Source organism: Rhyacophila brunnea, unplaced genomic scaffold (assembly GCF_057557595.1).
Source record: "Rhyacophila brunnea isolate RB1 unplaced genomic scaffold, BYU_Rbru_1.0 scaffold_24, whole genome shotgun sequence".
Lineage (NCBI taxonomy): Eukaryota > Metazoa > Arthropoda > Insecta > Trichoptera > Rhyacophilidae > Rhyacophila > Rhyacophila brunnea.
The window spans coordinates 22,199,912-22,344,090 of NW_028232904.1; the positions used below are offsets into that span (position 1 = coordinate 22,199,912).

General features: G+C 33.3%; 1 protein-coding gene across 1 annotated transcript; it reads right to left on the bottom strand.

The window, feature by feature from the left end:
• Nucleotides 1–2,667: 2,667 nt before the first annotated feature.
• On the bottom strand, nucleotides 2,668–101,880 carry LOC147069208 (uncharacterized). The gene is made up of 2 exons (XM_085951070.1): nucleotides 100,030–101,880; nucleotides 2,668–5,781 (listed from the first exon to the last, which is right to left on the bottom strand). Exons 1-2 carry the CDS (start codon nucleotides 100,952–100,954, stop codon nucleotides 4,004–4,006), a joined length of 2,703 nt encoding a protein of 900 aa, XP_085807196.1. The 5' UTR covers nucleotides 100,955–101,880; the 3' UTR covers nucleotides 2,668–4,003.
• Between the last annotated feature and the right edge of the window lie 42,299 nt (nucleotides 101,881–144,179).

Genomic DNA, 144,179 nt, shown 5'->3' on the forward strand with positions numbered 1-144,179 from the left:
ATTACACCCAATTTAAAACATCCGTTATGAAGAAACCCGTCTTGAATATTATGTATTAATAAACTTATTACTGAATATTTTGTTTGTGTTTATCATTTCTAATAGGTATCTAATAATTTTTTGACAATACATAATTACCTAGGGGTCGTATGCATGAGATTCCCAAATACTTTATAGGCTATATACTGCTCATTTGTATGCATGAGTGCAAATGTAATCCGTTGTTTAGCGACGTCACGATGTGACGTCATAATGTGTCATGGCGTCCATATAATGGCACACTTATAAAATTTCATTCCCCGACCATTAATTTAAAATTTTGAAATTGTAAATGTGTCTGAAAGTGTGCGAACGGTACCATATAAATTTAATAATTATACATGAATAATTATTATGAACTTTAAATAATTTATCAGTTATTTTATCACATTTATTTTATAATTCTACTGTACGAAAGGATAGAGTATTGCCAGTAAACATTTCCATTTGGTAGCAATACATACAGTTATATTATGACTAACTTCACTTCATCACTTCTATTATGAGATGTCAAACGGAATAAGAATAAATGACAGAAATGCAAATGGATTTAGATAATAATATGTAATGATCTCTGTATAATATTATCATTTATACCAACACCGTATGACACTATTGATGTTACCAGTGTATTTGAGAGTTGTGCCTTGCTTATTACAGTTATCTTACAATAATTAACTAGGTAGGTAGGTACCATCATATTTTGAAGAATGTAGAATGCTTCCAATTGCATATTTTAATGCCAGATACAGCAGTAGGTACCTATCTTTGCGGTCGTTTAGCGGAGGTATTTTATCGTAATCTTATGTAAATCCATCTTATCTCTCCATGAGAAATACTACGTTTTCTAAGCGAAATACGAGAGCATTGTATCAGTTACCTACTATCTAGACTATGGATCAAAATTGTACGTATTTTGTAAACAGCACGACTAGGAACTGTTTTTAAAGTTCGCAAATGTTTTACAGAGTCTACAAAATGAACGAGGGCCTCAAGCAAACGTTTGTTGTAATAAATGCATTATTAAAATTACATTTGAAAGTGACAGATGAAGCAGCCATTTTGAATGACGTGTGACGTCAGATTGCTTACGTCACAAACAGTGCTATACGCTATATGGTGGAAAATCGGTTAAATAGCTTATAAAGAATTTGGTAATCTCATACAAACGGCCCTAAATGTGATTTTTCAAGGATTATTAGTGTACAATATTTGACAATAACCTTTAGTTGTAAAGCACAATCAGTCAAAATAATAATTACTTTAATAATTATTAATGATAATATTATATACATTATGGACAAGAAATGTAATCTTTTAACAAAAAAATGTTTAGGTTAGCCAAACCACAATTTCCGCTACTAGCCACAACCGAGCATTAACTAACATTTAAAATAATTCTTAACAATAATAATAATTATTTCTTAATCACTTAGGTACATAATCTAAATACAATAATATATACACATTGCTTTTGCTTTGTATTTGAAAAAAAAATTAAAATACAAAGCATTTTGGTTTAATAAAGACTATTATAAAATAAAAACAATGGTTTTATAAATACAGTAGGTACTAGGTACTCTGTTCATAAAATTAAATATAATAAAATAATGAAAAACAGTTTGTTAGCACACTGTACCATTTTTTTTTTTTAAATAACCTTAGGCATTGTCACAAAATTCTTGTGAACAGAGAATAAAATTGTACTCCATAATAGATTTATAGGTACTCTGTTCAAAAGTTAAATATAATAAAATAATTAAAAACAGTTTGTTAACACACTGTAGTAATTTAACCCATAAACCATGGTTAACACCATAAATACAGTGGTTAATAAACTGTGGTTTACACCATAAAATATTGATTTAGTTGAAAAAACCTCTATAGGTGCACATCCCAATTATAAAAAATAGAGAGAATGTATTGCTATTAGGGACATAGAAACAACTTATACTAAGCATTTTCAAGTGTGATAATACTGAAGCTCGATTTGATATAAATATAAAGGCTTTAAAGTAAAATACATTTTTATTTTTTTAGAAAAACCGTCGTTTTTTTAAATTAATACAAAAACAACATTAAAATATATTTTAATGATAATTGTTTTTTATTAAATATTATGCTTCGTATTCCAGTGGCGAAGGGTGGAGGTAGGCTGTTAAGATTCGACATAAATAGTGCACACGAAGCTTTGTCAGTCATACTTATTAATTGTTTTCATTGAATTAAGAATACATATTGCCATTGGTGTTGGTTTATTTTTTTTTTATTTATTTAGCCCCACCCACCAAACCATCCTCAATAAAGAATATTCTTCTGTCAATAGAATATCTAAATTATTTATTGTATAACGGCATATATTTTAAAGATAAATGAATATTTTTTGACTATTATATACTATGGCTTGGATTAGGCAGGGTATAATTGATTGAAAAAAAATAACAAACGTTGTATACACAATATTGTAGCTTAGTTCAATTTAAGCAAATACGTTTGACTGACAAAGTTTAGTATGCCCAATTTATCTCGGATCTTAACAGCCTACCTCCACCCTTCACTACTGTCGTACTCTGTCGCTAGATATACCCAGTAGTTCTGTGCTTTACTTTAATGTAATTAATCTGGAAGTAGTCAGTACGATATATTATATATTATTAGTTTTTCATTGTTTTATTATAATAACCTTCCATCGAGAACTAATACATTAACAGTAAACAACGTAAAATTAGTTTATTTTATACAATAGTATGGTCAAATGGGTGTTTTTTTATATATAAAACACACATTCACATAAAAAATACAATATTTTACAATTTTTATATTAAATATTATGACCAAGATTCAAACTCCAAAAACCCATACTGATAACAGTATAAATTATTAAAAAGGAAAACAGTTTAAAATTCATTTGAAAAAATGTTGCTAATGTTTACTACATTGTTTATGGGGCAATTAGTAAAAGATACAATATATTATAACAGAACAAGTTTATTTATAATAATTACAAGATAAAAAAACTTTTAAAATTTTCTGTTGAATCATATAAACTTGACTTGACTAGCTTAAACGATCAAAAAGATTTGTTCTTGATAGAAATAATACTGAAATGTCATTTTGACATGTCATATTGATTTCCATAGCAACGCACGTATATATTAATAATTTAGTTGCTAGGACCCCAGACGCCTAGCAACCAATAATGGTGTCGAAATAACTTTTCATTCAAAACAGAATTAACTGAAAATGAATTCAATTCTACCTAAAGATGGCTAAAAGTATTTAAAAAAATACATTGGCATCGTGTTCTGATATATTCTAAAAGTTTCAAATGTCTAGCTAGTCGGGTAGTTAGTTAAAAATCGATTGCAAGATTTGTACCGGACAAAGAACCACCGGACAAATAAGAATACGAGCTAAGAAAAACGTTGTAAAATGATCCAGCGCATCTATTCTATACACAAGACTGCTATCGGCTACTATCGGCTGCTATCGAGGGTAGTCTTCCATATATTTGTATTGAAGTATTATAATTTTTACAATATGTATAAATGCTATGTTTTAACAGCACCTCTCTTGGCTGTGCTAACTTTTAGAGATTAAGATTGACAATTTTGACTGTTATACGGTTAACTGATTATAACAATTATAACACCTCGAATAAAAATATGATAAATTATCCTCGATAACCGCCGATAGCAGTCTTGTGTATAGAATATGCGGTTCAATATTACACAAATTTATATTTTTAATGACATTATTTTTAACTATGCAATATTATATTCATATTATGCTGTAGATAAAAAGATTTATAATATAACGCTTTTTATTCAAATGATTTTGAAACGTATTTTCATTAACACAAGTTTTGACTGTATAGGAAACTAGAAAAAAGTTTAGAGGTCTTTAATACAAATATAATGTTCTAACAGTAGTACATCACTTAAGTAAGGAATAGGCTACATATTCAAACCATCACAGTATTTCCTATCAACTCTTCGTTTTGATTATTGGAGTCAAGGAGTTCAGAGTATCCTGACTCCACGCTGCACGCACTGTCACTATCACCCCCAACTTGCTCACTTTGGTTTTCGAAATTGCTGTCAAATCCCAACTCTGTTGTACCACAAACATCCACGTTTTCTGTGGACTGATCCAAGTATCCAGTTTCGTTTAATTCATCATCGGAAGGAGGGAATGTGGAACATCTCATGTAAGGTCTTCTGACACCGGCAAGAATATTGGAATGCTTTTCACCCAATGGGACTAGACTGACTTCATCACTTACGCTGGCAGGACCAGTTTCACTTGATGAGAAGCAAGCACTATCGCTTGGACTCGAGCTTGTCATTTCTGAATCTATACTTCCACTTGTCAGGTGGAAGTTTCGCAATGACTTGTTATAACTGAAGTTGCTTTTAAGGGATGATCTTGAGCTTCTGACGGAACTGCTTTTCTCTATCGTAAAAAGCTGTTCGAAGCTTTGTACCCGTTGTAGTACACTGACTTTTTCTTGATTATTATCATTTTCGTTTTCATCATGTGTCGCGTTACAAGGAAGTGACGACATTTCTATATCTGACGATGTCACTGTGCTTGCGGTTTCACATCCACTTGATATCGATCCTTCGTCACTGTCTAAAACCAAGAAATTAGCTTGCACGCAAAGCTGTTCCAAGCCATTAATTGATTTATCATCATTATCCGCTTTTTGGTGATCTCTTATTTTGTGGTTTTCATCGGTTTCGCAGTAGAATACATTATCATCTTCACAATCAATAAATGCTTCTGTAAAATGATCAGAATTTGGTTCACTTGCTTCAGAGACGTTTGAAAAACTGAACGACACTCTGTTATTTGCACCAGATGATCTGTGATTTGATATTCTTTCGTATCCAGAATCAAAACTGTCAGAAGACTTAGGCTCATCCGCTGAAACAACTCTTTCATTATTTTCTTCTTCTTCTTCTTCGTGAAGCACATCATCATTTAAACTTGGAAAATCATCCACTTCTAAGCTCAAGTGCCTTTGCAAAGGTTCTTCTGAAGAATTGGTCCTAGATTCTTCAAGAATATTCTTTCTTGGACATCTATTCCTATCACATTTCCGTCTACCCAATGTATGCGACGGGAAAATGTCATCAGCCTTACAGCACATCTTGAGCGGGGAATTTTCCTTTGTCCACGTGTGACCATTGTTTAAACCAAATGTAGACATTTCTTCCTCATCTTCTTCGGAACACATCTCTTCAATGGCCATCAATTTCGGTGCAGACTTAGATCTTTCTAGAGGAGGTTTATAATTATTAGCTCCAACACTTAAAAGAATCTTTCTTCTGGGCATACTTGGATTTTCATAAACTGAATTGGCCAGACTAAGTCTTGCATTCTGTCTTGAAATTTTATCTCTCTTGAATTCCAGCAGTGCTTGTTGTATTTTGCTTTGTAATTCAGTGGTTATCTTCTTTGATGTTAATTCTTTGGTACAGAGAACTGCATGGCATCTCAGTTCATGCTTCAGTTTTCTTCCTTCGTGTCTGTAGATCCAGCAGAAAATCTTGGGGAATTCTGGTGGGCTGGTACAGAAGGTGATGCGATGGGCCCAATACTCCGTTAGGCCATGTTCTTTGGTGACGCCTTTCAAGCCGGAATTTGTGATCGAGAGCTTCATGACGACGTCTGGCTTCGAAGACTGGTTGTAGTTTCTCCAGAGAGTCGCTAGAGGTTTGTCCACGCATCCTTCACCTGAAAACAATAAAGAAATATTTAAGTAAAAGTAATTTTTGCTACCTAAGTTTTGCCCAATAGTGGGAATAGTTTCGAAACCTCGTGATGGTACCATAAAATATATATCGTCTGTCCTTCTAAGGCGGAGAAAACTGGTCTAGTTAATAAAACATTTAATAAAAGTGAAATTAGTACTACAGGAATCATACTACTCAGCATTACAAGTTTATGTTTACAACATTTATGTTTTATTTTCAAAACAAATTGGAGTGGCGGAAGCATTGTTAGAAGTTTCCTCAATCATAACTTAGATTCACGGTCTCTATTATGATTTATTTAATTGCAACAATGATTCTTGTAATGTATTGATTTCATAGATATAAATAACGAGGACGATTCATAACTCGTCACTCATACCGAGCCCGGTCACTGGACACAGTCAACCATAATTCGATCTCAGTATTATCGTTAACAGTATAGATCAGTAGTCGTCGCTAGCGGATCTCGACTCGGTCTGAGCACAAGCTCATCGTGATTACTCTGCATCGTTATCATTGTAAGTATATATACTATGCTCAAGACAATAAACATCTATATCCATCAACACCGCTGCTGCCTCAATCATCTCATCCCCTTCTCCCTCGTTTAAAACTGCGTTTTATTTAAATTAATAATACAATGGATTACCGCCATGCATTGAGAGCTAACACTATTAAAGAAAATCTCTACTAGATAATCGAAAGTCTCTTATAAATAGTCTTGACAATGGTGTTACAACCGAAATATAATTAAATCGACTAATAAAACTACCTCTAAAATTTAACAGCATACATAAGTGAAACGGCAAATAATTTTCAACAGTATGTGGAACGAAATTTTGCAGTCGTCGTCAATCGGAGACTGATAATCGAGGTGTGAGCACGTCAATTTGTTTTGTGATGGCGTCAGAGGAATAAATTCTTAAATCGTGTAAAGATGACTAAAAAATGTTCCGCATGTACTTGAAAAAGAAAACATGTCAATGAATATACTATTAATATTACGAATATAATAATAAACATGACATTAAAAGGACGCATGTTATATTTCGTTCGGCTCGCGTCATTTGCACAATCCGCGCATCGCTTAAGCTTCAATTACATTGAGCTTCTTTACGAGCTGTTTGTTGGCGAATTTATAATCTGCCTGTAAAGTCGCCCAGTGTAATCATCGAACATGTTAGCTTGTTCGATGATTACACTGGGCGACTTTACAGGCAGATTATAAATACGCCAACAAACAGCTTGTAAAGAAGCTCAATGTAATTGACGATCTAGTCACGATCTTTTTAGACCATGCCTCAGCTGAATTATAGCCTTAATATAATGTTACGCACTGCTAAATCATTAGGTCACCATGTTTCTATTATATTCATATTAAAATATCATTAAAAGGCTATCTTTAGATTAATAATTTGTTTTAGAAATTAGAAAATAAATTTATAATTTAAAAAATTACACTATAAGATTAGAATAATTATTATTGCTCTAATAATAAAATAAGAATTATTCGACGCGCAGTTTACATGATGCAATATAATTTCATGCGGAATTAATCTGAGTGCATTAAGTCTAAAACACGAAACATGAGTGACTTTAATGTTTCCAAATATTTAGTTGGATAAAAAAGTAAAAGAAACCAGCTACATGGAAATACCTTGCACACGTAATACAATATTTCCTAATGTTATTGACATGTCAAAATGATACAGCATTCTAGTAATAGAGCAATATATAATATTTTCTGTTTTATTAATAAACATAATAGTAGTATTATGCCTTTCCAGTAAGGAACAATTCTGGATAATAAGCGAATATTAAACGTAACTCGTAAATTAAATTAAATTCGAGAACTATAAACATAATATCTACAACACAAATTCTCATAAATAGAGCGAAGATTTAAAATCCCACATAATAGGTCATATCAGTAGCGGAGGGTGGAGGTAAGCTCCGCCAGAAATAGTGCACATTAATTGTGTTAGTCAAACGTATGTGTTTTTATTGAACTAAGACTACACTTAACTGATGATGTTGGTTAGTTTTTAAAAATCAATTAAACCCTGCCTAAACCAAACTACAATAGTTTTGGTATGTTTTGGGTGACATGGCAAAATTGTGCACACTTTTCATTCATACTTATTTGTTTTCGTTGGATTAAGAATACATATTACACATGTTCGTCCATTTACTAAAATTTAAAGACCTGCCTAAACCAAACTATAATATACAAAAAATATTATTCTATCTATAAAATATCCATAGTTATGTATGATTTAATTGCATAAAATTATAATTTTAGATATTTTATAAATAGACGATTATTTTTTGACTATTATCTATTATGGCTTGGTTTGGCAGGGTTTAATTTAATTTTCAAAACTAAATCATTGTAGTCTTATTTCAATGAAAACAAATACGTATTACTGACAAAATTTAGTGTGCATTATTTATGGTGGATCTTAACAGCCTACCTCCACCCTTCACTCCTGGGTCATATTATGACGTTTTTTCACACATATTATTAGTGTATTGTTTTCTTTTTTCAAAATATATATACTAAAAAGAGATTTTTGTGTGTATCCGTTTGAATTGTGGTATTCACTTTTTCGAGAGTGAGCACTCAACGTTGTCTGAGTCAATCATAAATGCACAAGGCACCATCGACGGGTTCTCCGTGCTAAGAACGGGTAATATACTCCAGTGTTTCCCAATCTTTCGACATCTGTGTACCCCTTCTATAATTTTCGTAACACTGAGTACCCCTCGTCAAAATAAAAATTGCATAATATCTATACTTTACTAACAATCAAAATATTATATTTATTTTTTCCTTTTTTAGTACATAAACAAAATAATAATAAATGAAAAATAAAAGTCATTCATAATAAAAATAATATAAATAAAAGTTATATTATAAATAACATTCATTATAATCAACGAGAAGGATGAAATTGTTTATGTTGAAATGACAGATCATCGTAATTTGGTTCCCCGGTTAAAACTTTTCATGTGAGATGCGGTTCCACATCCAAAAGTCTGTTCCTTTTTTCGACTTAATGTCTACAAATGCTGAAAAAGCAACTTCACATAGATATGAAGTTGGAAAAGAAAACTGGATACACTTTGTGTTAATGATGTTAAAGTACACTCCTTATACTTATTTTTCAAGAATCCGTTTGAAGCTAATTCCAACAATAATTGCTCTTCTACCGCATGCGATAAACCTTCTAGCATGGATGTTGTATATTGATATTGTATGAATGCTTGTTGCACCAGACGCAGCCAAAGTCCGGTGCAGTGCGTACCCCCACCAAACTCTTCCCGTACCCCAGGGGGTACGCGTACCACACTTTGGGAAACACTGCTTATACTCTGACAATAATAAAAGTAACGCACATAAATTGTTTATTGCATTTATAATAATATTGAGTTTATCAAGCCAATATCCTTGATCTTGAATGGAGTCTATCATTAATGGCGTCACGGCGTGACCCCTTATCGTGATCTTTTAAGATCAACTGATTTGAAAGAAAACGTGTTTTTTAGATTTTTTTAAAACTTAATAAAACATGGAATATCTGAATAACAAATGCATAATGTATTTACAATTATTATAGATATTACGCAATGTTCAAATGCCAGCGCAACTGATTAAAATTATGATTTCCGGTATTAAATAAATAATCCCTACTACTGTACAATATATTCTGCCCTGCTAAGTAAAAAACCAGTGTTTTTGGTTTTAGTGAAATGAGAACCTAAGTTTTAAGCTACCCTTTCTTTTATAGTATGTAAAAAAACTATTGGATTGTGTTGACATAATCCGTCATAATGTCCGATCCTAATAAGATCATATGGGCCTCCACAGGGTGGAGGTTTGCATTAACAGATTTTGTTTTTACGAGAAATGGATGTCAGCCACTTGCTCAACCTATTAGGTCCATAAACTGACTCAAACACAAATACACATATTGAAAAACAATATGTGTATTTGTCAGACCCAGGATTCGAACTTGGGACCCACAACACTGTAGGCTGGCGCTTAAACCGCGCTGCCATCGTGGGTCATCTCTAAATAGACAGTGTAGGTATGTTTAGATATTATGGCAAAACAATCCAATAGTTTATTTTTATTTTAGGTTGTTTAAAACTTGGGTTCTCATTTCACTAAAACTAAAAACATTGTCTATTTACTTAGCAGGGCAGTATTAATGAAACTTGCACAACTTTTAGACAATGTTTTCACCAACAACTAAACAGATTAATAAGATATACCAACACTTTGACGGTGGATTTGGATTATCACTCAATGAGTGGCAAGCCTATAAATGCAAGAAATATAAATTCCTCTGAAAGTCCTAAAATATTTACCAAAGTTGAATACGCGTTGCGTTTAAATGGCAAAATTTAATGCAAATTATAATATAGAATGATGTAATTACGTCAAATAACACGTGTTTAGGTTTATCTCATATAGTAGGATTTATGTACCTTCTGATAACAACACACAGAACGCACTAGACTTTGAGAAGACTTTCATTTCAATATCTTAAAAGAAACTGTTTAAGAAGAATTTCATGTCGATAATTTGAATTAATATGAGGTGAGGTGCGGGTAGAGAAACACGAGAAATCTACAAATTCAAAAATATAATTCGAATTGTCTATTTCTCCTATTGTGGACTATATTGTTTCCTTTTTATTAACGTATTTCACGCGGACGAAGACACTGCAGATCACTAGTGTTAAATAAAACAAAGCCAAATAATAACAAATTAAGGATGGCTCGAAAAACGTCATATTTAACTGTTATTTGCTGAATAATATTACTGCGCATTATAAAGTAACCAGTTTTTTTAATCTTTTAATTTTCACATTTATATTCAGTTAAATTCAGAATTCATTTTACTATTAACCAACGAGATTCGATTATAGAGAGATTTATAAAAAAAACTTGTTGTATTACAACATTTGATAGAATATATTCCAGAACGCTGAAATTTAATAGTAATCATAATAAAATATTAATAGTATCGACTGAGGGTACATACGGAGTTTTAATTTAAATTTTAACTACACAAACATGGATCCTCCAAACGAACCCTGCCCCGAACCACACTCGGTCTTAATCAAGCGTATCACGAAGCATCAGCAGTTGTTTACGCCTGGAAATGTCGCAGGAGCAGATACCCAAATTCATGGGCCCCACATCGTGAAGAGGGCCCTCAGGCTAGGATATTTGGCGGGGCCCCCTACCTATCGCTAAGGATAAAGGCAGTGTGACGCTCAGTACAGTAGCGTTTTCCAAATGGTGTACGCGGTAAAATTAATGTGTAGTGTTTTATTGTGTATTTTAATACATCCATTATTTGAATTATGGAGATGTCGAGTATTAATAAACAACTAAAAATTGTATCGTACAACCACATAACTTAAAATAATAATACTATTGAAGGAAAATAGCTCTGCAGGCGACTTTTTTAGTATTAAAGCAAATTTGTGATGTGTGCTTGTCTCACTTATCTGGTTGACTCGCCTCGCCGGGCCCCTCCTGAGCCCTGTCAGCCCCCCCTTTGTGGGGGCCATGCCCAAGTTACTCAACACCTCAAGTGAGCTTTGACTGAGTTTAATGATGACGTAATTTAGTAAAAAGTGGAATGGGAGAGATAGGCAAAGAGACAAAAATAAATGAATTTAATGAGTGCGTTATTTACCATTGATGGGTACGCATAGTGCTTGCAAATGTCGAAAGGTAAAATCCGAGTAGCAAAAAACGACTCAAATAGAAAAATACAAAACTTAAATACATTAGAAGTTTAATTATATACCTACACGATAATATTATATAATATATGTATAGCGATTCTTTGTAAATAAAGTATAAACATCGGCATGCCTTAGGCTTAGAGGGTTATTAGGCTTATTTAATACAATATTTTTAATGCATAACGGAGTAAATATGTACTGTGAAATTAGAAAAACAATGTAGAATGATATTCTCAAAACTTTACTTAATGTTTTTAGCCTATATAAATTAAAATTGATTGATTAAAAAAAAATATATTGCATTTTCGTAATATACCTATATTATAAAGTTGCGATGCTTGCAAGTATCCATGTGGTTATTCCGCTATGATACGGCCATACCCACGGAAAGGATTTTCTATTTGGCAATATCTTTAAGATATGATTTAATTAAAAAAAAAATCTATCGAATACGTGTTGCAAAACTTTGAAGTTTAAACCAGGGGTAGTAGGTACCTACTAAAGTTCCTACCGCCCAATAGTGGGTGTTCCAGCTTTCATGGTAGGCGGTAGGGGTTTTAAAAACATTTTCATTATGTTTTCATAAAATTCCCCGTGACAATTTAAATTTCAGACAATATACTACCTATTTGTATTTCCGAAAGAGGAGACCTTCGTTTATTCCTCACAAAAATTGACCCAGATATTTAGTTTCGCAGCATCAGTCTCAGAGATCTCATTAATAATTTAATTGATTAAATGTAATTTCATCAGACTTTACGTTTTTATGTATGCAAAGTATAAATAAAAAGACAGATTTAACCACAGTAAGTTGTTTTTATAAAGATTTATTCTTCCAAACTTAGCGAAAGTCTGAGAAAAAGTATATAGTAAGTAATTATTATTATATTCTTTAACTTGCTATAACACTGCTTTATAAATGTTATAAAGTAAAGTTACTTCCCTACTTTATAAAGCACCATTGCTGTGGTACCGGTGGGCGCTTAGAAAATTTTACTACTAACAGAGTTACAAAAGTGGGCGGTAGGTATAAAATGGTTGACTACCCCTGGTTTAAACTATTACGATTCTTCTTGGGTTATGTCCAATGATGAATGATATATACCTACGTCACATCTTCCACACAAGAATTTTCTACAAAAATACTTTGTATTTAAATGTGTATCACGTGTATGGTGAAACAAAATATTACTTAATTATAGTGTGAAATGTACAACTTCGTGACATCGGCGACAGTAAATATAATGAAAACAATTTCGAATTATTATTAAGTTTATTGCAATAAACTTGGCAATCATGAGATTGCTTCTTCGACCTTCAGGGGTCAGTCTCAGTTCAACGCGTAACAATAGAAATCAGCTAACATTGTTTGATAGCTAAGTTTTATTATTCTCGTGCAACTCGTCTCAGGTGGAGCATATATCACGGAATGAGGAATCATTTAGATATTTCTTTTATAAAGTATGTTTGTAACCATTCATAATCTCTATGTGTTGACTTGTCATAGTGGATAATCTATCTTTGGCACTATTGAAAGGAAAGAATTTTCTTTTTTGTTTATCACCTCACAAAACATCTCGTCTCCTTTCATAAATGTTTAGGCAATTTAATGTTAATTCTCTACGTTACATAAAAAAAACACTGAATTACGGGCGCGGGGGATGTAGTTGCGGTGAAAGTAAATGTGGAGGTAGTGTTTTAGTTCCAGAAATGACCGTGGTGACGTATAAGACTCGATATGAAAGTCGCATTCTAGTTAAGTCTGCTCATGTAATTTGCTCTTTAGAACTAATCAGCGGATACAAGCAACACAAGTAGGGATTGCAATAACGGTATTTAAAAACCGGTATTCAATTATTTATCGATAACGAAAGACCGGTTTCAAAAATCCAAAATATAGGTATTTTCGGCATACACGTATCATGTTATTTTTGCATTACTTACTACTGTATTGTATATTAAACTAAGTTTTATCCTGCCACAACGCAAACGTATTGACTAGGAACCAAAAAAAGTTAAATAATATTAAAACAAAATCCCTCAAATATAATTATAGAATTGTCGCGATGAATTAACATATTTCGAAAAACAAAACATTCGTGGCAAATATTTCCAATTATTCTATAACTATTGATACAGCGTTCATAGTATATCCAACGAACATTGAATTTCAGAAAGATTTTTCTGTACCCGGGACTTATAATAGGTTTCTGTAAAAAATACCAGTTCTAAAATATTATGATCTATTTATATATATTTACAAAGGGCAACATAAAAAGTAAATAAATCTAGGTAGGTACCTAATTTAGGTTGCTATAAAATAGTGTTTCAAATAGATTTTAATAATTATGTTTATTGATAGGTACTTATTTTTCTATAATTTGTTTTGACGAATACCGGTATTCAATAAGAAATACAGACATACCGGAATTGATATATTCGTTCGGTATTGCAATCCCTAAACACAAGCATCTAAAAATAATTTCTTTAAGCTGACAATATGTTATTACTTATTATCAATAGTGTAAACTTGTTATTTTCGCTTCGAAAAACAAGTTTTTTTCTATCGCCAGCTAACGATTTATAATATTCCCATTGATGTATTAATTTTCTTAAGAACCACTTCTCAGGTATGTAGGTGTGAGTCAATTAAACTTTTGCACACTGACGACCTTTACGTTGGATCTAGTTTGCACTTCAAGGACTTGGAATAATTTAACTTTGTGCTGATGTGCGTATACGTAAGCACTCAATCAAACCTCTATGGCGAACGATATAACATTCTTACATTTCCAAGTCGATATCTCTACAAAAACGTCATACATGTCAATACCAAAGGCGCATTGCTAAGCGATTATTTAGCGATTATCTTTACCTAATAAAATGTTATAAAATATTAAAAAACCATTACTCATGACAATTTTATTTAGGAAGTATGTAAGGGGGAACAGAGGGGTGCACTATTAGCTGTGCACCAATATTAAACCACCGTTTTATTGAAATCGATTTCACTCAACGCGTAATAAAAAACAAAATAATTTATTTTTTACTATATTATGTATCACAACTATATCTATCAAACAATCATAAGATACTGTAAGTCCCAACAGTGATGTCCCTAGACAAAATGCCGCCCCTAGGCAGTGCCAAAATGCCGCCACATTTTTTTTATACAATACTTTATAATATCGTCCTATCATGTCTCCAATATCTGAGAAATATGTGTTGTATGGATACATTACTAACAATATAAATCTAATTTAAATGCCATCTCTGCTTCAATAGACAATATTGCGAGTCTACGGTTTCAGATAGGTACATTTAAAAATACACTTGACAACTTCCAAAACTCACGAGTGACTGGCAAACATATTTGGATAAATTTTAAGTATGTAATTTAGGTATGCACGTGCCATTGCTGTTCACCAAGAACGTGACGTACAAGTACAACGAAAGTAAACTAGACATCGCGAACCCGACAAAAAATCCTTATTCGTACCTAATTAATACATTTTGTTTCCAATCAGTGAGCTGAATTTTTTAATGGAAAGATATTTCCGTTATTACTAAGTTTAGGTATCTATTTCTATATATACCTAGTGATTCTCCTCAATTTGCCGCCCTTTGGGTAACTGCCGCCCCCAAGCGACGCTCAATCTGCCTACCCCCACGGGACGTCACTGAGTCCCAAAGACTACGATGGGCGGGACATGTGGAGAGAATGCCTGAAGTTAGAGCGCCAAGGATCATGACGAAGTGGCTACCCCAACGGAAGAGACCCAGAGGCCGTCCAAAAAGGAGATGGGCTGACGCCGTAAAAGTGTACTGGCTTCATACCCGGTAACTGGAGAAGTGTGTCGAGAGACCGGAGTGAGTGGAGAGCGGTTGTGGAGGAGGCCAAATCCCACCCCGGATGTAGCGCCGTGGAAGAAAATCACAACTATATAATTTGTAGGGTTACTACCAAAAGTTAGTAAGTTCCGAAGTCGTGTTACGGAATAATTACAATTAGAAAGTTTGACATGCCGTCTAAAATCAGGAATAATACTCCGTTTACACGTGCATGGATTTACTGTTGAGAGTAAGGCTCGTTTCAGACGGGACACCGGTGTCGCGCTCATATAATATAATAAGGAGGCCTTTGTATTCGAATAAAAGGGCATTTGTATTATGTTTATGAACGCCTCGAGCTAATGAGTCAAAGCGTGTCCGGTACACTTTTCCGTCGGCCGCTACATTCTCAAGCCGCCGATACACATATTTTTATGACCGCAGACAGTTTTATGTTCTAATTTATATCGCGAAATTATGCGTTGACTCATTAGCTCTGGGCGTTCATAAACATAATACAAAGGCCCCTTTATTCGAATAAAAAGGCCTCCTTATTATATACGAGCGCGACACCGGTATCCCGTCTGAAACGGGGGTAAGTGTTATCGCGGCCATAACAGGAAAATGTATGGGTTAACATGTATTATTCTGCAATTGGCCAGATTGCATGCATGAATCAAAAAACTCGACGTGCGCCCTAACCCGGGATTTGCCCATAGCAGCAGCTCAGCTTATCCACTCTTGCTACGCTACTGACTGACTAGTGGCGAGGGGTGGAGGTAGGCTGGATTCGACATTAATAGTGCACACAACTTTGTCAGTCGTACTAAGTTTTTGTTTTCATTGAACTAGGTAATAATACAATTTTCAGATGGTACTGGTTAGTTTTTAAATTTAATTAACCCTGCCTAAACCAATCCATAACCTATACAACGCATATTCGATAACCACTTTTGGACGCGACATTTTGCAATAACTCGCAAATTAACACCCTTAGTTATAACTGCTAGCCAGGTGCTTATTGCTAGGCTCAAAGTTCGAAATGTCTCTGGGTATGGTGAATGTATCCGGTAAAGTGCGGTATTCCGCGGTTGAAGCGAAGAGAAGCTGTGAGTAGTAGGCGGCACAGTTAGTATCAAATGCTAGATTTTCTTAACCCCACCCTACGTATGTTTTTTTTTTCAAAATAAACCCCCCTCCAAAGAATTTGTCTGTGTGCGCGCCTGAAGTTATGACATGACAGCATAGCGATGTTCGTTCTTCACGGCACGTATTAAATTTGGCCACAGTTGTCAAATGTAACATCTTATAGGTACTTCACTATACACGGTACACTAACGGCACAAATTAAACGTAGTTTGAAACTGATCAAATTATTTTTCAGACAATTAAATTATTCATGGTCTAGGACTCACGCCGAATGTCGTGGATGATGGTCGACATCATTTCACATTACCTACTGGAATCGGCAAGATAATAATTATTTTATTTTATGTTACGATCATGACTATCTTGAAATTCTGTCATCGTTTAAGCGAGCAAGACTTTCTACACCTCTCGATCCTCTGCCTCTCTCAGGGCAGAGTAAAGGCTGCCCCCAGTAAGCTCCTTCACTTGGTCGCTTAGACGCTCTTCCTTTACATTACTCTCACCGGAGACTATCCAGAACCACCAGACTCTCCAAGTTATGTATCTAGTTAATAAGACAAAGTACGCCTGTCGGGCTAATGACATTGTTCTGAGTTTCTCCTTCTTCGCCGTCATTCATTACCCGCATGAGTGATGATTAATATCAATCTGGAATAGGAACTGCGAAACTTTTTATTAGCTTTCTGCAATTTCCATAAGAAGGTGGACGTATTCCACTTCCAGGTCTTGTCCGCTCCTTCAGTGATACTTTGTCAGCAACAAGGTTTGGAGGCGGGGCAAGGTGGAAGAGACCAACAACGCCCTTCTCACCGTTGAGGACCATCGTGAATGCACCGCGTACCTGTATGTTCAGGTGAATCCGTGGAAATTGAATGGTAGACCTTGGTGAATGACAACAGCGTACTGCCCACTTAATGTAATATATCTAATCCTTACACTTTTGTGGATACGCATATGAAGCGCCTAGTTCCAAAAGCCCCTAAAACGGTTTTTGAAAATTTTTATTTAGATAAATATTTTACCACGTTCTCTTAGCTCGTATTCTTGTTTGTCCAGTGGTTTTTTTTATCCAGTACAAATCTTGCAATCGATTTTTAACTAACTTCCCAAGTAGCTAGACATTTGAAACTTTTAGAATATATCAGAACACGATGCCAATGCATTATTTTAATACTTTTAGCCATCTTAAAATAGAATTGAATTTATTTTCAGTTAATTCTGTTTTGTATGAAAAGTTATTTCGGAAAAATCCGTAATCCAATCCACTATTATTGGTTGCTAAGGGGGTGGTCCTAGCAACTAAATTATTAATATACCTATAAGTGCGTTACTATGGAAATCAAAATGACATTTCAGTATTCTATATTTGTTTGTTTGTTGCAAAATAGCAAAGAAATGTTTTGTTGACAATAAATTGCCTTATTTGTCCTAAATTATTAATAGATAGGATTGTCAAGTTTATATTATTATTCAACAGAAAATTTAAAAACGTGGTATATAAAAAGTTCTTTTTATCTTGTAATTATTTATTATCTATAATCTATGTGATGGCCAAAGATTGAACTTTAAAAAACGCCAAAAACTGTCAATACGTTTGATCAAAAATTACGGTAAATTTCGAAACCGGCTAAAATAGTTGGATGTGCTTTTCAAATACCCCTAAAATGGAAAGCCAAAACACTCTTTAGAATGTAACAAATTAAAAAAAAATACATGAAGTTCACTGATTTAATAGATACGATTTTTTCTCATTTTTCTCAGAACTACATAAAATCGTTTTAGGGGCTTTTGAAACTAGGCGCTTCATATACCAAATGGTAGTAGCGTGGAAAAAAGGCGTCATAGGCTATTTTGAATGCCCTTATTCTTAGACTCTACCCATACGAATCGAGACAGGATGATATTAATATCCATTATCTTTTTCCTAGTACTTTCTCTCTGCTTGAATTAATGTTCACTCTATCATTGAAGCGCACAGTGTATAAAATCATTTGATGTGTTGCAAAAAAAATTTTTTTTGGGTCATGGTCGCTCATGTCCCGACAATGTACCGTCGGCGAATGTTTTTATTTACAATTTACCTACCGACACTAACAAAACAAAATTGCGGTAGTTACCATATCAAAAAATATACAACACTAATTTTTAAGTGGGAGACCAAAACAAAACATTTATTAAGCGAGTACCCAAGAGGCTCGGGGCAAAAATGCTACAAGTCAAACAATTGCTCACACATTCGGTAACATATTTATTTATTTTAAGAAAAAAAAACATTGTAGACAAATCTAAATTCAAGACGTACACAACATGAGATTTAAATAATAACAAATATTATCCTCACAAGAGAGAAGAAGAGAAAATAGAAAATAATAATAATAAAAAAAACATACTTAAATACAATTTTATACAGAAAAATAAAATTTCGAATACAAAATACATAGTACGTCACCGAAAATAGCTACGTCTTTGGGGAGCGCATTGACTAGTCTTGCACCCCTTGCTAATGGTGCCTGATAGGCTTGACACGAGGAAACGGATCCGATCCTGAATAAATCATGTCTGAGACCACGTAGGTAATTGACATACATTATTAGACCCACGCCCACAGTGGCCGCGCGGCTTAAGCGTTGGACTATAACGCCGTGGGTCCCAGGTTCGAATCCTGGGTCTGGTAAGTACACATATTGTTTTCCAATTTGTGGGTGTCAGGGTATGGACCTAATAGGTTGAGCAAGTGGCTGACATATATTTCTCGTAAAAAACAAAATCAGTCAATACAAACCTCTCCTCTGTGGAGGCCCATATGATCCTATTAGGACCGGACATGGTTGAAAGAAGAAAAGATTAGACCAATCATTTTTACTTCTGAAACTCGGCCAAATTCGTAAACTTTCGCGAGTTGTCTGATCGACGATTATTCGATTTTGTATTGCACCACAGAACAGATTAATAAATATAATTCAGATATGCTATAACCCATTTATATACTACATTTTGAAGCAGGGTTTTGAATGTGTGAGTGTTCTACGAAAATGAACCACACATTATAGACGTTCAATAGTGTGTGATGCAACCTTCAAATGAGCGTCAGTGCATAAGCCGAGAGCAGTTGTTAGAACGGATGACAAGCTTAGAATGAAGTAGTCTTGACACGTGTTGAAGTTTATCCCATATTCTTCCACCGTTGAGATCGGTTGCCTGTTACTCCACATCCGTTAGGTATTTCAGTTCCCATTAATTCTGTGTTCATAACGTGTAATCGGTGTAATAAGTGTAAACTTAAAAATATTTAAATATATTTTTTTTAAATGTCAGTGTCAGTACCCCGCGAAGGCCGAGCGGCTTAAGCGTGGGTCCCAGGTTCTAATCCTGGATCTGGCAAATACACATATTGTTTTTCAATTTGTGTTTGAGTCAGAGTATTGACCTAATAGGTTGAGCACGTGGCTAACGTCCATTTCTCGTAAAAACAAATTCTGATATGGTCTCGATCAGTATCGGACATGGTAAAAAAAATTCAGTGATTAAATACTTGAGGTAGGTAGTGTTACCACTGTGAAATTCCAATGATGTATTGAAAAACAATATGTGTATTTGCCAGATCCAGGATTCTAACCTGGGACCCACGCTTAAGCCGCTCGGCCTTCGTGGGCCACTGACACTGACATTTAAAAAAATATATTTACTTAAATATTTTCAAGTTTACACTTTAGTATGTACCTGCCACTGAAACGGGAATGGGACAACTGGACGCCGCACTGTCGTAGACACGTAAACAGAACGAGACGATGAATTTTAATCAGTTTCTATCTACTACTTAGTAGTTTTAATTCATTTTACTCTTAACATAATGTTTTTCTATTGCGGATTGAAAATTACCATGCCTAAGGCTTTATATAAAAATAAAAAAAACTCTTTTTTCGTTGTAACTTAAACAATTAATGCTCGATTAAATTATTATTTACGTGTGCATATTTAAATTCTCACCAGCTATTAAATCATAATATAATAATTTAAATATGAATAATAATATTAAATATATTTTTTGAAGTACGTATAAGTACCTAACGTCTATTTACTTTCGAATTGCGTGGCGTCCAGTAGTGTCGGCGCCAAATCGTCCTAGACTCAAGACTCGAAATGGACCGGAGCGCACCGGAGCGCTGTTCATGTTCATGAAATCGGTAAAATAATAATTTGACCGTCTGAGCTAGATAGGCCATATCATAGAAAATCTAACACAGTTATTTTTATGAAATACACATAAAATTTGATAACTATGTGTTCTAACTATGATAACTATGTATTGTTGTTCATAAAACTGTCGAGCGCTCCGGTTCGTAAACTTTTCCATTTCGAGCGTTGTCCTAGACCCACTAAAACATATTGAAGCGACTTTATGCAGGTAAATAATTTATTAATTAATAGTAATCACCTATTAATTCCAATTATTAAGTAAAACAATGGATGTGATAAGTGTGACGTGCGTACATAATATTATAATCGTGCTTAACACGATGTGTTCCGGCACTTGGGTTTTCAGTGCACAACATGAAAACGGAACAAACAAATCAATCAACGTGAATGTTTTTGACAGCTGTCATATGACATTATAGTATATAAAATAATACGTTGTTGTTTTAATGTAAGCCGAAATAATTTGCCAATTACACTAAAGGATTTGACACACTTAAGGGTCATTCAGAAACGAACTGGCATAGTAAATAGTCATGTATATAAACACAACCAATAAATTTAATATAATAATATTGTCTGTCATCATGTGTTCACAAAATTAATATATATATACTTTCATTGCCTATACTCTATACCAGTGATGGCACGCGAGATGATTTTGCATGGCACGCGAATGTTTTATTTTGAAGTGGAAAAAAAAATACTTAACATAATAATTTAAAAAATATTTGTTTTTTACTAAATACAAAGGTTTTTACAGGATAAAAAGAACTTTTTATATACAACGTTTTTAAATTTTCTGTTGAATCATATAAACTTGACTAGCTTAAACGATCAAAAAAAATGGGAATGGGACAACTGGACTCCGGATAATTGGACGCCGCACTGTCGTAGACACGTACACAGAACGTAGACGAGGTATTTTAATCAGTTTCTATCTACTACTTAGTAGTTTTAATTCATTTTACTCTTAACATAATGTATTCTTTATTGCGGATTGAGAATTACCATGCCTAAGGCTTTATATAAAATAAAAAAAACTCTTTTTTCGTTGGAACTTAAACATATGTACGATTAAATCACTATTTACGTCTGCATATTTACATTCTCACCAACTATTAAATCATAATATAATCATTTAAATATAAATAATAATATTATTTTTTTAAAGTACCTATTAGTACCTAACGTTTATTTATTTTCGAATTCCGTGGCGTCCAGTTTTCCCGGTGCCAAATCGTCTTAGATCCAAAAAAAATGTACTTGATAGAAATACTGAATAATGAAATGTCATTTCATATTGATTTCCATAGTAACGCACGTATATATTAATAGTTTAGTTGCTAGGACCCCCTAGCAACCAATAATGGTATCGAAATAACTTTTCATACAAAACAGAATTAACTGAAAATGAATTAAATTCTACTTAAAGATGGCTAAAAGTATTAAAAAAATGCATTGACATCGTGTTCTGATATATTCTAAAAGTTTCAAATGTCTAGCTAGTCGGGAAGTTAGTTAAAAATAGATTGCAAGATTTGTACCGGACAAACAACCACCGGACAAATAAGAATAAGATGTAAGAAAAACGTTGTAAAATAATGAATACATAGCCATTCGTATTTTCTTCGGTTTCTGACATTATTTTTACCAATAATATTTACCGATTGATGCGGAAACGGAAACGATATTCTTAGAGTGACGTTCGCATTCATACAACTACACCACACTTCATCATAACATATCTCTTGAGAATGGCCTCTGCAACGAGCCTGAAACGTCGCGGAAAGAAGGAAAAAGTACAAACGGTGAAACCCAGAAATTTATAAATAAGACAGAATTTATTTTGTATTCTGGGACAATGGTATGCAGAATCTCGTTGCTAAAACAGTATTATGAGACAAATTAGGCAGCTATATAAAATATTCAAGTAACAAACCTAATGAAATGTATCGGCAGTCATTCAAATACAACAACTGCTGGTTATTTTGCCTCAAACATAATCGCTAAAAATGGAAAACCGTTCAGTGATGGGGAATATAAATGAAAAAAATGCGGTTAAAAAGGTCCCACGATCTCTTTGAAAATTTTGAAAACAAGGAAAAAATTATTCAATGAATAAAAGTTATGCCTTCGGCTAGAAACATGGTGAAAGATGAATCTCAATTTTAATTTTAAACTGTTTTAATAATACTATACATACTATTTTTTTCCTCGTGCAATACTATTCGGCACGTCAGACAGTCAACAATTTTTGGAAATTTTGTCACGCGTACGTAAAAAGGTTTGCTAACCCTGGCCTATACCATAAGTATGGACGCCGTAGCGGTGATCTACGTTACTAAAAATACCCCCGCTATTTTACGTAGGTGTTGTTCTCTGATTATGTGTGAAAAACAGCTGATAATTTCATAATATTATGCGCAAAAGACACCTTCATTGAGACAACGTAGTACCGCAAATGAACTCATATCCTGTTTTCACATACAATGATGGAAATAACGTGAAAATTTACATATATTATACAGTAGAAAATTAATCAAGTGGGATATAATACGTGATATATGAATTCATCTACAGTGAAATACCTATTATCTGACATATTATTCAAAATTCCAAAGTGACAATATGATACACAATTACGTAACTAAATAACAATTTGAATAAGTCAATTATGAACATATGTATATATTATGTCACATGGGCGGTATTGATCCATCTATATTGGATATATTATAATAAATTCAACTCAGGACCACGGCAATGACAGTCATTATCCGTAGCGGAACATGGCTATCAAATAGGAAGTGACTGAAGTGAGTACATATTACAATATAAAGGAGACAATATATATATATGCGCAATAATATAATGTACCTACATATTTAAGAGCATGTAAATAAAAACGAAGCTACATATTATAATATGTGAGGCGTCTAATTCCAAAAAGCGATACGTCCACATTTGGTCAAAATCGAGAAAAAAATACGCACGTATTCTTTCTATAATTTTACACAATATGTATTGATCTATAAATTCCAAAACGCGACATAACCCTTCGAAAAAAAAATATTTTAAGTATCGATTTATTACAAAAAGCGCCAAGTCCGTGTTTCATATTATTTAAAGCTTGGTTGATTTCGCGCGTGTTTAAGTCAACTAATAAGGGAGCGTTCAATATTGAAAAGGGCGTCTCCCCAGCTGTAGCATCTGGTAAACTCTTGACATTGCCACGAAAATATGTGCCTTATACGGAATAATTTAAAAAGTGGGGTACAAGTAGCGCTACGTTCAATTTTATTTTGCCTATATTTATTACATTTAAGAGTTTATCGGCTGAAACAAATTGCCATTTGGTTCTAATTTCGACGTAGAATACAACGGAAAAAATCATCTCACGTTAAAACAAATAATTGAAGCTTGAAACATAAAAACGTTGTTTCCCGAAAATATTGAATTGTGGATTTGTCGCTTTTTGTAATTAGACGCCTCATATGTACTGTCTGCAATAGTGGCGAAGGTAGGCTCTAGAGATCAAAGAAAAAAAGCACAGTTGTCAGGTACACTTACGGGAAATAAGAAGATAATACGATAATTAATACTGATGACTACACACTAATTCTTCTTCTTATTGTGCCATCCGCTAGCGGAGGTCGGCGAGGTACTGTAGTTTCCTGGTTTTGATACTACGTAGAACTTCGATTGAAAACTTCAACATTTGTCACCCGGTCAGTCCAAGGAATTTTGAGGATGCGTCTATAGCCACATCTCGAAAGCTTCAAGTCTCCGTGACATCTCTTGGTTTAGCGTCCATACTTCCATACCATAGAAAAGAATTGAGAGAACATAACAACGTACCATACGCAGTCTCAGACCTAGGTTAAGATCTCGATTGCTAAGGAGGCGTCTCATTTTGAGAAAGGCACTCCTTGCGATCTCAATTCTAGTTTTTATTTCCTGAGACTGGTCTTCTTTTTTAATTTTAATTTCTCATTGACCCATGTACCTAAATATTTATACTGGGTCACATGTTCGATTGGTTCGCTGTTAATGACAAAATTTGTGTTGGTGTCTGGTGTCGCTATTTTTGTCGCTATACACTAATGACAACGAGATATTAAATCAACGAATTTTCAATAGCTCACTAACGATATAAAATTGAGCGATGAGTTTAAATTATATATTTTCCTAAACAATCCAAATAAGTCATAGAAATTATATTACCTATTACTGATTATGTTTGAAAGCTGCAGTATAGACAATAATATTGTGCGCAAAAGGTTTTAGGCTTGGCCTTTCGAGCCTACCATATTGCATACATTACGGTAGAAGGATTACGGGAGAAAATCTTTAAAACCCGTGCACCTGCAAGTGTTTGTGCATTGTGATTTTGTTCTAAAAATAGATTAGGTTTTACCTGACGAAATCAACCGTGACCAGACGGCATACGTTTCTATTATGTTCGGTGGTTCGCAGGTGTAAAACGGTCTCAGCGGATTGAATCGTAATACAATTTGTATAGTTAACTTAAAACTATTGTATGACAACATCTTCTTGGCTATTTGAATGAAGCCGCTGTTGGGAGGATGGGACTAAATGGGAGGAGCTTGTTAGTTAACAGTTTTAACACGTAGCCAAGAAGATGTTGTCATAGAGTATATTTGTTCGATATACTACAGTCTGGTTGCAGATATGTATGCGAAATATTTAAAATCTACTCGTATTAATACCTCCTCATTGGTAACATTATCTGCATAGCAAATCCTCATGATACGCCGATATAGCCACATCTCGAGAACCTCCAGTCTTTTGATGGTTCGTTCGTGCCAAATCGAACGTTTGAAAAAAGCCCTTTGATGTATTTAATACAAGTACTTCGTCTTGCATTAAGATACATCGTTAAAACAGCTAGTTATTGTATTTACAACCATGTAAAAGATGGCGCTGATTGCAGTTAATAGAAAAATAAACAATACGACGAATTCGTGAGCAAAAAATCAATTGTTTAATATTCATTTAACAGTGTATTAACCCATTCGCTGCCCACGTCACGCGCACCCGATCAAAACAAAGCATGTTTCTCACACCCACGACGTGTATTGCTGCCCTCGTGAGGACATAGCCCTGTTTTCATAGACACTCACGCACGGAACATCAAATTGTCACAATATTAATATATTCCCGTCGTAAGGACAAGGCAATTCTGGGGTTAACATATAATAATAAAATATTAGATATAAAAATATAAATAAAAACCTTGTCGACAGGGTGATATCTTATTGACGTATATAGTAACAATATTTACCTATCGAAACTTCCTTCTTTATTGGTATTCGATAATATTGTGAACAGGGAACTCATGAAATCAGAAATCATGGGAACTGAAATACTTAACGGGTAAGGCGATAGCAGGTAACCGACTCGAGTAAAGCGTCAATTACATTGAGCTTCTTTACGAGCTGTATGTTGGCAAATTTAAAAGCGGGCGATTCAGCTACTGCGATTTGATAATTACACACAAAACCTAGGGGCGGCAGGTTATATGAAAGTATGGTGATCAGGCTAGTATGGTGAAAAAGTATGGTGAGGCGGGCTGGTAATCAATTTGTGGCAAAATTTACACGTTAACATTATATTATATGGGTACGTTATAATGACCAAAGTAAATCCTCCGTGATGCCCTGCATTTTTTTTATCGCGTCGCTATTCCTCGTAAGTTGTCGGCCCTTGTTGGCCTGCTTCATTCAGTTGTATGAGAAAGTCGATTCCTTGCCCCTCTTTTTATTTAATACCTCTATGCACAAAACTTTTCATTCGCTGAGAAGCCACATCCAGTGACTATTTTGACAGAACGTAGTTCGTTTTTTACCGGGAGGTTGCTACTGCGCTCTACTGCCAATAAACAGTTCGTAAAGAAGCTCAATGTAATTGACGCTTAAGGAAGAATCCGGGTTAAACTTACACACGTGCCAAGAATGCGTTTTACGTCGAATACTGAAAACTGCTCTCGGTTTATGCATTTACTCTTATGTAATGTTGGTGTATTACACACACTATTGCACGTGCATAATTCGTGCTTCATTTTTCTTCAGGTTGGTTCTACACCTTGGGTGAATAGCAGAATGGCAGAGTTTTCATTTATACCTCGTATAAGTCGAAAAAAATACGTAGCTAAATAAAGATTTCTTCTAAATTGCAGACTGCAGTATGTAAGCATGCCTAAGAGAAAGTCAGTTGGATAAAGCCACGGATAGTATCCATACAACCTCGAGTAAAGGAGTCTCAAGAATTTCTTCTGTACCCTCTCCACCATAATGCCATACTTCAACTGATGCGGTGCCCAAACAATAGACCAACTCTCAAGTCTGCTATATCTCAATCTCAAGTCTACATGTATATAGATACATAATAAATGTTGATCTTCCAGTTTCGTAAAGTAAACAATAGGATTTTCTAAACTATTTCTTTTTATTCAACTAGCCAGTGCAAGTACGTTATAACTAAATTTTGGAGTGAACCGAGCGTCGGTTAGTACCTAGTTAAGACACTTAATTATTGATACCTTGATTTAACATCAACCCAATTTGATAATCATTTTATGCATTAGTTAAATTCGTCGTAATTACGTAGGATGCCCGTAGTTTAATTTTAATTGATAAAGCACATTGTCGCGAATCTAGTGGTTACAGGTTCAAGTCCCGTCGGGCGTCTTTTTCAAAAAAGTTTTTTCTTGAATTGATGAATAATTCTTGCTATGAAAATTGCTGCTGTTCCCGCCTGGCTTCCGCAAGACTTGTACCATCTGTTTTGTGCTCTAATGCCTATGACTTAATTCGGCACTGCCTTAAAAAATACAATGACAGGTATTAGGTAATTACTTTTAAAAAAACTTGTTTATACCGAAGTAAATTTATTAATGGCTGTCAGAAATATTTTTTAGGCAATAATCAAAGCTCATATCGCCGTAACAATTACAATGTATTAAAATCGAAAACATTTTCAATAATCAAATAGGACAAAAATTAATTTTATTACTTTGCCTGACGTAATTTGTTCCCCCCTAATAAGTTAAACGTAAAAACAACCTGCTTTTATTGATATTCATTCCGATGTTTTTTTAATAGCATACCTGTCAATTATGAATGATAAAAAATATTTGAGGTGAGGTAAGTAACGAAAAATTAGTGAAAATCGGCGAACTTTGAGCACATATTCCGTGCACCACGTGTACACGAATAACAAATTGAAGAGGGGAAAAAATGGACCAGCAGTATTCTACCATATTACTTAACACCAAAATCAATAAAAAACGTGATAAATATGATATTGTGTCGTATTAAGGCAGTTAATGATGCCTGCTGGTTGTGATATTTTTTTTTTAACTCGGCCGCCCATGACCACACCGCGTTAATCTCGAGCTGTCAAAAATGTTGTTGAGTAACAAGCTTGCAACAAACTCCAAACGCATCACATACGAATCAAGTAAAACGTGTTAACTGTTAACATTATTGCAGATAATCGCCTTGTTAATGGTATTGCTCCGAGTGATATTTGTGTTATTTTGGAGCAATAAAAATAACGGAAACGTATTACCGTGTTAACTATTTAGAAAACCTCTTCTGAATAAGTTAAACCGAGATAAAGATGAATTTTAAATGTTAAATAATGAAAAAACACACCGTAAATACGTCATCGTCATAGATGAGGAATTTTATTTGCTCAATCCATCATTGTCGACTAAATCTATTCTATAATTCACACTCAAATTCAGTACACATATTGTGTTAATTAGATATCAATAAATTCTAATAAAAGTTGGGGGCGGTTTGGTACCTACTCAAAATATGGGGTCTTCAAAAAATGTTTTTTTTTGTTATTGCAATCTTCACTAATAAATTCGAAATGGATGGTTTTCAGATATAGAATTGTTAAAAATTGTGTTATGTCACACACTGTAACTTAAAATTGATTCAAAATGTGTTCAATTGGAATCGAGCAAGGCCATTATAATTGGATGCATCGATTCCCATGGGATACATTCGGAATCAAGTAACACCTGCATTGCCGCGTGTCTTGTCCCTTAGGTGGTCTGGCAAGAAATGGATTGGGCTGCTAAATTAGTGTATTATTTGATATGGAGAAACTGTAGATATCATGGGAAGGTAACATACCTAATGAAAGGAAAGTCGCCAGTGTAAAAAAACTGACTGATTTAAGAAAGCAAGGCTACTTTGTGACTTGAAGATGAATGGTATCATGATAATCATTTTTTTTATTATCTACAAATGAAATCAAGTGGCATAAATATATTTTTTAAATCAATACAGTTTTAAATATCCTACACTATTATTTAACGAAGGTCGTAAGTGCGTTGATCCATGTATTAGAAGTGAAAAGATTTATTATTAATTTTTCATTGATTATTTTCTGCATACTTCATTCAATTTTAGAGGTTAGATTGAAATATCTATACCAACGGTATTTAGCTAGTTCATTGAATAATTGGCATACTAATTGTATGCTAAGAGTGTGTCAGACATAGTAATTTAATATTTCGAAGGTTTCGGTCTGAAATCCCGGCTAAGTCATATCGTTTGGTTAATTTTCATGAGATAGACTAGTGTCTGCCAAATTATGTGCCGCGAAATAATGTAAACGGTTACATGTAAGTTGTACGTAAACAGTTCACCGCAGGACACTTATTCGTCCGCCGCAGTACGTGAAACATGAGTTCGTATAACATTTTATCAAATGACGAGTTCTTCGTTGAATATTTCACCGTGGAATACATTTGTACGTATCTTACAAAATGCGGCGATAGTTTGCAAATAATACTGTTCCAATTAGATTAACCCTAACCTAACCTAGTAAAGACATCTCATAAAATTCGCCACATGTTGTAGCATACGTACAAATATACTCCACGGTGAAATGTTCAACGAAGAACTCGTCATTTGGTTGAATGTTACACGAACTCATGTTTCACGTACTGCGGCGCACGAATCAGTGTCCTGCGGTGAACTGTTTACGTACAAATTTCCGGATACGAAGGAAAACAGCATAACAATTACAGGCGAATTGAAATCTTTCACAGACAAATTACAACTGTGGACCAGATGTATAATTTTTTTTTTCATATATCAAATGGCAAATGGAGATAACTGCTTTGACTCCTTGACTGGACACCGTGGCAAGCTCTATGACTTTGGTCTTGTTACCCGTTCAACATGTCCATGTGTGGACCAGAAGAGTTAAAAACTCACAGCCTGATTGCTTCCCAAACGTAAACGCTTCCTCTAACTTTTTTTGATGTTAGAAGTGTAAAAGACCTAAATGCATGATTCACATTTTAATTATCAAATGAACGAGGGGGTCATCAATCCTTTTGGACTTATAAAACGATCATGTGCACAAAGCCTCATTTTTGATTTTGAGTCAATATCCTCAAATATATTATATATCAACCATTAAATCTCTGCTACCGTTTGAATCATTGTATTCAGGGAACTTTGAAAAAAAAAAAAAGGAACTGAAAAACTTAACGGGTATGGAGAAACAAGCCACCAATCTCGAGATTAAGAATATGGGATAAACTTAAACACGTGTCAAGGATACGCTTGTATTTTGTTCTGACAACTGCTCTCTTTTAATTCACTGACGCTCATTCAATATTGGTGTATTTGAAGGTTGCAACACACACTATTGCAGGCCTATAATGTGTGTTTTATTTTAGTAGGACACTCACAGATTCAAAACCCTGCGTCAAAATGTAGTGTATTGGGATATAGCCTATCGTGGTTTATCTTTGCCAATTCGGTTGCTCAGTGAACATGCAAATATGATATATATTTTTTAATGGATACGATTACAGATAGTTGGTAGATGTGGAATTGCGTGTTGGTTTATCTAATTTACGACTAGACGTTTTGACATATTTATTATATCATAATATTTATTAATATTATCTCAATATTGATAAACATTTTTTTTGTCACGTAAACTCAGTTTTTTATATTAGTATCTATCTATATATAAAGTTAGAATATTTTTTTTTGTGGATTTTCATTTAGTGTTTCATGAAACAAATTCACCTTCCCAGTGTGCCGTCAGATAAAAAAAGTTTGACATACACTGGAATAGATCTTGTAGTTGTTTTTTTGTTTTATTTTCAACGTATCACAGAACGGTAAACACCTTTATAGTGAAAATAATCAAACACAGTCAAAAAATTTGTAATTTGATTGTAGATAAGATTTTTTCAGTCATTGAGCATTCGTTTTGAATCAGTGTTGCTCAAGTCTCAAACAAGGTTTTATTTTTAATGAAGCACCATATATTAAATTTAGTTAATCTAGCACCATCCACCATTTTATTTTATTTTTTATTACAAACGATGCATTCAATGCTTCCAATACAGATAATATTGACAGTCAATACATATTTATCAATTCAACCATTGTACAGTGTGAAATCGATATTAAACGTAGTGATACAAATAATTCTTGTAACACACTGCCTTTATTGTAGCATTTAAAATATTTGCTAAGAAAATAAAATGGCAATGGGTTGGACATATCGCTAGGCTAGTGGATAACCACTGGACAAATTCCCTCATACAGTGGTACCCAAGATGCATCAAAGGACGCCCTAAAGCCCGGTATCTAGATAGACGATTTCGCAAAATTCGGTGGATGTATCTAGCAGTAGCAAGGGGTGGAGGTAGGCTGTTAAGATTCAACATAAATAGTACACACTAAACTTTGTCATACATACATATTTATTTGTTTTCATTAAACTAAAAATAAAATTTGCAGATGATGCTGGTTAGATTTTTAAATTCAATTAAACCTTGCCTAAACCAAACCATAATAGTTTTGGCAAGCTATGAGCGAGCCGACAAAACAGTGCACATTTTTTCAGTCATACTTATTTGTTTTCGTTGAATTAATAATATATATTGCAGATGGTGTTAGTTAGTTTTTTTTAAATGTATTAAGCTTTGCCTAAGCCAAACCATAATCGATAAAAAATATTCTTCTATCTATAAAATATCTAAAATGATGTATAGTTTATCTTGCTTTACGATTATCTACTATGTCTTGGATAAGGCAGGACTTAATTGAATTTTAAAAACTAATAAACACTATCTAAGTAGTCTTTGTTCAATGAAAACAAACACGTTTGGCAGCTTGAAAGTTTAGTATGCACTATTTGTCAGATTTTAATAGCACACCTCCACCCTTCGCCACTGGTATGTAGCAGTGAAGATGCAGGTACCTAGAAGAGAGGAAGCCTTAATCCAGCTATGGATTGACCATGAAAGATGATTATGATAATATTAATTGATTATTAAGTAATAATATTATATATTATAACGCATAGTATTTCGTACGGAGAAGGTCGCAGAATCGATTAGATATAAACAGAGTAGGTACCTACTATAACATAATAATATCTGCCATTATTATTGTCACATACTAACATGGCCGCGATTATAATGTACGTGACTTCTTTACGTTATATAATTATATAAAAAAACTCAAATACACAATAATCTACAATTTTTGTCACGTTAGCGATAAACTTATGAAGGTAATTTCTTGTAAACAAAATGCACTTTGACTGGTAATTCATAGATATTGAATTCCAACTCATTTGGTATCAAGTCATAATGTTATAACCTCTAATGTGTTATAACAAGGATACCTAATGTCAAAATTTAGACATGTAAATGCAGTGAATAAAAACCTCGATATTAAAAAAATGCTATTAAACATTTATATTTACTTGTAAAGACAACGATTTGCATACTCGGCTTTAAGTAGGCTGTGATCTACTGTCCAGTACTATCCGACAACAAGATCTGGTCGATAGCAGGAAGTCGCTGTAGTCGCATATAGAAGACTTCTCAGTGACGTACCTGTATCGGCTTCTTTTTTAGATGCGACTCCTATTCATCTTAACCAACATTATACTAATAATAATTCTAACATCACTCCTGATCGTTTTAGACATATTTTTAATATAAAAAGCATTAAATTACGTAAATTGATAGATCTTTACACCGTACACTATGGAAGCGTAAAATTAATTGATAATTTTGGGGGCGTTCCTCATTTGAAAACGGAAGTGCAATTAATTGCACAGGAGGGGCTTGTTAGTTCACAGTTTCAACACGTGGACAAGAAGTTCTTGTTCGACAATAAGCGATTCTTAAACCAAATTTTTCCATTACCATTCTTCAGGTTAAACAAACGTATTATACCTATTAACCCAATGCTTACGGACCCTTTTAATTAACGTGTTAATTTGCATTTGAAAAGCAATTAGCAAAAACACAATTTTTGTGCGGCCCGTAAGCATTGGGTTAAATATACTGAGGCGTTAAAAATTAAACCTCACCTGTCTTTCACCAGTAAACGTCATTTGTTCCACGGGTGCATGTTACCTGTGCTCCTGCATGGGTGTGAGCTTTTGTCGACCTTTGAGAATCGATGTTCGCCGAATATTAGTGCTACATTGGTACGACCGTGTTACAAAACTCGAATTTGTGAGATGAAAGGTAGCCCTCGGTGATTTAAGTAATCACGAGGTGACGCGTCACATGGTTGGGACGCCGCCAGAGAGTGCTTGTGGCACAACCTCAAGGGTTGACCCATGCTCACTATTCAATGGTGCTACAAAAGTGATCTACGCGCTGTAGGTCCCATATGGCGAGAGGCACGAGAGAAGAGGCGCGACTTTGTGCTTGCCTTATGTTCCAACATTGGGGAGTTAGAGAGTGAAGTAAGTAAGCACAAATAAAATCTCAATTTCACATTTTTGTTAAAATTACGATTTAGTCTTCTTTTTGGGCACTCATTGCACTCGACGTTAAACTATTTCCCGGGTGTGCAAAGAGCTTATTGCGCGACTGCAAGAAAAAGCTACGCCTCAGCTTAAAACATGGCGACTCAAATCGTCTCTTTCTCTCACTCCTGCGGTAGCTCGTGAGTGATGCAGTACAAATCAAGTGATTCTTCATCGTTACTTTGAATACGGCTTTCACGTAAGCTGGTTGAGGAAATAAAAATAGGAATGGTTAATACCTACGTTTAAAAATCTCAATTAAATCATATTTGATTACACGCTTTACCGTAAAAATACGGTTCAATTCCTACGGACTGAGATCGAAATAAAAATCATCTCGCGATCGACGCTTTAGACTCGTATGTCATAAAGCAATAATTGTCAAAAACATATTAGTTTACATCATGGCCCCTACATCCTGAAGCGGGCCTCCAGGCTAAGATGTTTGGCGGGCCCCCCTACCTATCGCTAAGGTAAAGACAGTGAGACGCGCTGAAGTAGCGTTTTCCAAATGGTGTACGTGGTAAAATTAAGGTATATTTTTAGCGATTTTCTGTATTTTTAATAGGTACATCCATTAAAATACAGTTAAAATTGCATCGTAAAACCAAATATTTTTAATTACCAATATCATTCTAGTAAAATAGCACCGCAGGCGACTTTTTTACTATTAGAGCAAATGTGTGACCTATGTTTATCTCACCTATCTGGTCGACTCTTCACGCCGGGCCTTTCCTGAGCCGGGGCCCCCAGGCTAGAGTCCTGTCAGCCCCTCCCCTTGTGGGGGCCATGATTTACATATTATATTTTCATCCGTAAGTACTGAAATTACAACATAAATAACTAGCGACATCTATAAATAGTACGAAATTATCGGTTCTGTAATCGTTGCTAACATTTTTATAAAGATTAAAACCACCGTACTTAATAACTACGTAGAAAAGGGATAATTGATAAAATATCAAGTTAATTCATTGAGCAAAGGTGTGAAAATATGGTTAAATCGTAAGGTATGTGGAGAAATTGGAGGTTTAAATAGTGTTTTTTATGATATTTGCTTATTTTATATGAATTTTAAGTTATGCAAGTATATTCGTACAATGAAGGATTTTAAAATTACTATATTTTAACAAGGCTATGATCGTTTTCAAATCTGTGATTTTAAAATTTAGAGCAAGCAAAATACATAGGTATCATAAAAGAATTTTTAAATGCGGTTAGTACCACATTAGTAAGTAATAAAAACATTTTATAAAATGTAATATGTCTAAATAAGATCGTAAGTCGCAATTGATGTGATATTTTCTCAGCAACAGGCTGTGTAAACTAATCAGCTACCTTTATCAATTATGTGAAGTGCAAGGCCTTGAATTTTCCCAACCGGGAAATGACTCTGGTCTTAGGACATCAGCAAACAAGATGACCCATTGCTTATTGAGCTATTAGCAAAATTAATTACATTGAAAAACTTCCATTGTATACACTATACACGCTGCGTCACATACAATGATTACATTATTGTTTTTTTTTTATTATCATTAGTTTACATCAGCGCTTCTCAAAATATAAAGAGTCGATTAGTGGCGGATTGCTTAATTAATGTTTGAAGATATTTTGTCGCCTGCGGTGCTAATAATATTAATAACTTTACATATTTTTCAACAATAAAATGAAAAAACTTGCCTCGAATGTGACTTTTAAGACTTTTATAATATATATTATGTGTATTTTACTAATAAAATATGGTCAATATTTTCTACTGTTAAACCTTGGTGAAAAACTATAGTAATTAAATAAATAACGCAATTTAATTTTTTTTGGTTCTTTTTCCATTTTTTTGCACTGTTATCTTTTTTTTTACAATATTCGATCATAGGATTTGGGTTGTATTAACAGATTTTTATTTTTACGATAAATGGATGTTAGCCACGACATGCTCAATCTATTTGGACCATACTCTGGGTCTAAGACACACATTGAAAAACAACATGTGTTTCTTTTGCCAGACACGGGATTCAAACACAGGACCCACGACACTATGGTCGTGACATGGTCGTTTTTTGTATAAAGGTATTACGACATACTCAGAAGTGGGATTTCTTGACAGGAAAATGAGTGATAAATAATAATCGATTATTTATGCGAGGGTGAGTCCCCCCCCCCTTCATCTTAAGCGTAGTTATTTTACTAATATTTTTTACACAACACAAATTAAACAAATAAATTGGACAATCAACTAAGTTATTTTTGTTGTATCTCTACAATTTATTTATACTGGTTTTATTGTTAAAATGTTTTCAATTGGTAATAAGTTTCATTAAACACAGCAAGGAAAAATAGTCAAAACCGACTAATTTATATAAAGATCATTATAACTAAAAAAATCTAGTAAAATACGTGTCGTATCACCAACCCCCGTCGGCCCATTTATTTATTAATAACTGCGTATCCGGTGAAAGTGTTGCGGTTCAAAACAATTTGGGAAGCACTGCTTTATACCTCATGTCTTGATAAGATAAATGTTACAATAGTTTAGTTAGTAGACAGGACATCCTGTCTCAGATCGATCGTTAAACAATGATTTCACACCTATGTATGGCGCTTAAAATATTAACCAATTAAATAATGTATTTTGTCACAGATTCATATTCTTCATTCTTATTGGATAGTATTTATTATTCTACTAGGTTTCAAACTATTTCACCACAGAAATTAATAAGAACACATCAACGAACAAAACAAAACAACGCCGAAAACACAAAAGAACGCATTACAAATTGTCATTTGTCGCTAACCTAAAAAAACTTGGCGGAACAAACAAGATGGCAACCTGTTGTGTCGTTTTATTATAGTGTAATTATTAATTGTGATTTACGGCTATCTGTGCTTTTCCGTCTGAATATTCTAAATTAACAAAATGACGAAACATTATCCTAGTATTAAATTAAGTTAAATCAGTTAATTAACTGCGCCGATAGACGAGTGCTAAAGTGTTCGCTTATGAAGTCATTGGGTCGGTCTTTAAATCCCGTGTATGGCAAATTCACATGTTGTTTTTTTTAAATGTTCATGGACGCAATAGGTAAAACAAGAAGCTACTACATATTCGTTTCGCGCAATGTAGCTAGGTAATCCTTGGTATCATTTTAATTATAATTATTTATATTGTTGATGTGTAGTGTTCTTGATTTATGATCTGAAGACATTGTTGTGAATTCACTGCTTGATCAACTGATTCGTGCATTACCGGTAGATATCACGAAGAGTTGAGGCTTTCGAGATATGACTATATAGACGTAGCCTCAAAATTTCTTGGACTGATCTGGTGAAAAAAATGCTGACGTCCTCACATGAATGACAAAGGACCGAGAAGTTCTGCGTAATACTAAAACCAGAAAAATTACAGTATCTCGGCCATATTATGAGAGGAAAAGGACATCATTTCCCGACTTGTCATCCAAGGAAACATCAATGTTAAACATAACAAAAGACGACGCCGTATTAGGTGGTTTATCATTTCCGAGGTGGACGGCACGATAATATTAAGAAGGTACGTAGTCAAAGATACTCAGTTGATACTAGTGGCAAAAAATGGAGATAATCTGTTAAGATGTAATATATAACTAGTACACACAAAATTTTGTCAGTCATACTTATTTGTTTTCATTGAACTAATAATACAATTTGCAAATGGTGCTGGTTATTTTTTAAATTCACTCAAACGCTGCCTAAGCCAAACCATAATAGTTTAGGTATGCTATGGGCCATCTGACAAAAATATTGCACATGATTTTGCAGTCATACTTGTATGTTTTCGTTGAATTAAAAATACATATTACAGATGGTGTTGGTTAGTTTTTTTTAATTCATTAAGCCCTGTCTAAACCAAACCATATTCTTCTATCTATACAATATCTAAAATAATGTATAGTTTAATGGCATAATTTTAGATATTTTATGGCTTGGATAGGCAGGGTTTAATTGAATTTAAAAAACTAACAAATACTGTTTATAGATTGTATTGTCAGTTCAATGAAAACAAATACGTTTGACTGACAAAGTTTAGCGTGCACTATGTATGTCGGATCTTAACAGACTACCTCTACCCTTCGCCACTGGCTGATACAATGTTATATATGTCAAAAACATATCCGATTTAGCTAATTGATTTCTTATGGCGGATAGACTATAAGTATAACATATGAAACAAAATACATGTCTTATGCCTTGAATTTAAGTAGGTAGGCTAAAATCATCTGATTCTTTAGCAACGGATCCATTTACACCTGATTGTTTGTTGCGAAATTAAAAATAATGTCGCAAGGCATCACATAGTGCGTGACGGCATTTTTTTCTGGCTCTATGCAAAAACCGGTTATCTAGCAGTGTATCTACGAGTACCTGTTCTAGGCGCCGGGTGTCTTAGCAAAGAATTTCAACAATGACTAGTTTTTCATAGTTTTGACATTGTCACTACATACCTAATAATATTATGTAGAGAAATATGAAAACAATAACAATTACCACATAATATCTACCTGTCATTTTGATGACGCAGATAAATCAATTAGTCGTTAGTATTTTAAAGTTACATAATTAAACACAATGAAATCGTGACATATTGTTGGTCTTTGTTGTGTAGATCTTTTATTTATTAAAAATGATACGACAATTAACATTCTTGATATTTTTTTTTGTTTCATTACAGTTATTAAGAACTTGAAGCGAAGTGCTGTGCTATTGTGGATTTTTAAACTCAAAACAAAGTAATAAAAAGAACTATAAAACTGTGTTAAAAAATATCAGAAATATACCTAATATACGACGCCGGACAGGACTTGAATCTGCATCCATTTTTTTAGAATTATTAATAACCATGTCCTTGCTTTTTCGTACAATGTGGTTGTTGGTAATTTTGAACAATCACAAACACTCAGGCTTTAAGAAAATCACATAAATATTGTGTCCTCACCGGGATCAAATCCAGAACAACTCTCGGGTCCAATCGGTAAAATTGCAACGGTTTGCATTTTTTTTTTAAATATTACTTATTTGCAATTATATTTTTACTATTTTATGAAGGTTTAATTATTTATTTATTTAAGAATACAAAACATTGTGGACATAACAAATCTAAATTCAAGACGTATACAATATGAGATTTACATTATAAGTCAAACATTACCCTCACAAGAGAGAAGAAGAGAATATAGAAAAAAAATATATATAATAACAATAATAACAAAAAAAAAATTGAAAAAAAAATCAAAACATACTTATGTACAATTTAATACAGAAAAATAAAATTTTTGAAAAGAAAAAACAATTTTATACAAAAAAATACAGTTTCAAAAACAAAATGCAAAGTACATCATTGAAAATGTCTATGTCTTTAGGGAGCACATTTTCTAATCTTGCACCACTCGCTAATGGTGCCTGATAGGCTTGATACGAGGAAACGGTTCCAATCCAGTATTCCATTTATATAGTTATCCATTATATATTTGTATCTTAATTTAAACAATGCGTATTATCAATATTTCCTATAACGTCAAGAAAAATGACGGATTCAGCTCCTAAAGATACTCCAAATTCTTTATTTTCCACCTATAATCCATTGAAAACTGTTTTGAAAGGAGAAAAAAGAGGACTAACCACCAGATTAAATTTTTTAGTAAATTGTATAAGACTTTACTAAAACTCATAGATTTTTTTATTAAGTAAGTATTAAATATTTATGTTCAATTTTATTGTTTTTTTAAGCTTTTGCAGGTAGTGAACAGGAACTCAGAAATAGTGGGAACTGAAAACCTAACTGGTAAGGAGAAGCAGGCAACCGATCTTGACTTAGGAAGAATACGAGATAAATTTAAACACGTGTCAAGAATATGTCTTACGTCCAATACTGACAACTGCTCTCGGTTTATGGATTGACGCTCATTTAATATTGGCGTATTACACACACTACTGCACGTTTATAATGCGTGGTTCATTTTCGTAGGACACTCACACATTCAAAAACCTGGTTCAAAATCTACTGTTGGTATATAGCCTATAGGAATTCTATTTATTATCTGTTATGTGGTATTGAAACACGTCAAAATATATTCTAGTTATGTAAAAATGTAATAAAAATAAAAAATAAAACATTTTTACCAAGGAGAAGCAACGCCAAATTGATGCCGATTGTCCAAAATCACATCAAATATATAATTAATAAATATTCAGAGATATCGATTGGTGGATATTTAATGAAGCTAACTAATCATTTGTAATACTAATAAATATGTACTATATAATAGGTATGCAGTGTATATATTCATACATACATTTCAATTATAATATTATAATAATACAAGATGTCAGTGCAAATGACGTGAAGCATGTAAACACAATTCCGTAATCATTAAATTAAGTTAACCTCATATTACCTTTGTGAAAGTCAAAGGGCGGTATGGTATAACTCAATTAACAAGACAAGGGCGCTTACATTTTACCTGATTTATTTTACGAATGGTCTAAAAGTTTTGATTTATTTAAAATAATAGGCGCTATATATAATTTGTCAATTGTTCCGTTTCTGGGGTGTAGAGTCCGGACACGAAACCGTGTTCGGAAACTTGTACGTGTGCAGTTCGCCGTATCACACTTCACCGTGAAATATTGTATCGGAAATAATATATGGCCGTATGTCTAACCTCTTTGAGTCGTATAGTACTGACATAAAATTCATGTCCAAATAAAACACGGTTTTTGTCGGTTTACACTTATATGAAGCTAGCAGCAAACGAATTTGTAAAATAGCCGATATACTGGATTATTTGTAAGGTTAGGTTAGGTTTTCATTTTTGAATTCATGAATTTTGACATGAAAATTGAATTATTGTTCATATTGAATCTAATAAAATTGGAGACCGTATAGTATACGGTCATCTCTTTCTGATAAAAAAGCTCACGGCGAACTGTGCCACGGTGAAATGCTTGACGTACAATTTACATGTAACCACACGAAACAGATAAATTATTCACTTGGTGGTAATTCATGATAAATCATAAAATATATTAACCCTCAGTGTTTCTCACACATATAAATATTTTGCGAGAAGGATTTCGTTTACACTGTAAGCTTTATCAAGTAATTTTGCATTAAAAATTCCCACCCCTCTACTCAATTTATTGTAACTTGGAAATTTAGCCAGCTGTTCCTGTCTCATAATACATAATAATTGACAAACCTCGCAGCAGTGGCGAAGGGTGGAGGTAGGCTGTTAAGATCCAAAATAAATAGTGCATACTAAACTTTGACAGTCAAACGTATTTGTTTTCATTGAACTAAGACTACAGTGTGTAGATAGTGTTTGTTAGTTTTTAAAATTCAATTAAACCCTGCGAATCCAAGCTATTGTAAAAAAAATACTTAAATAAAATATCTAAAATTATGCAATTAAATCATACGTAACTTTGGATATTTTATAGATAGAATAATATTTTTTATCTATTATAGTTTGGTTTAGGCAGGGCTTATTGGATTTATAAAAATGAACCAACAATGTAAACAAATAAGTATGAATAAAAAAGTGTGCCCAATTTTGTCGTATCGCCCAAAATATACCAACATTATTATGGTTTGGTTAAGGAAGGCTTGAATTGATTTTTAAAAACTCTGCAATACTATCTGTAAATTGTAGTCTTAGGTAAATAAAAACAAATAAGTATGACTAACAAAGTTGAATGTGCACTATTTATGGCGGATCTTAACAGCCTTCGCTACTGCCCCACAGTAAAGTTTATATGTACTGAATTCAAGCTACTGCATTTTCCGGTTACATTTTTTACGATTTTATAATATAGTATATATATTTTTAATTCAATCGGTGTGTTATTGTGGATTTTACCATATCGAAAGAGAACGGCTTCAGGCGAAACACGTCTTTGTGGATAATCACAACGGGGAGATTTCTGTTCGCGTCGTTACAGCTACAATCGTTTATTTTTCTTTGTCAAAAATTTACATATTAATTTCACCGAGAGTCGCTTTCGGAAAACAAATAATAGCTTTGCGACAAAGTTTGATAAAAGTTTAAAACGAAAAAAAGAACCGTCTTTGTTTTTATATAGAGATTATATTATCAATTTCAGTTTTTACATGATAGACTTTCAATATAATTTTATTGAAAAAAACGTGAACAAGGTGACATGTATCCGTTATTTTTCTTGATCCAAAATAACACGGGTATCACCCGGGGCGATTCCGTATACATGGCGGGTATCTACGATAATTTTGTAACACACGACACTGCGTCTTACTTGATTCTAAATGTATCCAATTAGAATCTAGAATTGGAATTTTTTATTCAATTAGAAATTCTAATCGGATGCATTTAGAATAAAGTATGACGTATTAAAAAATATGTTGCGGTATATTCAACGAAACACTCGACCGCACCAAAACCTCGCTCTTAAACAGTGTTGTCATGACGGACCGTGTTAAAAATATCATGTCTGCAGGACTATTCTAAATTGTTAACACGGTAGGTAACACGTTTACTTTATTTTTATTACTAGAAAATAACACGGATATAACTCTAAGTAATTCCATAAACATGATGGTTATCTACAATAATTGTTAACACACGTCACTGCATCTTACTTGATTCCAAATGCATATGATAATAATTTCCAATTATTAAGCTATTTTATCGAACTAGAGATTCTAATTGGATGCATTTGGAATACGAATATTTTGCAGTACCTACTATTCAATTTACATTTGATCGCTCGCTGTTAAGACGATACCTGTACCTACCATAGGCACCCAGCGGAAAAATACTAAGCTTGCAATTTGTGACATTTTTTTGATAATTTACAATTTAAACCGTATAACTTAATTAATAAATTATCAAAAAATGTTTGAAATTGCAAGCTTTGCATTTTCCGCTAGGTGCCTCTGGTAGGCAGAGGATTCGCCTTAACGCAGTTAAGACTGGCCATGTTAAAAAACATCACTCTTGACAGTTATCTTCGCGGGGTACTAAACTTCCTAAATACGACACATTATCATGTTAGTTTATCACTATTTTTATTATGCTACAAAAGCTCTGCTACAAGCAAAGTTCTTTCGGAAGAATATTTGCTCAAAGAAACTAAGAAAATGATTATTACTTACTTTGGTATTGTTTATTGTCGAATATTTTGGTTACGTTACGTTAGTAATCTAACAAAACACAATAATTTTAAGTAGAGTTCATTGTATATTATGTTTTAATGATGGTTTTCTCCAACTAAAAATCTTTTGAAATACAAGTTCATGGACAATTAATTATGTTGGAATAATTTACCTGTGTATTTAATATTATAGTATTGTCGATTTGAATTCAATTGCAACTTACCCAATAATATTCACGTGTGTAAGAATTGCCCAAAATTATTGTCGATAATTCTTTCACTATTGTTTGTTTAATTTTGAAAGTGACTTAAGGCACTTTCACGTCATTACATATAGACGTAAGTCACGAATCACACTCTAATGTTATAATTTGGCGTAACTACAAAGACTCGTAATAACGGTTCCAATAAATCGGAACAATAATTTACTTATTGTTCAGAATTCAATGGGAAAATGGTATAAGTCATTACCACTTTAAAACGAAAATAAATAGTTAAATAATATTTGAGCCGATAACGTGAAATTTAAATACATTGTAATGAATAATGATGCTCGTTTCAGTGATAACATCATCATCATCGTCATCAGCCTGAATCTATTCATCGCTGGATGAAGGCCTCTTCAAGCTGCTTTCACTTCTCTCGGTCCTGTGCATTGCGTTGCAACGTACTTCCGCACCACTTTATCATTTCATCGATCCAGCGGCCTCTAGGTCTACCTTGCGGACGTTTTGTACTTCTTGGATACCACTGGATGACTAGATTTGTCCAACGATTGTCTCTTCTTCGAGCTATGCGTCCAGCCCATCTCCATTTGAGGTTTTTAATAAACTCTATTACATCGCAAACCCTTGTCTGCTTCCTTATCCACTCATTCCTCTTTTTGTCCTTTCACGTTATGCCCAGCATGCACCTCTCCATGCCACTTTGTGCTACTCTAAGTTTCTGGATCTCTTTTTTACTTAGGGTCCATGTTTCACACGCATATGTGATCACGGGAAGCACACACTGGTTTAACACTTTGCAATTTAGGCACAGTGGAAGGTCACTTTTGAAGACATTATTCAGGCGGCCAAAAACACTCCAGCCTAGAGCTTTACTCTGCGAACAGTTTCATCAAAAATATACATCCATCTATAGACACTTTTGTTGTCCCAGATAGATGTAGCTTTTCACGTGTTCGAGCTGACTGCCATTGATGAGAATCTAACATAACATTGATGATTTCAGATTTAATATAAATGAGGTTTGATTAATAGATGATTATATTAAATTTGACCGATGACCAATTTTTTTAGGCCGTAATGTAGATTATTTTTTTAAATTAAACAACGCATCCGTTAATAAATTTTAAAATAATAAATAACATTTTTTTCAGTATTATCTATTATGACCTATGTATCCTGTATGTAGGTAAACTGCCAATTAAACAGTTTTTTTTTAATTAAAAAATCTGGTATTATTTTAGTAATACTAACCTTTGAGCTATAGATTATTATTTTATGGATATAATACTTAATAATTATTATAAAAAATAAATAAACATTTTTTATCACCTAATGATAATAACAAATGATTTTGATATAGTACACGATTATAATATATTATTTATTTATTTATGAAACTTAATTTTAATATACAATCAAAGCAGTCTCTCGTCATAACGAAAGAAAGCTACGTTGGACTTGGTTAACAGTGTTTACGCGTAAAGTGTACGTAAAACATTTCACTGTGGTACAGTTCGCCGTGAGCTTTCTATCCGAAAGAGATGACAGTATACTATACGGTCTACAATTTTATTAGATTGAAAATGATCATTAATTCAATTTTCATAGCTAATTTTGGCAAAATTCAGGAATTCAAGAATGAAAAACTAACCTAACTTAACAAGTAATCCAGTATAAGAGCTATTTTCAAAATTTGTTTGCTGTTGGGTTCCTGTGAAGTGTAAACCGACAAGAACCGTGTTTTATTTTGACATGAATTTTATGTCAGTACTATACGACCCAAAGAGGTAGGACGGTCTTTAATATACCTACGGCCATATATTTCCGATAAATCATTTCACGGTGAAGTGTGATACGGCGAACTGTATACGTACAAGTTTCCGGACACGGTTGGACTTAGCTCGGTTATACGCAACTGTAAGAGATTCTCAATATGGTCTGTCTTTTTTGTAAGTCGTCCAGATTTCGGTGTTCTTGAAGGCCTCCAAATACCATCAGCGAAGCTACAGGATCCTGACATGACTTGGGAAGTTGCAATAAGGCTAACGAGCAATATGGATTCATTTTCACTGCCAGCACAATTTTTACTATATTGACACTAACTTGTAGTCCAGCTATTTTTGGAATAAAATAAATCCCTTAAAAATTGAAATAGGAACAGAATGAAAAATATTTGTGAAAAAATATTAAATCAACATGTTTCTCGTAAATATTTTCATACTAAAACGATAAATATAGATAATATACACAAACAGTTTATTAAGAAGTTATGACGTATACAAGAAACCACGAGTTAACTCGTTCATGGCCTGACGCGACATACATGCTTTGATGAATCAACTCTGCTCTGGTAATGATCAGGTTAATGAAGTCAGTTGGTGTCCTTTTACTATAACTAATGGACGGATATACATAGAAAAAGTAATAGGTACTTATCTATGTAATACATTTACAATACAATACATTGTCATCATTGTAGGTCTGCAGCTCGAAGTGGAGTATGGTTTTCTCAAGAAAACTCCTGCAATTGCGGTTGATTGTATGAATCCAAGAAATCTAAAACTTTGTTTTAGGGCGTCCCTTAGTCCTAGTCACGTCCTGCCAAACCTTATTTATCAGAAAGCAAGACAGAGGCAATTTTGCTCATACAGACTATGGCTCCAAACCCTAGCAACCACCTTTTAAAATCGCCGAATCCTCATTAATTTGATGGCACTAGTCATGCCGCCAAATATAGATCTCACGAGTTGGATCAAAAGCCTTAGAATCGTTCAGTTATATAAAGTTTCTGTAATTGAAGAGAGCTGTTCAAATTAAAAGAAATTGGACTTACACTATCATTCATCTAGCCCTCAATTGTCATTAATAAATGGCTATTATACAATTACTTAACTTTCTCTATAAAAATTCCGACTTGAAAAAAAACAAAAACGATGGAAAGGAAGTCGTTAGAAACGTATTAATCTTTGCTCCGATTTTCATCTGCCCCTGTCAGGCGAGATGTTTTGTCGTCTGGACAATGAAATAATTAAATATGAATTACGCTTATCAGAGAAGAGGCGTTATTGTGTTTCCCAAAGAGTTGTTATAATAAAATCATTCTGATGTTTAGTCAAATAGTATAACCAACAATATTTTTTCAAAAAATATATTATTCAATGAAGTTCACTGTATACAGCAGCGATTTTCTTACGTATTACTCATTAATTGACTATAAATATTATCAAAATCCCTGCAACTATCACCAAAATGACATAACATAATAACTCAAACAGATAAGTATGTATACATAAAAATATACCACTAATATGATCATCTTCAATACAAATTAGACAGAAAATGTATGTTGTTAGGTTAATTTTTGGGTTTTATTTCGTTTTTTATCGTGGGGGATATTAAAATCAATGAATGGAATTACTGACTAAGTAAATTATTATTTATTTTCATTATTATCATTATTTTCATTATTTTATTGTAATCTAAGGCGCAATGCACACTGACATTCAACTCGATAACGACATAATAATATAACTAAAAAATGCAAATATAGTTTCATTCACTCCGCGTACACAGCCACAACTAAATTCAAAAATCAAAACGTCAAAAAAACTGTCAAAAATTCAAACTTTAAGCAGTGATTGTTTATTAAGAAAAATAAGAAATGGGGTAAATTAATTATTGGGTTCTTCTGTCATTTAAAATATATTCGACTAGCCAGATATACTTTCATATTTTATATAGTGGTGGATTGTACGCATAATGGTCTGACGGATACCTAGATTTTAAATTATTATATAATATACGAGTGGAGCACGTTGTGCTGAGTTGGTTTTGTTGCATGCGCCAGCAGATGTTGTTGCCAACTACAGAACGGATTAATACAATAGAAATGTGAAAACCAGTCGTCATTTTCCAATACTTTGAAGCCAGATTCGGTGTGTTATTTTATGACAGTCTGAAAAGCACCGAGTGAGAATATGACAAATATTAAATTTCGTTAACGTGACAAACTTTAATGTAGATAATAATATAATCTGTAACGTGCTTTGGTTAAGCTCATATTTTTCTACATTAAAGAAGGAAGCCCACGTTCCTTATTTTTGTGTTCCATGTTTCCAATCAACAAAGTCGCATCAACGCTGTATACGATAGTTTTATTGTGTTTGTGAATTACAGTCGTGTCGGGTTTCGAAGTTTGTATGTGCTACCCACCTAAGGTACGAAATAATTACAATATCTACAATATGATTATAATGTTATTAATAATTATTAACAGTATTTTAACTTCAAAGTAAACTATGTGGCAGAGTAAATTATAGTAAGTTAGAAATAGTTTCATATGGTGAGGGTTATAGAGAAGTTTGTCAGTAAGTTTGAGCTATGGTAACCATTAATAATTTACGAGACAGTTTGAAAATTGTTGTAAGTACTTAAATATGTTCTGGTAATATAATATTCAGGTGAGCAGGTATATATGTTTGATATTTGTCCGTAGAGTTACATTACTAAGATATTCTTCAGATACAGGGAACTCAGAAATAATGGGAACTTAAATACCTAACGGGTGTGGAGAAGCAGGCAACCGATTTTGACTGTGGAAGAATACGGAATAAAATTAAACACGTGTCAAGAATATGTTATACGTCGAATATTGATAACTGCTTTCGATTTATGGATTGACGCTCATTTAATATTGGTGTATTACACACACGATTGCACGTTTATAATGCGCGGTTAATTTTCGTAGGACATTCACACATTCAAAAACCTGCTTCAAAATCTACTGTTTTGGTATACCTATAGCCTATAGGAATTATATTTATTATCTGTTATGTAGTATTGAAACACATCAAAATATATTCTAGTTATGTAAAAATGTTCTAAAAATGAAAAATAAAACATTTTTACCAAAGAGAAGCAGCGCGAAATTGACGCCGATTGTCGAAAATCACTTGGGCAACCGATCTTGACTGTGGAAGAATACGGAGTAAACTTAAACACGTGTCAAGAATACGTAATACGCCGAATACTGATAACTGCTCTCGGTTTATGCACTGACGTCCATTTGGTAGCTCTTACATCAAGTGCTTATCAAATTGCGTTAATGTTGCATATCGGTTTTTGTGTTTTAAATTACCCCTCGACCATGTCCGATCCTAATAAGATCATATGGGCCTCCACAGAGTGGAGGTTTGTATTAAAAGATTTTTGTTTTGACGAGAAATGGATGTTAGCTAGCTACTTGCTCAGCCTATTATTGGGTTCATACTCTGACTCCAAACACAAATTAAAAAAACAATATTCCCGGGATTCGCACCTGGGACCCACGACATTATAAACAGACGCACAGGTCACTCGACAAATTGCCAACCTACGTTGAAATTAGTTTAGTTATACATTGTTTTATAAATTCTTTAAATAGGGTAAACTTAGCTCATTCATTGTACTCTTATGTAAGTATTTTATAATTAATATTATAAGTAGTAGACGAGGTAAATGTGAAAGATAGTAGCACCTGCTAGATTTTGTTAACTCCACCCCCTTACCCCCCCCCCCCAAACATTGTTGCCAACCGTACTATAATTATAGTATTCGTACTATAATTTTCGTCTGTGTACTATTTACGATAAATAATACAGTTACCTATAGTACGCCAAAAATACTATTATTTTGAATATCAGAAAATACACGCAAAAAGTACTCAAATTTAGATATTTCTATAGGTACTATAAATTGGTTCAAGTACTATACTTTCGCAATATAAGAAAATTTGGAGAACCTGAAAAAAAGCCCTTGACTTTAGTTAAAATGATATTTCTTGAATTTGTCGGTAAGCGTTTTTGGTCGGAAGAGGTACCTAAATTAAAAGGGGTCTTGGAATTTCTCATATTCTCCGTTATTTTTTTGTGAGAAGCAAAAAACCTACATATTTTCAACATATTATGCCAACGCGTACCACAATTTCTTGGACCACGTACAATTCGGTGGCAAAAAGATGGCAACACTGCCTCCAAACTTTGTGCGTTTCTGTGTGCGCGTGTGAAAAATTGGCATTGCAAACACTATTCATGCCAAAAGTTTAGTTAACAATGATATTTTATTATAAATTGATCAATTATTCGACATTGTTATAATAATTAACACTCAATATTGTAGTCGTTAAATTTATAAAAAGATAAGGCCTTTATGTAAAGTATAAATCGGAAGGAAATAACTAATTATATTGTAACTAAAATAAATAATAAATTATATCCCTGTGGGTGTCAAGTATGCAAACCTCCCACTCCAATAATTATTACATATTAATTCAGAATAATTTATTTAGTTATGCGATATGTTTAGCATATGCCGGTATGTCAAAGTCGATCACCTTTCTATGTGCAAATGAGCCATATAAGTAGGTAGGTTTTTAGCTTATTCGCATACGATTGATGCTTACACAGTTTATTGGTGGTATATACTATACAACAGTGGAGAAGACTCCATAATAGGCGATTATTTAAAGCCTACCTTCTTAAGAAAAATATTTTTTAGTTGCTTATTGACATATTATTTTATATTCTATAAAAATAATTTAATTAGCCAACGACGCATGTCATATATGTGATATACAGACTACAAAACAATCTGAAAAGGTTTAAAAATATATACCAAAGCACGCCATCTGTCTTGACGTAAATAAATGTCGGATTATTTGTCAAGGAATTGTGATAGTTTTTCGTATGGAGTTTACGTAAGGTAACCTCAGTCATTTTATTGAATTGTATGACATATGGTTAGGCTCCTACCGCCTAGCCTAAAACCTTAGGTTGTCATGCCTGCTCTTTGTCCAAAATAATTAATAATTAGATAATTTAAAAAACATAATTCCTATGGCGTTTAATCGCATGGTAATAAAATATAAATTGTTTTTAAAAATAAAAATAAATTTTATCTAATGATTCTTTTTCTGAAAATTTCAATATTTTTTACACACAGTATATACTTATAAGTAGGTATAACATACCTTATTTTGAAAACCCTTATGTGAAAATATATTATAACCAATAGAAAAAGTCTTTTTGAAAAAAGTAAGACACCCAGCAGGAATCGAACCTGCATCTCTCGGGTATTGCGCCCACGCACATAGACCACTATGCTAAAGGATACTTAATTGCGACAAATTTTTAATACTCTCTGAAGCGTTTTGCAAATTGAGCTACTATTGGCGATCAGGTTTTGTATTTTAAATCATAGTGGTATTACTTTAATTACTAGACGACATCACGGATCACTCCAAGATTATTTGTTGGAACTTTCTTGAACTTACTAATAATTTTTAATTAACTATTTTTTTATTCTGTTACTTTTTCGTCTATCATTATTCAATATTCTTTTGTTTATGTAATTTCTTTCTATTTTACGTTCCACTTACTTTCTACCTTGTTAAGCTTTACTATATTATAAATTATTTATGTATGTATAGAAACTTTGTAAATTTAAATATAAAAACTTGGTGACATATTATCTTCTCTCCAATCTATTTTACAACATATTTCTTAGCTCGTATTCTTGTTTGTCCGGTGGTTCTTTGTCCGGTACAAATTTTGCAATCGATTTTTAACTAACTTCCCGACTAGCTAGACATTTGAAACTTTTAGAATATATCAGAACACGATGCCAATGCATTTTTTAATACTTTTAGCCATCTTTAAGTATAATTGAATTCATTTTCAGTTAATTCTGTTTTGTATGAAAAGTTATTTCGACACCATTATTGGTTGCTATGGGTCTGGGGTCCTAGCAACTAAATTATTAATATATACGTGCGTTACTATGGAAATCAATGACTTGTCAAGTACAAATTTTTTTGATCGTTTAAGCTAGTCAAGTCAAGTTTATATGGTTCAACAGAATTTAAAAACGTTGTATTTAAAAAGGTCTTTTTATCTTGTAATTATTTATATATATTTATAATTAATGTTACTGTTTGTTTTCCTTAATAAATAAAACAATAAAAAAAATGTTGCAAAAATCCTGCCGAAACCTGGTTTCTACCAATATGACATCGTTGGTTTCTACGGTTTATACCTATACAGTACACTCTCAGTAATCCGCCGCTCGATTATCCGACAACTGCTATAATCCGCCGTTATTTTTACTAGTTGAAAGCACAAGATCAAGCTCTATAATTCGCCGGTATTCGATTGTTAAATTCAGTAGTTCGCCGCATACATGTATACAACGCAGATGAGACGGGTTTATCTTGGAAACTTCTCCTTCGTAAAACGTACGTTCATCGCGAAGAAAGTAATGTAGGTACCAGGAACGAAAGTGCCCAAGGACAGCATCACAATAATTATTCCGTGCTCCAATGCAACCGGGACACATAAAATTAAGCTTTTGATCATAGGGAAAGCCAGGAATCCTAAGCCATTCAAGAATATCTGCCTCACTGAACAACTGGTTGTGTCGAGTGATTTACTGTCTGATATTTAGTTAATATACTAAGTTTATAAAATCGTAATTTGCTAGTACAAATTTCTCAAAAAAAACTATTTTTACGAAATACTTGTTTTAATTTTGATCAAATTTTGTATGTAGGTATGCATTATAATCCGCCGCTTTCACTAATTGGACACTTGTCTGGTTTTTGTGGTGGCGGATTACTGAAAGAGTACTAATTATTAAATTATGAATTAAGATTGCCATCCTACTTGGTTATAATGAGAGTATTCCTTAATTATTTACTTATTAAGAATTTTCAATAAATGCATATATTTTTCAAATTAGTTACTATGCAAAGTAATACATTTGAAATAGGAAAAAAATGCCGTTGAACTAATGAACATAATTATTATTATTATTAAAAAAACTTGTTAAAACTGGGCCACGGTTTTTTGCAAAAAATAAATGGTAATTAATCAATATTAGGTATGCGAATAAAAGTACCGGCTTAAAAAAAATAATGCCATTTTCAAGTATTAAAATCAACGACAATAATATAGTTTTAATTACAATTTTATTGTATTAAATTCCACTCAAAACTAATCGACCATTGTACTCAATAAAAAGTAAATATCAACAGTGCCAATTTAATTATATTTTTAATAGAACATGACTCATAAACATCTTTAGTGAAATATGTAGTAAAAATTGCAAAATCTAGCTTTCCTTATTAATTACTTTCCATGATAGAATAATGTTTATTGAAATATGTAGTAAAAATTGCAAAACCTAGCTGTCCTTATTAAATATTTTCCATAATAGAATAATGTTTAGTGAAATATGTAGTAAAAACTGCAAAATCTAGCTTTCCTTATTAAATTTTCCATGATATAATAATGTTTAGTGAAATATGTAGTAAAAATTGCAAAATCTAGCTTTCCTTATTAAATATTTTCCATGATAGAATAATGTTTAGTGAAATATGTAGTACAAATTGCAAAATCTAGCTTTCCTTATTAAATTTTCCATGGAAGAATAATGTGTAATATGTATTTCGTGATAATCTCAAGATTCATTATTTTCAATGAATTTCAGCCAGCATTATCATATTGGTAAGTGGCGGAGGGTGGAGGTAGTCTGTTAAGATCCGCCATAAATAGTACACACTAAACTTTGTCAGTCATATGTTGTATGTGAGTTTTAAAAATTCAATTAAACCCTGTGAAACCAAGCCATAATAAATTACAGTCAAAAAACACTCGTATATCATTAACATATCTAAAACTATGCAATTAAATCACACATAACATTGAATATTTTATAGATAGAATAATATGTCTTATCTAATATGGCTTAAATTCTAATTCTATCAAGTACCTTCGACCATGTCCGATCCTAATAGGATCATATGGGCCTCCACAGAGCAGAGGTTTGTATTAACAGATTTTGTTTTTTACGAGAAATGGATGTCAGCCACTTGCTCAACCTAATAGGTCCATACCCTGACTCACACACAAATTGAAAAATAATATGTGTACTTGCCAGACCCAGGATTCGAACCTGAGACCCACGGCGTGATACTCCGACGTTTAAGGCCATGCATTAGTTGAGGCACGGTCTAAAAAGATCGTTGCTAGGCGATGTGCGGATTGCGGGTCGCGGGTGAAAATGACGCCTGTCAAACGAAATATTATTTCTCATATAAATCCAACATACGTCCATTTATGTTCTGTTTATTATTCTATTAGTAACAATAATAATATATTCATTGACATGTTTTCTTTTTAAAGTAAATGGGTAAAGTTTTTAGTCATCTTTACATGATTTTAGAATTAATTGGCCCGTCGCCATCACGCAGCAAAGTGACGTGCGTCTGACTTCACGTTCTCTCAAAGAATGCGAAGCAAGTACAACATTTCGTCGCGCGTACAGTTGAAAGTTATTTGGCGTTTCACTGATGCGTCACCTTGCCGCGCGGCCACCGTGGGTGTCAAAGTACCTTCAGTCGATAGTATTAATACTATGGTCTAGTTTAGGTAGGGCTTAATGAGTTCAGTATGTGTAATGTATTCCCAACGAAAACAAATAAGTATAAATGAAAAAGTGTGCACAATTTTGTCATATCGCCCAAAATATACCAAAACTATTATGGTTTGAAAAAATGTATTATAACCAATAGAAAAAATCTTTATTGGTTATAATACATTTTTTCAGAAGTGTTTTCAAAATTATGTATGTTCAATACTTAGAATATTATATTCTTAAATCTTGTGAATTATTCGTTGATTAAAAAAATAGTTTATTATGGTTTGGCTTAGGCGGGGTTTAATTGATTTTTAACAACTTCACTGTAAAGTAGTCATAGTTCAATGCAAACAAATACGTATGACTAACAAAGTTTAATGTGCACTATTTATGGCGGATTTTAACAGCCTACCCCCACCCCTAGCTACTGATATTGGCTATAAATGGCCTTATCTTAAGTATTCTTACATACTGTAGTTTAAATATTAGAGGATAATATTCTATATTTGGCCACGTATTTTTTCCGACACGCAGTAGAAGTGAGAACTCTGCCATTTGTTAGTATTATTGACATGTGTGTCCCTGTCAACCATCTTATAAATCGGGAGCATCAGTAGTTGTTTGTTCTCTCAAGGTGCAGAGCTAACTTGCCATTGGTGATGCCAATTGAGAGTGGTGAATGTATGGACGAATCTGAATTCGGTCCTCCATATGACGCAGCAAATGTTGATCCATCGGGTTATAGAGTATCCTTGTGGTCGTTTAGCTGTGGCGAAGCGTGGAGATAGACTAAGATTCGACATATATAGTGCACACTAAACTTTATCAGTCAAACGTATCTGTTTCCATTAAACTAATACAATGTATATATAGTGTTTGTTAGTCAGTTTAAATTCTATTAAGCCCCGCCTAATCCAAGCCATAGTAGATAATAGTCAAAAAATATCCATAAAATATCTAAAATTAAGTCATTAAACCATACATAATGTTAGATATTTTATGGATTAAAGAATATTTTTTATTGATTATGTTTTGGTTTAGGCTGGGTTTAATATAATTTTAAAAACTAACTAGCACCATGTGCAAATATTGTATTCTTAGTTCAATGAAAACAAAGGCTGACAAAGTTTGGTGTGCACTATTTAAACCGAATCTTAACAGCCTATCTCCACCCCTCACCACTGTCGTTAAATGCCCCTCGAATACCACTGGATACCTTGAATTCCAGCCGTTGTCCACTCGCTGACCGACATGTCCGGCCTATTTAAATGTTATCGGTTTAGCGACTAGGTATCTCATCGCGTACTCTTACAATATCTATTATAAAAAAATTAAATATAATATTTTGTTGTTAAGTAAAATATTTACAATTAAAAAAAATCTAATACCTACTGTAAATATGGCTGTTCTAGGACTTGTGTTCAGTTATCTACAACAACCTACTTACCCTCAATAGGCACCCTCGCCACTGGGTTATAATATTATTACTTATGCTACTTCCATCAACCACCATCCTATAATATGCGCGTTAACAACATTATTACATAAAATATTCACATGCTTGTCATGCACGAGTTTTGATGATAAAAACGTTGAGTGAAAATATCGAAACCGGTTTTTAAAGTTCGGGTCACACCTCAATCGAATTATCCGGTTCTCTTCAATTCGGCAATTTTGCAATTTTAAATAATATCGGTGATTAATAAACGTTTTGTTCTACCCACATCCCTATTAAGAAGTTCTTTTTAAATAATAAGATGGTCCGAAATAGCGGCGTGGTCAGTTTTCTGATGTCGTGTTCGGAAATTTGTACGTATGCAGTTCGCCGTATCACACTTCACCGTGAAATGTTGTGTCTGAAATATTAAAGACCGTCCGATATCTATGGCTATTTGGGTAATTGCCGATATACTGGATTATTTGGTAGGTTAAGTGAGCCTAGGTTATGTCACTGTTCTGGCAGAAGACACTAATTCGAAAAAATGACATATTGAGTTAGTTATACCAAAATGTTCCTAATTTCAAACTTTACCGTCTGGAAACATTCTTAATAAATAAACAGTCTTTATTTTAAAGTCATCCTATTTATGATTACTTAATAAAGTCACATGATAGACCATTTCAAACATTTTCACAACTTCAAAGTCAAATTACTCAAAACTAGTATTCTCCAGTTAGTGTGTTCTGCCAGAACAGAGACGATATAATTGTGTACCATATAAAATTATTGTTAGTATCTGTAGGTGATAATTTTTTTTAAATTATTTAGAGGGTCGTATAGTACTGAGATAAAATTCATGTCTAAATAAAACACGGTTCCTGTCGGTTTACAGAAAGCCAGCGGCAAGCAAATTTTGAAAATGGCCGATATACTGGATTATTTGTTAAGTTAGGTTAGGTTAGGTATACGGTCATGGTGAACATGGTGAAATGTAATACGTAAAATTTACATGTAGCCTGATGTGTATATAGAATTACTTACAGACGGATAGATTTACAATTAATAAGTGTGATTTTGAATACATTTAATCACACTTGTGATACGGCTTCATACGGGACTCTATTCAGTGGCGTGACTTGGTCAGGAAGCTAGGCGGATTCAAATTATTAAGAATTGTTGCGGAGAACGGTGTTCATTATCCTATAAGATTTTGGGAGGTATACTCCGAAGTCCGAGTCATACAAGCGACCACTTGGGTTAATGTTATAACGTTTCCATGTCTTGCTCATTGATGGCCTTCGCTTTTATAATATAAAATGTAATTCACAGAAGGTGAATCGCATCGTATACATTGCAATACGCGCCAAAATGATCTGACAGCTGTCACTTTGAAATAGGTATCTAAATAATGACCGCTAATTTGAAATCTAAAAATAAAACAAAAAAACTCAATAAAACTTAATACCTAGAAGGACGGCCATACGTTGATTAAAATACTGGATGTAGAAAATAGGTAGGTAAATAAATTAGAAATAAAATCATATTAACGTATACATTTATATATTTTGAATGATTCAAAAGTAGGTTAGTCATATAACCAAACAATATCAAATTAATGTTATTATTTGGAAATTGTAACATTGCTGTCAGTTATTGCTACACGATTTTTTTATTTCAATGCTATACGGCCATCTCTTGCCGGTACGACTCTCACGGTGAAAATTGTACACCATAGTATTTCATTCCTATGTTCATAATAATTATTACAGCTGTAAGCTTTAAGGCTATATACCTCAGTTGATGCATGGTCTAAACAGATCGTGGCTAGGCGATGCGCAGATTGTGCAAATGACGCGTACCAAACGAAATATAATTTTTCATATAAATCCAACATGCGTCCATTTAATGTTCTGTTTATTTTTCTATTAGTAACAATAATAATATATTCATTGACGTGTTTAGTCATCTTTACACGATTTAAGAATTAATACCCCTGTCGCCATCACGAAACAAATTGACGTGTTCACAGCTTGACGTTCGCTCTCCGATTGCCAGCGAGTCCAAAATTTCGTCGCACCTATAGTTGAAAATTATTTGCCGTTTCACTGAAGTACCGTCTTCAGTTACATCGCATTGCGTCGGGCGATTTAGCACGTACCAATTATGTAATTATTATTTTTAAATATAACCGTAACATGCATTAGAAATATACTTTATTTCTATTAAATTGAGCCATTCTGTCTATTGAAATATTTAAAATATTTTTACCGCCCAATTAAATTATGGTTACTCATAGCGGAAACCACATAAACAAAATGAAGTAAAATAGGTACCTACCTATATATATGTAAATATTTTTATTGTGTGGTTTGTAATAATTAAAACGATTTTTAAATCATACAATACTTAGGTACAGTGTGCTATAAAAAATATAAGTATACTTAACCACAATATTTATGACCTACTGGCAATGTTTTTATAATAATCTTTGATATCCTCGGTTTTTTCAATTCCTTGCTGTAAATTTCAATATAAGTCTGTTTACAACACCACAGATAATAAAATAATATTATGACAACTGCTTTTTAGTAATAAGAATTGATTGTATATACCCCCCGCCCCAAGTGACTCCCATAAGACTGCACATTCTTAAAAAATCTAAGTAAAAGCCATTGACAATATCGAGTTTCACCCAAATACACTACATTTTGACGCAGGGTTTTGAATGTGTGAATGTCCTACGAAAATGAATCACACATTACAGACGTGCAATAGTGTGTGTTGCAACCTTCAAATACACCAATATTGAATGAGCGTCAGTGCATAAACCGAGAGCAGTTGTCAGAACGAAGGACAACGGTATTATTAACGCGTGTTTTAGTTTATCCCATATTCTTCCACACTCAATATCGGATTTCCGATTACAACCCTCCCTATTCCCTCCGTCTTATATTGTCACATTATAACATATCCTTCCACCCCATAAGAACGTGATGACATATATGGACGACCCATTCGTAGTGATTCTTTAATCACTATAAATTGTCTAAATTGCCTAAAATTGCGCCAGATATGGACCTATAAACCAATCCAAACATATTATATAATATGGAAATCAAGAGTTTCGGTATTTTAATGTATTTGACAACGTTTTTATTACGTCGTATTCTTATTTGTCCGGTGGTTGTTTGTCCGGTACAAATCTTGCAATCGATTTTTAACTAACTTCCCGACTAGCTAGATATTTGAAATTTTTAGAATATGTCAGAATTCAGTTTAGCAATTTTTAAGTAGAATTTAATTCATTTTCAGTTAATTCTGTTTTGTATAAAAAGTTATTTCGGAAGAAATCCGTAATCCAATCCACTATTATTGGTTGCTAGGGTCCTAACAACTAAATAATTATTAAAATATGCATGCTTTACTATGGAAATCAATATGAGTGTCAAAATGATATTTCAGTATTATTTCTATCAAATACATTTTTTTTGATCGTTTAAGCTAGTCAAGTTTATATGATTCAACAGAAAACTTAAAAACGTTGTATATAAAAAGTTCTTTTTATCTTGTAATTATTTCTCTCTATCTTAACTAGGAATAAGCGGGCGACCAACTCTCTAAAGCGGCGTTTCCCAAATAGAGTTCCGCGAGATAAATATTAAGGATTGCTAGAGATTGTAAAATAATTTGGCTCCCAGGGACCCACATACGTTTATGTGTCATATCTATATAAGAAAGTATTCTTCAACACATTTGGTTTGAACCAAATATAAGCTCTATAGTTAACTTATAAAATATATAAAGGAAGTTTAACCGCATCGTAAACTTTAGTCCAATCAATACATTTTGATTTACTTAACCGCTATCGCTTTGACACGTTTAACTGCAAGTAATGAAATGACATTTTTAAGTAAACATGTCTTTATTGCATAAAGAACAATGGGTACAATAATTGTTAGATGGCTATGGCAGTGTGACTAACCTCCGCTGTGATTCGAACCAACACTAATCGTTTTCTTAGAAAAACCCTCGCATTGAAAAACTTCATTTGATTCACTGTACTCAAACCATACTCTGAAGAAAATATTGCAATACTTATTGATTTCTGTGTTGATTACTACATAATATAATATATCGTCTCTGTTCTGGCAGAACACACTAACTGGAGAATACTAGTTTTGAGTAATTTGACTTTGAAGTTGTTAAAATGTTTGAAATGGTCTATCATGTGAGTTTATTAAGTAATCGTAAAAAGGATGATTTTAAAAGAAAGACTGTTTATTTAGAAGGTTTTCAGACGGTAAAGTGTGAAATAAGGAACATTTTGGTATAACTAACCCAAGATGTATTTTTTTCGAATTAGTGTCTGCTGCCAGAACAGTGACGATATTATCATATTATTATTTATACAATATCACGGAAAACAGGCATAAGTCAAAATTACGTGTGATTATGTAATGTACAGTCGATTGACGAAACATGTTGTAATGCTTTGACGTTTTTAAAGGTTATTTTAAGTTATTAAAGGAATTTCGTACTACTGTCAAACAAAAACTTCTTGTTCACATGTTAAAACTGTGAACTAATAACCCCCGCCAGTGCAGCTAATCGAACTTCCATTTCCAAACGAAGAACGTTCCCAAATTTATCATTGTATGGTCCCGTGGTGTACGGATCTGTCAATATACGTAATTTGAAGCTTTTTATAATAAAACTATGTCTGAAACGTTCAAGAGTGATGTTATAATTATTATTAGTAAACTTTTGGTTTATTGCGAAGAAGAAAAGGAGGCGCAACATTATTTAAACACGCCTCTAGTACGCGTTTTCTACATGCCATTACAGCGACTTCCTGTTACCGCCGATTTCTTGTTGTCAGACAATAAAATACGTTGTGTCTATTATCAACATTGGTCAGTACGATGTAACATTTTACGAATTATTCTGAGATGTTTTCTGATCAACAATAAATTAATAAACAAAAAATAAATTATTAAGGAATAACAGTTAAAACGAGTGATTTGTGGATTTTTTTATACGTGAAAGATACGTCGATACAATGTTACATACGTCAGAAGAAAGGGAAACCATGTCCGATCTGGTTAACTGACTTCTTACAGCTTATAGACTAAAATTACCAACATCATAATTTAAGGATGAGCGTTAAACGCGAAATATATTGTGGCGCATATCGCGTACTATCACGTGACATCGCAGTAAGCTGCCGCTACGGTGGTAAAGTATGTAATGTCGTTTTTCTTGGTGTTTAAAATGTTATCAGACTGATGCTCCCATCCCGTAGCACATTTTGAACCTTTAACAGTTTAAACGAACATTGTCAGTTAGGAAAATCTGCCGAAATCACCAGAACAACAATGAGGTCACATCACGTTATGCTGCACTGCATCGATACCTTCATGACTCAATGAACGCTTTTTACCATTTTCTACATAACAACACATTTTCGAATCATGTCAAAAGCGCGTGTTTTATGCCTTTCTCTATAAGAATGGTGTCTATTATCTATGGTCTGCGGGTTGGGTTCCGTTCAAAATATTATTGAATTTACAGGGATCGTGTTCGTTCAAAATATTCTGCAAAATGACAAAACCATAGACTGACTTTGTCGCCGTGACAGCGTGACAGTACGCGTGCATTTCAATATATGTAATCACAACTCAATGCATTTATTTGGTGATAACGCGAAAACTGTAATTTAAAACATTTTATAATATACAATATATTTCTTTGGGTTTTGATACCTACTGAGCGACGTTAGAGCATCATTTTACGACGATCGGTAGCGGTAAGATTTGGAACGTCATTGAGCAAAATTTAGTACTTAACAATACATAATTATGTGTACTTACTTAATTAGAACAAATCATTTAGCGACCTGATATACCAAGGATGGCGAACCTTTTTACGTACGCATGTAAAAATTTCCCAAATATTTTTCGACTGTCTGACGTGACAAGCATGGCGAATTTTTTTTCAGTTTTCTAAAAATAGTTTTTTAGAGTTCTATTAAAAAAAGGTTTAAAAATTACAATTGAGTTATTGATATTCTATCTTTCACCGTACTTCTAGCGGAATGCATATCTTTTATTCTTTGAATATTTTTTCTTTGTTTTCAAATCACTCGAGATTGTGGAAGCATTTAAATTTACTCTTCATTCATATTATCATCACTGAGCGGTTTTCCATTTTTAGAGATTATGTTTGAGGTTAAAACGAGCAGTTATTATATTTGAGTGACTGCCGATAATTAATTTCATAAGGTTTGTTGATTGAATATTTTTATTTTTTATTTCCCGATCCTAAGAACCGACCAATGCAGTAGTATATTTACATTAAACGTACGTAATGATTGTTCTTTAAAATAATTTGCCTGCAATTCTTCATAAAATGCGATTTGTCATTATTTATGCATGTATTTCGTCGTTTCCGTTTCCGCATCGATTGGTACCTAGACTTAATATGAAAAACCGAAGAAAATACGCATGGCTATGTCGTCATTATTTTTTAATATTATATATAAGTAAGTAGGTACTTACCTACTTCTATATTCATTTATTCGTAATTTTTTATAAAACAATAAAATAGTGATATTTATTTTTTTCTTAAAAATTAAACATTCGCGTGCCATAGGTTCGCCATCCCTGTGATATACGTAACAATATTTTGGCGGACACTTTTGATTAGATATTATTTACGAGTTACGATTAGAAATTTGTCGATTTGTCGAGGAATAATAATTACTAATAGCTATTAACTTCACCTTCGTAAATTTTACAAAGCGGCGATAACACAGACGAAGGCTGTGCGACGTCGGTATAAGAAAAACTGATATTTCAAGGTTTGAAGTCACTTACGCATAACATTTGACATTATTTATAATTTATCTGTGAATCACATGACGCGCGAGATATATATGCACAATTTATAATATAAAATATAGGCATAAATATATATCAGTAGCTAAGGATGTAGGTAGGCTGTTAGGATCCGCCATAAATAGGGCGGTTACATGTAAATTGTACATAAAACATTTCACCGTGGCACAGTTCGCCGTGAGCTTTCTTGTCGGAAAGAAATGATCGTATATTATACGGTCTCCAAATTTATTCGATTCATTATGAACATTAACTCAATTTTCATACCTGATTTTGGCAAAATTCATAAATTCAAGAATGAAAACGTATACTAACCTAAGAAATAATCCAGTATATCGGCTATTTTCAAAATTTGTTTGCTGCTGGCTTCCTGTAAAATGTAAACCGACAAGAACCGTGATTTATTTAGACATGAATTTTATGTCAGTAGATACTATACATATGACCCAAAGAGGTTGGACGGTCTTATACCTATACGATCATATTATATTTCCGATACAATATTTCACGGTGAAGTGTGATTCGGTGAACTGCGTACGTACATGTTTCCGGACACGAAATAGGGCACGTTAAACTGTGTTAGTCATACTTCTTTGTTTTTATTGAACTAAGGCTATATTTACAGATGGTGTGGGCTAATTTTTAAAAATTAATTAAACCCTGCCTAACCGAACCATAATAGTTTTGGTATAATTTGGGCGATATGACAAAATTGTGCACACCTTTTCATTCATAGTTATTTGTTTTCGTTGGATTACGAATATATATTAAACATAGTGTTGGTCATTTTTTTATGTACATTAAGCCCTGCCTTAACCAAACTATAATATATAAAAAATAATATTATTTTATATATAAAATATCCAAAGTTATGTATGATTTAATTGCATCATTTTAGATATTTTATAGATGGACGAGTATTTTTTGACTATTACTTATTATGGCTTGGTTTCGCAGGGTTTGATTGAATTTTAAATACACCAACAACACAAACTAACCAAATTGTAGTCTTATTTAAATGCAAACGAATACGTATGACTGATACAGTTTAGTGTGCACTATTCATGGCTGATCTTAACATCCTACCCTACATCATTCTAAAATAAGACCTCATTTACAGAATGTTGAAAACAGCTATGTATGATTTTAATAATTACATATTTATCTTATGTCGATTTACTAAATTATATGCTATAACTATGCACTTTCACCATTTTAATCCTAAGTCCTTCGATTATTAAAATAACCATAAATTAAAGAATTAAATATTCTAGTTGTAATGTGTATAATAGTATTATTATGGTTTGAATATTGATTGGTAGTTTTTTTTACATATACCTATATCCTAAATTCTTTTATATATTTTAAATTTAAGTTTTGTACTCTTCCATTTGAGTAGTTTTTTGCGACCCAGGTTTCGCCTTTCGGTATCTTCAGGCACTTTATGCACTCACCGAAGGCAAATGCACACGCACAACGAATACAGTTAACTCTAACTTATATAACAAATTATAAAGTAATTTAATTATAAACAATATAAACAGTAATTTAATTATAAACAATAAAGTAGGTACAAACTTTATCACCTACCTATTGAGTCAAGGATCACAATAAAAATATAACAAACAAATTATGAATAGTTTAAGTGTTTGTAAAAAAACCCCTACCTTATGGCCCGTTTCAGACGGGACACCAGTGTCGTCTTTGTATTCGAATAAAAGGGCCTTTGTATGATGTTTATGAACGCCCCAAGCTAATGAGTCAAAGCGTGTCCGGTACACATTTCCGTCGGCCGCTACGTTCTCAAGCCGCCGATACACATGTTTTTATGACCGCAGCCAGTTGTATGTTCTAATTTATATCGCAAAATTATGCGTTGACTCATTAGCTCTGGGCGTTCATAAACATAATACAAAGGTCTCTTTATTCGAATACAAAGGCCTCCTTATTATATATCGTCTCTGTTCTGGCAGAACACACTAACTGGAGAATACTAGTTTTGAGTAATTTGACTTTGAAGTTGTTAAAATGTTTGAAATAATCGTCTATCATGTCAGTTTATTAAGTAATCGTAAAAAGGGTAACTTTAAAATAAAGACTGTTTATTTATTAAGAAGGTTTCCAGACGGTAAAGTTTGAAATAAGGAACATTTTGGTACTAACTCAATATGTCATTTTTTCGAATTAGTGTTTTCTGCCAGAACAGTGACGATATGAGCGCGACACTGGTGTCCCGTCTGAAACGGGGATATCACTAATAATAATAATACACTCGATAAGCGTATAAATCGTCAAAACATAATAATAGATCATTAGCAATTATAAACAATAAAAGTAGGTACTACACTCAAGAGGTATAAAATCGTTCATTCTGGGAACAATGGTAACGTATTGGGAATTTAATAGCGTTAACTAATGAGATATATTATATTATATAATGATATCAGTCTTTAAAAAGTTAATAGTTAAACAATTAATATTCAATAATATTCTTACATGATATCTACTTTTTTATCTAAATTATATATTAATCTACAAAATATACGCAGTTAATTTGATAGCAAATTCAATATGAGGAAGCGATTACAATTATTTTGAACGTCCTTCATTGAACTGTAGAATATCTGCACAGCTATGAGATTTACAAGAGCATTCGGTTAGTTGTATGCAGCAGTTACCTGTAACTATGCAAAAGCGGTTTACCTACTGTGAAGGCATTACAGTATCACACTATTATAGATAGGTAAGTTAGAGGCATGGTAGGTAGGTATCCACTGAGGGCAAGAGAGAGAGTTAGTTATCGGAACGGAATGTCGGCCGGTTGGGTTAGGCACCACAACAAGCGGTGCTTAACATTTTCAACGAATATAATATGTCACTTGATTTTCTAAGCCTAATTCAGACCAATACACAATATATCTGCACACAATAGATCGTTGCTACCTGACTACTTATCCTACTCGTGACGAATTATTGCAAGTGTGCTATTTATGAGATGTTGTATCGTAACTTTGCAACATTTTGACAAAAAATATGAAAATAGTGGTAAGTAGTCTGCAGTCTATACGCTGTGCAAGTTTCACCAATATTGATTCAATAATTGTTGACTTATACCCCTTATAAGGTAACAGAGGATATGTTGTGTGCTTAAGTCAGCGGCGAAGGATGGAGGTAGGCTGTGGAGATTCGACATACATAGTGCACACTAAGACTTTGCCAGTTATACATATTTGTTTTCATTGAACTAAGAATACAAATTGCAGCTGATGGAATTGGTTAGTTTTTAAAATTTAATTAAACCCTGCTTAGACCAATCCAAAATTGTAGAAGAATGCTGTAGAGATCCGACAAAAATAATGCATTCTGTTCAGTCATACTTAATAATATTTTTTTTCATTGAATTAAGAATAGGTAGGTACTATATAATATAATTTTTAAAATTAAATTAAGCCCGGCATAAACAAAACCATAATAGATAAAACATATTCTTATATCTATCAAATATATAGGGTGATGTATGATTTAATGACATCATTTTAGTATTCTATAGATATTAAAATATTTTTTGTCTAATATCTAATTATGGCTTACTTCAGCCAGTGTTTAATTGAAATTTTAAAAGTATTCAATGCCACCTGCAATCTGTATTCATTGTTCAATATATTTGGTATGAAAAAGTTTAGTATACACTGTTTATGTCGGTTCTGCACAGCCTACCTCCACCCTTCGCCACTGGCTTGGGTATCGTGAAAAGGCAAAAGGCAAATATTTCTAAAACGCAAAAATAGTGGTATTTTCGTCACTCTTGCCGACACACTGAACAATCTATCTTCATAATAAGTAATTTTCACAAAAACCTCGATAAAATTCAGTATCTATTTAGACATGTTTTTAATTATTTTTTTAAAAGTTTGAGAGTCTCTTGCTAAATCAACTGATTCGTCCCACGAGCATGCATTATTCATCTCGGATACAAACGGTGATCATTCGCATACAAAATCAGACGTAAAAAACGCCGATCATTCTGTCCGAACTAGTCTCGTCTCTTTTGTTTACTAAGAAAACGAGAGAGACATTTGTTAGTGTTCGGACATAATAATCACAGGTGATAATATTATTGGAATATCGTTTTGGGCATACCGAATGATAATATTACGTGAGATGCCAAACTATGTAATTAGGTTTTAATATAGTGCACGGGCTAGCATTATGTCACCGGTTTTTGGTTACATCAGTCTAGTCCTAGTCACTAGTGGACAGAAATTCTATGAAGAAATTGTAAAAAATATTCATTTATTTATTTAAGAAAACAAAACATTGTGAACATAAGATTGAGACTTACATTATAACAATTTTTTATATATATAAAAATATCCATACTCTTGCTTTTTCGTACAAGGTCGTTGGGAGGTTAGTTGCGTTGATGTGTAGTTAACTATGTTCCTCCATTTATATATTTATTTTTCTTTATGGCCAGAATTAAATATTTTGTGTAGTGTTCTTGTGTTGTTTTGTTGATTAGTATATCGTAAGATTTTTGGAGGTCAATTTCATGGTTATGCGTCTACATAAAGTAATGAGAGTCCATCGCTCCTTTTCTAGTATATGGCAGTCGTTGATGACATGCCAAAACAACGAATAACAAATATTACTCTCACGAAAGAGTAGAAGAAAATAATAATAATAATAATAAAAACATAAACAATTTTATACAATAAAATAAAGTTTCAAAAACAATTTGCAAATTATAACATTGAAAATTTCTATGTCTTTGGGGAGCGCATTTACTAGTCCTGCACGCCTCGCTAATGGTGTCTGATAGGCTTGACTCGAGGAAACAGTTCTAACCCAGAGTAGGTCATGGCTGCGACCACGTAGGTAATTATCAGGTGAATATAAATTTAATTTTTTTAGGACGCCAGGATTGGAGATCATCCCTCGTGATAGCAGGCAAAAATGTTTCAAGAGCAGAAGTGACCTTCGATATTCAAGAGAGTGGAAAGTGAGCATGCCTTGTAGATAGGCGGTTGGAAAGTAATCGTTTGACGAAATATTAAAAGGAAAATAGTTATATGTCGACAAGACATCGAAGAAATTTCTTCTGGACGCGTTCTAAAATAAGCTTATAGGAAACCTCATAAGGACACTAGATAATCGACCCATCTTTTAAGAATGCTACGTACTAACGAGACAGCGTATACACGTATGACATTTGGATTCTTGAATGGTTTAGCTTGTCGCATAATGAATGAACTCGAATGTAAGAAACGTCATACATTACATAGTAAATATTCGTTTTACCTGAATTAATACTTAAATGAAGCTATCTCGTAGACAGTGGTGTATTGAGGGATGTAGAGTCGCATTCACTGATTTTAAACCCCCACTATATAAGAATAAAAACAATAAATCACATTTTAAGACTAAAATAATAATTATTAAAAATGACTGTGATGATACATAATGCTATGTACGGTTACGGACCCCCTGCACTTTTGGATGTATTTTTACGACCCCGACCAAGGAACAGGTGAAAAACTCCATGTATATGGGATAACAAATGTGTATAGATGGATGTATATTTTTGATGAAATTATTCGCAGAGTGATGCTGGGCTGGAGTGCTTTTGGCGTCCTGAATAATATATTCAAAAGTGACCTCGCACTGTGCCTAAAGCGTAAAGTGTTCAACCAGTGTGTGCTTCCCCTAATCACATATGCGTGTGAAACATGGGCCTCTAAGTAAAAGAGAGATCCAGAAACTTAGTAACACAACGTGGTACGGAGATGTGCACGCTGGCAAGGAATAAGTGGATAAGAAAACAGACAAGGGTTTGCGATGTAAGAGAGTTCGCTAAAAACCTCAAAAGGAAATAGGCTGGACAAGTAGGCCAAATAAGGGACAATCGTTGTACAAATCAAGACATCCAGTGGTAGACTTACAGGCCGCTGGATCGATGAAACGATAAAGTTCTGCGAAAGTACGTGGCAATGCAACGCACAGAACCGAGGGAAGTGGAATCAGCTTGGAGAGGCTTTCATCCAGCAGTGGATAGATTCAGGCTGATGATGATGATGATAATAAAATTGAATCACGACTAGATTACTAAGTGCTTAGAGAACACCCACAGAGTGGTGAGGTGAGGTGCGGGTACAGAGGCATGCACTTAAATCCAACTGTTGCCTCTATCATTGATTTGAATAAGTTAGTGTCTGTGTTTTTCATTTTTCTCGCGTTTTACCTAATCATTAATCTTAAACATCATTCGGTTATCACACTTTTTTGTGATAATTTTCTCTTCAATTCCATTGTGGAATAGTAGACAACATTCTCTTATGAAATAATAACAATATGGCAGCCACATTGACACGCGAACATACGTCATAGAGGCAAGAAGTAAAACACTCTCCGGAATCACTTTCACCGGGTTAATGATCTCCGCGTTTGAATTTCGAACGCGAGAACGGAAACGATCAGATTCCAAATCTTTTATAAGAGCATCCGCCTATCTATGGTCAAGAAATTAAAGCGAATTCAAATTTAGAATCCGAATTAAAAATTATACCATAGAAGGATGAGTAGATGTGCTATTTCGTAATATTCGTTATATAGAGGTTATATTTTAGAATGTTGAGAAATTATTCCATAGAAAGTAGATTTGTCAATGTATTTATTAGTACTTATAATAATTGTAGAGTCTTGAATGATTGGTTAATCAAGTTTGAAGATTTCCGTATGAAGTCAGTATGGTGTCGGATAGGAAACACGATTTTGAAAATGAAAATATCTATTTCTATAATAATATCTGTGCTCGATTTAAATTGGAAAGATTTTGCGAGTTAATAAATCTAAGTTAAAGTGTTAAAAAATCAATCAAGTGGCTTTCAGATAAGAAATTAGTATGATATCCAATACACATTCAATGAAAACATAGAAACATTGTGGATGAGGAAGAACATTGCCGACTGAAAAGGAAAGCCGATACATTCACGACTGGGCCTACCTTTCCGCCCCCCCCGTTGTCTATGGGTGACCTGTCATTGTCTACAGAGTGCTCATACTGACGCGTCTGTCGTGTTCACTTGTCGGAGTATTCTTAGTTTCAGATTTCTTTCAGATTATTTTAACGTATCTTGGATACCTTGGAGACCTTACAGTTCATCTGATTTAGTGATTCTGTGTTATTAATACTGTAATAATAAGTATAACTTAATATTGACACCCACGGTGGCCGCGCGGCTTAAGCGTTGGACCATCACGCCGTGGGTCTCAGGTTCGAATCATGGGTCTGGCAAGTACACATATTGTTTTTCAATTTGTGTGTGAGTCAGGGTATGGACCTAATAGGTTGAGCAAAGTGGCTGACATCCATTTCTCGTAAAAAACAAAATCTGTCAATACAAACCTCTACTCTGTGGAGGCCCATATGATCCTATTAGGATCGAACATGTTCGAAAGAAAGGGTTATTAATAATTAGAAGTGACGATCAAAGTAAGTAAACTTCTTCTGTGTATAATAATATCATAATACATTAGGACGTTTGTCAACGTGACAGTCGATTCTAAACGACAAAAACTAATAACGTATTTATACTCTTCAGTCATTATAGAATACCAAACTCTGCTTGCAAGTACGTTATCAATAAATAGTATGGCAGTGGACCACTCGTTTCTTGTAAAAAAAGTTATGCTAAGGCTTTATTTTCTAAAGATGGCAGTGGGAAGAGCTATTATTTTAGTGTTAAACGATGGTTTGCTTGCCAAAGTCTTTAATCAAAATAATTTATGTTGCAGAACTAAACCACATATAAGAATGTTGACTGTGTTTAATCCTCCTCACTTGTTATAATATATGTATCGTAATATGTCTGATTTTTAACGTAATATAATATTATGAAAATGGTAGATAATGCATTTTTTTTTCATTTGATATATTATATGACAGCATAAGAAATATGCGTTACTCAACTAATCATATATGTTTTAAACGTATGCTGTAATACTTAATCCACTTTTTATACAGTATGATGACAGAATAGGTAACTGGTGCTTTAAGAATTGCAAAAAATGCATAACTATGTAATTAATTCAAGTTATGAACTCTTACTTGTACTGTAGACATACGGTGAATGCAGCCAAACATAATTTATTATAAATATGTGAAATGTATTGTGTTTTGTAATGGATGTTGGCAACATTGACATACTAAAACGTTATGTTATATTATAATATGTACATACGTATATTTTGTACCTAGTACTTTAATGTTATATAAGAAATTAATTTGATAATGTAGAAATGCAATAGATAAAAATGGAAACTGATACAAAGTTAATTGGTGTTAATCAACGTAATAGTATGAAGACATTTAATATTTTTTTTTTGTGATTTTACCGAGGCTTTGACTGCGACTCGCTGTCATATCGCCTCTTCTCTTCTAGAAGGGGATCCGTCGATCAGGTCCTCACTCCTATTCTGTTAAATAACTTTACAATTTTGCCTAGCTCTTCCGTCTTACCCACCGCCAGGACACCCTTCAATTCGTTGACATTCTCATAGATATCCGCAATTCGCAGCTGTACTCTCTGAAGTTCATATTTAGGGCATTGTAGTGCTATATGTACAATGTCCTCTAAAACATGACATTCATCGCAGAGCTGCGATTCGCTTCTTCCCACGAGGACATCAAATCTTTTGCCCATTGCGTGCCCTGTTCTTAGCCTCAGTATTAACTTAAGCTCATTCCTCGTCAAAGGAGACTCTACAAACCAGGACACCTCTCGTGGTGATGGTAGAATAGACTTACTCCATTTCCCCTTTTCTAATGAGGTGAAAATCTATCCACATACTTTGGCCCATTTTCTTTATAGCCTCATTCCAGTCCAGGATTTCTGGTACCTATCACATTTAATATTATATTCATGAGTTTAATGGTTTGAATCGTGAGTCAGTAAAACATATATTATTTGGTTACATGTAAATTGTACGTACAACATTTCACCGTGGCACAATTCACCGTGAGATTTCTTATTGGAAAGAAATGACCGTATAGTATACGGTCTCCAATTTTATTAGATTCAAAATGAACATTGATTATTTCAATTTTAATAGCTGATTTTGGCAAAATTCATGAATTCAAGAATGAAAACCTAGCGTAACCTAACCTAACAAATAATCCAGTATATCGGCTATTATCAAAATTTGTTTGCTGTAAAGTGTAAATCGACAAGAACCGTGTTTTATTTAGACGTGAATTTGATGTCAGTAATATACGGCCCAAAGAGGTTGTAGCGTGTAAGCGTAGCAGAGGACGGCGCCGCATTTTGTGGCTTAAGAACCTCAGTGATTGATACGAGTGCAGCTCCACTGTACTGTTCCGGGTAGCAGACGATAAATCCAAGATCGCGTTGATGGTGGCCGAACTCCGCTAGGGGATGTCACAATAAGAAGAACTATTTTACAAGAATATTATTATCAATTATCAAAATAAACGTTTCAAAAATTTCCCACAATTTAAAAGATATCACTTAATTTAACGTTAATTACATTTTCAAATAAATTTCTATTTTTGGTAAAATAAACGTTATTTGAAATTAGCACTGAATTTATCACTCGTGTATTTATAACTTTGTCATAGTGTATGGTAAATTCAACAAACGTTGATCTACTGCTCAGCCCACAGATCATAGAGAAACATAAAAAAATAGAGTAGACGTACTGGGTATTATCTTATAATACAATGAAATTAAGCCGAGCTTTAAAAATAGACGCAGAATGTTTACAATTATATAATATATCAATCCGGTTTTAAAATTTATTCGTTGTTTGAAATATAATTATCGAAATCAAACATTTATTCTAGGGAAGATGCCGAATTAGTAAAACGATTTATAGGCCACCCATGGACTGAAACCGTATGTGGTAAGCTTATCTTTTCTATTCATGGAAATATATTTTCACAAAGTATATTATAAGCATCTGATCGTATCCGTTTATACCATACACTTACACTTACAAATTTAGTGAAAATATATTTTCAATGAACACAAATCATAAGTTTAGTATGGCACACGGACCTAAACCGCATACGGTTTCAGTCCATGGACGGCCTCTTAGTATTCGGCCTGTTTAAACGTGTCGGTATTAGTGAACATACTGAGTACTAATAATTAGTACTAATCTCGTGTAAACAAGCCCTTAAGTTGTAATTACCCCACCTATCATAACTTCATACTGAGATTGGAGAACATAATATGTTTGCGACGGATACTGGTGTGTATGGTGTGGTGGTATGACTTAAGGAGTAATTAGGGCATAAGAGAACGCTCCAAGCAGCTTCTCATCACCCTCATAGTGAAGAGGCGACGTTTGACCTGGCTCGGCCACGTGCTGCGTGTCGCGTGTGCGCGAAATGACGCAAGAAGACTGTCTGGCGACAGGGATTCTTGGAGACGCCGCGTGGTGTCCATATGCTCCAACTAAGGGGCGGATATGACCGAAAAATAAGAAGGTTTTTACTGTTTCAAGGCCCCCTTTTAAATATTCTGACGAATCGCTCGCGTCACTTGTATCAAAGAAAGTCTCCGCTAGGTATATATAAGTATCGTATCCGGAAATTTGTACGTAAAAAGTTCACCGCAGGACACTTATTGGTGCGCCGCAGTACATGAAACATGAGTTCGTGTAACATTTAATCAAATGACGAGTTCTTCGTTGAACATTTCACCGTGGAGTATATTTGTAAGTATGCTACAACATGTGGCGAATTTTATGAGATGTCTTTACTAGGTTAGGTTAGGTTAGGGTTAATCTAATTGGAACAGTACTATTTGCAAACTATCGCCGCATTTTGTAAGATACGTACAAATGTATTCCACGGTGAAATGTTCAACGAAGAACTCGTCATTTGATAAAATGTTATACGAACTCATGTTTCACGTACTGCGGCGCACGAATAAGTGTCCTGCGGTGAACTGTTTACGTACAAATTTCCGGATACGATACTTATATGCACCTAGCGGAGATTTTCTTTGACACAGGTGACGCGCGCGATTCGTCAGAATATTTAAAAGGGGGCCTTGAAACAGTAAAAACCTTCTTATTTTTCGGCGATATCCGCCCCTTAGTTGGAGCATATGGAATATATGGCGCACGAATAAGTGTCCCACGATGAGCTGCATACGTACAACTTACATGTAGCCTATAAGTTAACTCAATTGGGTACTTAGCTATCGTTAATTTGTTGTTTCTCTGCAATCAAGGTTTTTATTACAGATTAATGCCAGTCCGATATTTAATCACCTTTAATTTTTTTCACTAAGTATATAGTACCTACATGCGATGTGAGAGGTAAAGAAAATTCCTATTGAAAATCGTGACACGGCATTCACAATAAGTCATAAAGCAATAATTATCGCCAAGTCGTATGATAAAACGAGTATAACGCATTTATTTGCGCGGAAAATTAAGGCTATGCTGCTAATCATATATTATAACGATGGTGAAATTTGAAATTAACCACAGTAAAAAAAATATTCTCATAGGTTTTATAAATGAAGTATTTTTCGAAAATCAATTTCCATCCTGCAGTTTACTAACGGGTTAAGGTGCTTTTACACGATCAGTTTAGCTATCTAGTCTCCGTTTCCGTGAAGCTGTCAGTTAAGAGCGTACTTATGGGGGGAGATGCTCAGCGCAGGTCAAAATGGAGCTTTTCACTATAATAATGTCGATATAAATTATACTGATGGTTTTATAAATGCGTTTAAAAATTAATAAATGTAAAAAATCTTAACACCACTGCACATTTATGTACTGAAATATGACTATATTCTATAACATTAGAGCGAGAGGTTTAAAAGAATACTACATAGTTTATGTAATAAAAATACTTTATGCAGTCAATATAGATAGAGTCAATAAGGCTTCAAAATTATATAAATAGATTATCTACAACGTTTAAGGTATGTCCAGGATCATGCTTTGAAAATAGAACAAAAGCTCCATTTTGACCTATGCTGAGCATGTACCCCCTTAAGTGAAACGACAAATAATTTTCAACAGTAGGTGCGACGAAATTTCACACTAGTCGCCAATCGGAGACCGACAGTCGAGGTGTCCGCACGTCGATTTGTTTTGTCATGGCGTCGGATGAAAATATTCTTAAATCGTGTACAGATGACTAAAAAACTTTACGTATGCACATAAAAAATAAAACATTTCAATGAATATACTATTATAATTAGTAATATAACAATAAACATAACATTAAATGGACGCATGTTGGATTTTTATGACAAATTATATTTCATTCGGCACGCGTCATTTGCATAATCCGCGCATCGCCTAGCCACGATCTTTTTAGACCATGCCTCAACTGAAGTATAGCCTTAAGCTAACCAAAACGGAGACGAGACAGGATGGTTTTACCACCAGTTTACTAGTTATAGTATCAGTTTTTAGAATTGCCAGTTAAATGGATGTGTAAATGACTTTGTTGCCATATGTTTCATACTACTTTTCTAATTTCGATTGAAATATTATAATTTCTTTAAATATAAGTACTTTTATAGTTCCCACCACCACCAGTTAAGACGTAATTTATGAATGATCCCAAACTAAGCCACATGGGGTGACACTTAAAGAGAGAAGAGTACACTAAACAGACCCAATCTCTTGATTTTAATACAAAATTTGAAATGGGTTTATATCCATCTCTGACTTAATCTCTGGAATTTTAGATTGCTCGAAAGAACCACTACAAAGGGTCGTCCATATACGACATCACGTCCTTATGGGTTGGAAGGATCTGTTATAATGTGAGGGGATAGGGAGGGTTGTAATATATTTGACGGAGAGAACACCGAATTAATAGGAACTGAAATACCTAACGGACGTGGAGTCCCAGGCAACCAATCTCAAGTGTGGAAAAATATGGGGAAAAAACACGTGTTAAGAATACGTGATTCTAAGCTTGTCATAACTGCTCTCGGTTTATGCACTGACGCTCATTCAATATTGGTGTATTTGAAAGTTGCAACATACACTATTGCACGTATATAATACGTGTTTAATTTTCGTAGGACACACACATTCAAAACCCTGCTTCAAAATGAAGTATTTTGTGATATAGACTAAGCATTCGGTTTATACACTGAGACTCATTCAGTTTTGGTGTATCTGAAGGTTGCAACCCACACTATTGCACGTCTGTTATGAGTGTTTTATTTTCGTAGGACACTCACACATTCAAAACCCTGCTTCAAAATTTAGTCTATTGGGGTATAGCCTATCTGAATTTTATTCATTAATCTGTTATGTGATTTTACAACAGTAAACCAACAAAATGTAAGCTCACTTTTCTCCGACAATAAAATATTTCGTGATGAATCGATAACTTTGAACAATTTTATTTTTTAAGGCTATACTTCAACTGGGGCACAGTCTAAAACGATCGTGACTACGCGACGCGAAGATTGTACAAATGACGCGTGCAGAACAAAACATAATTTGTCATAAAAAGTCAACATGCGTCCATTTAATGTTATGTTTATTAATCTATTTACACGATTTAAGAATTAATTCCCCCGTCGCCATCACAAAACAAATTGACGTGTTCACAGCTCGCTTTCGCTCTCCGATTGCCAGCCAGTCCGAAATTTCGTCGCACCTGTAGTTGAAAATTATTTGCCGTTTCACTGAAGTACCGTCTTGAAGAATTTATCCAAATGTTGAAATAGGGATGCCAAAAAACCTACAACGTAATTTATAGTCTCAACTTAAACTAAGTTACATTTGACTGAGGTCTCATGAAATCAAAACTAGCAATGCTTTGTAAGCTATAAAATAAAGTGTAATAAAAAATACATTTAAACAAACTGTAGGTAGACATTCATATAATATATAATATTTATTATAGTACGTTCGTATACACATGTCATGCATCATGTTTATCTGGTTAGGATTTAATAGCTGTTGCGACGCGATGATCTCTAGCATTTGAGCTCAATTGATTTTATTGTTCAATCTGACTAGACATCGTCACTGATTTATGGGCACGTAGACAATCCAATTTTTAAAAAATATTAAACATGTTATCTAATTCTTATAACTAGGACGTTAGGTTTTATAATAATAGTAGGTACAATGGTACAAACTCATATGAAGTGATTGGAAAGCAGAACAGCTACTCAGGGTCCATTATATTCAGGCCGCAGTACGGGACTGTAAATTTCAATCATAGTGCTACGTCGAATACAATTATATGGAAAACTGTATATAAAAAAATGGCAAAAATATATACTTCATTTACTGCGGAAGGGTTACCGTATTACATTCGAAGTTAAGCAGTAGGTAACTTGCTCTATCATTGGAACTCAACATTCAGTGCCACAGTCTGACTATAGATAAGATTTGATAAATTATTGGTGTTGCTGCCAAAAGTTGGTAAGTCGACAATTTAGGTATTTAGAGTTAACAACGGATTATGTGTCTATATAAATATGTATGATAGAAAAAAAAACATTCAAGGTAATCCGATATATAGAATATGCACAAAGAAATTAGCAGTAGATATGTCTGATTTTCGATGGTACATCAAACTTTCAAATAGCAAATTCTACTCCATAATATGATTTCGAGACTTAACAACTTTTGGCAGTAACCCCATATTTTATGCGGATTGTTATTTGCACTTTAAAATTGAGTAAAATTATATATATACCAAGGTTAGTACGGTTTATTTATTTACTTTATGGTTGCTGCATTATAAAAGATTATTTTACCCGTATATTTACAATAATTACACAAAATTCTAAGTGAGACCCTTCATAATCATTATTGGTAGCTCAATATTGTTTATTTTATTATCGCAATGCTAAGGTAACACAAAATCTATAATTTATGTTGGTCATATATTAGGGAAAAAACACACTATTGTGTATAAGATAAAACATTAGAAATTACATATTAGTTTAGTAGGGGTGGTAATTTCAAAATATTTGATGTTTTGTTAATTGCCATTCCAAATTATATATCGTATAAATCAATAATCTAGAATCTAGATATTTGTCCGAAGATGTAATAAATTCTGAAATTTTATTAAAACCAGTTTTTTATAGGTGTACTACCTGGTGTTGTAATGTCTATATTAAGTAATTGTATATGGCATATTTTTGTTTATAATTGTTCCTAAAGTTTTTATTTGGTCTGTTGGTGGCTATCATATTGGCCACTTAAAGGGAAAAAATGGAACGAAAGCAGTGAAGTCGAAAAAATTTACAAATCCAAAAAAAAATACGATGTTCTTTTAATACGGTTGGCCGAATAGCTAACAACTATTCCTAGTAAAAGTCTCTAAATACAAACTCCATTCTGTTAAGGCTCATATCGTCTGCTTAGAAGCGAAAAAAATAATTTGCTAGGATACATACTAATTCAAAGCAGATTTTAGTGGAATTTTGGGTTAAATCATTACATTATAATATATTTGTCTTGATTTATATATTGGTCTGTACATACACACAGATATTCTCTCTCCCTGTCTGCCTAAGATATGCAAGCTAATAATACTCTCTCACGCACGTAAATATTCATGCTAAAAAGTTTAAGTCTTTGTTGCGCGATCGCATAATAGAACACAATCGCTCATACGGTCTCGTAAAATACACCGGTTTTATCGAAATTGATAACAACCGATATATATCGGTATTCAAATCGACGCGTTATTTGGCTATGAATATTGTTACCCTGTCTTGCTTTGCTTATAACATAAAAAAACAGTAGTGTTATCAGCTAAATAGTATTATTAAGCGAATCGATAAGAATAATGACAGGTGGCAACGCCACCTGTTATTTTTTTAGTATATAAGATATTTAGCTATCGAATACCTGCAAAATAATAAAATTGTGAGGTTGGATATTACATTATAAAATTATTCATCATCGTCGAAACTACAATCAAATGTGTGTTTTCTCTCTGTCTGTTACGAGGTCCGTTTACTGCTTTCGCCTCAGAGATGCTGTGTCTCTTCCTACACAGCCCAACGATGGTAGTCTATGACGTACCCTAACCATACTTTTTTTATTATTACTTGCAATAAATCATCAATTTATTTCTTGCCAAATGTGAGCGAACGGCTTACCTTAAGCTGCGACATCGTCTGCATCTCAGTAAGTGACATTAATTTTCGAGGTAAATTTACGAGACGTCATGTCGCCTATGAGGAATGATCACATGAAATCAATTAATAACCATCATCTCCTGACATACTATTATTGTGAACTCCACAATGCACAGGTATTATCAATAAATTATGGGGTTGCTGCCAAAAGTTGGTAAGTCGATAATTTAGATATTAGAGTTATCAATGGATTACGTGTCTATATTATGTCTATATCTAGGTACGCTAGAAAAAAAATTCAAGGTCATCCGATATAAAGAACATAACATGCATATTTTAAATTACAAAGAAATTAGCGTTATGTCTGACTTGCCAACTTTTGGCAATTAACTATCCGTTTAAGAATAAGGTAAAACAGGAAATTTAATTAAACATACACTGTCTTGATTTCAAAAGTTCATTTAATAGCACCGAGATGAAAAAAATACGCTTTGTTCGTGGAGCATTGCAGACAATGTACCTAACCTAACTTAACCTAACAAATAATCCAGTATATCAGCTATTTTTAAAATTTGTTTGCTGCTGGCTTCCTGTAAGCCGACAAGAACCGTATTTTGTTTAGACATAAATTTTATCTCAAAGAGGTCAGAAAGTCCATATATCTCCGATACAATATTTCACGGTGAAGTGTGATACGGCGAACTGTATACGTACAAATTTAAGCTAAATAATTTTTAAAATTCTAAAAAATAATTATTATTTAAAGTAAAATATTTAGTTAAAGAGCTTGGCTTCCTCAAGAAGACTTATCCACATTGTCTGGTCATCCATTCTCATTCACCAGCCGATCATTTCTAGCTTTTAAAATTCTCTTTTCTGGCAATTAAGCCAGAAAATACTTGGTCTTATGAATCGTATTCGTTACAAATCATTATTTATATTTTTCAGTCTTGTGGTTAAAATAAAACGGGTATCTAAATAATTGAAAAATCATGAGCTGCGCAATGCTAGTCGACAGTCAAATCGTCTGGCCCACAAGCCTCATGACGACGAGGTCTTACCGAAGAATAATAATGAGTAATGACTTAAAACCATAATGTGTCAAATAAATAATTTTAAATGTTATGCTTTGAACCCTTGAAATATCTGTACATTTAGATGACATTGTCTTTTGTCTAAATTAATTAGTTAATTACCAACGCCATCTGGTAAACAAGTCCAATTAGCACCCCTTTATTAAATTGTCTATGACAGCTGCTGTCAAAAGCTATCGTGAATGTAATCAAACAATTGAATTATTATTAATGTTTTACTGTCGTGTACTGATTTGACCCTGGCATTGTGGATTCTTTTGTCGGAAAATACAAGGATAATATTAAAATAATGCAATCAGTTCAACAAGGAAGGTGGTAGAGAGAAAAAACGAATTAACGTTTTTAAATTAAATGCTCAACAAAAAATAACCCTGTATTTGAACATACATAATTTGAAAACACTTATATAGAAATATTATACCCAATAGAAAAAATCTTTTTGAAAAAAAATGACACCCAATAGGATTCGAACCTGCGCCTCTCGGGAATCGCGCCCACGTGCACTGACCAGAGTACTTCAGAGAGTTTTGTAGGAATATTAGTTAACATTTGTCACAATTAGATAACACACCTATAGTGCGTGGGCACGATTCCTGATAGACGCAGATTCGAAAAGATTTTTTCTATTGGTTATATTATATTTCTCAGAAGTGTTTTCAAATTATGTATGTTCAATAAAAACAATGTTAGGTACATTATTAAACCTTGTGAATTATTCGTTGAATAAAAAAATAGTTGTTTAAGTCAGTATAATTTTAGTTATGTCGAAGGGATAGGTCAGAGCACAAAATTACATGATGTATTTAATTTTTTTTGATTAGGTATCTTAAGTGAAAATTCTCATGGCAAAGTCAAATGAATAAAATAAAATATATGTAATTTAAAATATATTCCCGCGAAATTGATAAGCATTTTTTATTCTACGAAAAATTCACAAGATTCGTAAATATACATAATTCAGAATTAATATTCTGACATATTAGAAAAAAATCTTGAATACAAAATATGGCGCCGGGCGGAACTCTAGAACTCCATCGTATTCTGGTCAACGTGCTTTACAAATTTTGCCACTCGCACCCTACCTAATTACAGCTAAATTAACCAATATTTATGCATTAAGGGCCCACATGCTCAGCGTAGGTCAAAATGGAGCTTTTATGGTATTTTCAGAGCATAACCCTGGACATTCCTTAAACGTTGTAGATAATCTATTTATATAATTTTGAAGCCTTATTATCCTCTATATTGACTGCATAACGTATTTTTATTACATAAAATATGTAGTATTCTTTTAAACCTCTCGCTCTAATGTTTTAGAATATAGTCATATTTCAGTACATCCATGTGCAGTGGTGTTTAGATTTTTTAGATTTATTAATTTTGAAACGCATTTACAAAACCATTAGTAAAATTAATGTTAACATTATATAGTGTAAAAAATATTTATTTACTAATAACATATTTAAGTACTTACTATAAAAAAATATATTTTATAATCTTTGTGATCCCAAATTTGACAAGAATTTGAAGAAGAATTGAAAGAAGAAAAGGCATTTTATTATTTTAGAACTAGTACTATCGTAGGAGTACTAGTTCTACTTATTTTAATATAATAATATGTATATAAATCGGGACCGATTTCTTTCGCTTCAAATGGATGTTTTCAACTGGTGACAGTTAGTACTTGACAGTTGACAGGAATTAGTACTTCATTTTGTTGTATATTTTAATTGATTAAATATTATGGTAATTAATATCACTCATTAGGATGACGTTGAAACTAGGCACATGTATAATTTAATAGTAATTGATAGTGGAATTCTCCTAAGTAAATGCTAATTGAATAAAATGGTTACCTAAGTTAGTTAACTTAACGACGATGAAAGATACTGTGGTTTTTATTAGTAATATTGCACTAAGGCTGACTAAGTGCCAAGTGATCCTTTTGTGTGAGCCAGTCACTCGACATTCGCGCGGCGCTCGACTCGGCCGAGTGGGCAGGCAGTCACGCGGACTCCTGGCCCCTCAATTGACCCTTGCGACCCTATGGTCTCCGCACGAGGAGGCTTGGCATCTGCTCACGTGTTGCTAATTTATTCAATTATGAACCAGCTCATTTCTTATACTTACTTTGTGCAGTATGTGTTAACCGGCGGGAATAATTGTCTAGATTCAGACGTTGGCAACGATCGGGCACTAGAAATTCAAAATTTTAATTTTATCATTTATCTCACTGGCAACTGGCACTGGCAACCAAACTGGCAGAGCGCACATGGGCTTCTGTAGGGTTGTTATATTGGTATAAAATTATGCTGGTCTCCTAGGAACTTATTTCTGAAAAATTGCAAAAATAGTAAACGGTTTTGGTAATTGTACCGCAGAAGCCCGCATGAACTTTTATGATTTTTTTTAACGAAAACAGTTTATTCCATGGAGACAATTATATTAAAAATACCTTTTTCGGTAATTTGAAATTTTCATACATTCTGATGCATCATTATCACAAATTAAGATTATATTAGGTAAATTATGTTATATTAATAGGTTGGGGTAGGTTAGGTTAGGTTTGTTTTGATCTAAAAAGATAGATAAATCTCATTTGGGAATCTACGGCCATGGCCCCCACATCCTGAATCGGTCCTCCAGGCTAAGAAATTTGGCGTGCCCACCCTACCTATCGCTAAGGGTAAAGGCAGTGTGATGCGCTGCAGTAGCATTTTCCAAATGGTGTACGCGGTAAAATTAAGGTGTATTTTTAGCGATTTTCTGTATTTTTATCCATTAAAATACAGTTAAAAGACTTTTTTTTTAACTGTTAGATCAAATTTTTGATCGATGTTTGTCTCACTTATCTGATCGACTCGTCACGCCGGGCCCTTCCTGAGATCAGGCCCCCAGGCTAGAGCCCTGTCAGCCCCCCCTCATGTCTACGGTATATTTACCACGGTTTACTTAGGCGTCTGAATAGTATCTTAAAAAGTAATTAGTTAGATTGTGTCAAAGCGTAAAGTGATCAATCAATATGTGCTACGATATTCGATATTCACGTGAAATATGCATAATTATTAACGGAAGAAAAATCCAAAAATTAGGAGTAAAGCAGCGTGGCACGGGAAGAAACATGTTGGGCATAACGCGGAAAGACCACAGGAAGTAGACAAAAATATTTGATGACGCTGGGCGAGTGGACAACTGCTGGAAAAATGCCGTCATAGAGTGATACTGTATATTGGGTTCAGTGTCGAATGGTGGAGGTAGGCTGTGGAGATTTGGCATAGGTAGTACACACTAAACTTTGTCAGACATTCTTAATTATTTTCATTGAACTAATAATACAAATTGCAGAAGGTTTTTAAAATTTGAAAAATATTCTTCTATCAATAATGTATAGTTTTTTTTACCTAATATTTATTATGGTTTGTTTTAGGCAGAGTTTAATTGATTTTTAAAAACTAACCAACACGATCTGGAATTTGTATTATTATTTCAATGAAAATAAATAAGTATGACTGACAAAATTTAGTATGTACAATTTATGTCGGATTTCCACAGCCTACCTACACTCTTCGCCACCGATCGGGTACATGTCCGATATACCTAACTGAAACATTACTAGAAACTTTGTTTCAAAAACATTGTTAAATGCAACGTTTCTATATATCTCTTTATCACTCTGTCACGCCACAGCATTGGGGCATAGAGCAAGCACGAGTTCGCGCCACTTCCCTCTACCTATCGCCAACTATCGCGCCTCGCGTCATATCAGACATGCAGCGCGAAGGTCGCTTTTATATCAAAACAAGCCTCAGTCGAATGCAGAACTATTCTACATTACATTTGCTCTTTTTACTTTGAAACAAATTACTGAAATTATTTTATTATCTTTTTGGATAAATGTACGCATCATATTTTAATAGGATTATTGATGAATAATGACAAGATAAAAAGAACTTTTTATGTACAATGTTTTTAAATTTTTCTGTTGAATCATATAAACTTGACTTGACTAGCTTAAACGATCAAATATTTTGTACTTGATAGAAATACTGAATAATGAAATGTCATTTCATATTGATTTCCATAGTAACGCACGTATATATTAATAATTTAGTTGTTGGACCCCCTAGCAACCAATAATGGTATCGAAATAACTTTTCATACAAAACAGAATTAACTGAAAATGAATTAAATTCTACTTAGAGATGGCTGAAAGTATTAAAAAATGCATTGGCATTGTATTCTTATATATTGTAAAAGTTTCAAATGTCTAGCTAGTCAGGAAGTTAGTTAAAAATCGATTGCAAGATTTGTACCAGACAAACAACCACCGGACAAATAAGAATACGAGCTAAGAAAATCGTTGTAATAAAAAAATTGGTGCATACACTTGTTTATGTAAATAATAAATAACTGAAGTAGGCTGTTTCAAAAAATTGTTCTGCAAAATATTTCAATTGTGAATTAGAATAGTTCTGTATGCAGCTGACGAACGTTTACGCCAGTTAAATCAATAATTCGAAATTCTAAATTCAAAATATTGACATTTGTTTATTACATGTTGAGCTCGTTTTTAAATGGTGGGTGACCCCTAGTTCTAGATCATATGGAAGCATTTTTTAAAGATTTAGCACACGACGCATCTCTTAATTGAATATCATTTTTGTCTTCTCATTGTTGCTAGGTTCGCCAAATATGTAAGATAAAGGCCATCTGCTAGCCGAATTTGATTCGATAGCAATAAAATCAAATACAAATAAAACGATTATTAATAGACTATCAATTCGCCACGCTTCAAAGAATATCACATTCACAGAGTGTTTTGTTATAATTAATGTTTAAAAAAAACTTAATTAATATTATTTATAATTACTTTAAATATAAACCAGAGATTTATTAATTATTAAAAACGATATGGAGTAATTTTATTATCGAGAAAAAAAAATCTGTATGCGTAACGAAATGTGAGATAAAAAATAAAAATAAATACAAGATAAAAAGAACTTTTTTCTGTTGAATCATATAAACTTGACAATTCTATGTTTTAATAATTTACGACAAATAATTAACAAATCATTTTTTTGCTATTTTGCAACAAACAAACATAGAATACTGAAATGTCATTTTGATTTCCATGGTAACGCATGTATGTATTAATAATTTAGTTGCTATTACCACCCCCTTAGCAACAAATAATAGTGGATTGGGTTACGGATTTCTTCCGAAATAACTTTTCATACAAAATAGAATTAACTGAAAATGAATTAAATTCTACGTAAAGATGGCTGAAAGTATTAAAAGAATGCATTGGCATCGTGTTCTGATATACTCTAAACGTTTCAAATGTATAGCTAGTCGGGAATTTAATTAAAAATCGATTGCAAGATTTGTACTAGATAAACAACCACCGTACAAACAAGAATACGACTTAATAAAAACGTGGTAAAATAAATGCATTTATGCCAAATCGACAAAAATGCATATTCGAGAAAAAGGAGTCCAATTGAAGAGGTATCCATAATAATATTATATTATGTAGATTTGTAGATACATCTAATGTATGTAGATACTGTGACACTGTAACCAGCAGTGACGAAGGGTGGAGGTAGGCTGTTAAGATCCGCAATAAATATACACACTAAGCTTTGTCAGTCATACGTAATTGTTTTCATTGAAATAAGACTACAATTTACAGCTGATGGTGTTGGTTAGTTTTTAAAATTCAATTAAGCCCTGCGAAAACCAAGGCATAATAGATAATAGTCAAAATTACGTCTTGTCTATCTATAAAATATCTAAAATTATGCAATTAAATCATACATTACTTTGAATATTTTATAGAGAGAATAATATTTTTCTCTTAGGTCTTAATGAATTTAAAAAAATGAACCAACCATGTGTAATATTATGTATTCTTCACCCAACGTACTCATGAAAAAGTGTGCATAATATTGTCGTATCGTCCAACATATACCAAAACTATTATGGTTTGATTTATGCAGGGTTTAATTGATTTTTAAACACTGACCAATACCAAATGTAAATTGTGGTATTAGTTTAATAAAAACAAATATGTACATATGACTTACAAAGTTTAATGTGCACTATTTATCGCGGATCTCAGCAGCCTACCTCCACCCTTCATTACTAGTATACAGTAGAATCATTCGGAGAACCTGTTGGGGCAACGACTTAAATCCACTGTTATATACAGCTAACATTACAAATTTTAAGTAGAAAACACTCAAAACTTGGCATGAAAATATAAAGAAAATAATTTCCTTTATTTAGAAATTAAAGAAGCCAGTACGGCAAAACTTACTGTCTTGTATAAGAAATACAAATTAAAACAGAGTTTATCATCACAACACATCTGGTTTAATCGCGAATGTCTTCGCCTTAAGGGGCGGCTGAAGAGCTCCGTATTCAAATATAATTTAGTATGAAATCGACCTCGGCGTCGTACGCACGTTAATTTAAATCGATCTTTTGGCAAAAATCACTAATCATCGGAGATTTTATTTAAAAAAAAAACATTATTATTAGTATTATTACTATTGTCGAACTTCTACATTATTATTATTGTGGACAATCTTACATTATTATTTGATAAACACCACCTGCACGTGTCCGCTGATCAGAAAACAGGGCTGTCAAAATAATATAATATTTGTAAAATGTTAATTTCATCATAGTTTTTAATCAAACCTGTGCAAGTACATACTGATAACTTGGGTGGATATCGTGGCAAACATACTATTGATATATCTACGGGTATATTATTATTATAACCCAATTCAAATTGAACATAGGTTGATACTCAAATACTATTATAGTATCTTTATGATTTCGAGAAAATAATACGATGGAATATATTATATAATCCATTTTGGTTGCCAGTTTTTACTGCGATGAATCACTGTGTTCCTTACTGTCTTTTTTTATTCGTAGGTTTGTTTACTATGTACACCGAGAAATTTGGAATATATTATATAATCCATTTTGGTTGCCAGTTTTTACTGCGATGAATCACTGTGTTCCTTACTGTCTTTTTTTATTCGTAGGTTTGTTTACTATGTACACCGAGAAATTTCCATTAATAATATCGGAAATGAGTTGGAATATAATGCAACCAAAACTGGAAAAATTCTATTATGGGTGTTTACTTTTTGAATTAGTTGACCCCAGAAAAACAGGTACATGCCACTACGTGAACCACAGTGGATATTATGCCGGGTCCAAATTGGCAACATGTTGCCGGCAACCTCGTTAAATTTTACGATAAGTATGATAATTATCGTAAAAATTTTTAAGCCATTATGATAATTATCGTAAAATTTATCGAGGTTGTCGCGCGACATTGTTTTGCGCCAGTGTGGACCCGGCATTAGATGCACAAAACTTAAATAAAATATATTATAAATTAAATTTAAAAAGTACAATATAATTAATTGCGTCGGCAGCCCTGTCAGACACTTTTTCTAGCGACAGTCATTTTTTATAGTCATTTTTTATATGCCCGCCAGTCCGATGGATTAATAAAAAAATAATGTGTCTAGTGACTGTATGTTAATAATTATTTTTAGGCACTCTTAATATAATATATAATTTCGCCCATTGGCTTTACCTACCACTTGTTTCACTAGTATAAAAGTGAAGTTGCGCAGGCAATAAAAAGTCACTTTCTTTTTATAGGCAGACAGTAAATTCTACGTTTTAAAAAATATGCATTAGAATTAAACAATACCTATTATTTTTAATATGTAGGTCCTAAACATTACAAATAAGCACTATTCATTAGTAATGTTTTTTGGATAGCACATGAAATAAAAATGTAGGTTGATATGTATGTCAACATCCTTCGTATGTTTAGTTGTCGGACAATTTCAGGTTAAAAAGTTATTAATATATTATTAAGTTTATATCGTGGCCAACACATAATCAAAAAAGTTATCATATCCATCATATCAGTTGCAATACTTCCCACCAAAGAACTGATAAACATATTGAATTTAGTAACATTAAATGTTATTAGTAAATTTATTAGAAAATAAATTTTATTAGAAAGTACTATTTTTTGGTCACCCCATAGCTTCACTTCACAAGCTTCGGAGGATTAATAAAAAAAAAAAAACTTGTAGGGAGTTTATTGAGACAAACATTAGCGGCAACCTTTTTATATTAACTAGTAGACCAGTTATTATGGACCACATGTAAAAAAATCATATTTTCAATTCTCAAGGCCGATTCTGTAGAGCGTCCTCTTAAGGTTGTGCCAAAGTACGTGAATATAAAAACGAAATCTGGATCTCCGATTGCGTTGAAAGTCCTCAAACTTGCGCAGCTCGCTTGGATCAAATCGGAAATGAAGAAATGGTACAACACCAGGGATTCGTCGAGCGTCTATGTGTTCTTTATTCATAATTTATTGACTAGCCGATTACATCCAATCGAATTTGATACCCTGGATTATAAAATTAGATCACATATTAAAAATGTAGTACATAAAACCTTTATAGCTCAAAAGAGTAAAATTGACCGATTGGTGAATGTAAAAACTACGTTAAAGGTGAATGTTAATATAATTGAGGAAAAAATAAAATTTTCTGAACGATTGGTGAACACAACAACTGTGGATTTTAATGAAGATGAAACGACTTTATTGGAAAAAGGTCTTAAATATTGTCCTAATCTTCAGGTAACCAATAAAGATTTTAGAAAACTTGGCCATTGATGTTGACATCTCTTTAAAGTCGGACATGGCGACGCGATACTTGTGTTCTACTGTTTTAAAGAAGGAATTAAATAATAATAATAATTATAATCATCCAGAAATTAGTGCTGTAAAATCGATTAAAAATAAAATTAAATCTTGTAATTTAGTGATTTCAAAAGCAGATAAAGGCAACGCCACAGTGATCATGAATAAGAGTACTTATGTGGAAAAAATGGAAGATCTTTTGTCGGGCCCATCATTTGTTGTCTTGAAACGTGATCCCACTATGGGTAGTGCAGAAACAGTAAAATCATTAATAAATGATTGTAATGCATGCCTACCAACTGAAAGGTTGAAAAGAGCATATAAACAAATGAATCCGCAGTGTCCTAGATTGTATGGTTTACCAAAAATCCATAAAGTAAATTTACCACTGAGACCAGTCGTTTCCTTTAATTCTGCGCCTTCATACAAATTAGCTAAATTGGGTAATAATTTATTCAAACATAAATTAGATTTTATACCAAAATTTACAATAAAGAATTCTTTAGATTTAGTTGATAAAATCAAAAATGTTGTGGTACCTGTGAATGCGAAACTCGTGTCATTTGATGTCGTGAGTTTATTCACAAGTGTCCCAATAGTGGATTTGAAATCAGCAATCTTGGACTTTATAGACATGAAGAATCTTAATCCATTGTTGACTAAAGACATAAAGTCTGTGATTGAATGTTGCATAGATCAGAATTACTTTAAATTCAATGGAAACATATATCGACAAATTAATGGCTTGGCAATGGGTAGTCCCTTATCTCCTATTTTGGCAGATTTCTTCATGGATATAGTCGAATCTAAGATAAGCAATTTAAATTCATTTAGAAATATCATTTACTGGTATAGATATGTAGATGATATCTTAGCTTTGTGGTCAGGCACGGAAAGACAATTAGATATTTTTTTAAAAGACATAAATAGTATTAATAAGTCAATTCAATTCACAATGGAACTAGGGAACAGTACAATTAACTTCTTGGATTTAACAATCAATATTACAAATAACAAACATACATTTAGCATTTTTAGAAAGGATACCTTCAGTGATAACATTATTAATAACTCTTCTAGACACCATATCTCACATAAATTATCAGTTTTCCATGCTTTTATACATCGTTTATTAATGGTTCCTATGTCCGAAAATAGTTTTGCTTTGGAGTTAAAGACGATTAAACAAATCGCTTTTAATAACGGTTATGACTCACGTTTGATTGATCGCATTCTGGCCAGCAAATCTAAAAAATTAGCTTTATTAAATGTGACTTCTGGCTTAGTGATAGATGAAGCCAGTGTAATTAAACGCTGGGTTAAATTATGTTTCCTAGGAAGAGTGTCTGAAAATATTTCAAGAAAAATAGATAAAAAACTTTTCAATGTAACATTTTACAACACACAAAATTTGAATTCAATACTGGTGAATACTAAAGATAGATTAGATAAACTTAACCAAAGTGGAATTTATCTATTAAGTTTTGACTCTTGTGATGCCAAATATGTTGGACAAACGGGACGATCCTTTAATACTAGGATCAAAGAACATTTAGCCTGTGCCAAAAATGGTAATGAATCTTCAGCTTTTGGAAATCATTTAAGTTTAAATAATCACTCTTTTAATATCAGTAAAAATTTTAAAATCCTGCATTTGAATGAGAAATCTATAAAATTGGATAAACAGGAAATCCTAGAAATTAATAGGTATAAATTTTTGCCCAATTCTAATTTGTTAAATGATCAATTATATTTTGTGTCTTCCCATTATTGTACCCTATTTAATATTTGGGATTGTCATAACATAACTTTATATATTGTACATTATTTATTATTTTTATTGAATTCTGACTCATATTTTGGTTGTATTTGTTTTTTATTCCATCTCACTTCAATTGATAATTTTATTTTATTTTTTTATAAAAAAAAAAAAAATTATTGTTAATTTTGACTAATTATAATTATTTGTTGATATTAATGTTATTGTAAGTGTAGATTGTTTTATATTTTGTGGTTTGTTAATATTTTAAATAATTTGTTTAATGCCCCTGACGTAGTATGAAATATTAATGTCCAACCTCATTAGTTTTAAATTAGTCTGTTATTGGGAAGGTATTATTGGACGGATAATTATTATGTACCTATTGTTATATTATTTCTATCGCTTTGAATTTTGTTTGATAAATATTGTTTTATAAAAAAAAATGTATTCAGTCGAAAATGTCCCACTGAAGCGGACGAAACCGGTCCTAATATATTAATTAAAAGTGGAATAAGTACTATAAAAAAAAATTGCGTTTTATTAAATAAAAACAACAACATAAAGAAAATAAGTAACATTATTGAAATGAGAGAACATAGAAAATAATGTATCTCCATATGAGCTGTCGTAGGGTAAAAGTTATATTAACAAACTTCTTCCGAGGAATAGTTGTTTAGATATTAGCCCAACATTCGGATTAAAGACACATTAAGTAAAAGAACATGCATTTTTTGACCAAGGCTTGAACGCGCGACGAACAGCTTTGTATTTATTTATATAAAGACAGCTGCATTATCAAATACGCCAACATGGATACACACATATGTACTTAGATAATCAGATAATTATATAACTACAGATTAAATAAGTACCTACTCCGAGTGCACTAAGCAAAACAATAACTTAATAATTTATAAAACAACGCCCACTTAAATGCAACATCTCTGCAAGTGGAATATAACGATAACCTAAGGAGTTCCTAACCAGTCGATCGCGAAGAAAATTTTGGTCTATCCCAATTAAGATTGTGAATTTAGAATAATTACAGTTAATTGAATTGCAAAATGATGTTGGGTTGACATAATTGAAGTCTTCTGACATATGGAAAGTACTGAATTCAGAAATTACGTATAAATTTAATATAAAAACGGATGTCTTCCAATTTTATCATATTTTGGAAATATATATTATGTGAATCTTGTTTTTACCATATTATGAAATTTATTAAATCCGAATATCAAACACGTTTGACGTTTCACCTTGATGACTATTTGCGTTTTGCAACTAAAAAGGCGAATATTTGAAGATGAATATCTCACTAGTTATATAAGTATACACATTAATAAAATATATTTAAATCAATGAAAAACTGCATTGGTTTCCCATATTACTATTATATTTTAAATAGTTTTGTTTTTGCAGATATTTAACGACATTTTGCCTTTTAAAATGAATATTTTAAACTCAAAAGAAACAACAAAAATTCTTATAAGATTCTTATTAGCAGAGATCGCCATGGAAACTAAGACAACCCCAAAAAGGTTGGATACTCTTGACCTAAGCGACGGAATACATCAATAGTAACACGTTTACTCTCTTCCAATTAGCATTACAGTTTACTATGCAATATGCATAATTGCCTGGTTTTTCCGATCAAAAACACTGACGTTGGGTCAGTCAGTAGATGAGTAGTGTGAAAAGTTATTTCGGAAGAAATCCGTAATCCAATCCACTAGTATTGGTTGCTAAGTGGGTGGTTCTAGCAACTAAATTATTAATATATACGTGCGTCACTATGGAAATCAAAATGACATTTCAGTATTCTATATTTGTTTGTTTTTTATTTACTTCAAGTACAAGTTTGAGCATATTGCGCATAATAATTCAACAGAAAATTTAAAAACGTTGTATATAAAAAGTTTTTTTTATCTTGTAATTATTTTATATTTATTTCAAAAAACATCGAATTTTATAAAAAATATAAATGTGTATAACTTGAAATCCTTTTTATTTATATGAAATCTTATTTAAGTATGGTCTCAATATTTAAGCTCGATTTGCTTTAAAAGAGCAATCACTCTTCGGGTGGACAGGGATTGCATCGATAGCATACCCAGAAGAAAGCGAGTCGGAAAATTTATTTTATTATAATTATTTATTTATCTATTTTCAAAAACATTATTACGGCATTACAGCTATTGGCCAATGCGCCATAATACATAATAAATACAAATGTATAAAAATATCTTAATTACAAATAACAATAAAAAGACAGCATGTGTAAATATTAATGAAATATGATAATTTATACAATTATAAATTTAGCCTATTTAATACGTCCACAAACATTATGTAGTTAATAAAAACAAATCAACCTTTATGGTGCCACCAAATAAGCTAATTGCACGATACACAGCATCATGAAACATAGCATCTGTCCTGCGACGAGGTATCTTGAAGACCGTGGAGCTACGAGTGATATTGGTGGGAACATGAAAATTAATATTTGCCAGTATATACGGATTGTAAATGAACCCACGAAGAAATAAAAAGAAATGCTTTAAAAGAACAATCACTCTTCGAGTAGACAGGGATTGCATTGATAGCATACCCAGAAGAAAACGAGTCGGGAAATTCATTTTATTGTCATTATCATAAGGAAAGAACCTGTATGTTCTTAAGTAGTGAAATCTAAGAAATCTATTGTGGACTCGATCCAACTTAATTGTGTGGATGGATCTATTAGGACTCCAAATAATGCCGGCATATTCAAGAATACTCAACACAAATGATACGTATAATGTACGTAGCACTCGGACGTTATCGAATTATTTTGAAACCCTCATTACAAAACCAAGCATTTTGCTAGATCTAGTACTGATGTCAAGAATATGCTGATTGAAAGTGAACTTTGCATCATACAATACACCCAAATCTTTTATCTCCGTTACCCTACTCAATATTATACCAGACAATGTGTATGGGAACATCACATATTATCATAAGGAAGATAGATCTAGCAAGACAAACGTTAAGTTGGCAACGCTGGTTATAAGTCTGCTTACGTGCTAGGGACGTCACTGGATATATTTATGATCAAATATACCTACCTACCTCAAGTTTGTAGAAATCCGAAAGTCGGATCAATTACATATATTGAGGTAAATGCTAGAATACGTAAATACCCAATCATGAATAGGTACAATGAAAAGAAAAATAAGGCTTCAGGCACACTGGAGTCGTGATGTATTTTAATATTCATCACACAGCTTTGATGTTCAATAATCACAGTAAAATTGCGGAAATCAATTAATAATGTATATAAGTAAATTAGTATGCAATAAATAAATCTACATAATATTATTACACAACGAAAATAGACCTGGTAAAGACGTGGATTGCGGACTGCAGGTGGACGACGGGCATTTTTTTGTGACTGCAGGAATTAATTGAAATGTGTCACAATGTGAGAAATAAATTTGTTGACAGTTGATGAGTTCTTCTTATATTTGGTCAATTTAAACAATTTAAAATAACATATGAGCTTGCGCACTATAAGAAAAAATAGATTTTTATTAGATATATGGTGCAAAATAACATAGGTACATATAAAAGCCCATATATTGATCAGATCCTCATAATAACATTATATAGATTATAAATTATATACATATATAATTTGAAAATACCTCATATATATCAACATAGACACATAGCTCGAAAAAGGGACAATCGTTGGACAAATCTAGTCAACCAGTGGTACCCTAGACGTACAAAACGTCCGCTGAATCGATGAAATGATAAAGTTCTGCGGAAGTACGTGGCAACGCAACGCACAGGACCGAGGGAAGCGGAATCAGATTGGAGAGGCCTTCATCCAGCAGTGGGTAGATTCAGACTGATGATGATGATATCCCTACTGTAACTACTGGATTCGCGCCAATGTGATTAACCAAACTTTAAAACTACGGGCGTCCTATCTAATTACGATGAAATTAGCTAGTAGTTTTTTACATAAAATGCTTATAAAATTGCATTATGTTTGGTTTTTGTATTTTAAATCAAGGAATCAATTAAGTGCCTATTTCTGCAAATTTTTGTTATAACTTACTAAACTTGTACTTGCTAACTATTTTAATAAACTATTTCTTTCACAAGATTATAGAATGTATAGTAAGTAATGTGGTTACAGGTTCAAGTCCCGTCGGATGTCGTATTTAAAAAAAAAGATTTTTTATAGTAAGTAGGTATATATCTGAAGTTTTTTCAATAAAAAAATAACATTCTTAAATCATGTGAATTATTCGTCGAATAAAAGAATTAGTTTATTGATAACATTAAGAATCTATTGGACTAAGAAAAGTGGATTATTTTTAAACTATTTCTTTTGATCTAAGATATTATTAAACTACGTGTTGAATATAATTTAGTGAAAATATTATTCATTTTCAACAAGCGATCACTGAAGATCCTATTGAAATAGAGATTAGTAATAATTATATTAAAAATAGTGGAAAGTATTCAGTGAAAGTCCTTCTCGGCGGCTTTTGAAAACTCATGTTTATACAATATTCGAAATTATATTTTTAATACTGATTTGACAATTTGTAAATCTAGTAGAAGTCAATATTTTCGGCTGTCAATGTTTGTGTATATAATGCACCTTATTTTGGAAGGTAGACAACTTGGAATACCTAGTACTAAACTTAAATCTATTAGAATTTAAAGATAACTTTAGTTTAAACATAATATTATTACGGTTGCAGCATCTGTCAAAAGCTCTTAAATCGACCAAAGGACGATAAACGTATCTGTTTTTTACCATGTTTTTATTAACTCGTATTCTAGTTTGTCCGGTGGTAGTTTGTCCAGTACAAATCTTGCAATCGATTTTTAACTAACTTCCCGACTAGCTAGACATTTGAAACTTTTGGAATATATCAGAACACGATGCCAACGCATTCTTTTAATACTTTTAGCCATCTTTAAGTAGAATTGAATTCATTTTCAGTTAATTCTGTTTCGTATGAAAAGTTATATCTGAAGAAATCCATAATCCAATCCACTATTATTGGTTCCTAACGGAGTGGTCCTAGCAACTAAATTATGAATATATACATGCGTTACTATGGAAATCAAAATGACATTTCAGTATTCTATATTTGTTTGTTGCAAAATAGCAAAAAAATGATTTGTTGACAATTTCCTTATTTGCCCTAAATTATTAATACATAGAATTGTTAAGTTTATATGATTCAACAGAAAATTTAAAAACGTGGTATATGAAAAGTTATTTTTATCTTGTAATTATTTTTATTATTATTTTATATATTCTCTTCGTCTCTCTTGTGAGGATAATATTTGTTATAATGTAAATCTCATGTTGTATACGTCTTGAATTTAGATTTGTTATGTCCACAACGTTTTGTTTTCTTAAATAAATGTAAATGAGATACTACGATGCAAAAATATCTTTTAATACTTTTAGCCATCTTTAAGCAGAATTGAATTCATATTCAGTTAATTCTGTTTTGTATGGAAAGTTATTAGTTTTATAAAAATCCGTAAAAAGTAAAATACTATTATTGGTTGCTAAGGGGGTGGTCCTAGCAACTAAATTAATAATATAGCGTTACTATGGAAATCAAAATGAAATGTCAAAATGACATTTCAGTATTCTATATTTGTTTTTTATTTACTTCATATCAAGTACAAGTTTGAGCATATTGAGCATAATAATTCAACAGAAAATTTAAAAACGTTGTATATAAAAAGTTCTTTTTATCTTGTAATTATTTTCATATGCGTCCTGCAGGCTTCAGATGAGACAATTTTATCAAAACCAATACACAGGGCCATAAGCCAAGGCTACACGGTTTTCGTTTATTAAAACATGGCCCCAATTCGCCACCTCGAATTGATATTAACGAAGTTAACTTTGAGGCATTTGAAAAAAAATCTTTATGGTATGGAGGATGGAATAATTCCAATCCCTCCTTAGATTCGTCACTTTCAAGTCCAAGCTCCTCTGTTTCGGCAGTGTTTCAGTACACGGGGTCATGTCTTTAAAGATAATAATGACGGCAGAGCAAGTCAAGATTTTTTTTTCTGAACTCTTTGTGTGTGGCACTAAAATCTTTTCATTCTGACACGTTTATAGCATCATGGAAGGCGGCCGTGTCCACATCGCGGCTGCATATACATGACGGTTGGAGACGGGGTAACTCGAATCATTGTCAAAGGTTCTGAAGTATTGGTCTCAATGTGCGTAAATGAATCGAAAGAAATTTAATTATCTTCGTTAGAAAGTTTGATCATGGCCCCCGCAAGAGGGGAGCCGGCGTAACGGGTCAATCAAATACGTGAAATAACATACATTCTAAATTTTCTCTAATAATAAAAAAGCCGCGTGCGGCGCAATTTTACTGAAAATATATATACATTTAAAAATATGTGGTTGTGCGATAATTATGTATCGATACTCGACAACTCCATAATTCAATAGGTACGAGTATTAAAAAATACAAAATATTGTTAAAAATACACTGAATACTCAGGGCTCGAAATGGACCGGAACGCACCGGAGCGCCGTTCCGGTTCATAAGATCCCCAAAATTTTCGCTCCGTCTCGTGGAAAAATAATTTGACCGTCTGCGCTAGATCGGCAATATAGCAAATGAATCTTACACACTCTTTTTATAAAATACGCTTAAAATTAGATAATTGTGTTAATATTTTCGTAAAATTATCGAGCGCTACGGTTCGTAATTTTTTCCATTTCGAGCGCTGTAAGAATACCTATCCTTAATTTTACCTTGAACACCATTTGGAAAACGCTACTGTAGAGCACCACACTGTCTTTAAGCTTAATGATAGGTGAGGGGCTGCCAGGATGAGGGGGTCATAAGTTTGATAGTTACATTGCAAAAATTGTCGATTACGAAAGTGTATGTCGTTTTAAAAAACAAAACATTTAAGTGCTTAAGGGATTTCTTCTAATAGCTTCACATTGTTCAATTAATATTTTTTGTTACATTGTAATAAACATAGTGATATTTATTACAAACTTAGAAATACCCTTTTGTCTGAAAAGATCTAAATATAAACGACACTTCAATGTGGTGAAATTTCATTTAAATTTATATGATATTACCAATTGACTAAATTAAGGGCCAATTAATTTTTGTCTTCCTGTTTGGCAGCAATCTAATTACTAAAATTAATTAAATTTCTCAACTTTCTGACGAAATATTTGGTCAACCAGACATTTCTTGCTTTGGTTCGGTAATGGCGAGAAATCCACTGAACACCTACCGCATAATTAATAAAATATTACTCTCTCATTTAAAGTCGATTTTGTCGAGGTGTTGTTTTATTATAATAATAACAACACGGGTACGAATTATTAAACTCATTAATTTACTTCACTGTAGGTTTCTGTTATAACTGGTTTAAAGTACGAATGATAATAATATAATACAATATTATTATATAACAATGGTTATTCGGAATTTTTTATCGTTTAAAACGTCATCAGGAATAGAAAATCTAACTGTGTATACATAGTACCGCTTTATTTTCCAGTTATTTTGACACTTTTGAAAGAAAACTGTGCGTTTTGTGTTTGAATTTTTACACGCGTTCACTAAAACAACACAAAGACTCGGTGAGAAAAAATATAATGGATTTCGACCATATTATAGGCGTCATTCGGAATATTATATCTACCAGTGGTGAAGGGTGGAGGTAGGCTGTTAAGATTTGACATGAATAGTGCACACTAAAATTTTTCAGTCATACTTATTTGTTTTCATTGAACTAAGAATACAATTCGCAAATGGTGCTAGTTAGTTTTTAAAATACAATTAAGCCCTGCCTAACGAAACTATTATTGTTTAGGTATGCAATGGGGGATCCGCGAAAAATAGTGCACACTTTTTAGTCACTCTTAAATTTTCGTTAAATCAAGAATAATACACTGGAGGTGGTGTTCTTAAGTTTTTTTTTAAAAATTCATTAAGCCCTACCTAACCAAACTGTAATCGATAAAAAATATTTTTCTTTCTATAAAATATCTAAAATGATGTATGGTATAATGGCATAATTTTAGATATTTTATAGATAAACGATATATTTTTTTTACTGTTATCTACTATAACTTGGATTGGGCAGGGTTTAATTGCATTTTAAAAACTAACAAACACGTTCGACTGACAAATTTTATTGTGGAATATTTATGTCGGATCTTAACAGCTTACCTCCAGCCTTCGCCACTGCTATATAGTCGGCTTTAGTGAATTATTACAGTACCTTTATTAATTATATCCTCTATGAGTGTCCCCTTATTATGTCGGCTAAAAGGGAAGAGCTACTCAAATCTGTACGACATTTATTTGGATCATTCGGTTATTGCGACCTCATTTCCACGAGAGACAACCAACATTAATTATCAGCATTTAGTAAATTTTCGCCGTCATATTGCGAGCTTCTCATCTAGGCTCTATACCGAAGTAACAATATTAGTACAGTAGTTACTAATACTTTATAGTGAACGCCATTCAGTACAATTCGTCACGCCACGGTATACGACCAAAAGGGTATGTTGTATGCGAGTGGTAGAAGGAAATACATATGATGATCGCATGTTTGTTTTCATTGAACTAAGTCTACAATTATTTAGAGATGTAGTCAGTTAATTTTTTAAAATTCAATTAAACACTGCGAAAAAAATAGTCAAAAAATAACCGTCTATCTATAAAATATTTAAAATATTGGCATTAAACCATACAAATATTGGATATATTATAGATAGAATAATATTTTTTATCCATTATAGTTTGGTTTAGGCAGGGCTTACTTAATTTAATATATTATATATATAATGAGCCAACAATGTATTGTGTAATATATATTTTTAATTCAACAAATATGAATGAAAAAGTGTGCACAATTTTGTTGTATCGCCCAAAATATACACAAACTTTTATGGTTTGGTTTAGGCAGGGTGTAATTGATTTACTAAACTAATAAATGCCATCTATAAATTGTAGTCTTAGTTCAATAAAAACAAATACAAAGTTTAATGTGCACTATTTATGGCGGATCTTAACATCCCACCTCCACCCTTCGCCACTGGACTATAGACAGACTGGAGCATTGAATTGCGAGTTATGATGGTTAATGTAGTAATAATTGTTTATTTAGTTCAAATAAATTAATGAATTAGAATTTATTTTAATATGAAACAATCATAATTTTCTATAGTTTGCCAGATTTAAATCGAAATATGCCCCACGATCGACATTTAAAAATTCGTGTCACGGCCTGACTATAGTGGGCCTTGAATTCACCACACAAACACGTCGTGTGGGACTTTACTAAGCCAAGCTGATTAAATTGTATTTGTTAATTAAATTAAAATAAAAATAAATAAATGAAGATATACCGAACAGCATATCCATGAACAAAACAGTTAGGTACTCAGTCGGTGACTGGTGGAAAGATTTAAAGTCTAGAAAAGTTTTAGTTTGACAGTAAACAAAAATAGGCTAGTAGGTAAGTATAGTGAATAAAAAATGTGATAATTGATAATTCACTTGTATAATTTTAAGTTGTGATTATTTTGAAGGTATTTTCTTTACCCGGATCACAGGTTACCTGGTTACCTGTCATTATAAGGTCGCGAATTAAAATCACGTCGGGGTCACCAATATGCGATATTGTAGGTTACGAAAGTAGAGATTATCAATTCGAAACATATACATTACCATTCATAATAATTTCCAAATTACCAAGTTAAAATAGTTATGTTAAACCTTTACATTCAAAATATAGTTTAATATAACTTCATGCTATCTGACGTGTAATAACCACGTATGTATTTGTACCATATAAACGATACAAATGCCAACTTGTCTTTTCCTTCAACACTGCCCATACAATATCACATGTCACATACAGAAGCATCTGAATATAAAATAATATCCTGGGTAGTTGAATAAACAAATAACAACTACACCCCTTATATATAGCAATATTTTATTGATTTTCTTCAATACTAATTTGCTATTTTTTTTTAAAGAAATATCTTCATTAAAATATCACTGAGTAATATTATTATATTCAATGAGTTGAATGTTTACTTTACTGTACTAATACGTTGCAAAATTCTTTGCTATGCTACGATATTTACACACAAAATTATGGCCTGTTTAACGAATATCAAAAAACCTGCTTTGAAATTGGCATTTTCAAATCAATGACATTGTCACATAGGTATTTACTTCGTTTTGAAACTATGTAATTAAAAAACCAGAATATCTGTCACGAATCAATGTATTTTTAATTATTCAGCTGGTCTACTACGCTGTGTATTTATATCGACATTTTTGATACAATAAAACAACCAATATTTTGTATAAACACTTCGAATTATAACTAAAAAGTCCTTTTTATATTAAACCACACACAGCATTCTATATTTTACTATTTATTAGGTTTGTAATAAACAAGACATACCTTTGGCCCAACCGGTGAGGACGTTTCCAAGATATGCGACCTTGAAGACTGGATCCGGCTCGCTAATGTTAACACTGCTGTGTCGCTTCAGCAATCTTCCAATCCCTTTGGACAGAGTTCTGAAGGTGCGCGCCTTGAAGTCCTTGTTACCAAAAGACGAAGAATCAGCACCTCCTTCGCTTTTGGACATAACTCTTTGATTGTGCTCATTGATCTTTTGTCCTATGAGCTTTGGTAAACTTGGCAAAGACCGTCTCCTTTCAGAGACCACGGTCTTTGCTTGAAACACACTGTAAACATTTGAATTCTTCTTATAACTGTGACCATTGCTAACAGCTTTTATTAAATCACACAATTCCTTACATTCGCTTTCTGATTTTCCTTTAGTTATCTCCAATCTAGTTTCTTCTTCTGCTTTCGTATCACAATTATTACTTTCTTCATTATCACAGTGTTTCTCTACATTATTTCTATCAAAATTTTGCTCTAAATCAGCCTTGGTATACCCCAATAATTCACTTATACTATTTCTATTTGTGAATTCTTCTTTGCTAAAATTATTATTTAGTTTATCGCTGTCGTTTTGGAGACCGCTATAGAGCAACGATGAACTCAAATATTTTCCTTTTCTAAGTGAAGAAGTCTTCAACATTAAATTCTGCTCGCTGGAACTTCTTGTCTTTAAAACGTGGATTTTGGTAAAATTTGGAACTGCATGATCCGTTTCATCGACGTCAATAAACCTTCCAGTAATTTCGGCATCATTATCAAGATTTGTTGAACTCTTCGTTACATTATCTCCATTTGAAACATCCCTTTCTGGACTACATTTTTCTGGCATCCTTTCATTACAATCATTTTTCAATTCACCATTTACAGGTTTATTGCGTAAACGACGTGATTCAGAAACGTTTTTATGCGCCATAACGTGTATATTTATTATTTTATATACTTAAAACATATTATCGTTTATTTTAAATACATCTTCTCCACAAATAAACAAAGAATTCTTCAATAAATTCAATAAAACTGTACCAACATTAGAACAGGCTAATATACAGAACTCTCTGAAGATCGTACAACCTGATTATTTACTCCAAAGTCGCAAAATGATAAATAAACGAATAAAACCAATTCGCTTGGTATATTATCGTTGCAAATGGTCAAGTAAGTCCGCAACTACGTGTGAATATAACCATACACGATTTACGCGTGCGATAATGCCAATATGTTCAAGTCTTGATTTCGTTTTCCTTGGTTCACTATATCGAGAATATTAATAGTATTTTTTAGACTTATTAAAATTCAAAGAATGCTTCAATCAATATGCCAGACGTGCGGATGCCAATTTGGGTTGCATCACCGGTCTGATTATGTGCTTATTTTATATTTTTAATTGATTATTATATCAACTTATTTATATTCACTCCACTGTAGAACATAATCATGTTTAATTTATATTATATATTGTTGTCATTGTAATGAAAATTTTAACATTAATGTCTTGGTAATCCGGTGCTGGTAATTAATATGCTCATTTAATTGAAAATTAAACCAGATACATATACTTAATTAAAAATAACCAATATATCGCAAATTTTGTGTATAGATATGTATAAATTTATCTTACACTCCAAAAAGTAATATATTCACAAAAAATATCCAGTTTTATAAATAAAGATTGTTTTTTTTTTAATTACTTATATGTTATTATTAAATTTAAGCTAACTTTGGTATTAAATTTAGTTTACACTAAAAGTTTTAATCACTTCTGAGTAAACAAAAGTAAGTTGTACACAATTTTTTTTATGTTTTACTAACAACAAAAAAACACTGATTTCTTTCAGTACGTATAATAATAAATAATTTTATTATCTATATAATTCTGAATAAACAGAAATAAATCAAACACGTTTTTTGCAATTACTCAATAAACAGCACTTCTGGTATGCAAATCCCGGTCAATTTCAGTTATACAGCGCGTTGCGGAATACTGAATAAATTACACGGCATTTTGTCACTGTTGTTCGGACAACAATATCACTTTTGAATAGCGTTTCACTGTCACGTATATGCGACGTCCATCCGCTATGGCGTTCTGGCGTCAAGTGGTTGCGATTCTGACGGAGCGGGCGCTGCTCGACGCGCCAGTAGCTCGGCAGCTACGACTTGCCGATGATTCGCAGCGATGACTTTGGCATGCGATTATTAATTTCCTCACAGTCGCGACGATGCCTGCCGCGAATCTGAAACAATAGAAGGTGCGTGTTCATATTAGTTGGCAAATAAAATAATAATCAAACATTATTTAGTTTTTTTTGTCTATGAGAATATTTTTTAAATGCTAGCGCGGTGTATCAAAGAACGTAAACAATAGTAATAAATTAGAAAATAGTAAAACATAGAATAATCAATCAGGCCTCTAAAATGCTCAAGTGAGACTTTTAATATAATGTAACAAAAGAAGATAATTCTATGTCGAAACAGCAGACAAATATTATTTGTGTCTAGTACCTAACGGCTTTTTTTTATAATTTTACCGAGGCTTTGACTGCGACTCGCTGTCATATCACCTATTCTCTTCTAGAAGGGGATCCACCGATCAGGCCCTCACTCCAATTATGTTAACCCATTCCAGACAGAATTAATTTTTCAGGATCACTTAAAAAGGCACACTGATTACTAAAATTGATATAACTCATCTATTATTTATATAATTCAAATAAATCTTTTAAATATTTATAGGTTTTGAACTTTTCTATTAAGTATTTATATTTTAAGTAAACTTTGTGTATAAGTGGAATGAAAAAAAACATGTCAAATATAGTTTTTTGGGTTTTTTAGCGTTTTTTATACAAAATGACATAGATAAAAAGTCCATGATAGAAGTAAGCAATAAAAGAAAGATATACTAAAACTGGAGCTAAATATAATACTCTTCAAGATATTTAGAAGATGGAGGGCCATTTTATGTTTTTTACTGTCTCAAACACCTCATACCTAGCGAACTGATCATTATTTTGACAAATTTAAATAAAAATAGATTTTATAAATCAAATATTTCTAAAAAAATATATTGGACTGTATATAACTAACATCATAAAATGATAGCTACATATATTATTAAGTAATTTCAATTTATTAATTGAGTTAGCATTTACTTGGTAGAATTCCATTTTACAAGAAATGAAAATATAATTAATATTAAATTCTACAGGTGAGATTAGAAAATGTAACATTAGACAAGTTAATTGTTTTTTCATAAAATTTAATTTGTTTAACAATGAATTTTGATGTTGATTCTACGTTAACGTTATGAGATTCTGTTAGTTTTTTAAGTTTACGACACTGTTTCTGAAATTTGTCAAATATAATTTGGCTAATCTCTTCGCGAATGTCATAGTCTAATGTATCGAATTCAATTGGATGAAGTTTAAAGGATAATTCTGAATGAAGAAGTTTAATATAATGTAAAAGATTATCACGTTTCCTCATACCCTCCCGGATCTCTGCCTTCAGCCAACGAATAAGAAAATGTATTCTGTCTCTATCTATACACGTATAGTATTTAAGCAAAGGCAAACGGCCTATCTGAATAGTCTTGATAATGGTGTTACAACCGAAATAGCTATCGACAAACCTTTTTAAAAACAAAACAAAAAAAAAAAAACCTGTAGAATTTAATATTAATTATATTTTCATTTCAAGTAATTTCAACTTTTAAAAACATCAAAATATGATTATTTTTTTTTTTGATTTTCATCATGTCCTGCATCCTGTAACACCGGCGCCAATTAAAGAACTTTACAATTTTGCCAAGCTCTTCCGTCTTACCTACCGCCAAGGTGCCTTTCAATTCGTCGAAATTCTCTAAAAGACTAAGATATCCGCAATTTGCAGCTGTAGGTACTCCGTGTCGTTCATATTCAGGGCATTGTACCTACTGCTATATGTACAATGTCCTCCAAAATATCACATTCATCGCAATTAAGGACATTTAATCGTTTACCCATTGTGTGCCCTGTTCTTAGCCAGGAACGGCTTTTGACAATATGTCTGAGATCCATTCTGCAGTTTTTTGGTCATATTGTTCCGCGCAAGGGGAGACTGGTGGTTTTTGGGTAGCTTCCAGGGAAGGCGAAGCAGATTAAGAGCGTCGGCGCGCTGAAGCTGACTAGGGACAGAATTCGCGCTGCCCTGAGAGAATCAGAGGTCGAGAGGAGTGGAAAGTCTTGCTCGCTTAAAAGATGATAAAATTTCAAGCTGGTCACAATCCTCAGTCACGAGGTAACGACCAAGAAGACGACCTGTAGCTCTCTTATGACATCGTGGAATAGCTGTATAAATTAAAAAAAAAAAAACCAACCAGAGGTGCTACGCCCCCATGCCACCTTCAGCAGGCTTTGGTCACTGTGCCGCTTTCGACCCACTGACACCCGCCGTAACCACTATCGCTCGCGGCGGCTCTCGTGGGTGCAGTGCGTAAAGCGCTGGCCTTCGTTCTGGGTTCGATTCCCGGTGAGGACATAATATTTATGTGTTTTTCTCAAAGCCTGTGTGTTTTTGATTGTTCAAAATTACTAAAAACCACCTTGTACTAAAGAGCAAGGACACGGTAATAATATTCTAAAAAAAACACTATCCACCCTTAACTACACGCAAAAATCAACAACGCGCCTATACCTATGAATTTTTAAGTTTCATTATTTTGAAAAGTAAATCGACAACGACCATATTTTTCACATTTACATCCGTTTATGTCGAATCTGTTTTTTTTTTTTTTAATATTGTCTGATCAGAGAAGAGCCATTGTTTGCAGTAGGTACTGGGACTGCCTACAAATATTAGTAAAATAAAATTTACGTATACTGGTTTCAACCGTCAAGTGCCGCGCACAGGGTGACTCAATAATGGTAGTGCGAGTGAGTGACAGCAAGGCCACGAGCTAGTTTCATCATCATAAATGGTCAGTGCCTGGCATCCTTGATATAACCCCCCACCCCAGCATCCGAATCATTCAGTATAATACAGTCCACTAAAATGCGCCGACAAAACATGTAATATACTATTTCTATCTAAAGTAGGCGAAAATTGGGCGTGAAAGAAAAAAATAATCAATAAAAAAAACGTTACAAATTTGAGCTTATCTATCATACATTCTGACATTTAAAAAAATCGTAACGCGCATAATAATAAACAAGCAATATACACTAAATGTTATCTACAACATGAATTTAAAACGGAATAAGTAAGGTTATCATATATTATAGTTCATTTATATCATATATTATAAATACAAGATACCGCCAACATCGTTAATTAATATTTTAACATTGTTGACTAATAATTTTGATATCACGAAGAAAACGGATGTAAAATACTCATTACTAAAACGGTGATAATATCACAATTATTGATAACATGACATAATATCATTAGATTTATATTATGAAATAATAATTATTAAGAAATCAACTTTATGAATCATAAAAATATTCTGAAAAAAAATCAATACATAATAATATGTATACAAGTACACAGTAGGTACATTTTATTTCAGATTATAGACGCTACACTTTCCACTTGCGGTGGGTATAATGGAATAAAAGCTCTTGTGGAAGAAATATGCCATATGGGTATATAACAGGGAACTCAGAAATAATGTAAAATTGAGATACTTAAGAGGGCTCGCACATCAGAACTCGCCGCATGCGTCTTACGACGAATTCGTCGATGTGACGTCATCGTAAACCGAGAAACAAACGTTATCAAATGGAGCTTCGCAGATTGGCCGATGCAACTGCGACGCTGCGACGCTGCCGCATGCGTAGAGTTGCGTTGGCCAGAGCCTGCATGTCGATAACGGCCAATATCGACTCCGCGCATGCGCACAGCCGCACAATCGGCCATTTCTCTCCAGACTGTCGCCGCGTTCGGAGCAGTCGCGATGCGGCGAATGTCGATGTCGCTAGGCAGATGTGTGAGGTTGTATCATGCAACACCAGCCGCCCGTTCTCGGACGTTTTGATTTATGGTGGTCAGGCACACGAGATGAGTTGTGATGTGCGAGCCGGCTAACGGATGTGGAGTAACAGGCAACCGATGTCGAGTGTGGAAGAATATTTGATAAACTTAAACAGGTCAAGAATACGCTTGTCCTTCGTTCTGACAACTGCTCTCGGTTTATGCACTGATGCTCATTCAATATTGGTGTATTTGAAAGTTGCAACAGACACTATTGCGCGTCTATAATGTGTGGTTAATTTTCGTAGGACTATAAACTAAACTCTTAATAAACTAAATTTAAATAATAAATATAACCAAAGAAATAATGTAATAATAACGAAAGTTATGTACCAAATATGTGACAAATTCACATTTTTTTACAATTGTAAGTTTATCTTTGACTTAAAAATTTTTTTTAATGTTTTTAGATACATATTTATTAAATAATATAGTTGAAATTGTAAATTATCAAACAAAATCTCAAATTGCAAGCTTCGTATTTTTCCGCTAGGTTCTCTGTTGGCATAATTTTGAGATGTGCAATATTGAGATAAGTCTGCAATTTTATTGAGCAGTGGTTTGTGAGATAATCAGATAACATCGACAAAACGTGTCTCCGTTTAGCACAGGTGTGTCAATGTGCCATGCGCCTGCGTCGCTTAAAAATGCATCAGGCGCGGTGGAAGCGGAAATGCATCCACGTCCGACTGTCGCTAATGCATAGAGATTGCGTCGAGAATGCACAACAATATTGTCATTTTAAAATGGAACTGCAGTACACTCATGGAGAAACACGATGGCGCCTTGCATAACATTAAATTCTGTACCTTAGAGCTGAAAGTATGGACGTCACATATTCAATATTTTGCAGGAGAGCAGTTTTAACATAGTTAATCTAATCTAGTTAAAATACTCATTTGCGTTCGGACTCCGATGTTGGACTTTCGCACTTCTGCAATGAATCTTTTTGCTATAGCATAAAGCCTACTAAAATTGGACATCCACTCTTTCAGCTCTTAAGTATAATAATTGCACTACCGTCGTTTTAAAAGTAAGTATTTTGAAAAGTGACATTGGATTCCCAAATTTTCAGCATTAAGAGAACGTAAATGCACATTTAAATCGGCATACCTACTTAACTAAAAAATGATAAAAATGTGACTTCCGCACTTTACAGTGAGTTAAACTGCCACGTCGCACATCATTGAATATATTGTTTTGTTACATATTATAACTATAATATAATATTATTACCTATTATCAAGCTGATTTTGTCAATCACCAAGAACCCATGTATCAGCTCATGAACTTAAGTTTTTATATCGCGGTATTATCAATGTAACCCTAATATTTGACGAATATTCTCAAAGTACAAAGTACAAGCCGAGACCTTTGTATCCTGAAAAGATGCCACTATTAAAGTCCCAAAGGAGCTAAAGTAGAGCACACACGTTGAAGAAACGGCATTTGGTCCTCATATGGTCCTTTGGTTATATATCAATTATTGTACGCAAAACATTTCACCGTTGCACGGTTCGCCGTGAGCTTTATATCAGAAAGAGATGGCCGTAGGTATACTATACGATCTCCAATTTTATTAGATTCAATATGAACATTAATTCAATTTGCATAGTTGATTTTGGCAAAGTTCATGAATTCAAGAATGAAAACCTAACCTAACAAATAATCCAGTATATCGACTATTTACAAAATATGTTTGCTGCTGGCTTCCTGTAAAATGTAAGCCGACAAAAAAATATACGGCTATATATTTCCGATACAACGTGTGGTACGGCGAACTGCATACGTACAAGTTTCCGGACACGAATACCTACAGCGTTGCCTCTTGAGTTATCTGAATGCAGATTCGTCATTCCTATGCGATTCCGAGTTCATTGGAAAGACTGCCATGAACGGGTACTATAGCACTTAAGTATTTGAACCTTCACGTAGCTTGCACATTTATGTTCCAGATGCTGCCAGAGAGTGCGTCACTTAGTACCCATGTAACACAGCCACAATGGCTAAGAAGAGCTATAACAATAGAGACAGACCGAAGACAGTAGTATGACCTTGTACTTGTCCGTAACAGGGTGCAGTAGTTGTTCGAAATGAAGACTTTTTTATTGTCCATATGCAGAGATGTACCGGTTAAAGCAGTCTTTCTCAAAGTGGGCGATAACACCCCCTCGTGGGCGCTGGAGGCTTTCAAGGGGGCAGTAGAAGGCTCAAAGAAAATTAGGGGGCATTAAGGAAATCTAGAGGGGCGACGGCAGACAAATTCTATCTATAAAAATCCGACGGAATCTAGACACGACACCACTTGAGATGTGATTTACTACTCGAATACTTGGAGTCCAGTATATACGGTTAAATTAGAGTCACTTACGCATGTTATAATGTAGATGTCGCTTTATATTTCATGTACGTAGTCCATAGTTAAGTTAACTAAATAAAATTGTTAACTAAAAAGAGAAATCGGCTGCAAGTTACTGAACGCGGTGACTTACGGCTGTTTTTAAGTGAATTCGAGCCTGCATGTACATCAGATTCATCCGTCACATTAGATAAGTTTTAAATTCCAAGCCTTCTATTAATCTTAATAAAAATACTTCTAAATATGATTAAGTGTGAGTTTTATTTCCTTTCATTGAAACATTATTTGATCTCAGAAATAGGATATGGGTCACACCCTATCTATCATATCCATATAATAATGCATGTTTAAAATTGGGGGGACATGCTCGTCGAAGGTCAAAATTGAGTTTTTATTGTATTTTCAAACCATGATCCTGGACACTCCTTAAACGTTGTAGATAATCTATTTATATAATTTTGAAGCCTTATTATCCTTTATAGTTATTTTAAACATTTGATGACTGCATAAAGTATTTTTGTTACATAAAATAGTATTCTTTTAAACCTCTCGCTCTAATGTTTTAGAATATAGTCATATTTCGGTACATAACTGTGCAGTGGTGTTAAGATTTTTTAGATTTATTAATTTTTAAACGCATTTATAAAACCATGAGTATAATTTATTACGAGATAATTTTTGTACAATATTCACGATAAAAAATTATATTGATAATCTCTGTGATCCCAAATTTGACAAGAATTAGGCATTTTATTATTCAAGAAATCGGCAAGATTTACACATTTGAAGATGATTCTAAAGATATTTATTATAAGCTATGTCTTTGACCATTAAAGTGTGATAAACATCTTATGAATAATGATTGCTTTATAATAATTATTGACCTAAAAATAAGGTAGTGTTTTTTTGAAATACGCCATTTCTTTTTGGCATTCCCCAGTGGCTAAGCTACAACATACGGCCGTAGCCATAAATTGACAAACTATAATTAAAGTAGGGAGTAAAATTATGTTAACGCGCGTGTTTGAACATGTACCGTTTAAAAAAAAATGTTCAAACACGCGCGTCAATATAATTTTACTCCCTACTTCAATTATAGTTCGTCAATTTATGGCTACGGCCGTATGTTGTAGCTTAACCACTGGGGAATGACAAAAGAAATGGCGTATTTCAAAAAAACACTACCTTAGTCTTAGGTCAATAATTATTATAAAGCAATCATTATTCATAAGATGTTTATCACACTTGAATGTTCAAAGACATAGCTTATATTAAGTATCTTTAGAATCATCTTCAAATGTGTTAATCTTGCCGATTTTTTGAATAATAAAATGCCTAATTCTTGTCAAATTTGGGATCACAGAGATGATCAATATAATTTTTTATCGTGAATATTTTACAAAAATTATCTCGTAATAAATTATACTAATGGTTTTATAAATGCGTTTAAAAATTAACAAATGTAAAAAATCTTAACACCACTGCACAGTTATGTACCGAAATATGACTATATTCTAAAACATTAGAGCGAGAGGTTTAAAAGAATACTATTTTATGTAACAAAAATACTTTATGCAGTCATCAAATGTTTAAAATAACTATAAAGGATAATAAGGCTTCAAAATTATATAAATAGATTATCTACAACGTTTAAGGAGTGTCCAGGATCATGGTTTGAAAATACAATAAAAACTCAATTTTGACCTACGACGAGCACGTGGGCCGTTAAGATACGCAGTATATGGTAAGTTAAAATATATGGGGGGACACTAGATTTTTTTAACTCCTGAGCGCCTGTGGGTTAAAAGAACCTAATTCGCAACATACAGGGGTCAGCTGGATTCTATAGAGACTCTCTATCCTTCACATGTATCTGGTTCTCTCAGGTCACAGTGAAGGTTATCCCAAGTAAGTCCTTCCACTTGTTCACTCCAGTGTGTTGATGTTAGCGTGTTTAAAGGCGACGCAGTCCCATCAGTCACACAGATTGCGGCCCACGATGAGAGATAAAATATATCCAAAATATTGCAGAATGTGACATATTGTCAACAGCAGTTTCTTTATTTCGAGTGTCCGGAGTCTGGACGATTGATCAATTATTCATCCTGTGTTTCAAGGAAATCAATTGCCTTGCTTTCTGTTTTGTGGAAGGAAACATAAGGATTTATAAACATAATTTTAAGGGTATTTAATTAGTACCCAATCCTTGTCCACCCGAAGAGTGATTGCTCTTTTAAAGGATTTCTTTTTACTTCTGCGTGGGTTCATTTACAATCCGTATATACTGGCAAATATTAATTTTCATATTCGCACCAATATCACTCGTCAGTCTACGGTCTTCATGATACCCCGTCGCAGGACGGATGTGATATTTCATGATGCTGTGTATCGTGCGATTAACTTATTTGATGGCACCATAAAGGTTGAATTATTTTTTTTAGCTTTTTTTCGTTTTTCTTAGCTCGTATTCTTATTTATCCGGTGGTTCTTGGTCCGGTACAAATCTTGCAATCGATTTTTAACTAACTTCCCGACTAGCTAGACATTTGAAACTTTTAGAATATATCAGAACACAATGCCAATGCATTTTTTTTTTAAATATTTTAGCCATCTTTAAGTAGAATTGAATTCATTTTCAGTTAATTCTGTTTTGTATGAAAAGTTATTTCGACACCATTATTGGTTGCTAGGGGTCTAGGGTCCTAGCAACTAAATTATTAATATATACGTGCGTTACTATGGAAATCAATATGACATGTCAAGTACAATTTTTTTTTGATCGTTTAAGCTAGCAAGTCAAGTTTATATCCAAAATATATACAAAGTTGTTTTTATCTTGTAATTATTTATTAATTATGTTTGTGGACAAATATTGTAAATAAGTTAAATTTATAATTATCGAATTTATCATTTTACTTTAATATCTACATAAGCACATATGTACTTTCTTTTCTACTTTCTTGTTATTATATCGGTTGTTATTTGTAATTAAGTAATTTTTATAATTTGTATTTATTATGTATTATGGCGCATTGGCCAATGTAATGCCATAATGCCCATAATACTCTTTTCTAAACAAATAAATAAATTACCTGTTCCTTACAAACGTTACATCGCATTTTTTGCAAACTGAGTGTGTCTTAGTAATTGGATATTATCTGGGTATATCTATTATAGATGAGAATTGACGTACGAGGAAAATGATGGCAAACGTTGACCCCCACCAACAGATTTTAATGATGTTACAGCAGCAATCCTATTGGCTGAAACAACATAATAATAATAAATTATTTACATGTTTTTCTGTATACAAAATCACTGTTATATATTATATATATACACGTTTTATTGCTGTTTTTTATTACTAATGCGATTGAAAATAGATTCCGATACATGATAAACAACGTGTTCATAAAATACTCAAAGCAAAAGCGAATTAAATATTTACATCACAGAGAAAAATGAACATTGAATAGGCAGTTTCTTACTATGTTTTAAAAACGATCATCATTGTGTGGCTTTCGAAATTCAAAACCTAGTAAGAGGCTTCAGAAAAAAATGTTTAATGAATCCCATTGTAATAATATAACTATCGCACAACACTTCAATTAAAATATTGCATCATTATATAATTTTAAATCTCCTATCGATATAGCAAATATAATTACAAGATAAAAAGAACTTTTTATGAACAAAGTTTTTAAATTTTCTGTTGAATCATATAAACTTGACTTGATTAGCTTAAACGATCAAAAAAAATTGTACTTGATAGAAATAATACTGAAATGTCATTTTGACATGTCATATTGATTTCCATAGTAACGCACGTATATATTAATAATTTAGTTGCTAGGACCCCAGACCACTAACAACCAATAATGGTGTCGAAATAACTTCTCATACAAAACAAAATTAACTGATAATAAAAATGCATTGGCATCGTGTTCTGATATATTCTAAAAGTTTGAAATGTCTAGCTAGTCGGAAAGTTAGTTAAAAATCGATTGCAAGATTTGTACCGGACAAATAAGAATACGAGCTAAGAAAAACGGTGTAAAAATAGATTCCTCTACGTTTGCACTGTTTTATGGCCTTTACGAACTATAAATATGGTATCCAATACCGAATTGAAAACAGATCATGTAAACAAATTTGTTTCGAAACCTTGGCATTATTAAAATTTTAGCGAATTCAAATGAATAATAAATACATTTAATTCAGGAATTTTGAAGAACTGAGTGATTTGGGAAAAAAAAACCCCTAAAATTATCACCATTAGCCAGTGTCGATCCACTGCTGGATAAAGACCTCCCCACCTCTTTCCACTCTTAACACGACGATGGTTACAGCAATACTCTTGTATGGTATTAATATATTTTATGTGGTCAATAAATGTCAATTTCTAAGGTGAGAAAAGCTATTATAATGTCATATACGTTTTTTCTACTTAAAAGGCTTTAGATTATCTAGGCTAAGCTCACAAAGAAACCCCAAATTCTTCGTGCTCGACACTCCTTAAGAGCATACATCAGTAAAACAGTAAATAATTTTCAACGATAGGTGGGACGTAATTTCGCACCCGTTGCCAATCGGAGAGTGATAGTCGAGCTGTTAGCACATAAATTTGTTTTGTGATGGCGTCGGAGGAATATATTCTTAAATCTTGTAAGACTAAAAAACGTTACGCATTTACTCGAAAAAGGAAACATGTCAATGAATATAATATTAGTATTACTAATATAACAATAAACATAACATTAAATGGACGCATGTTGAATTTTCATGACAAATTATGTTTTGTTCGTCACGCGTTGTTTGCACAATCTGCGCGTCACGTAGTCACGATATTTTTAGACGATGCCTCAGCTGAAGTATATAGCCTTAAGAAATGTAGGACACGATATCAATAATATTCTGGTAATATTAAAATTTAATGTAAATATGACAAATCATTCATTATAAGAAAACAAAGATACAAACTGCGATTCTCTAGATACCTAATGACAATTAAAATTACCGGTATAGAGATGTATTTCCTATAAACTACTTACCAGATGTATTTATAGTGACACCTGTAAACACATGAGTTATTAATTTCTCGCAAATTTGCGTGACTCATAATATAATAAATATATTTTTTATATTTTCTCGATAATGATTCTGCAGTTGATTAACTTTGAATATACTCGTATCATGAATTCACGTCAAAACAAGATTAAAGTTAAGTGCAACAAGTCATATGACATAATTTATTAATATACAAAGTTGTGTATAAGGTTTGGTTAGCAAAAGGGATGTCATAATCATCATCATAAGTGCTCCGACAACCCAGGACGGGCACTAGCCTCCTCCAAGAACTTCCTCCATATACCAGTATCAGTGGCGAAGGGTGGAGGTAGGCTATGGAGATACGACATAAATAGTCCACAGTAAACTTGGTCAACACAAACATAGACCCCTCCAAACCAACCTGCCCGCATCCCATTCGGTCTTAATCGAGTATATCACGAGACCCTACGTTTGGATGTAAAGCATCAGCATTTTTTACGTCTGGGAATGTCTCGGGACCATATACCGAAGACTAAGGTCACAACGCAACAATTGTGCTTTGACTAAGTTTACAGAGACTTTCTAATAAAACTGACTATGGGTGAGAGGAGTGTAGTGAACTAACAAAAACTAATTATACTAAATAATAAATAATAATATACTCGTATATAGTAAAAAAAAAAAACAAAGCTAAAACAATACAGACATACAAAACAAAGCTAAAACAATACAGACATACAAAAGTGTGTGTAGAGATCTTCACGTCTGCAATAAGACTTCACGCAATTAAACGCAATTAAATTGGCCCTTGTGACGACCAAGTCGGATGGCCCAACAGCTGGCCAGACTTGATCGTCTCTTCTCTTTCGGAGTACATTTTTAGACTTTCACAGAATACGTGGTTTGTGTCCTGTAGTTCTCCGACACATAAGTCCAACCTCAAAGAGCTTGACAGCGAATCCACCGTGGCCAGTCAAATATTGACTGGTGTAGTGGTCGTGAGTCAAACCGGTCTCCAATCGCCATTGAATATTTGAAAAGAACAAAATGTGTGTGCCCGTCCTTGGTGGAGGCATATCACTTTCGCCGACAGGTCTTCGACGCCGCATCCAGCGTCATTTGACATACTGTCCGCTTCCTCAGTGTTTTTGAAGGCGGGGCAAGGTGAAAGTCACCAACAAGTAACGACCTTCTCTCTAATCTTCGTCAGTCATACTTATTCGTTTTCATTTAACTAAGAATGCAAATTGCAGATGGTATTTGTTAGTTTTTAAATTTAAAATAATCCCAAGAAGCCAAGTGTGTTATAAATAATTATTAAGAATATCCGTCAGGATGAAACTGGTCTAGAGTTAAAATTTAAATTTAATTATGGTAGGAAAAATGGAATTTAGGGGATCTAAGACGATTCGGCGCTGAGACAACTGGGCGCCATGCAATCGAATGAAATTCAAAAATAGATAGACGTTTGTGAATTATAGGTACTATTAAAAATATATTTAATATTATTATGTAATACTTGATGAGAATTTAAATGTGCCCACGTAAATAATAATGATTTAATTGTGCATAGTATGTTTAAGGCGATACCTATACTTACCAGAGGTACCTAGCGGAAAAATACGAAGCTTGCAATTTGGACATTTTATTTGATAATTTACAATTTAAACTGTATTAATTAATTAATTTGTATCTGAAAACATTAAAAAGAAAAATATTTTTTATTTTATGTCAAAGATGAATTTACCTATTATTTTATAGTCATATTTATTATCAAAATTTAGTTTATTAAGTTTTCTATATTGTAATGAAATTTTTGACTAATTCTTAGTTTTAATATTTTTTATATTTATTTTAAAAAAAACATCGGTTTTTATAAAAATATTAATGTGTATAACTTGAAATCCTTTTTATTTATATCAAGTCGAGCTTCAATACAGGGACCATACATAAATAAGGTAGAGGTATCGCCTTAAGTTCCAACGAGAAGAGAATTCTTTTATTTTTATATAAAGTCTCAGGTATATTAATTCTCAATCCGCAATAAAAAACATTATATTAAGAGCAAAGTGAATTAAAACTACTAAGTAGTAGATAGAAACTGATTTTGTATAAAAACGTAACGAACGTCCATTTATTTCATTCGACAGTGCAGCGCCCAATTGTCCTATCGTCCAGTTGTTTCATTCCCGAATTAAGGTATAATATCGTGCTTTTCTATTAAGTGTTACTAGTGGAAATTTTCAGTTTCAAATACACTACTGCAAACGCATATATTTTGATTCTAATGGATTTAAGTTTTGTACCATTTGAGTTGTTTTTTTGTGACCCGGGTTTCGCCTTCCGGCGTCTTCAGGCACTGTTTACACTCACCAAAGGGCAAACACACACTGACAATGAACACTATTAACTCTAACTTATATTATAACAAATCAATACAATATGTAAAGTAGGTAAAAACTTATCACCTAGGTATCTATTAAGTCAATGATCGATGAAAAAATATAACAAACAAATTAGGAATAGTTGAAGTAATTGTAAAAAAACCCCATACCTTAGCAATAGTAATACACACATTGGATAATAAATCATCAATACCTAATAATGGATCATTAGTAATTGAATTATAAACAATAAAAATACTTCACTCAAGAGGTGTAAAATCGTCCATTCTGGGAACAAAGTCAACGTTTTTGGAATTAATGGAGCTAACTAATGAAATTTAATATGTCTATGATATCAGTCTTTAAAAGTTATAAGTTAAACAGTTCATATTAAATAATATTCTTTAAATGAAGTCTATTAGAATTTAAATTCAAATTTCATCAAGTACCTTCGGTCGATAGTATTGATAGAATATTTATTATGGATTACTATTTCAACAAAATTTCTTTGTAAATTTTCATTTTTCGTAACGTTGGTGACGAAATTGTTTTTATTTATGTTATGTTATTTCGGAAACAACAAAGTATTGTTATTAACAAACAACAGTACAGTAGGTAACACGTCGTGCGTATAGTGAGAAACACTGTTTCGATCTACTTAACAAAAAACTCATAGTAATTATTAGTGAATTTCGAAAAGAATATAATTTACTTTTGAAATGTTTTCCAATGTTATTTATGTAAATTCTCTATTTTAGTATAATAAGCTATGTCAGTATTTTAAGCCATTTGAAGTCCCGTCTCATTTAAAGAACTGAAAGCACTCATTATTAGAGTTACAATACATTTTCAAAACTAGATGCTCACACTTTTAATACATATTTTAATACATGTTGTCTCTTTTCATATAATATCTATTATAAAAATGTAAAATATAACATTGTTTCTTCAGTCTAATTCAAGTACCTACTGTAAATATGGCTGTTCTAGGACTTTTCAGTTATCTATCGCAGCCTATCTGCCTTCAAAATGCACCCTTCGCCACTGATGTGTTCCTATACAGAAAATAGTATCGCGACATTATTCGACACGATTCACTGCGGAGCATTCAATTACTTTTTATTTACCATATTTAAATAACATGCTAATTGTATCTAATGGCCCCGTAATCAGGACACAACAGCTGTGGCGTTCACGCTGTAAGGATTAAAAAAGTATGCAAAGTTTCAAGCAACGCAATAAATAATGGTTGCATAATATTTTTGCTTCTTTAAGTGCTCCTAACCTTTTTTTACTTATATGTCACTTATATTCCTTTTTTTCTGCAGAGAATGCAAGAACTCGAGGATGTCAGTCAAACGGTCGGCCTAAAGATAAATGTTTCAAAGACAAAAGTGATGAGGTACTGTTTTTCGGACCCTGCGATTATTTGTATTAATGGTACCCAACTCGAACAAGTCAGCAGCTACGTCTATCTCGGACAGCAGGTGCCCTTAGACGGAAGCATGCACGATGAAATTGTTGGAAGAACAAATCTGGGATGGAGTGCTTTCGGACGTCTGAATAGTATCTTCAAGAGTGACCTACCATTATGTCTTAAGCGTAAGGTGTTCAACCAATGTGTGCTACCCGTGCTCACGTATGGCTGCGAGACGTGGACCCTCAACACGAGAGATGTCCAAAAGCTAAGAGTCGCACAGCGAGGAATGGAGAGGTGTATGTTGGGCATCACGCAAAAGGACCGTAAGAGAAACGATTGGGTTAGGAAGCAGACAGGAGTACGCGATGTAATAGACGTTGCCAAATAGCTGAAATGAAGATGGGCGGGGCACATTGCATTGGGACAAATGCCGTCATCCAATGGTATTCAAGTAGCACGAAATGGCCACAGGGTCGCCCTAAAAGCCGCTGGATTGACGAACTGGTAAAGTTCGGCGGAAATACGTGGCAGCAAAAGACACAGGACCAAGAGAGTTGGAAGAAGCTTGGGGAGGCTTTCATCCAGCAGTGGATTGATCCCGGCTGATGATTATGTTATTCCTTTAATCTTAGACACCTTATTATTACCTAATCGCTCAAAACGGTGCTTGATTTATAAATGCATACCTAACACCGTATAATTACAACTATTCCTAGATAATAATTTAGTGTAATTTCTACAACTGTGACTACAAATGACAGCAGATTAAAAATATATACTTTCACTTGACGAAAAATGACTTGATGGGTGTTACGAAAGGCCTTATTGTATTTGGATCATGATAAGTTAGGTACACTACATTTCTCTATGAACGGCGTTTCATACAAATTATTTTAGAATACTCGTATCTTTACTTGATCGAGAAAGCGAAACGTATGTACAATTTCACGCCATAGTTAACTGGAAAATTATTGTGAATTTTTATATATATTTTTTTTTATATCTAAGATGAATCATGCTATGAATTTGGTGTGTTATTTGAGTCTCTGGTGTATCTATGAATTAGTTTTTTTCAACATTTTTACTAAAGATCCGCACTTTACCCCATGCTTATCTCCATGGCATCGATATAATAACACATGCAACTAACTATAACAAGGTGCGACCTACACCATTGTAGCTAGGGATTGCAATACCGAATGAAAATGTCAATACCGGTTTTTCGGTATTTCTTATTGAATACCGGTATTTCTAAAACATTAAAAAACAGAAGTATGTGCTTATCAATAAATATAGCTATTAAAATCTTTTTAAAATATTATTTTATAGCAAAAACTTACATACCCACCTACATTTATTATGTTGATATTTAAAAATATATATTGATCATAATTGTAGAACTAGTGATTTTTTACAAATAATTTGAATATATTGATAATTTAAACTAAAGCCTTCAAAAGTTCATCAAGTCCGGCTTCAGGATAAGCTTCTTAAATTCAACGCTTATACTGTCATTAATAATTTATAGAATAATTGAACATTTTCGTCACGGATGTTTTATATTTAGAAATAATATTATGATAATTCATCGCGACAATTACTATATAAATATATTTGATGAAATTTGTTTTATTATTTTTTCACCTCTGTTGGATTCACTCAATATATTTGCATTTTAGCAGCACATAGCTTATAATTCATTTTCAAAAACGTAAACGAAGTGTGCTTTCCTAATACCGACAATTCCGGTATTTTGGATTTTTTAAACCGGTATTTCGGTATTGATAAATACTGGGATACCGGTTTTTAAAAACCGTTATTGCAATCCCTAATTGTAACCATGTCAAATTTAAAATAACAATTTAAAAAAGCTGATAAGTACCTAAGTAGAACAACGACTAAACTACTTTAATGATTTTTTTTATCAGTAGCAGAACTTCAAATTATTCCCTCCCTTCCAGTTATTTTTAAAATATTTTTTGACCATCTATCTGAAAGCGTATAAAATTGAAAATATTATGAAGTATAGCGCAAGTACATTTTTTTAAAATGCATCTTTAAGTGCTTTACAAAATTCTGCCGCAGGCGAAGTTTTTCCTGTTTTAAGAAGGAAGGAATTTATAATAAAAGTGTTGGAAATTGTGACTTAATCCATACAAATCAAATTGTACAGGAGGCACTATAGGTGCGACGAAATTTTGTACTGGCTGCCAATCGGAGAGCGAAAGTCGAGCTGTGAACACTTCAATTTGTTTTGTGATGGCGTCGGGGGACTAAATTCTTAAATCGTGTAAAGATGACTAAAAACGTTACCTATTTACTTGAAAAAGAAAACATGTCAATGAATATATTATTATTATTACAAATAGAACAATAAACATAACACTAAATGGACGCATGTTGATTTTGTATGACGAATTATGTTTAGTTCTGCACGCGTCGTTTGCACAATCTTCGCGTCGCGCAGTCACGATCGTTTTAGACCATGCCCCAGCTGAAGTATAGCCTTAAAGAAAAACTAACAAAAATGATGGTTAGTCGTTTTTCCCACTTCACTTTCTTCTTTTTTTTTAATTGTCAGCTAAATTTAGATAATAAATCGGCATTTGCAGCTTAAAACCTACTTTGAAAAAGTCTAAACTTTGAATAGGTACAATATAAAGAAGGTCCTATTCCCAGATTAATAGTGAGAACTATGCATCTTTCCAAAATTTCTCTGTGACATTTTAAATAATAAAACTATGTAAGAAACATCTGTATTAGGTACCTCAAATAATATAATGGTTCCTTTGATTTACCCTTAAAGTAGATTTAAACGACTTTTTTTTTCGACCATGTCCGATCCTAATAGGATCAATATGGGCCTCCACAGAGTAGAGGTTTGTATTAAAAAATTTTGTTTTTTTTTACGAGAAATGGATGTCAGCCACTTGCTCAACCTATTAGGTCCATACCCTGACTCACACACAAATTGAAAAACAATATGTGTACTTGCCAGACCCAGGATTCGAACCTGAGACCCACGGCGTGATAGTCCAACGCTTAAGCCACGCGGCCACCGTGGGCGTAAACAAACTTTAATGTTATGATAATGTAGATTAATTGAATTTTCGTAATTATCTTTTTAAAAAGGCTCCGCCACTGTAGTTTAATCTATTTTATTGAAAATATAACAATTTTTAATTAATTATTATCAACGAAGGTTTGTTTGAACAATTAATTAATGGTTCCCGGTAATAGAGATTCCCAGAATCAGGAGAAACCTTCATCAAATAGGCAATGTTTTAAGTACATGATGATTAATTAAAATCGTCAAGTTCATGGTTCAAGTCCCGGTAGTCTGAAAACTGAAATGCTTTTCCACTTGATTGAGTTAGTTGCCTCGGAATCGTTGGACGGAGACGACCAATAATCCCATGCAAAAAGCTCATGACATTGAATAACATTCATCTGTTCCGCTTTGTTGATTCAATTGGTTTGATATGCGAGACAGATCATCATTGTTAACCGTGCTATTTTAAAAACACTCTGGATTAAAGTCAGCATTTTAAATTATCTTATTTTATGTAGTGTGATTTTTTTTTTAAATTTATTTATGTCAACCAACAGGATCAGTCACAGAGGATAAATAAATATAATATAGAAAAAAATATCTGCGCATCTATTCTATACACAATACTTTCAAAAAGACAAGCTTTCGGCCTTTACGGCAGCTAACTAGGGTAGGAAAGTATCGAAATATTAACACTTATTGTAACAATTACGAGGGTAGCCGTTTATATTTCGGGAACAACAAACAAAAACGATTTTTTTATCAATGAAAACAGTTTTATTGTTTTTCAAAATATTCTCAACGATAATTTATACACTTTTCCATGCGTTTGAACCAATCTGAAAAGCATTTTTGCTACTTTGCAGAAGGTAACTCCAAAAAATGTTTTTTTTAATGCATCAACCGCCTCTTCTGGTGTAGAAAATCGTTGACCACGCAATTTATCTTTGACTGTCGGGAATAAAAAGAAATCATTTGGTGCCAAGTCAGAGCTGTACGGCGATTGACCCATCAATTTGATGTTTTGAGAGCTAAAATATGCGCTTGTTTGAGCCGATGTGTGAGAGTTCGCATTGTCTTGATGAAGGATGATTTGACGCTGACGGTTGCTTTTCCTTATTTCACCAAAAACTTCTGGCAAACAAATGGTTCTGTACCATTCAGAATTGAATGTTCTACGATTTTCTAAAGGCACAATTGCGACATGGTCCGTTTTTTCGAAAAAACAGGCGACCATTCGTCGCTATAGGATTTGTTTCCCGAATATCCATTTTTGTCGAAATCGACATTTTAATGCAGTTCAATTTCTTTTATCGAACTCTACCGAAATCATTTATAAAAACAATATATTTTTATCTAGGAACAGAGATTTTTTTTAAAAAAACCCGAATACGCCATGTTAAGTTACAATTACTCCGTGGTGTTCTCCCGAATGTCCAACTATTCGTACCTGAATATCCAAGTAAATTTCGGTCGAAATATATCTCTGGCTGAGTGTTTATTTCCCGAATATGACTTTAGCCAATCAAACCGCGCTCACGCCGTGCATCTCGCTCCCACATTCACGCTGTCTAGCTCTAAAACAATCACGCCCACTTTCATATTTTTCGGCTGTCTGGAGACTTCTTTCAAATTTCGTCTTATTGATATTGTTTTTAACGTTACTATTGTTTTAATAGTGAATTCATCAAATTTGAAGAGATCAATCATAGCTGATACATCACCAGTTCGCCCTGAACTTACAGTAGAGTTGTGGAAGTGAGTATTTTAACCTAAATAACTGCATTTTGTTTTGATAAATGACACAAAATCCCAACCGTTATATGAATTCTACAGTATGACCCGGCAAATACTATGACGTAAAAAATAATTATTATTTCAAATTATTATTAATCAAACATTGTTTGTCTTTATTTTACTTTTAATCTAGGTATTTCTATGAAAATAAAGGCGATGCTATTATTTATTTTTGAATGCGCTGATAGTTAATTTAATTTAATATGTATGTTAGTAACTATTTATTTGGTAAATATTATATACTTAGGATATTGGTACCTACCTAATATTAGCAGCCAATGGTAATTAATTTATACATGCTATTATTTTGTGTTGTTATTCCTTACAATAGTAAATATATAATATTTATTTTGTGGTTTGTAATAAGTTTAATTGTCAATTACAGAAATATATAGATATAATAATATATAGATATATATAAATAGATTTTTTTTTTGAAAAAGTATTAATATAAAATTGTTAGCAAGTACGAGTAAGTACCTACCATCATAAAATATTAGAGAAATGACCATGACGGCGGTTAGTAATTGAAGTAGTATGAAGATATATAAAAATAGATTTTTTTTTTTTGGAAAAAGTATTAATATACAATTGTTAGCAAGTACGAGTAAGTACCTACCATCATAAAATATTGGAGAAATGACCGTGACGGCGGTTAGTAATTGAAGTAGTACCGTATAATATATTTTCTCAGAAGTGATTTAAAAAAAATATGTAAGTATGTTCAATTATTAGAATGGTACATTCTTAAATCTTGTGAATTATTCGTTCAATAAAAAAATAGTTAATTACTTAAAAACTATTTTATTACTTAATCCGAAAAAAACCGAAAAAGCGATTGCCGCATGTTATTATTACATACGAACTTGGGTAATTACGATCATTAAGTATTTAAATAGTAGAGGTAATTATTAACAATTATCATGTAAATAAATATAACATTTGAGGCGCGTACTTTTTGACCACTCAGTAATTTGTGGGCCGTGCAGCAATACGCTACGGTCTTAAATCCCGAACGTCCATGTTTTGTCCCGAATATCCATTATTCTGAGATAGCGCTAAAAATTTCCCGAATATCCACAGTGAGTACTTGTAAATAAAACGTATTTTCTGTGCATTTAATGATTTATACCAGTATATTATTCTTGGAATCTATTCTTAGATAATGTTGCAATCTTACAGTATAGATATAATGATTGATACATCTACTGATATTAAAATATACGACAATGAAATTTGTTTTTCGTCTCCTGTAAAATTGACATTTGGTCTATTCGGGAAACAAAACCTATAGCGACGCATTGGCTTCGAAGTGCTTGAGCGCGAGCAACTTTTGTTGGTTTAAGCCATGTTTAAGCTCATTTTGGAAGACCCATACGGTCGACTGCTGTCTACTTTCGGGCTTATACGTATAGATCCAAAATTCGTCACCTGTAACAATCTCATAAACGTTTTTTGAAGCAACTCGATCGTATTTTTTTGAGCATTTCATTGCATTAATCGACACGCACCTTTTTGTGCGATTGCCAAATTATGCGGGATCCAACGCGAACATAGTTTCTTCTCGTCTAAATTTTCATGCAAGATCGTATACATGCTGGTGTTACTAATGCCCAGAGATGCCTCAATCTCACTGTATGTCACATTGACTATCTTGCATTATCAGTTCACGCACAGCATCGATGTTTTCTGGAGAAACAACCGATTTTGGACGACCTTCACGCGGGTCGTCTGTGAGCAAACGACGACCACGATAAAATTCGCTGAACCAGCGACATACCGTAGTTTTTGATGGTGCTTTATCACCATATAAAACACAAAGTTCAGTAATGCACTGTTCCTGCGATAATCTATGTCGAACGTCGTGAAAAATAACCGCACGAAAATCTTCACGAGTTAATTCCATTTTTGGCCGAGATAAATTTTTCAAATGTATTTAAAAAAAAAAAAAAAAATCGTCTGTTTGTTAAAACCTTCTAAGTACTTTTGCCGTTCAAAATGTCAAACTTCAAAATACAGAAGTCAAATTGCACCTAGCAATACCAGTGTTGCCAATTCCCAAAATATAAACGGCAACCTATGTACAATACGTTAGCCGTCTGAACTGTCAAAACTGTCTATTTCACTCTAAAATCTATCACAGCCAAGAGATGTGCTGTTTAAACATAGCACTTATTGTAACAATTACAACTAACTTATTGTAATTCAGTGGTTATTTTTCAAAACTGGACATGTCCACTATTCACTCCTACGAGATAAATGAACTTTTCAAATAAAACACAGAGCGAAAACACGCACGCGACAAAAACCAAACTGTCAGATTGTATGACAACATACTTGGTCACGTGACTCAATACAGTCCCGCCATTAGCTGAAAGTGACATGTCTCATTTCGAATGTCAACAACTTTGGACATGTCCCTATTTGAATGTCAACCTACTTTTTGAAACCTCTTTTCAATATGAAATTGGTGTTTTGTGGCTATTTTTGAAAGTCAACAAAGTGTGTATGAGGTTATAGAATGATATTCCGATAATAACTCATTTTCGGCATATATGGGACATATGCAGTTTTGAAATAATTGCTAATACTTGGATACTTTCCTAACCTAGATAGCAGTCTTGTGTATAGAATAGATGCGATGACGGTACCAATAACAGGCGGACACAAAAAGCATAATAAATCAAATTAAATTAGATCAAATTTTATATACAGCTGTAATGAATATAATTAGACAGTCACTGACGTCCCTAGACAAAATGCCGCCCCTGGGCAGCGCCAAAATGCCGCTCCATTTATTATACAATATTTTTATCATCCGTGCGCGTGTCGTTCCTGGTCACCAAGGACGTCGAAGGGCAACAGAAGTAAACTAGACATCGCGAAACCGACAAAAAAATAGAGTGCTATTAAGCCTTTTATGTTAATTAATACATTTTGTTTCAAACCAGTGATCTGATAAAATTTATTGAATGGAAAGATATTTTCGTTATTACTAAATTTAGGTAGCTATTTCTATTATTACCAAATGATTCTCCTCGATTTGCCGCCCTTCGAGTAATTGCCGCCCCCAAGCGACGCTCAATCGGCCTACCCCCACGGGACGTCACTGTAGACAGTTATTGAAAATCGTTAAAGAAAAATAGAGAATGAGAAAAAAAACATAAAAAGTATATAAGTACATAGATAAGACCGGCAATGCAAGAAAAGAATAATACTTTTTTTTTTAAAAGTAGTCATCCAGATACAATTAGTCGTGAACTTTGGAGCAACTTAATTTGTAAAAGGCAAGAGAACAGATCAAACAGATCCACGCAGGGATTATGGTATTTTGAGGAGAATCGCAGAAAACTGGACACGATTTTAAATCGAGGGATAGGTAATCGATAATCGGCACTAAATTTTCAAAAAAACACATTTACTTCTGTACTAATTAATAACACATTCTACAAAGCACATATATTTGATAATTTTATACAATAAAAACGGTTATAGAACTGATTTTATGAGAAACTCAAACTGCCTTGCCTGTTCTTCAAGCCTACTAGATTCCGGCGTCCCAAAAGGCCATTAAATAGTAAATATTATCTATATAGTGTATACGGCAGAGCTATGGGATGCTGCTGTGAATTGGAATGACGCAAGAAAATTGGCGAGCGACCTTAGACTATAGATACATCTAGACGCCACCCGTTGCATTGCTAAATGAAGCTGCGTGCCGTGCGTTTGGTTTGTGGACGAGCGAACGCATTCGTACACAAATGTTTGAGACCATAGACCATTTCGCTAGTGCTCGCACTTCACGTTATATAGTATTTTTAAGCGGTCAAAATGCAACCATTAGGTAAAGATATCCATAATTTAAGTTATTTTAAAGAAACACTAGGTCACTGATATTAAAATATATAATAATATACAAATAAATTATCACGAACATGTATCAACTACCTATGAAACGTAATACCATTTCTTGCTTATCAGTACGGCTACCACATTTTAATACAACACACAAAACCATCGATTCTACTTAATTAACTAAAAATATTTACCACTGACTTTATGTTAAACACAAAAAATATCAATTTTAACAACACGCGCTCGCAGGTTATCGACGTTTAGTTAAGCAACAAACTAAGATTTGGCGGCGACACCATAGCAAATCATCTCACACATCTGTACACCTTTTATCTTACTCTAGCGCGTGTCGCAGAGATTATAAGGGTGCCAAATACTTTCTCACTCGCACTTATGCATCGTTTTTGTTCAGGCCTTGCGAGCGACAGTGATTCTTGGAGGCTCAGTGTAATATATCTTTTTTAAGTAACAAATTTGTTTATATTTTTTTAAAAGATTATTATTTGTTTTCTATTTATATTATAATTTAATTTAGCTGTTCATTTTTATTCTAAATATCATATTGCAAACGTCTTTAATTAATAATTGGTTATTTACTCAATGTGATTCCGTCGTAATAATTACTCTTTTCATTTTTCTACCGTATTGCATTGACCTTGACATAACAGACCAAAACTGATGACCTAAAATGTGAATTTTAATTTTCGTGTAGTAATCGTAAAATTCACTTATATTGTGCAATACTTAATTAATCCATTACTAAGCTACTTACTTAAGTAGCGTATTATTAATTTATTCAAATATAATTAATATTGTTTATTCCGATTATAATAATATATGAATCATAATTAAACTGTAAAGTTTTCCGCAACATATTTAATATACTCGTTTATATAAATATTGTAATATTATGTAAGTCATAACGTAAAACAAATTATTTAACAGTGATCTCCCGCTATCTTTAATGCGTTTAACCGGGAATGGAATAACTGGACACCAGGACCAGTGGGAGTGGGGAAGGGGCCCTGAAAATTATCAGATATAAACCAATAAACTATACCTTTGGGCTAAGACAAATAAAAACATGGCAAAAAAATAATTTGTAATTCTACAGCACCCTTTTTAGAAAAATGTCTTAGATTTTAATTTCTAACACAAAAATTTCGAAACACTAATGTCAGTTTTTTTTAGAAACCCAATCCCTAATGGAACTGTCAAAAAATTCTCGGTGTCCACCTGAATTCCAGAGTGGTGTAGGTCATGGTTGGGGAGGGCTGACAGGGCTCTAGCTTGGGGGCCCAGGCTGTGGGGGGGCCGGCGTGTCGGGTTGACCAAATAAGTGAAATAAACACAAATCATAAATTAGCTTTAATAGTAAAAAAGTCGCCTGCGACGCTATTATACTCCATGGCCATGAACATTTTCAATTATATAGTTGTGCAATATATTTTTTGATTATTATGTGTCGATACTCGACAGCTCCATTATTAAAGTAGATGTATTAAAAATCGCCAATAATTCACTGTAGAAGTACCCTTTATTTGAACTAAAACACAATTTGAAAAACGTTAATGTAGTGCTTCACACTGCCTTTAATCTTAGCGGTAGGTGGGGGGGCGCCAAATATCCTAGCCTGAGGGCCCATTTCAGGATGTGGGGACCATGGTGTAGGTTCACCGAGTGCAATAGACAAAAGGGCGATCAACGAGAAATTAGGCTGTGAAGAAGAAAAAGAGCCTATGGGACTAATTTACATTCTCTTCCTTGCCCCCCCCAATATTAAATCCTGGGTTCGCCACTGACCAGGACAATTATCAAATGAAATAAATAGACGTTCGTTACGATTTTCTACAGAAAGTAGACGAGGAATTTTAATAATTTTATATATACCTACTACTTAGTAGTTTTAATTCACTTTGCTCTTAACATAATGTTTTTTTATTACGGGTTAAGAAATATCATGCCTGAGGATTTATATAAAAAGAAAATAACTCTTTTCTCTAACTCTAAAACATTATTTTCGTGTGCATATCTAAATTCTAACCAAGTATTAAATAGTAATATAATAATTTAAATATAAATAATAATATTAAATATATATTTTAAAAAAATAGTACATATAATTCACGAACGTCTATTTACCCCCGTTTCAGACGGGGGGAAATATGCTCGTATATTATAAGGAGGCCTTTGTATTCGAATAAAGGGGCCTTTGTATTATGTATATGAACGCCCAGAACTAATGAGTCAACGCATAATTTCGCGTTATAAATTAGAACATAAAACTGGCTGCGGTAATAAAAACATATGTATCGGCGGCTTGAGAATGTAGCGGCCGACGGAAAAGTGTACCGGACACGCTTTGACTCATTAGCTCGGGGCGTTCATAAATATAATACAAAGGCCCATTTGTTTGAATACAAAAGCCTCTTTATTATTTACGAGCGCGACACCGTCTGAAACGGGCCATAATTTCATTCGATTGCGTGATGGCCGGTTGTCCTGGCGCCGAATCGTCCAAGACCCGTTTAAGCAATGCATATAATGTTCTTACAGTTTTAACTTAGGATACACATATGAATCTTAGAACGCGATATGGAACTATCTGTATTAACTTGGCTATAAACATCAACCAGAGTTGCTAATTTAGCTCGACTTTATAGTAAGATCTATGAACATAAAATAAAACTAACGATCTTAAATGATAATTAAGTACCTAGTCGTCACTCGAACTTGTCATATTAGTCGATATCAAACCTTTCAATCAAGCAGTTCACAAATAAAATCTCAATTGAATAATCGTTTCTCGCATACTGTGTTCTACTATCAAAATAATAAAGCCATACTATAGTGTAATATTAAAATAGATACGAAACAATAAACAACCATTAAAATAGTTCTGTGTGTATTCATCAATTTATGTATCCATATCAAAAATAATTACAAGATAAAAAGAACTTAATGTATTTTTAAATTTTCTGTTGAATCATATAAACTTAACTTGACTAGCTTAAACGATCAAAAAAAATGTACTTGATAGAAATAATACTGAAATGTCATATTGATTTCCATAATAACGCACGTATATATTAATAATTTAGTTGCTAGGACCCCAGACGCCTAGCAACCAATAATGGCGCCGAAATAACTTTTCATACAAAACAGAATTAACTGAAAATGAATTCAATTCTACTTAAAGATGGCTAAAAGTGAAAAAAAATGCATTGGCATCGTGTTCTGATATATTCTAAAAGTTTCAAATGTCTAGCTAGTCGGAAAGTTAGTTAAAAATCGATTGCAGGATTTGTACCGGACAAACAACCACCGGACAAATAAGAATACGAGCTAAGAAAAACGTTGTAATTAAACTTAGCAGTTGGATATTATATCAAACAACTACAAAATGGTGATCCCATTTCAGGTCAAATAAATTCGTCTACGAGACGGAACGATAGTCTTGGAGATTTCAAGAACCGGAGCTGAGCAACGGTACGTTCCAGAACATTTCGAGCCCTGGATTAAAGTCAAAACAAATCCACTGATATGCTCACATCCATAACAATGGCCCCCACAAGGGGGGGGGGGCTGACAGGGCTCTAACCTAGGGGCCCGGGCTCAGGAAGGGCCCGACGTGAAGAGTCGACCGATAAGTGAGATAAACACAGACCACAAATTTGCTCTTATAGTAAAAAAAGTCGCAATTTTAGTTCAATAATTATTAATAATTAAAATATTTTATTGTACGATGCAATTTTTAACTGTGTGCCGATACTCGACAACTCCATAATTCAAATGGATGCACATATTAAAAATACGAAAAAATCACTAAAAATATACCTTTATAAAAATATAATTTTACCGCATACACCATGGAAAACGCTACTGTAGCGCGTCACACTGGCTTTACCCTTAGCGATAGGTAGAGGGGCTTGCCAAACATCCTAGCCTGGGGGCCCGCTTCAGGATGTGGGGGCCATGTCCATAACACTAGGTAAATGCATGTATAAAAATTCACTAACCTATATATCTGTGTAAGATATTATACAAAAACTTTTTACATGTTACAAATTAAACAAAATATTGGGAATCACTAGCATTCGAATACATATTAAACAAGTGTGACAATCAAATGTTATTTCTTGTTTTTATAATTAATGAAAATGAGGAAAATTCAAAGTTAATCTTTATGTAAAATAATGATGAGTCAGTTATTAATTACAATATTACTTATGGAAACCCAGAATTGTTAGTTTTCCCAAGATTTGAGCAGTCCATTAATTTTAAATATTACTAATTTAGATAATATATTCAAAATATTGAATAAATAACGTGTTTGTATTTACCTAACAAAGATAATTAATTGCAAATAGATAAAATCAATATATATGTACATTAATGTAATATTATATGAAAATTGAGTGTACGAAACCTTCCTAAAACAAGCCAATGCTCTTGCCAAAATAATGAAGTTTCTGGCAAAAAATGTAAGTATTAACTTAAAGATCCATACAGATTACTTGCATAGAGTGTGGCTGTTCAATTCCGAGAAGGCAGCCGTAATTTCTATTGTACGCCGGATTCGGTTAATACGAAATTATGGTATAGTGACAGCGATGATGGGCTATATTGCCCTGCAATGTAAAATCATTGTCACCTCATCTAATACCTGGACACTCGGACCACTGATTTCTGACTTGTAGATGGGCTATATTGCCCTGCAATGTAAAATCATTGTCACCTCATCTAATACCTGGACACTCGGACCACTGATTTCTGACTTGTAGATGCTCGGCAATACTAGAATTGTATACTTATATATTGTAATCGTAATTTTCTATGTGAATAAACACCGTTCTCCGCTAGACGTTGTATGGTTCACGTATATTGCGATTTACAGCTATATTATTAATTTATTTAAAGAACCACACATTGTGGACATAACACATCAAAATTCAGGACGTTTACAACATGAGATTTAAATTGAAAAAATACTATTTCTAATCAAACATATTTAAAGGAGAGAGAAGAAAAAATAAATAAAATCATTACCTACAATGTTATATAGTAAAATATAATTTGAAAAATAAAATACACTGCACATCACTGAAAATTGGAAAAAGCGCATTGACTAGTCTTTGCATATCTCGCTGATGGTGCCTGATAAGCTTGACACGAGGAAATGGTTCTGACCCATAATAAGTCATAGCCGCGACCACGTAGGTAATTGACATGTGCATATAAATTCAAATTCTTTAGGACACCAGGATTGGAAACGATCCCTCGTAATACTAGGCAAAAATGTCTCAAGAGCAGAAGTGAACTACAACATTCAATAAAGCTAATAGCGAGCATGCCATGTAGAAAGGCAGTCGGAAAATAATCGTTTGATAAATTATCGACAGGAAAATAGTTACTAATATGTTTGAAAATAAAAACATCGGAGACATTTTTCCTAAACTAAGTTTGTAGGAAACTTCATAATAATAATATACACATATTCAAGAATACTACGCACAAACGAGAAGGTTGAATTAATATAATATTTTAATTATATTACAGTTATTTTTATCAATAAAATATAATTTGGTAAGTTGCAGGAAAATTTATTAACAATTCATAGTTTGAATGTAGTTTTTTTTTTATTATTTTACGTTTACTAGAAAATAAAATTGTGTATAAATTGATTTTTTTATTCATAGATATTAAATCGAGCTTAGTTGCGATTGTACTTTAGGTACGTGGTGGCCTGAGGCACTGACTCATTTTGAGGCCCCACGGTTGAAAATAAAATAAAAACCATTAATTACAGGCCTGAACAAAAACGATGCATAAGTGCGAGTGAGAAAGTATTCGGCACTCTTATAATCTCTGCGACACGCTTTAAAGTAAGATAACAGGTTTACAGATGTGGGAGATGGTTTGCTACGGTGTAGCCTCCAAATCTTACCTTATTGCTTAACTAAGCGTCGATAACCGTGTTGCTAAAATTGCTATTTTTTGTGTTAAACATAAAGTCAGTGGTAAATATTTTTGGTTAATTAAGTAGAAAAGATGGTTCTGTGTGTTGTATTAAAATGTGGTAGCCGTACTGATAAGCAAGAAGATGGTATTACGTTTCATAGGTAAGTTGATACATGTTCGTGATAATTTATTTGTATATTATTATATATTTTAATATCAAGTGACCGTGTTTCTTTAAAATAACTTAAATTATGGATATTTTTACCTAATGGTTGCATTTTGACCGCTTAAAAATACTATATAACGTAAAAAAAATAGAAAATTATATTTTAATTCTGAGCGTCTAGTGCGAGCACTAGCGAAATGGTCTATGGTCTCGAACATTTGAATACGAATGCGTTCTTCATTTAGCAATGCAATGGGTGGGCGTCTAGATGTATCTATAGTCTAAGATTAATTACTAATAAACCTCCCTTTCAACGCACACTTTAGATGTGGACAAAAACGTGACACCATATTCGACGTTAAAATTGAAAACATAATCTATGTTAGCATAAATATACACGATTTTCAATATGATCAGTTCACAAGAAATTGCGAATAAAGAACAATATCGCCAGTTGAATATTGAATTGTTTACGTAGTTAATAAGTTAGTAAATAAGTAAATGATATAGTCAGAAATAGGTAACAAACTTTACATTAACACCTGTATTGACAGCTAATTGACTGAGGAATGCATTATGAAAATAATATTAATTTTAGTATTAGGAACATTGGCGTATAATTGTGTGGTCTGAGAGTACTATAGTGCCTCTAACTAACGCCACCGAATACATATATTTTTGAATCGTCTCTATAATCCTACGGTGGCCGCGCGGCTTAAGCGTTGGACTATCACGCCGTGGGTCCCAGGTTCGAATCCTGGGTCTGGCAAGTACACATAATATTATTGTTTTTTAATTTGTGTGTGTATCAGGGTATGGACCTAATAGGTTGAGCAAGTGGCTGATATCCATTTCTCGTAAAAAACAAAATCTGTTAATGCAAACCTCTACTAACTATGTGGAGGCCCATATGATCCTATTAGGATCGGACATGGTCGGAAAAAAAAGAAATAATCCTATATGGCTCTGGGCCGCTTCACGAAGCGGATTTTTGTTTTACGAGAAATGGATGTTAGTCACGTGCTCAACCCATTAGGTCCACATTTTGTGTCCAAACAGACATTGACGTTAATGGCCCCACACCCGGTCTTAATCGGGTGATCACGTGACCATACATTTGGTGTGAAGCATCATTTTTTGATGACTGGGAATTCCTCAGGAGCAATTACCCAAGACTGAAGTCGCAATGCACTCAAATGTGCTTTGACTGAATTTATATGACTTTTGCTTTGATCAGATGGTGCGATTTGACTCGCGCGCATTCATGGTACATGTGACCTCATTGAGCCGTCCACAAGCACTCGCTACGTGTCACGTCTCGCACGTGGTCGAGGTACAGTTGACTTTATTGATCCGCCTACATACACTCGCGGCGAGACACGCGTCATCTGGACAAGTTCTTAAAGTTAAGAGTACCCATGGGAGAGAGGAGCACGTAGAGGCAAATTTGCAAATTGAAGTAAGTAACAAAAACTAATACAAAACTGCCGAACAGTCTTAAGAGCGTACTTCAGTGAAACGGCAAATAGTTTTCAACAGTAGGTGCGGCGAAATTTCTCACTAGTCGCCAATCGGAGACTCACAGTCGAGGTGTCCGCACGTCGATTTGTTTTGTCATGGCGTCGGATGAAAATATTCTTAAATCGTGTAAAAATGACTAAAAAACCTTACGTATGTACTTAAAAAAGAAAAGATGTCAATGAATATACTAGTATTATTAGTAATATAACAATAAACATAACATTAAATGGACGCATGTTGGATTTTTATGACAAATTATATTTCATTTGCACAATCCGCGCATCGCCTAGCCACGATCTTTTTAGACCATGCCTCAACTGAAGTATAGCCTTGCTAACCAAAACTGAGACGAAAGAGGATGGTTTTACCATCAGTTATACTAGTTATAGTATAGCCTTAACGTGGGGATATGACGCCGCAAATTTTCTAAATGCAATAAAAATTGTCTTTTTGGCGCCTAGGTTGGGGGTCCAATGGTCCTAGAAGCTGGTTGAACCGAGCAGCTTTCCCCTTCCCTTATGACATACTAAACGGGTAACAAAACCATTTAAAGATCCAAAAGTTATAAATATCATTTTTTTTTTTAATAATTTGAATAAATCTGTTTTTTCATTTTGAATATTATTTCTACATTTTGTTTTTATATTTCATGTACCTAAACGTAGTCACGGGGAATTGTTGATACTAGTAATAAGATTTGAATATTGGATAAAGTATAATAACAGTTATTGATTGTAATTTACTCAAATTATTCGAGTAGGTACGCCAATGATAAACATTGTTATGTATACCTACATACTTAATTATTCTTTGTATAATTAATTATACGATTAATGTACACATAGTTTTGTAAACTAGTACGGTTTTTAGAGGGTGAGTGCAACTATGTTATGTTAATCCTGTAACACTATTTAAATGTGGTCATTAAAAGGTCAGCAGTGATTGTGTTAATAGACATGAAGTAAAGTAGTACCGCAGGCGAATATTTTTTACTATTAGAGTAAATTTGTGATATGTTAATCACACTTAAGGCTTAATTACATGGCAGACGCGCAGACCCAACCCGATCCAACAACCGTCGTGGCCAACGTTTTAACACTATTTGCAATTACACGCAACGATTCAATCGCATTGGTCCTTGCTTTTGATTGGTTTAAAATAAACATAGTGTTGCTATTATTAAAAATATAGGTAAACCGAAAAATAGATATTTCTTAGATTGGTGGTTACACTGAACGTATTTCCGCGCAATTTTACGTTAAAAAAATTGAGCTATTAAACCTAGTGAGCATCTGTTGAAATTTGCGCGGCCGTTTGACATTTATAGAAAGTTTTGTATACTCATTGTTAATTTACATCATGAATAACTGGACGAGCTTGAATCTCCAAGCCAATCGATTAAGACTAATTGTAGCGAGTATGGATATATTTCAACTGGCGTGTATTAATTCGACGAGGACCCTGTCCTAAGCGCTAGTCCATACATTTTTTTGAGATTTAGCCATCTTGTAATCTTGTAAATCGAGCAGTAGAATGATCGACCGTTTGCGTGGCTCGCGAGCGGGCGCGTATTCGGCTATTTTCGTACGCTTTCGGCAATCTTCACTTGCTATAATGAATGGATCGCACGACGGAATAATAGAAAATTTTCCACTTTTGTCCCGATCGCTTACGATCCTTGAAAACCATAGAGAATAAAGTTTGACAGTCGTGGCAGACGATCGGGCCAGACGCGATCTGCCAATGTAATTTGAGCTTTAGCTGGACGACTCGCCACACCGGGCCCCTCCTATGCCTGGGCCTCTAGGCTAGAGCGCTGTAACCCCCCTTTGTGGGGGCCATGAATCCTATTTGAATCTCTAAATCTGAATTTTTTTACTTAACTTTAACTTTGATAATAATCCCGATTTGGTAAAATAGTTATCTGGAAATGCTGGCTTTCATACATGAAGCATACATTGCAGAGTTTCTTTCTGCTGCTTAATGGATTGGTAAAATTCAGCACATGAGTGAAATGATAGATATCATGTTGATTTGAATAAGTAATTCCAATTTTATCAACTCAATAGAACATCTGTTCTTGCATTTGACGATTTTTAATTCATCTGAGAAAATACCCATTCGGTATAGCAATTAGATGTTAAAATGCTTAGAATAAATGAAATTAGCTTTAAAATATTTTTAAGAACTTATTATGTTATAAGGAAGAGTGTTTGTCTCCTCTTCTTGTGATTGGAAGATCATTTCAATCATTTTCGGACGATTCAATTACAGGGCTCTGTGAATAATTTGATGAATAAGCGTGTATTTTAGCTATATATTATATACAGCAGGACGTCTCGAAAAAATCGGGATGTCTGACAACGCTGATGGAAGCAGCGCTCATATATCATGGATCAATTCACAATAACATATTTTTACTTAGTAAATAAATAATTATAGTTATCGATGATATCAGACTTTGTTCGTAAAGTAAAGAACATTCATAAAAAAACAGACGGTGTTTTTTTGGCATCATCAACATGTCACTTCATTTATAATACATACTTTAGAGTTTAGAACATCTATCACTAGACCACGATAACATGCCCCTACTTTGCTTCACTGACTGTTGAGAATTTTGATTTTGAATCTTGGTATTAGAGAAATTTTAAATTATCTGGAGAAATCCATTTTTTTATACCTACACATTTTTTTCATGATTATAAGCCGGCTCTCACACCTAAACTCACCTTGTCTGCCACACCGCCATCAATCAAACCTTCTAAGAACATCACTCCGATGTTGCATATGAAGACCTCAGCGACAGTCGCGCGTAACCTCTCAAAACGTGGATATGTATTTATGGAATGGGTCATAGGGATGACCAATTCGTAGGTGTGCGTATGCATTCTGGCGGCTTCGACTCGCAGCCCGAGACGCATGCGATTTGTTGCTAGCAGCACTTGATTTTTTTTAAAACTAAAAAGTCGTATTCCACCAATGTGCGGAGCTCCATTTGGCAACGTGTGTTTTATGAATAACGATTACGTCACATCAACGCATTCGACACGTTGCGGACGAGACTAGTTTTGATGTCAAGTTTGAATCTTGTCACTATTTGCACCGACGAGTGAAACCGCACGTAAATACCTAAAAAAATCTCATGTACCTCAGATTCAGTCCGCTGCTCGTCGTCTCTTATGACAGATCTTGTTAAATGTGTTAAAATAAAAAGTACTTAGCCAACTCTTCCTTTTCTTTGTACATGCCAAAATGAATTATTAAGTTATAGCAAGAGGCTGCAATTCAGTTCAATTTATTTGTTTAATTTATGTAGTGTAAAAAAAATATTCGTAAAATAAATACGCTTCCGATGAATGTGGGGGGGGGGGTCATTCGCAGATAAAAATAATCTACTATGATTTACCGCTCACTTTCCAGACAGGGAATCCAAAAAACATTAGCTTATAGTGTCGTTGGTCTCTTGTTTAAATCTCGGGTCTGGCAAATTCACTCAATGTGTGTTTGGACCCGGAGTATAGAACTACACTTCGACTTCTATATCGAGACGTGCATGTCACTGCGGCCGTTTCTGAAACTAAAACCGTTGCAATACCGCCAGCATGTAAAAAGAGCGCAACGTAATGCTATCATCTCATACAGCGCCATGACGTAGATGTCAATATATAGAAGTCAAGCAGGAATAGGTTGAGCAAGTAGCTAACATTCAATTATCGTTATAAAATCAAACACATGTTAATACATCGTCTACTCAGTGGAGTTCCATAATGTGATCTTCTTTGGATCAAACTTAGGAAAGAAGAAAATTAACGAAAAATAAACCATAGAAATAATTTAAAGTTTTGTGTATCATTAGGTGGACGTTGTTTTATAAATTCTTAAAATAGGGTCTGCTCTTAGACAATAGATACAGGGTCTGCTTAACTCATCCGGTGTACTTCCTTGTACCTATCTAACTTATCTACTGATCTATCTCTTTTTTTATGTAATACTGTTTTATATTTCTTTGTTTCTAAATGTCATGTTGTGAAAGTCTTAAACTTATAATTTGTAATGTCCACAATATTATGTTAAAAAATAAATAAATTGAATTGAAATTGAATTGAATGATTTTTGTATTACAATGTATGTAAAAAATTAAATCACTGCCTAATATTAATAATATTAAATTTAATAATTTTAGTTACTTATGTCTTTTAATCTACAGCTATTTTCAGTGACGTCCCGTGGGGGTAGGCAGATTGAGCGTCGCTTGGGGGCGGCAGTTACCCAAAGGGCGGCAAATCGAGGAGAATCACTAGGTATATATAGAAAAAGCTACCTAAACTTCTTTTTTTCTTTTGACCATGTCCGATCCTAATAGGATCATATGGGCCTCCACAGAGTGGAGGTTTGTATTAACAGATTTTATTTTTACGAGAAATGGATATCAGCCCCTTGCTCAACCTATTAGGACCATACTCTGACTCATGCACAAACTTAGTAATAACATAAATATCTTTCCATTAAAAAAATCAGCTGACTGGTTGGAAACAAAATGTATTAATTAGGGGCTAAAAGGTATTTTTTGTCGGATTTGTGATGTCTAGTTTACTTACATTGTTCTTGGATGTGACGTTCTTGGTGAACAGCAATGACACGTGCATACCTAATCCAAAATATGTTTGCCAGTCACACGCGAGTTTTGGAAGTTGTCAAGTGTATTTTTAAATATACCTATATGAAACTGTAGACTCGCAATATTGTCTATTGAAGCAGAGATGGCACTTAAATTAGATTTAGTGGTAAGTATAATATATATATATTGCTAGTAATGTATCCATACAACACATTTCTTACGTATTGGAGTCATGAAAGGATGATATAAAGTACTGTATAAAAAAAATGGCGGCATTTTGGCCCTGCCTAGGGGCGGCGTTTTGTCTAGGGACGTCACTGGCTATTTTGACTGTAATACCGTTATCAAAACCATAACTAATAATTAATACCATTAAAACGATTTGCTAGCAAGCAAGAACGAGTTGTATATTCATATTATAATCTTGATAATGGTATTACAACCGAAATAGCTGTCATCAAAAAGAAGTAAACTTGTGGAATTTAATATTACACATTTTCTTAAATGTCTTTGACCTTTTCTGCTAAATTATTATATGAAATAGTATCATGATATTAGCAAATGCTTATAATGTTTTATGTTGTAGAAATACCGATTATTAATATTTAGCATAAATTCGAATATCACGTAGATTAGAGGTTTTTTTTATTAACATCAGTTGATTTTTGTGACATACAAAACATACGAATAACTCTCAACTACGAAGTACAAAAATTAACTAACAATTATTGTAAATATATTATATATTATTCTTACTAATAGCTTATTAAAATCGTTAAACAAAATGACATTACTTTTCACATAAGAGTCAAGGCCATGTACTCATGAATAGCATAAAATGTTAATGGAGAAATAATATTCATCTGTTAATGATAGTAAATAGATAGTTAGATACTTTCATTATGTCTAATGATATATTATTAGGTTATTTGCAAAATTGAAAATGTATATACTCATAAGTAAATAAATAATTGTATGTCATTTATTTTGTCATTTAGATAATATATGTATTATCGATGAAATTTACCAGTGGCGTACCTACCAGCATTGCCAATTTAGAGTTTTTCTTACCAGATCTAACATTTTGCAAAGCTTGCAAAAAACACATCTGGCTTGTGGCGTTTTTACTAGTTTTGATGCCTCCAACAGCTTTAAATGCGTTTTTTTCTAGATGCCTTTATGGATACCTCGCATTTACTATCGAATATCGAGGGAGATGAGAATTATATTTCATTCGGCATGCGTCATTTGCACCCGCGACCCGCAATCCGCGCATCGCCTAGTTACGATCTTTTTAGACCATGCCTCAACTGAGGTATAGCGTTAATCATTGTGTAAGATTTAGCGGCTCTCGTCGTGCAGTGCGTAAGGCGTTGGCCTTCCACCCGAGAGTTCTGGGTTTGATTTACGGTGGGAAACAATATTTATGTGTTTTTCTCAAAGCCTGGGTGCTTGCGATTATTCAAAATTACTAAAAACCACCTTGTATGAAAAAGCAAGGACACGGTTATTAATAATTCTACAAAAAATGTATAAGATTTATATTGATGAAAATTATCTCTTATTATCAAAGCACACTGCAAGTGGCCATGCGATGCGCGAGAGGCGTAAAAAACGTGTGCAGTTTAAGCTCCTTTCGCGCATCGTACGGCTTCTTGCAGTGTGCTCCGCCACTTAAGGCTAAAGCACACACAGATGGTATAAGGGATTCTTTTCGACAGTTAATTTGCGTATAGCGGTGTGCTCACGAGATCCCGACGACGAAGAAGTGTCAAAGTTAAATTGTTTATACAATATTTTAAAGATAAATATTTTTTTTCTGAATTATACTGGGCTAGGTGTAGGAATTGGGCGGTATTCATAATTAAGTAAATAATAATTAATAATAGGTATAATATCATCATCATCATCAGGGGCGCGACAACCCGGTGTGGGTCTTGGCCTCCTCCAACAGCTCTCTCCACCTGTCCCTATCCAGTGTGGTCGCTTTCCAATTCGGTATCCCCAGAATACGGCAGTCACTAGCAGCTCCATCCAACCAGCTGATCTTTGGCCTGCCACTTCTTCTACGCCCTATTGGATTGCTGGACATCACTCTCTTTGCCGGTTCATTGTCACCCATACGGTGCACATGACCTAGCCATCGCAGTCTCCCAATCTTCATTGATTGAACTGCGCTGCAATCTTCGTACAGCCCCTAGAGCTCAGCATTATATCTTCTCCTCCAATTGGTGCCGTCCCTGATCGGTCCATATATACGGTGGAGAATTTTTCTCTCAAAAATTTCAGGGCTCGTTCATTTCGCAGAGTTAATGTCCAGGTTTCCGGTGCGTAGGTGAGCACTGGCTTTACAAGTATCTCGTAAAGAGTGCTTTTAGTTCGGTATATTATACGGTGAATTCACCACTACTCTTGAGGACTTAGACTTTCACAAGACCCGAAAGACCTCTAAGGTAGAATGCAAGAACTCGCGGATGTCAGTCAAACGGTCGGCCTAAAAATAAACGTCTCAAAGACAAAAGTGATGCAGAACTGTTTTCCGGACCCTGCTATTATCTGTATTAATGGCACCCCACTCGAGCAAGTCAGCAGCTACGTCTATCTCTGACAGCAGGTGTCCATAGACGGAAGCATGCACGATGAAATTGCTCGAAGAACAAAGCTGGGATGGAGTGCTTTCGGACGTCTGAATAGTATCTTCAAGAGTGACCTACCATTGAGTCTCAAGCGTAGGGTGTTCGACCAATGTGTTCTACCCGTACTCACGTATGGCTGCGAAACGTGGACCCTCAACACAAGAGATGTCCAAAGGCTAAGAGTAGCACAGCGAGGCATGGATAGGTGTATGTTGGGCATCACGCGACCGTAAGAGAAACGAATGGGTTAGGAAGCAGACAGCAGTACGCGATGTGATAGACGTTGACAAACAGCTGAAATGGAGATGGGCGGGGCACATTGCTCGCCGAAAGGACGGCCGCTGGACAAATACCGTCATCCAGTGGTACCCAACGGACACAAAACGGCCACAGGGTCGCCCTAAAAGCCGCAGGATTGACGAACTGGTAAAGTTCGGCGGAAATACGTGGCAGCGAACGTCACAGGATCGAGAGAGTTGGAAGAAGCTTGGAGAGGCCTTCATCCTGCAGTGGATTGACCCCGGATGATGATGATGATGATATTATACGGACTGTAATTAATTCATAATTATTTACTTTCTGTACGTTCGAAAACATTTTAATAATTCATTTGCTCGAACCTGTAGAATTTAAATTGAACGTGTTTAGTTGTCATCGATTTTGTTTTTGCGAATCCAGAACGTATCATTAAATTTGGCGTCGTAGAAATAGTGCGTATTGGAATTATTAATAAATCAATAATATTTTAACCGACCAAAATTATATACCGATCCACATCCTTTCATATTTCTCAAAAGCACACCTGCTTATTAAAAATTAATCTACGTAGCTTCCTGCGTCCATATTTCGTGGAAGCAAAAAAATTAGCAACAAGAATCTGAAAAATACGCAACCATTTGAGGCACTGGCGTCTGAATTATTCAACGAATAAATTCTTAGAATTGCATTTTATACACGCAAAAATTCTGACAATGTACCAGTTTATTCAATAAAGGCATTGATAATAATTACAAGAACTTTTTGTATACAACGTTTTTAAATTTTCTGTTCATTTATTATGCTCAATATGCTTTAACTTGTACTTGATATGAAGTAAATAAATAAAAAAAAAACAAACAAATATAGAATACTGAAATGTCATTTTGATTTCCATATTAACGCACGTATATATTAATAATTTAGTTGCCAGGACCACCCACTTAGCAACCAATAATAGTGGATTGGATTAGGGATTTCTTCCGAAATAACCTTTCATACAAAACAGAATTAACTGAAAGGCAGGGTTTAATTGATTTTTAAAAACTAACCAATACCAGCTGTAAATTGCAGTCTTAGTTCAATAAAAATAATAACAAGATAAAAATAACTTTTTATATACAACGTTTTTAAATTTTCTGTTGAATCATATAAACTTGACTTGACTATTAAACGATCAAAAACATTTGTACTTGATAGAAATAATACTGAAATGTCATATTGATTTCCATAGCAACATATATATCAATAATTGCTAGGACCCCAGACCCCTAGCAACCAATAATGGTGTCGAAATACCTTTTCATACAAAACAGAATTTCTTAACTGAAAATGAATTCAATTCTGCTTAAAGATGGCTAAAAGTATTAAAAGAATGCATTCGCATCGTGTTCTGATGTATTCTAAAAGTTTAAAATGTCTAGCTAGTCGGGAAGTTAGTTAAAAATCGATTGCAAGATTTGTACTGGACAAACAACCACCGGACAAATAAGAATACGAGCTAATAAAAACGTAGTGAAATATAAAACTTGTAATTCTTTATATTAACTATAAAAATTACATTTGAAAAAAAATACGATACTCGACGGGATTTGAAGCCGTATATCAACTGGTATCGCGCCAATATGCTTTAAACAATTAAGTTACGAGCCTCCTACCTAATTGCAATAATTTAAACTAGGTCCTACATGAAATTCTTATCAAATTCTGTTATTATTGACTATCAGTTTTTGTATTTTTAACTCAAAGAATATTAATTACCTTAATTACTAACCGACGTCCGGCTCTCGCCAAATATTGGTTAAAGTATATTGGCGCGATACCACTGGATATACGAGTTCAAATTCCTTTTTTTTTCAAATGTGATTTTTTCTAGTGGGTATATATCTGAGTTGTTTTCAAGTTATGAGGTCCCTATGTTCAATATATGGAATGTTACATTCTCAAATCTTGTAAATTATTCGTTGAATAAAAGAAATGTTTATTAATGTTTCCATGGAATAATGAATCTCGTTTTCTTTGGTGTTATATCATCCATATTATTTCTCCTAACCTAACCTAACTTAAATTAACTATGGTTAGCTAGATAGAAATCATTTGCTCTTTATAATGTGTCGCCTCTAAGCAACGTATGATATACATATCCCCACGGTACATCACTGCAAACAGAAATTAGGTTATTAAAAAAAAAAAAACAACAACATTGCAAATTAGATCCAGTCTTCATTCAGTCTTCAGTTTCAACCGGCAACACGTGTAGCAAAAGACGAGAATTTTAATCTCTGCCCCATTGTGGGTGTCACGTAATTCACCAATTTGATTTACTAATATGAATTCACTTAACTTTATTTATTCATATTATGTGACATAGCACAACAAGTATTCACAATGCCGGAAGAAAATTGAAAATTTCAAGAGAAAACTACAGCATGACTCGATTATAAAACAATTTCCACACTCTTTGATGCAAAGGCGGGAAGCAATACAATTTTCTTGCTTACTCTGTTCGTATTAAGCAACTCGCAAAGGAAATTAGGTGCCTCATAAATTTGTTCTTAATTTATATTCTGCTTATTATAAATAATTAATTATCAAGAGAAATTATAATCCTAATGCGGCACTAGCAGGAAAATTACATATACAAGAAAATATTTTGTTTTATTCATTAGAAATTCTGTTACACAAAAAAATGCTGTCGACATCAGTGACGAAGGGTGCAGGTAGGCTGTTAAGATTCGACATGAATAGTGAGTGCACAACAAACTTTGTCAGTCATACTTATTTCATTTCATTGAACTAAGAATACAATTAAATTTGTAAATAGTGCAGGTTAGTTTATTTAAATTCAATTAAACCCTGCCTAAATCAAATCATACTAGTTTAGGTATGCTATGAGAGATTCAACAAAAATAGTGCACACTTTTTAAGTCATGCTTAGTTGTTTTTCTTGAATTAAGAATACATCATATTATTACAGATGGTGTTGGTTATTTTTTTTTAATTCATTAAAACCTAAGCCTAAGCGCCCTAAACCATACCATAACCGATAA

Excerpts from the sequence above, each read along its gene's own strand:
- LOC147069208 (XM_085951070.1), bottom strand. The coding sequence starts at position 100,954 with ATGGCGCATAAAAACGTTTCTGAATCACGTCGTTTACGCAATAAACCT. Across the intron at positions 5,782-100,029 it reads CCTCACCGGTTGGGCCAAAG|GTGAAGGATGCGTGGACAAA; the intron begins GTATGTCTTGTT and ends TATTGTTTTCAG.